This window comes from Vidua macroura, chromosome 2, assembly GCF_024509145.1.
Source record: "Vidua macroura isolate BioBank_ID:100142 chromosome 2, ASM2450914v1, whole genome shotgun sequence".
Taxonomy (NCBI): domain Eukaryota; kingdom Metazoa; phylum Chordata; class Aves; order Passeriformes; family Viduidae; genus Vidua; species Vidua macroura.
The window spans coordinates 7,573,892-7,718,070 of NC_071572.1; the positions used below are offsets into that span (position 1 = coordinate 7,573,892).

The 144,179-nt window shown below is 39.5% G+C and overlaps 1 protein-coding gene across 6 annotated transcripts; it reads right to left on the minus strand.

Annotated features, from left to right (window-relative positions):
* Positions 1-9,260: 9,260 nt before the first annotated feature.
* On the minus strand, positions 9,261-105,928 carry USP9X (ubiquitin specific peptidase 9 X-linked). Of its 6 annotated transcripts, none has more exons than XM_053971719.1 (46): positions 105,649-105,928; positions 81,891-82,144; positions 78,134-78,279; positions 77,744-77,823; positions 73,628-73,740; positions 73,075-73,293; positions 71,708-71,823; positions 71,184-71,435; positions 70,968-71,106; positions 70,001-70,051; positions 69,345-69,497; positions 65,467-65,571; positions 63,775-63,981; positions 62,802-62,938; positions 57,501-57,634; positions 53,175-53,262; positions 51,229-51,571; positions 49,702-49,797; positions 47,880-48,091; positions 46,139-46,379; positions 45,791-45,940; positions 45,569-45,689; positions 44,961-45,091; positions 44,424-44,702; positions 41,150-41,275; positions 39,020-39,145; positions 36,185-36,351; positions 32,806-32,914; positions 32,046-32,192; positions 31,751-31,897; positions 30,749-30,956; positions 28,240-28,460; positions 27,647-27,837; positions 27,032-27,205; positions 25,002-25,143; positions 24,076-24,826; positions 23,447-23,570; positions 22,036-22,261; positions 20,839-20,968; positions 19,015-19,200; positions 17,147-17,367; positions 15,975-16,063; positions 13,466-13,622; positions 12,854-13,066; positions 12,304-12,399; positions 9,261-10,859 (listed from the first exon to the last, which is right to left on the minus strand). In XM_053971719.1, exons 2-46 carry the CDS (start codon positions 81,984-81,986, stop codon positions 10,725-10,727), a joined length of 7,695 nt encoding a protein of 2,564 aa, XP_053827694.1. In that variant the 5' UTR covers positions 81,987-82,144; positions 105,649-105,928; the 3' UTR covers positions 9,261-10,724. The 6 variants fall into 6 exon arrangements, with proteins under 6 accessions (XP_053827694.1, XP_053827692.1, XP_053827693.1 ...); XM_053971717.1 differs by having other exon boundaries at positions 30,734-30,956; XM_053971718.1 differs by lacking the exon at positions 105,649-105,928 and adding an exon at positions 105,083-105,111 and having other exon boundaries at positions 30,734-30,956.
* Positions 105,929-144,179: the final 38,251 nt, after the last annotated feature.

A 144,179-nucleotide genomic window follows, 5' to 3' on the forward strand; every position in this document is an offset into this window, starting at 1 on the left:
AAGGGCAAGTTTTGTTTGTTTATATTGCTCCAATTCCACCAAGGTCTGAAGTTCCCATCTGTTCTTGCCATGAGGTCAGAAGCTCTTGGGTTCCTGTGCTCTCCTGACAGGGCCCACAGTGTAACACTCCTCCCAAACACCATCACGAGAGCAGCTGAAGTATTTAATGTTCCACAAGAACTTGCATTAAATGCACCTAAAGGACTCAGAAAACCATGGTTTCCAACCACATTTGAGTTGACCCTGTATGTTTTTTTGGGAAGAGGGAGATGGTTACTGACCCTTGGCTGCCTCTGCTGCTGTTCCAGGCTCTGACACTGCCCACCAGTGTTCACAGCCACAGGGTCAGTGCACCAAGTCTCTAAGTAGGGAGTAATTAATACATATTATTAAATAAGTTGCAGATTACAGGCTTTAATGCAGCTCCAAACACATTTAATGTAAACATACAAAGTGCAATGCCAGAAGTCTCTAAATTCACACAGTAATATGAGGATTTCAAAGATTTTTCTCCCTTCACCAAACTCCAGTTGCAACTACTATTCCAGTGCAGTCTTCTGTTACCTACATGAACGTGGAACTTCAAAAAGCCACTGTGATCCTGGCAAATGACCAGAAGACTCAAGGGGCAAAATGTTCCTCCAGCCCCAACACCTCCAGTGCTAAAAGTCTGTGAAAAGAAACATGAGGGAAGAGGGAGTAAGATAAAGCAAATAAACAATGAAAGGCTGTAAAGAAACCAACCTTCAATGAAAAATGTAAGTAAACTGAAATATATTTTCTAAACCAAAGGTCTAATTTAAGCTGTAGAATAGAGGTGAACTCCAGCAGTTTACACGACAGGGGAAGTTAAGACAATTAACAATGCAGTAAAAATTTTTAAAATACCAATAAAAACATACAGGTGAATTCCTAACAAGCCTAACTTCAGGCTGGGAGGATCTGTGAAAGCACTGAAGAAATGAAAATGGGGCTGAAGTTAAGCCGGTCGCTGTCCTCTGCGTGGGCTGAGCACCAGGCAGCAGGTTCAGCTGAGCAGGGCAGAGGCTCCCTCTGAATCTGCACTGCAGAAACGAGGAATTCACCAGGCCAGGGACAGTGCAGAGGAGCAGGAGCTGAGGAGCTGCCGAGCACAGGAAAGCACAAACCTGGCTGTGAGGTGGGCGGGTGTCCCGGCTCGACTGAGGCAGCTCCAGCACAAAAACCCTTTCAAATGTAAATGAAGCAAAATAAACACAAACCGCGTTCAGCAGAAAGCACACGGCTCCTTCTGTGGTCTTGCCCTTCTACCCCCACAGCTCATTGTATGGAATCATAGACTGGTTTGGGGTTGAAAGGACCTGGAAGATCATCTAGTTCCAAGCCCCCTGCTGTGGGAGTAATTATGTAATGTGTTGTAATTATGCTTTAATTGTGTATCATAATCAGCAACCTCCTGCTCAAACCAACTGTTTTAGCAGCATGACAGAATACCCAGTTGATTTGCTTATATGGTTTATATCCAGGATATTTCACTTCATGGAGGATCATCTCAATTCCCAACCCTAATACCATACAGAAGACATGAGCTACTATAGATACAGTCAAACTTAAAAACCACAGCCATGCTCATTAGTAAAACAATAATAATAATGATTATTATATTATTAAACCCCCTCACATAAAGATTAGCACAGTTACAAAAATCTTGAAATGAAGCAAACTGTTTTAAAGAAAGATGTTAAGTGTTCCTGCAGAATTCTCAGAGGTTATTTTGAGTATACGGCTTTGTTTGCTAAAAGAAAAAAAAAATTAAATAAATAAAAGAAGATATGTACCAGTGAAGCACTAAAGCCTTCCTTTAGAAGGGCTTCAAATTTCCATCTACTGAAAGAGCAAACTGCATTTCTTTATACTTTTTAAAGAAGCACCAAGTGGTACCTAAACATGGACCGGTATCACAAATTCCTTCCAGTAACAGAACCCTCATTAGCATCACTGTCCCCTGCCAACACCTCCGTGGAAGCAGTAGGGAGGGTCTCTTCACCCGGGGGTCACTGCCCCGGGGCTTTCCACAGCACCACCTCCCACCCCGACTGCCCAGCCTTGAGAAATCAGAAAGGGGAGCAGTTCTGGAGGATCCACAGCCTGCTGCACACTGGTGCAGGCAGGGAAGAACTGCAGAGGGAGATGTAAGGAAACGGTGAGGTGAAAAAAGGCCAGAGCAAACCCATGCAGGGAGTTTCTGCAAATAAGAGAGGGAAACAAGCTCCAGCAGCAGGATAATGATCCTGACTGTTATGCTGAAGCTACCAGGTAAGTATCTATCAAATCCAAGGGAAATGCTTCAGGCTGTATTTTCAGCTAATGTAAAAACCACAGGAGCCCAAATTCGAAAAGGTTTCAGGGGGTCAGGTGTTCAATAAATCATTACAGCCTCCACAGAGGTTAAATTAAAAAATGGCTTTTTTTGTCCTGTGGCATTAACAAATTCTCAGAGAGAAATGTGAGAACAGAAACATTCGTGGGAGTTGTTTTACATTTTTGCTGTCTTCATCAAAAGCTTTCTTCTCACAGTTTACAGCAACCCCCCACCCCCAGTGATCTGTTGGGATACATCCAAAGTGTACCCTAAATTCTCAGTTTTGCCACCATGTCAATGTCCAGAGAATTCACACTCACATCCACTCAGATGGGTGACATCGACCTAACAGACCAAGGATAAACTCAGGTGTTACAGAATCACAGAATTGTCAGGGTTGGAGGGACCCCTGGAGATCATCCAATCCATCCCCCTGCCAAGGCAGGGTCACCTGGAGCAGGTGACACAGGAATGCATCCAGGTGGGTCTGGAATGTCTCCAGAGAGGGAGACTCCACAGCTGTTCCAGAGCTCTGCCACCTTCATTGTAAAGAAGTTCTTCCTCATGCCAAGCTGGAACCTCTTGTGTCACCTGCTTCCATATTTTCCTTCTTAAATTGTTTTTTTATTTCATGTTAGTACCACAAATTCCCAGAAATTTGCCACTGTTTTCTACTTTCATTTGCATATCTTCAAGAGCAAACTTGGGGAACCAAAGGTTTCTGGTAGCTCTCCATTGGACCCACCTCATGTTCCTTTGGGAGATGGCCCTTGCTGGGGCAGAGCAAAGCAAGGGGCACGTGGCAGGCACAGGGGTCACAGCAGCTCCCCAGCAGCTGCACCAGCTCCTCTTGGCCTGGAATGTGACAGGACAATGTCCCTGGAGCAGCAGCCACTCCCAGAGCCTCTGGCCCTCACAGGCATGAAGGTGATGCCAGGAGCGTTCCCAGCTCGTCTCCAGCCACCAGAGCACCATCAAACCACTCTGTGGGTGCTACAGGAGGTGCAAAGGCAGCAGCAAACCTGGCTCAATTTGAGCTTTATTTCCCTGTCTTCATCACAGCGAGTCTCCTCCACCAACAACTTGGGTATATTGTATTTTAATAAATTCAACACAAGAGGCCTCCACTAGCCCGTTCTTCAATTAAGTCCACATTTTATTTATGGTTTGCTGTTGGTACTTCAATCAGATTTATATATACATAATCTAAAACCTACATCAAAACCATGTTGACTGCTCTGAAGACGGAGAGAAGTGACACGATTGAAGTTTTCTTCCACAGCTCTATGGTAAGTCTACATTCCCACAGCAGGTTTTTGGTTCAGGTTGCAGAAGTGTTCAGAATGCCAATGCCAGGTCTCTCTCAGACTCGGAGTGGGAGAGTTACAGTTCTCTTTCAGCATTTCAGTCTTACACACAACCACAGTAGCAATCAGTAACATTTTTTTGTTCTAGATTAACACCTAGGTTGATCTGCAGAATCCTGGCTTTTCACATTCCCACATTTCCCTTTCTAAACCCTCACCAACACAGCTGGAAAACCAAGTCCCTCCCTGCGACTGCTGCGTTACTTGAACATTAATTGTGAGAGGACTTGATGCTACTTCACACGGGAGGCAGCACGAGAGGCTGAGGAGAAATGTTTGTGAGTCCTCACGGTGCCACCTGAAAAAGGCCAGTTCCTTCACTTGGATGCAAACACAGGTACCTCAAACGAGTCCATTTATCCCCAGGGAGGCAGGGACTGCCCGTGCCTGCCCAGCAAACAGCCCCACCAGGTATTTGTGCACCCTGGCCTGGCCCAGGGCGGCTCTCACACGGCCGCAGCCACTCCCGGAGGAGCCACCGCAATGAACAAGAGGTAGAAAGTATTCACAGAAGCAGCTTGCGAAGGCCCTCGCTCAGCCCACTCCCTGCCTTTATTTGCTCAGAGGATTACACTTGGTACAGGTCTTAGAGAAGAAGAAGAATAGAATGCTTTACATGCTACTTAATCTGAAGTTCCTGCTCGGAACAGCTCCTGGTGCCCGGGGAGCCCTGTGGTTCAGGACAGGTCCCGCACGAAGGCTCAGCAGCTGCTGCCAGAGGGGTGTGGGGAGCCAGGCAAAGTTCCCCAGGGATTCACACAGCATGACCTCTCCCTTCAGCAAAATATTCCCATTTCTGCTATTTCACCTGTCCTTAGTCACGCACAGGGCAGGCAGATAGAATTGGTGAGTATCAGTAAGTCCTGAAGGAATAATCTCCACATTTCTAAGCTTTGGAATTTGCTTCCAGAAGACCTTCTGAGGACTTTAAAGCACCTACCAGGTATTTAAATACAATCAAGTATATTAAGTGTCCAACTTTTCAATCTGCCTTCTTTTCCAGAGTAGATTCCAGCAAAACCTACTGCTTTTATTCACCTGTAGAATAATGGTTCAATATAGAAAATGAAGGGGGAAAATACTCCAAACAACAACCAACCAAAGAAAACTATTAAGCTACAACCTATTAGAATTCCAGACTGCTATCAGTAGCACAAAGCTTTCCTACCCACAAAAATGAGATTTAAGAGATGACAAAGCCCACCTGGTCAAGGCTGTGGCTGCTGCTACTGCACTGTGAAAGGCTCCAGGCTGCCTGGCAAATATGGGGGTTTTTTGGGTTTTTTTCTTGCAGCAGCAAACAGCAGGACAGCAGGTGTAGGTAAAAACAGGAGGTAAACAACCATCATGGCAAGTGAAGGGATTTGATTCCAAGAAAATACAAAAATATTGAATATAAAAATGATCCTTGCAATCCAGAGTGAAAAACTCTGTAAGAAAGAATTGCAAGAAATGATGGACAGGAATTTAATAGTGAGGGACAAGAACTGAGCAGCATTTCAATAAATAAAGCTACAAAAAAGGCCAATACCTTTAAAAGCTGCACCTACAGAGGTATCACTACAGCAAAGGAACAGAACTGCTCACTTAATGGCTCAGGTGAAACCACACTTGGAAAGCATTCATCCAGCCCTGGGCATTGTATGAAAACAGGAACAGCACATCACCACAACAGAAATGTGGATCAGGGAACGGCTTATAGGGGAAAACCAAACATTGAAACATTTGCTCTGGTGTGGACTAAAGGGGACATCCCAGCAAATGCAGACTGTGCAGCTCACACCACTTTGGGCAAAAAACACCAACTTACCGGAATAGCAGTTGCAAATTAAGAACAAATTATCATACACTTTGAATACTACAGAAACAGAGAAGGGAATGATCTTATTTTCCTGCACTGGATGTTTTGCTATGGTGAGATGGTGGATGAAGCCATAGAACTTTTTTCCTCTTGTTTTCATTACTTGAGGTTATCTAATGGTTAAAAACTAGAAGACCTTTTTTACACATTATTTTGACCACTGAACGATGACCCTGTCATTTCAGAATTGTGCTGATATCATTTAAGGCTATATTAAATTCTTCCAAGGAAACAGCCTGTAGGTCAGTTTTATTATCAAAAAGTGGCTTCACGGAGTTCTAAAGCTAAAAAATACTGAGTTGGGTATTTAAAAATCTGATTAAAAGTTAGCCCTTATTCAGGAGTGTTTTTCTCCTTCAGAAACTGGTTCCCCCGTGCTTGATTTGTCTGCAAACAAGAGCTCTGTCTTCTGTGCCACCCACGGACTGAGCTGGCTTGACCCCAACAGATCACCAACTTCCACTCTTACAGTGCTGAAATCAACTGAGCTCACACAAATGCTGCTGAAATCCATGGATCCACCACAACTTGCATTAGAAAATCAGAGTGCAGGATGGGGATGTCTGAATTTAATGGCTGGAATCTCTTGTCAACACACTTCCAGGCACAGCCTACCCCTAACAGACACTGCAGGGGTGAGGCTGTGCACTTGCTCTTGTGAAAAAAGGACACAGGAATGGTTACTGGACACTTAAAGCTCGGGGGAGACTTTTATACCTTAGAAAGAAAAGGAAATTTATGGTAAGAACCTTAGGAAGTTCCAGTGTGAAAAGTGACAGTGCTTGGGCTGGGTTAAAGCCCTTCCTGCAGTCTGGAACTGAGGGCAAGTGTCAGCCACATGACTGTGCTAACATGGCAACCCCACTGGAAGGCAGGGACAGGGACACCTGGAATGGCACAGAGGGCACACACAGCTCACTCTGACCCCAGCTGCCAGCCAGGAGACAATGCACTGAGCTCTAAAGAGCGGTTTGATGTCATCTTCCTCACCACCTGCAAGGAGAGCAGGAATCCTGCAGAAGGAAGCAGCTGGGATCCTTCCACTTTGCCTTCTGCCACTGCAGCACCACGGTGCAGCACGTGGTTTGTACAAGACACTTCCTACTGCTCCCAGAACGCCTCTTCTGTCTGGCTCTAGGCAAGGCAGGTGCAGACTTCACTCCCAAGACCTCATGGCCGTGGGAAAGTGGTATCATGAATATGATGGAGAGCATGAAAAGTAAAAAGACAGAGAGCCAAAATCACTGTTGTCCTGATTATGCTGTGCTGGAGCAGAGTCACAAATGGGAAACTCCCGCACCTGTCCTAAGAAATGGGAGGTTGGCATCAGCATCTCACCCTCCCAGAAATAAAGGTGTATCTTTCGTCACGGGGGAGAGAATTTGCTTTCAATGTGGATTTGAAAGTATGGGCTAACAAGGTTTAACTAAGATATTTAAATACTTAATTGGTTACTCCGCAAATTTCCCAACATGCCACTTCTTCCTCTAATTTATACAGTCAGTCTTTAGCTTTCATTTTTAGTCAAATTCATTGCACTGAAAGCTTCCCTGCAATGCCCAGTAACTGGAACTCACACCAACAAAAACATGGAGCTACTTTGCCCTGACACAGTTCATCAGCCTGTTCATTTCTGGCAAAAGACTTAAGAGGTAGACAAAATTTATTGAAATCGAAAATGAAGTAATTGCTACAGCAGCCAATTTTTGCCCATTTTAGCTTTGGCAGAATGGCTAATTTCATTCTCTCCTGGATCTCAGGAAATACACAGGAAGTTTTGGAACTGTAAGTGCTTTTTCATGATACATATGCTAAAACACACAAGCTAGGCACAACAGAGTGGCTGAGAAGGCATAATAGCAAATATGATAACACAAATCTCTCATGTTGTCTAAAGTTTCACTCAGAAAAATAATAAAAAAAGAAATGTCAGTGAGGGAATTTAATTTCTTTCTGACTCAATTTCAGCAAGATACACAAGCTTGAAAAACAGAGAACTCAAATTTTCAGAGCTCGTAGTCAGCTGGGAAAATAATGTGAAAAACTCCAAGTCAAGCAGAGTCCTGTTCTGCTTGTCCATTCCCACAAGTTCGTGTCCTGCAGGACAAACAAGCTCTGACAGAACCCTGAGCCACCTCCCTCTTGTGAAAGGGGTAACACAGGTGCAGGTGACCAACTCTGTGACCAAAACTTAGTACATTTACTGATACACGAACAGCAAATTATTTTTATATATGGCTGTACTATTTTTAACACTGGCAGTAGCAAGTGTTAAAAGCTTAATTTAGTCACTAAACAACCACAATCCAAATGTACAAGATGGAGAAATTCTGCTCAGTAAGGTTATGGATTTCCACCAAGGTCAAACTACACACTAACCCCGACTCAACATCACCTATGGATTTTCAGTTTCTATGTATTCCATGTTACACTTCCAGGAACACAAGGAATTGCTTTACTATTTATTGGCTCATTTTATGGAAGACCAGAGATTCCCTAGAAACTGTTCTAAACAGAAAACAGGACTGAAATCAGTGATGGGGGAGTTAAATCTTTAGGCACTTTGAGGGGTACTGCTTTAAAGTGTGCCATCACCAACGAGGTATCGCCAGGTGCATTGCCTGAAGTCACCTGCCAAAATGCTGCGACAGAAACGTGCATATCAAACTTTTTGCTTGTACAGTATTTGTTAAGAAGTACAATTCAAAATGGTTTTGCCCAGAGTGAAGAAAACATTGCACCTTACACTGGAGCTGCCTGTTTAAAAAGCAACAGCTGCAGCAAACAATATGGGTTTACCCTTCTTCATGTCACAAAGATGCACAATATCCTCAGTTTGCTGCCTGGAAAACAACTGCCACTGCAGCCATTCCCAATTCTGGGGCAGGGTTGGGTATGGCTGGAGAAAGCCACAGCCTTAAAGTGTCACAGGTTTGACATGTCTCTACAATCATTGCACTATTAAAAGCAAACACATTTGGCAAGGCTGAACTAGCACATTATATATTTTACCTATATAGTACAAAATACGTAATAATCGCCTCTGAGATAGCCTGTTTAACAATTACTGGTCCAAATAAATATTTCAACTTGAGAACTCAGGGTAGAATTTTTGTAGTTAAAACCTCCAACAAGCATCCCCAGACATAAATGGGAACACATTATCCAAATTTACTAAATCCAGGTAAAATGGTATTACTAAAAAACTATGAAGAAAATCTGAATTAACTTGAGCACTAGGAAAAACATGGAAGCATAAAAGTGATCATCGCTACACAGCATATTCAAAAATCTTCTGTGTCTCTCCCTTACACTAAATGCCTAAGAATGCACTTGGACTGAATTTTCCATTGTTCATTTCAAAACTACAGACCTTTAATTTGATAAGCAGCTTTGTTTCTATCAACTCATTTGTAAAAAACACCATCAAGCTTGTGCTCTTAAATATATATATGTATATATAAAAAACATACAAAAAGTACAAGATAAATCACATTAAGAAACTTTTACAGTGTAATTGTCCTGATTATTTTATTCTTGAGGGCCAATTTTTTTTTTTTTTTGTGCACAGAATCTCAATGTGACTGTTGTTCCAGAATTCAGCATAGTGCCACTGCACAGAATTCACCTTTCTGTGCAGTCCATTAAAAAACAAAACCCCAAAAAACAACACACACCACAGGACAAAACATTCTTCTTAAATCAAATTCTATTTGTGAATTCAGCAAAATAATTTCTATAAAATAAAACAGCAAAATATTTAAATAGTATAGGGTGGGCTGTATCTGTTTTGCAGGGGTATTTGGTTTTTAGACAGGTTCCAAAAAAATTACACACATTCAAGTTACCAATTTTCATTTAAATACAGTATTTACTGATGCGTTTCTTTAAGTCTTTAAACAAATGTTTATTCTGGAATAGAGATACCTCAGAATTGTATTTGACTAACCAGTAGTTTCTTTTATATTTAAACCCTGCTTCTAATGTTAAGATTTTCTGTATAATGGATAAAGAGCTAAGACAATTCTCGCTTTCAAGTAGAACTGTGAACGAGCAGAAAACCAGCAAGTTAACTTGGTGCAGTGGCACTCACAAGTACTCTGTGATTTTGTTGACTTCCACTTCACTGGGATGCAGTAGAAGGAAAGTGTTAGAAGTTTATCTAATAAGCTCTACCAAAGAAACAAAACAAGCACACCAAATACAGTCTATTATGCTCCAGGCATCCTGGCATAGCAAATTTTTGCATATTTGTTTTAAATCTTTTAAATTCCTATTACTGAAAACTAAGTGTTCTTTATCCCACCCAGAGAGAGAACTGTCAAACATCAGATGTGAGGAACATATGTGAAACTGAAAACCACTTGTTTGTCACATTTTCCCTCCCCATTTTATAGTCTAGGTGTAAGAAGAAAAAGTTCTGAGCAATACAGTTGTCACATTGGGACAACTGCTGTCACGCTTGTTTTTTTTTTTTTTTTCCCCTCATTGGCTACACTAACTTGGTGTGAAGCCATGCTAAATGTTACAGCATAACTATAGCTTCAAAGTGATTAACCTAATACCAGAATGAAAAAGGCAATGAAAAAAGATCTAGAAACAATGTTACATCACCAATTTTCCACATCAACCAAATAATTAAAAGGTTACCAGCCATTACGTTGCTCATAGTAAAATCGACTCCAGTGGCAAAGAATTAACATGAAACTATTTTTGTGGTTGACATGGATAGGCTTTTTTGTAAAGGAGTTGATCCAACTGCCATGAGGCAGGCAACACTGGTTGCAGAGCGCAGCAGATATATCAAGAAATTATTTTTTTGTTTTTGTAGATCTGTGAGTCTCATCAAGACAAAAAAAAAAATGTTTCTTGCTCAAGAATTAACAGTCAAACATTAATATACTATATACACCTTTGCCATTTACACATTAGCATCAGGCCATTTATTACAAAACACTATACACTTTCCACTGCAGGCGGGTTATATATTGACAGCAATTTTCTGCAGATAAGACAGTGAATAGACTCTCCACTCCATGTTGATTAGGAATAGTTTTTCTAGTTTTAAATATTAGCCAGACACAGAGAAAAGTTGGACTGTAAGGCCTGGGTGCACAGTCTTGATGGAGCAAGTTAATTGATTATGTGCATTTCACTAATCTTTTGTCTGAGGCGGGGAAACTTCTTCACTGCCTTCGTAGTTTTCTTGTGCTCGTTGGCCAGTTCGCTGAGGGTTGTTCATATGATGTGCTGCCGGGCCCGTATATGGCTGTCCATGCACGTGGTTATTCTGCAACAAAGCACACACATTTCAAAGGGATTTAACCCTGTGGGCTGTCTCCTGACTCCCTGCTTTCCCCCTTTCCACTCAGACCACTGGGAAGTATCCTCAAGCACACCAACTTCTCGCGTGACTACATCATATGAACACACATCCCAGCTGCTTCATTCCTCTGATTCACACCTTTCACTTACCTTGCCAATTTACACACAAGGGAAATAAACTTTCAACTTGTAAAGATAAAAGCATCAGTTGAAACAGTAATCTCAGCTTTTGAATCACAAACATTTACATGCAAAGCAAAAGCAGCAAGAAAGGAAAAAAGGAAACCAAGAGAGGTTGCCTATGTGCTGCCATGTTACACCGTGCACATATTTTATTAACAGATTCAACCAGTTGACTTTTTTCCCCCTAAAACAATGGGAAAAGCAAACCTGTGTTTATGCAGCACACTTTAATTTTTAAGGGAGAAACCTCAATGTCACAGAACTGAATGAAATCTAGACCAGCAGTTTTCTGCAAATGCTCTGCCCCAATTTAAAAAGTCACAGACAGATCTGGCAAACAAAACCACCTCATTTATCTACTGTTTTGCAGAGTTTGTGGAGAAACCAAGAGCATGAGGACTGGGTGTGTGTTAGTGAGAAATGCTACCTCTTGCAAGAAAGTGAACACACGACAAGGGCAATGGTGAGGTTACGGAATGTGTCTGAACTCGGGAGCTCAGGAAGGAGTGGGAAAATCTGCATGACTTACCAACTGCTCTGCTGAGAACATCAAGTAAGGAAAGCAAGATGGAGGGGAAAATGGATTTGGGCAGGAAAGGAAATTAAATTAGCAGATTTGGAATATACAAAATGAATTGGAACAAAATATGGCAACTAAGTGAGGGATCCAATAATTTAGTCAATTCAATAAGAAGACCCTGGTTATGATTTCTTCCAGATCTGGCTTTCCACTGGAAAGTATTAACAAAGCAGCCATTTAACATTAAAATAGATTTGGATTTTATATGTACTTAAGATTTAGAGATCACTGCTCATAGCATGAATTACATGGCCACAAAGCCATCCACTTTTTTTCCAAAAGCCTTCCACTTATCCAAATTCAGGCCTTGAGACTTAATTTTTTATTTGAAAACAAGAAAGCAGCTCACAAAATATCATCAATGTCAATAAATACAACAGAATCAAATTCAGTATGCACTAGGCTGTGATTACATCAACCTCTCTGCTCTTTCTGTGGATGATTAATCCCTGATCTGATAAAATTCTCACCAGAAGCTCTGATGGTGAAACTGCTCCTGGTGAAATGGAGGTGTGCCTTTATTCCTCCAAACATGGTATTTGACAATAACATGCTTCTGGCTAAATGCCTATCATTTAAGTCACCATAAATGCTAAAAAAAGCAAACCTGAAACTCTGAATAAATAGTTCAACTCAGAGCTTTTACCTGTTGATACTGGGAACCAGGTGAATGGGGATACAGTGGGGCATCTTCAGGTGGAGAAGACTCATGTTCATCTGGGGCATCAGGATCATCTGGTTCCTAAAGTTTGAAACAGCCCATTTAATTTACTTTTTAAAAACATATTACAATTATTCTAGCCCAAACCAATCCTATGTGCAAATGATTGTTTCAGTCATGCTACAGTCATGTTTTAGACATTCAGAGAAAAATTCCACCCCACCCTGTCACCTACAGCTTGTATTGTAATAAATAAAAATTCCCTCTATCAATGTATTACTGGAAATACAGACCCATTCATAATCTACTTCAAACGGACAATTTCAATTTTATACTGCTAATTCTCTAAATGACAGATGTCTACAGGAACAGTAATAAAAACTGAAAAATAAAAATAAAATATAAATCCATATGTACTTATAAAGTACATATGATATGTGTGGCTTCTTAAATGAGTGGAGACTGTTGCTATGGTTAATTATTTACAGAAGCACTTTACTCAATTCCTTAATTGAAAGTCAAATTAATTCTTTACCTCCTCTGGGCAGAGTTCACAAGCCTTTGCAAGAGTCATTCTAGCACTGTGTGACCTCTCTAGGAAGTAGCCATTTGATGTTTCATTGCTCTGTATTGGTGGAGACCAATTATTGTAGGTGTATTGGGGATTGCCAGTGTATGGTCTACGCTCCAGCTCGTCTCCAAGCCATTCCACTGCCCAGGTCCATTTTCTCTTCAAATCTCCATTGCTCTGCAGATGGAAAAACGAACAATTCACAATTATTTCCTCTGTTCTTGAAAACAGAAGTATTTTTCCTTTCCTATACATCAGCTGTCAGAGACCACCAACCTATCTGCTGCTCTTTAAAGGAATCACAAATACCCTTTTTTTCCCAAAGAAAACTTCTAATTTGAAATGAAGTCTGTAGATTTGCAGCTCCATCACAGCTGCAAATTAGTGTGAATTTAACCAGATTGCTTTCAATCCCTTATACTGACCTTCTCATACAGAAGGTTCAAATGAGTTGTCCCTAGAAGTTGTAATTTAATTGAGGTGTTAAAAACTGAATAATGATGGAGTTTGTTTTGGTTTTTTTTTTAAACACAGAAATGGGAAAAAAGCAGCAAGAAACAGAATAAAATATATCACCTGAAGGATCTGGTAAGCTACAGGGCAGTTGCTGAAGAGAGCTACCATGCACTTTATACACTGGTAAGCTCTTTTCTGATAATGATTCTTCGAGCGCTGAATGGTGTCAAAGAGTCCATCCCTGTCATCTGGGATTCCCTTAAGTGCATTGTGAATCCTAGAAAAAAACAAACCAAAACAACAACAAAACTTTAAGTGTTAAAGAGTTTTAGCATTTGAATTAAGGCTCTATGTACAGTGTAATTATAAAATTGTATTATGACTTCTGGTGTTAGTCAAGAGGCTTTTTTTAAAAATCAAAAAATTAACCTGACATGTCATATATATAACTTACTTTAAAAATTACCAAACATGCTAAAAATATAACTGAACAAGATATATAAAAAATGTAAGTATGATTAATTCTAGTCACAGTAATCAACTTTAACAGTTCAATTTTATTACTGAAGTATCTACTGCATTTACAAATCAGCCCTGTTAACCCAGTAGGTCCTTACAGAATTGGAACAGTTAAACCCTCAACAGAATGGTTACTTACACTCAGTTATGCTTCTCAAAGACACCCTTTTACATGCAGCTCCTCTGAAGGGGAATGAGTGATACATATTTGTGCATGGGGTAAGGGACTTGGGCATTCCCTGGAACTAAGCACAGTTTCTAGGCCTTCTGCTTTTGAACAGGGCAGAGGAATTAATTGCTACCCTGAAACTGTGCAAAAACTGAGAACTGACATACTTTTGGCTTTGAAAAAAAGTCAGAGGGGACACAGAACCCACACTCATGGCAGTGCTACACTCATGGCAGGGAAAGCAACTGCCCTCTTTCCTCAGAGCCCTGGCAGCTGTCAGCCCAGGCTCCATTTGTGAAACAATGATGAGCTTTACTTCAGTTAATTTCATTTAATGGCACTTGCACCATTCCAAACTTGGCACTTGAACCTGTCAAATCAAGAGAAATTTAAGGGGGTGGGTCTGATGCCAAGGGCCAGCAGCAGTGATCTTGCAGTACCAGAGGACAAGCTGCTCCAAGGGATGCACACTGCCCAGGGTCAGATCAGACTCGTTTTCCAGGAGCTAAAGACACCATTTATAATGGACAATTTCACTGTTTTGTGGTGGTTTGTTGAGGTTTTTTTTATGGGAAGACAAAAATCATTAAAACTCTCAGATTATCACAGCAAAACCAAGAACAGGACAGAGACAAGTACTTCAAGCTATGGCCAGAAGTGGCAGCAAGAAGTAGCGGATGACTGGAGCTGGCCATTTAATACCTTCTGTGGAAGCCTAACACAATTCCAGGGAGCAGTGCTACTCCTGACACTGCAAAGGGACATGGAGCGATGTACTTCTCCAGGGAAGCCACACCACAACATTCCACCTCCTTCATACCCTGCTATTCCCAAATACAGCATTATTCCCAACAACCGCTTCCTTGATTCCTCACCTGTAGTTCAAATCTAAAAATCCATTCTTTTACTTCGTATCTATTAAAGTATGCCCATCCTCCAGCATTCTGTGGACTTACTTCATGGAATTATTTGTTTATCAAGAAGATAATATAAGCTAACTGCATTATATATGCATAGCAAATCCCATTTAAAAATTACCAAATCCCTACAACTCAGTCATCATATTTTGGAGTGTGGTTAAGCCAGACCACCATCTCCTTTGAGTCCCTCCTAAAATAAGCCCAGGCAATTGGTAACATTCTAAATAAGCAGTCTGCTTCCACAGCTAAGGACAGGAGTCCACTCCCATACCCAACAAATGTGCTCTCACTGAAAGGATTTGAAATGTCCTATGAGACACAGTTGGAAATGATTCAGTAAATCCCATACTACCTATAACTGCTTATTATGAAACAGTGACAATTGGCAACACTGACAGGTAGCACATTGATGACATTTTTGTTATCTCACCTACTTTTATATTAAACTTCTGAAAAACTGACTGTTCTCAGAAATAGCATTTACAGTAATTAAAATTTTTCACAACTTTCAAAAGCTTTATTGTGTAGACATATAAAAATTAGGTTTTCAACTGGATTAATATCTAATACGCTGAAGTTTTAATTCTCTTGAAATGTGATCATACAGAGAATACCAAATTTGAAATATTCTTTCCTCCCACATTCACACTTCATGTGTGTCTTGGTTCCACTCCTACATCTGATGTACTACTGAGCAAGCCCAGGCTGTCACGTCACCTCAAGGGGACATTTCTATGAATCAATCTGAGCACTTCACAGGGAAGACCACTGAGTTTAACCTAAACATTCTCTTGTATGTGAGAAATCTTGGCTTTATAGTAAACTTCTGCATAGCAAGGAATATGAAAAATTGTACTTACCTTAAAATTTCAGATAAAACCACAAAAAATTGCTTTATATGTGAATTTTGATTTAATACCTATTTAAAACAAACTTATTGAAAGGATTAGCAAGAGAATCACTGGAAAAAACAATCTGTAAAGAACAATATTGAATAATAAAAGGACAGGTAAATACTGACCTGTGAGTTTGCCAGGAGTCCTCAATTAACAGGATTTGCAGAAGCAGATCCAAATAAGGTCGAAGCTCGTATGTATATGAATAAGCAACCTAAAAAGTGAAAATGCACAGAACACAAGAAAGCATTCCTTGAGGCAGGCAGCTTATACAGTGAAATACAAGAACATAATTAATTTGAAGTTTACTGTAATCAAAGGGTATTTCAAGATACAATACAAGACAATACTTCTTTTCTAGAAAGTGGTGGTTGTGTCAGGAATCTTGTGGGTTGCAATTTCATTTAATTTGTTTTGTTTTTAAATACAGTAGGGTCCATAAAGGACAAAATGCCTCTTTATGACTTTCTGACACAGTTGATCTGAAGCCCCAAGCATGATATGCTGAAGAAAGTACCTTAAAAATACCTTTAGAAAAGCAAAATTTTAAAATGGCACTTTTCACTGATATTGCTACTTTTAGGCAATGCGTACAAAGGTTGTCTTCACAGGTTATTCTAAAATGTAAAATACATGGCTAGCAAAATATCAATAAAATTATTTTTATTATGGTTCTTTCAGGTGTCAAAGGGACATAGACTAGTGTGATGTTACATGAAAAAAAAGTGCAAATATAAAGATGGGCTGTCAGAAGTAAAGAATTTTATTTGGAGTGGAAAAGTGTAACTGACCTTACAGAGATTACAATGGAAACATAAGACAGAATCTTTGCTAGTTTTGAGTTTGAGTTTGCTTTGCTTTGGCTTTGAGTCTGAAGCCAAATATGTTCTGCAGAGTTGTAAAAAAGCCTTACTTAACAAACATACTTGATATAAATACAAGAGAGATCTTAGGAAATTATTCCAACTTTTCATGTCATCTATGAATCTCTTTTATGGATAGACAAGAAGCTTTAGCAGATACTCTTGAAATACACAAAAACCACCTCGGACTACTTTCCACCCTTAACACATCATTCCTGACTTGTTAAAGGTAGATTGCTTCCCTAAATTCATAAAGCACTTCCCACAATGCTCCAACATGATGTACAGACCTAAGACTGTAAATACTGACAGAGGATGCCATCTTGAGGAAATTTATCAAGCACCCCTTCAGTATTTAATACAACATTCTTACATATAAATGCAGAATCATTCATATTTTTATTCCCATCTTTCTCCTAGCTTTTTATTTTTACCTGCCAAAGTAGTTCACTGAGGACTGTGGAAGAGAACTGAGGATTCTCCCAACAGCAGAAACGAAGCAACTTGATGGTCTCTTCAGAGTTGCTGCAATCTTCAATAATTTTCTTTACATAACTAGTTCTCACAAACAGAATGTCTGCTACGTTCTGCTGAAGTGCCATTATAGGTTGAGATAAATTAGGATCACCATAAGGGTTGGCGAGTGGGGGATTACCTGGAACAAACAGTTACTGCAGATTAAAAGGTGGTGAAGTACCTTCAGTGTAGACACTCTAAAATACAAACTGGTGTAACTCGTCAAAAAATACAGATGAAGAAAATACACAAGCCCTCCCTTAACAACTGACTTGCTTTGAAAAAAATAGTATGAAATAACTAATTTTTATGTTTGTGAAGCTTGACACTTGCTGCCTTAGAGAGCTACTTCTCCCTCTCTGATATGATTATGCAGTGACAATCAAAGCAGAACAGCTGGAGACATGTTCACATGCAAGAGATTCCTCAGAGAAACCTTCTTATCTCCTGCATTTATCTACTTCCCTGCTTGTGTAACACAGCCCAAGTAATATTTTAAGGACACAATGTCTGTTTACTTCACAAGACAATGCAAAAGTGTTCAGGGGAGTATCTATGTTAGAACAGTCCCATTTGAATCTCTGGAGTGTAGAGAATAAATATACTTTTGTAATTAATGTATTTTATTTAGTCAGCTTTGTTTTGTGTAGTGTAAGAATCTTGATTTGCTCCTGATGTTTCTAAATTTAGCAGTGTTTTGAGTTATTGTTTGAAGATGCCCAGAAGACTAGGGAGAACTTTCCTAGTTTCATAAGGTGAAGCAAAAAATAACTTTATTTTGCAAACAGTAATCATAATTAGTAGTCAAAGTAAAGTTCATATAAATAATTTTTTTTAGTACATTATTATGAATATATTGAATATACAACTATTTTTTACAGGTAGAGTATCTTTTCAGTTTAAGCTTCAAGTAATGCACTAGATAAAAACCCAACCAAAACTGCCACATGATTCTTATTACAGCACAGTAAAATTTTCAGTTCATTAATCTCACTATAGCACAGTCTAGCCTATTGACTTTATAGCCTGACACATCAAGCTGTAATGAGTTTCCCATTAAATAGCTTCTCTACAGATTTCTAATTAGGTTTTCTAAAATATGCTTAGCAGAACATGTACAGATACAGGCTATAAAGTCCACATGGCCCAATATCCTGTCACCATTCCTCAAAAATAACTGCACTCCATTCAGCTACTGGAAATGTTAATGATTTACACTGTGGTTAATCAATTTCTAACTGATTCTTATATTTTATAAATTGAAGCGCTGGCTTCTGTTTGCTGTCTTGAGTGTGAACGAGCATCAAATCATATTCAAGAGCTACCCAAAACAATGCAACGTCTCTTCAGTGCTAAGCACTATCAGTTATCTCAAAACCTGCTGTGGTGCTTTTCCTGTACAGATTATTTCTGTAGTCTAGTTTTCATCACCTACTCAGGATAAAAACATCTTTGGACAACTCTTTACAGTGGGCTTAAACTATTCTAAAAGCATCACTATTTTGTAATGAACAGCCTCCTACATTACTAATTATTCCCCTATATTTTTAAGGCATAAGCAAAGCAGCATAAAATACAGAACAGATTTCTGTCTTGGTCTTTTTAGTATAACAAATCAGGTTTGCTTACAACAAACAGATTTGTTTCTTTAAATGAAAGTAGCTGCTAAACATAAAAGGAACACGTTTTTCCAGCTGATCCACTTTATAAATAATAGCTAAACATGCACAAAAGGACATTTACTGGTTTAGTCAATGGATCTAAAGCAAACTTAGGATCACTGTACCATTGATAGAAGACTGCATCCGCGATGAGACGTTGCAGCAGCGGATCAGCTGTGACACCACAGTGTACAGCTTCCCCAGCTCAGCATACTGGTACTTAATTGGAGGGCCTGGACCTTCATCCAGAGCCACAAGCATGAAGGTTGCAGGAACATTTAGTTTCAGAAGTTGTGTCTTCTCTGCTACACCTTTATGGGGCAGGGAGGAAAAAAAAAAAAATCTTGTTTCCAGCACTGAAAGTACTTTTAGAATTTTTTAAAAGAAAAATAACAATAGTTTACATGACTCATAACTTTTTAGTTCTTGGGTTCTATTGAACCCTCATTTATATCTTCGAGGGAAAAAATAATCAAATCAATAAAGATGCACAATAACATTATATACAGCTGAAAAATCACATTGAAGGAGAGTTGTAAATTACTACCATTTCTACACAGTGCTTATTAGCACTTAAGCAATGCACAAGTAGCATCTGTGTTAATAGTAAAGCCTCAGAGAAGTCTTTTGGACAATAAATTAATCCTTTTATTGCGAGGCCCACAGGATAGGAAAAACAACCCCCACAGTCTATTTTGTTAATTTTCTATCATGTCCTAAATACATCAATCACAAACTTAAGACATTTTTAAACTGTGCCACATGATGTAATAAATGCAAATTAAGTGACAAAATAAATAAGAAAACCTCCAAAACCCTAACCAACCAAAAAATCCAAACCTATACCCGCTTTTACTGCAAGAATACTGTGCATATACTACACAAGTACTCACCAGCAAACTCACTATATCCATTCTTGCATTCTGTTTCTTATTTTGCTTAAAAGTAATGATTTTTCATACATTTCCAAGTCTTTCTTATTCTGAAATACAACTGGGCCTTACCTTCCATTTTTCTGATAAGGAGGAGTGTAAGTGTTTTTTTTTTTTTTTTGGCATTTTTTCTGATTATGCTAGATAGTTGTGTAGTTGCATCCTCTGCAGAACTGACCTCTCACTTGCTTTGATGTGAACAATCTACTATTCGATTTCTCAAAATGTCAGACAATTTAGTCTTTTCCACAGAATGCAGGAATGATCTTATTATTGTGGTTTTTGCTGAATGGACTCTACACTCATACAGAAGCCTTCAGGTAACAGTAGTAAGACAAGGAAAACTGCTTATTGTATTAGTATTTCCAGGTTTATCTCTGCAGGGTAGATCGTGGTAATTATCAGACCCACAAGTAAAATTACATTTTCCTATCTGGCTTCTGAGTGCTCTCCTACTCAGAGGCCTGAACTGCACTGACTATGAAAAGCTAGTGAAAAAGAAAAGAGAAGCTAGAGCAGAAGAATGGTATCTCTCTTCTCTGCCATGACACTAATTCTACTCTGCTGTCATGACAGAAACCTGCCAGACAGAGAATGCTTTGGTAGGCGAAGTATATGAAAGCAATAGACATTACAGGTATAATTAAATTAACACAATTGTCTAGATTAATTTTAGGGATAGGAAATTACATTCCTTTAAAATTGTCTACTTCCTGCATGAGCTGATAAACAGCAACAGTCAAGTATTTTATAAAGGTTCACCCCCATCCTCTCTCAGCAGGATACTGTTTTACAGCTCCAAGCTTCTCATGTTTATCTTCCATGGATGATAGGGAGACTGAAGCCCCAAACTCCAAAGAGGAGGAACACAGATGCTAGGGAGCATTTATATGACACATAACTACAACAATCTGCCTAAGGATGGAAAACTGGATCCTCCTGCTGTTATCTCTGTAAGTGGACCATCAATAAAGCTCCAGTTTATTACAGTGCTATCAGTAAAAGCAATTTGCTTACCTAGATTGGCATACATCACGAACAGATTGAAATACTGCTGCAAGTGGCGCCCGTGTTCGGATACCTCCCTTCTTAGAAGATTCAGTACCGCCCTCAGTAAGTGATCACTTAAACTTAAGTTATCATAAGCCTGCAGAAAGAAACAAGTTCTACTGTTAGTGGCTGAATCTATCATATCTTTATTTAGTTTCTACTGTGATAGAGAACAGAACTGGTTAAAATGTATTGGATTTATACAAGCTCCAAAGTACCAGCAGCTGGGTCAGTCTTGAGTGTCTCACGCAGACAAAAAGACACAGACAGGGAGTAAGACTCCTAGCACTCAATACCGTTTAAGTCCCAAGAAATTATAGCTACAGAAACTTTTAACTGGGCTTTTTTTCCAATAGTAGATAGGCGTAAATAGTCAAGAAACACACATGCAAGTCCACTATTAACTTTGTAGACTAAGACAACCGAATCACTTCTACAGGTATATCTCAAATACCTCACAACACAGAACACTTCCTAAGCCTATGGAGCTACAACTTAATTCTTAACAAATTCTTTTGGTGGACACAGTAGTGAAAACATTCTGAGAAGGTAAATGGGACCATGTAAGCAAAATGAGACATTAAAACATGACAAAGCAAAGGCTCAAAAAAGTTAATATTTTTAACACTGTTATCACAAGTATCACAATAAGATGTAAGCTTTTTTTGTGTTTATGTGTAAAATCAGGCAATTCACTGTCTACTCCTACACTAAGTTACAATTTCTGACAATTTCACTGTTGCCAGATACATGCGATTAAAACTTAGGGAACTTCTGCAGGTTTTCAGGTTAGTGTGTTTGTTTGTTTTTGGGGGTTTGTTTGTTGTTTACAGTACTGAATAAAAACATGGGTTCACTTCCCTAGACATTACTTCACTAAAATAACTGCTTTTTTTTTTTTTTCTTTTTTTTTTTTCTTTTTTTCAGATTTCACACTCCCAGCTCAAAACTCTCATTGAGCCTTCACAGGGATTTACAAATTAGGGGAAACTGAGCCCTCTGACAGCAACTCTCTAACTGGTTGAGTTACATCCTGTTTTGTAGTGCAAAATGGGCTGTACAGCCAACATTGATGTATTTGCTCCAGAGTTTACTTTACATTAAATGCTTATCATGAAGAAGTAAGAATAAGTTTCAAAAGCTTTTCATTGGAAAATTAAATACCTGACTGGAAGGTCCAGGAGAGGCAAAAGGTGATTGACATGGTCCGTCTTGCAATGAAAAATGTGCAATAAATACTATAAGTTTTGCAAATGCACCCCTCACTTCTGCACTGGGGCATTCCAGGAGATACTCAGAGAAGCGGTTTGAAACGTTAAAAAGGACGTTGTGTGCAAACCAAAAGCGTACATTCTTGCTGTGACGGAGCAGGATGCACAGGGCATCATACCTGAAACAGGAGATGGCACAGTTATGACCAAATGCAGACATGCTCTTTTGCAGAGTTTGAAGAAAATATGCATTAAAGGTGATTCCCAAACATTTTTGTTCACAAAATTATTCTAATTAGATACTTTGTAGTTCCTATAGTGATACTCTGATGAGCAATCAGAAATGGAAGATATCCTGCAATTAAAAACCTAACACTTAACTGTAGCATTTTACTTCTATCACCCATAAGAATTAAGTTAGCATTACACCCCCTAACTACTCCTCAAAGTAGGTCCTATTTTAGCAGTACATTGTCTCTGTACTGGAACTGGGGGAAAGGCTGAGCAGCAGAGAACACAGGTGGATTTCATAAGCTGTGTATAGAACGAACAACTAAATATGTAACCTAACAAGAATTTATAGTCTCATTTAGAGATGTTAAAAAACCCCACAAAATGGAAAACCAATACCCAATGACTAAAATATCTGTTTCAGAGAGGACCTTGCATTACTCTGTCCTTTCAGCAGGAATATTTGAACTCTTCTTGATCTCTTAAATTAGAAGGAGTAACTTAAGCTACTCTGGAAGTTGCTCCTGAAGGTATGAATTTGCCATTATTACACAGCTACTTACTAGTAGCTGGTAAACTACTGGCCACGAATACCAGATTTTCTCTCCAATTTGACCAGCAGTAACCCACACTCCTCTCCCCAGCAGAGAATAACCCAGCTGAAGGACTAAAACGACTAAGATGGGACTGTTACAGTGTGGATTTGAATTACGTAGCAATGTACATAAAGTACTCTGCCAACAGTGTCTCAAAGACTATTATAAATGTTTCACAAACAGAATTCAAATATAAGCTGCAACAATGGCTTGTAAAGAGCTTTGTTTAAAACTACTAAAACAATGTAAAAACATTCTGAATTTGTCAGAAAACATAACTTGTTAGTTCTGTGCTAGTGACCATTTCCATTCTTTTATTCTTTTTAAAAGACAGACAAAAGGACAGAGTTAAGCGCTGTTTGAAAATGAAATTTGAAGCTATTCAGATCAGCAGGATATTTTAAGGCTCAAATTCTTCCCAGTATTTTCTATTCAAATTTTCCCCCCTTTTCACCTGCACCTTCACCATGACTAAATGGAATCTTTTAACAGACATCAAACTTCCAAAACTGTAATTGTTGTTAAAAGACAAAATACCAATCACTAGCAGGGCCACGGACTATTTTCTTTGTATGAAATCCTGTGGTGAAGAGAAATCTAGCAGCAAGCTGAATACTAATCATAGTTATTTCTTCTGCTTCAGGCAACAGATGATCTTGTCCTAAAGAAAAATCAGAATACTCACATGTAGACAAAGTAAAAGCAATTTTTAGTAATTTAACTGATTTCAGATTACTGTTTTGTCTGATATGGTATTCCAATTTTAGAAGAAACTTGATCAAAATAGCCTCTAGCTTCTATAATGTATAATTTGAAAATGTAAGCTTCAATACAGGTACCTGGAGGCTAACATATATCTTTTATAAATTCAGCATCTCACCTCTGAGAACTGTTTTCAACAAAAGAGCCCTCAAACCTGAGTATTTTAACTTGATTTAGTACAGCAACTGAGTAATAGCTGATAGTTTATCAAAGTATTTTTTGCTAAATATTCTGGCAAGTTATCACTGATGAACAACTCAACAAGAAGCGTTTAACTGCAGAAGGACAAGAGCATTCAAAGCAGGACACACCAAATTTCCACTGGCTAGATAAATCCTTGGCCACACAAACCAAAACTCTTCTTGCAAGAAATGAATCCATAATTATCACACTACCATACTAACCTGGAGGAGGGTTTAGGTAGACACTATTACAAGTAAGCAACTTCTTTATGAACTGGAAATATTCCAGGCTGTACTGCATCCGATTGTGCATGAACTGCACGTTCTGCTTGCGCACGCTTCGCTCGATGGCTGAGGGCATTTTAATCTGGTGGGGTTTAGTGGTGATAGTGATTTCTGAAATATATTTTATTAGTTCATTGTCCTTGTCTATCGTGTCCATGCGTTCATAAAAAAGAATGTAAGCATTCCACCACCTCTTCTGGCGCCTGTAGGACATTCGCTTCATCATGTGATCAAACACTTCACCCATGTACTCTCCCCCAAAACACTGGTTTTTCATCTCTTCATCGTCATCCATTTTACACTCTGTCACATCTCCATCATCAAATTTGTACCACCGGTTCTTCTCACCATCTCCACCATTCCTCTGGATAATGTAAGAGTAGTAATGTCCACCGCTGGCCTGGCCACTGTGCACAAGTACACCCACAAGTCTGTATTTTGTGCTCCCAGAGTGTTCATTTTCCGACTGCTCATTTTGTATTATCTGATTTTCAGGATTCACATCATCCCCTTCCAATTTTGCTACACCTGCCACTGTGTAAGGCTCCATGTCCAGTTCTCGTGGGAATTCAAAATAATCATTGAATTTGATTGCACACTCTCTTTCCCAGTCATAATCAAATCGTTTCAACTGGATCGCAAGAACTGGAGGCAACTTCTTAATCAACAAGCGTTTCACTGTATCCACCTAAGAAAGGACACATACGGTTACCAGCTCTCAAATTTCCATTCATATACTCTCACCAAATACCAAACTGAGTAATGAAAGGATGACTTTTCTCCCCAAACATGAACTAGGACTGAACTTAGTAGAGCTGTAACATCACATCCGTACACAAATTTAATATATAAGGAATCATTACCTTTTTGTTGCATTTTTCACAATGATATGCATTTGCACCTTCCAATAAATCTCCTTTGACGTACTGCTCCAAAGAATCAAGAAGGTTTTGGTGATTCCTTATATCTACATTCAGAGTTGTGAAGGATTCCTCACACTCATACCTAGCAATGAACAGGTAAATGTATGAGAGAGGTAGGAATGTGTTCAACTTTTTATGTCTAACCTGTGCTACAGTGTGTAAGCAGTGAAAGAACTGAACTCTTTTTAACTGCAGCTTTCCTACAGGTACTTTACAGTATCTGCACACTGTATTTTTATGGTCGGGAATTAGAGTGATAAACACAAATACTGCATCACACCTAAAGACAATAGTTCAAAACAGATGCCAATTCAGCAAAAAAAAAACACCCCAAAAAAAGCCTTTTTATTTTCTATCTAAAAAACATGGAATCACCATCTTCATAAAACCTCTTTGAATGTTTATGACTTGCTTTGACATTGTGTTCTAAATATAATCTACAAACAAATCTCTAGCAATGAACCACCAATGCTTGAGAGACAACCAGTTGATACATCCTGGAAGCAACTTTTTCTTTTTAAAGATAAAGAAGTGTTGAATAAATTTTAAAAGCCACATCTATGCCAGTGTAACCCTGAAGGGCTTGTTTCCCTGATATACAATCAAGCATTCAAAGGCTGAATAAATAAATATTTAGAAACACTTCAACCAACAGCAATATTCAATATCCAATATCCAATAAATAGCTTACAAAAAATATAGAAAGGCAGTTAATTTGCCATACACAAATCCACAGTTTAGTTATTATCAGTTTTCTCCTCCCTGAACTATATTTTTATTAATAAGTAACATTATGCAAATCCAGTAGAGTTCAAAAAACACAGAAATACTTCAGGATAATACATAATATCAGGAATGAATGGTTACTCATGTTGATTCTGGTCTGGATCTGCCATTTAATTACCCACTGCATGTAAGGTGAAATCAGTGCTATCATTTTACCTTGCAGTATTTCAACTCACTTCTAGTCACTCATTGTAACCCATGAAACCTAAGATGTTCACTTTACAAATTATTCTTATTCATACATCAGGTCAATTGAAGTTGAAAGATTACCACAATAAAATCCATTTGTGTAATTTTTTCCAGTATTTTAATTGCTAACTGGAGGTTAAAGGAAACAGTCAGCTTTCAAAATAAAGAGAATTTGCAATGGCAATGTACAGAGATATGTACTGTTAAAGAATCACACATGATCTGAACAGTAAGAAGGCCAACTGATAGTGACAGAAATAAACACAATAATAAAAAAAAGCCAAATGCTAAAAAGAATAAGTTCATCATTAAGCCATCCTGAATTTTGCATGCAACCATCCATCCAAAAAAGAGAGATAAATTAAAAAGTCTGGGGAATTACAACTTTAAAATACCAAGTTCTATTCCTTCATTAATCATCGAAACAGCGAGCTACAGACTTGCAATCTGATTTGGCATGGGTTGTTTCTTACATGCCTTCTACAAAATTTCAGTATTCACGTTTAAAGTTAACTACAAATACAGCAGCAGTCTTAAGATGAACTTTCTACACCACTGTCCTTAATTACAGGTTACATGGTGAGTACGAACAGTTTTACTCATTGGAACTGAAGATTCCTTTTTGGCTCAGCTCTAAACACACATTATGGAAAACCAAAGACAGCAACAATTGTTTGCCAGGTATTAAAATTTTCTACATTGTATTTGGTCCCTACAATTGTTTTCACTTTAAACATGAAAAAGCATAATCTTTTCCTGCCTTGATCAATACACAATTCTTCACATACAATCTATGAAGTAGAAACAATAATGATTAAGTACTTCAAGGCACTTGTAGACAAATGAATGTTCAGCTGTAGAAAAAACAAGGTAGCAAAATCTATTAGCTTAAAAAAACAGCACAAAAAGCCCATTCTTGACTCTAATTACTTTTATAAGGACACAAACATGAGTTGTTTTTCTATTAAAAAAATATTAAAATCTTCAACACTTACCGATGTGGGCATCCTTGACAAATCTTCTGATCAGCAAAGGACCCTCCTAAAACTTTACTTAACATTGCTGGATGGCCCAAAGCTTTTAAAGCTTCATCTAAACTGTCCACCAACGAATTAAAAAATTCTAAAGCATCATGCTGTTCACGTAGATTTACAGGTTCACCCCAGAGTCTGAAAATGAAAGCACATTTTGTCAAATATTTTTTGTTTTGTTTGCCAACAATTTATTTTTGAAAAAAAAAATTATTGTTCAAGATCCTAACCCCTCCTCCTTAAAGAGCCAAACTGCTGGGTTTTGATATACTATACAATCTGTTGTTGTGTCCCTGACACTTTCTGGTAAGTAAAAACAATCTCTTGCGTATAACTTCATACTGAATTCAAAGTCTCACTATCAAAAACTGCTAAAATTCGAAAGAATCACCCTGCTGTAAACTCCAGTTTATTATTATTATTATTATTTACTTTATTAACAGACTTCTACAGAATGATGAAAAGGCACATAAAGCTTCTGCTCATTTACACTTTACATCATTGCCATTCTACTATGATTATTTTTTTTGCGTTTCAGTGATCCAGTGAACCAACATCAATGCTCAATTTTCTACTTACCTGAACTGTTTCCAAAACCCTCTTGGTACATAGTACTGTAGCCTGGAAGCTGCTAAATGGCCAAAAATTACTTGGAGATGCCTCAAAACTCCAATATTGTATTCTTTTCTGTCTTCAGTTTTGCTCAGTGCTGGTTTATCTTCATACTGATGTGGATAACCAAAGACATCATCTCGTGGGTCGACATTGCTCTGAAAAGCAGAAAATTTGTGCAATTCACTTTCAGATGTAGCTGTCTCATAGTTAGTTTTACCCTTTGTTTAATTTGACAATCTAAGGTGTTTCATATTCAGCTGAAAACCCAAATATTTTCTTTGTTTCCATTAACAAAGTTGTGGTGGCTGGAATAAGGTGTAGTGCTCTCCAGGAGAAATCAGGCCTGAGGAGGAATTCTGCAAGCCCTGTCACCTGGATCTTCTGAGGTGCCCCTCTGGCAGTGAACCTATTCAAGTATGAAATATTATCCTATTTTCGCCACAGGTATCAGTGGAAATCAAAGTGATTGATTAGCAACTGAAATTTATTATAACCTTTTCATTAAAAAAAAGTAATTACAATTTAAAGATTAGGTTATTTTATATAATTAAGTTTACCTCGTTGTCCTGCTTTTCATCCCCAGACATGTCATCATCTACATCACTGCCTGTGCCTTCTATTGCAAGAATCCCATTCCTGATGGCTGGAATCATGTACAGCTGCTGAATGACAGAATTCATGTAACAAGTGGCACCAGCATTTTTCAGTCCCACAAATCCCTTTGGCGGCCGAGGCCCAACAGGTGGCAGATATTCCCATTCTGTGAGTGCTTCACAAGCTAAGAGCAAACAGCACAAAGTGGTCAGGGAACTGTTTTGTTATAAAATAAAGAGGGCATCAATGCAGTACAAAGGGCAGTTGCATAAAATTATTCTTAGTTTGTATCATACTGCAATTTAATAAAAAACAATGTTCCATCAGAAAACTTAATTGCTAAAATTAACACAACTTCCATGAAGGACAGTTCTATCTGCAATCTTATTATAACATTTTCTTCTACTGCATAACTAAAGAGGTGGCCAGGCAAAAATTTAGTCTATTTATACATGAAACAGAAATCTTTCCTCAATACCAGCAAGTTTATTAGTTGAAGAATTCAGCTGAATGAATATAGAATATATAACCAATTTATAAACCTTCCAAAAATTATAGTACTCTTAAAAATTTACAATCCTTAAAAAAATTATAGAATTTCACTTAAACCTCACTTTTTCTTGCGAGGATGGGCAACAGCTTTAGCAAATGCTATATATATAACTTGATATATATTTTTTCCTCCTGAGTCTTCTCTTTCAGGTCCCTCAGATCTCTTAAAGAACATTTACAATCACCTAAGCTAACCTGTTGTTCTGTCTGTAGTTTTAACACAAGAAATTCTGATATAAGAGAGCATGCATATTTATTTACAAGCAGATTTGGTATATGAATCCCAGAGTATGCACAGTTCATACATGTCCTCTCTTCTGACATACCCGAGATCTGGTGTTCTGTTGTGCTTATCAAACACTTGAATGGAAGGGAATGCCATGAAATCTCCCTTATTGTGAGGTGGTAAGAAATACAGTACTTCCCAATAGAAAAGGGTGAAGAAAGAAGGATGAGGCAGAGGGGAAAATTATAAAGCTGCCCTTTTAATTTATTCATCTGAGATGGAACTGAACAGGAAGAGACTGAAAAGCCTCAAGTGACTCCCTGATGGCACCATTCAAGCAAGCTCTGACACTCTGAGAGGCAGTGGACAATTTCCACTTTTGGATACTATTTTTAGTTCCTTATGGTTTTGCTCAACTCTATGAGTTTAAACATCTGTTAAATCACATAATGGTTTGGGTTGGAAGGACCTTTAAAAATCATCTCGTCCAACCCCGTGCCATGGGCCAGGATATCTTCCACTAGACCAGATTGCTCAGGGCTCCATCCAACCTGGCCTGGAACACTTCTGGGATGAGGCAACTGGGTAACCTGTTCCAGTGTCTCAGCATTCTCACAGTGAAGAATTTCTTCCTTGTGTCCAATCTAAATCTATTCTCAGTTTAAAATCATTGCCTCTTGTCCTATAACTACAGGCCCTGGTACAAATCTTTTTCTCCATCTTTCTTATAAGCCACGTTTAAGTAATGAAGGTCACAATAAGGTCCCTAGAGGCTTCCCTTCTCCAGGCTGAATAACCCCAACTCTCCCAGCCTTTCTCACCATATGAGCCTGGGTTTCCTTGGTTTGATGGTGTTTGGATTTTGTTTGGTGGTTTTTGATTTTTTCCCTTCCCCTGTTAATATTACAGCAGAATGGTTTCAGTCTCCCTTTAGGGCTGGAGAAAATATCCTCCTGCTTGATCATTTTTAAGAAATGCTTTTTTTATGACCACAATAACCTGTGCTAAAAACAAGCCTTTTGCCATCCTTGTGAAAATCAGCCCAAGTTTCACTTGACTATTAGCTTTTGAAGCACTAACATTTGCAAGTTTTTGAACACACAGCAATCACTACAACCTTTCTCCAGTGAGAGGGAGAAAGTTCTTTCAGTGCAGAGCTGTACTGAGACAAGGCGAAAAAGGAGCCTGAAAAAGGACTATGACAAGCAGAGAATGAGTTCAGAACTAAAAAGAGAAGCAGGACAGAGCACCTGTGTCTGTGTGTGGACAACAATGACAAATCAGGTGAGCAACCAAGAAACTGGCTCTAAAACTAAGCTGAAGATACCTGTTGAGGCTCTGGGATTGGTTAGCAAGAGCCTGATATGATGAGACAGAAGTAGAAGATACAGACAGAATAGGTTCCTGGGAGCTGGTATGGACAGAGGGACTTAGAGACTGGGACAGGAAGGGTCAGGCTGTGACTGGGGCTGGAATTTGCATGTGAATGCAAGTCAGTATATTTACTGCATAAAGAAAAACAAATAAAGGCTACACTGGCAATTGCAACATTAAAAGCAGCCACAAACAAACCATGAAAAAAAACCTCAGCCTTTGGTTCAGTGGATAATATAAACAAAATCTATACATGATATATACATTAAAGAGTAGAAAATAGATAATTAAAAAGTATTACATACTAGTGATTGCTGTACCTATGTAATACATTTCAGTCAACGTGTCTACTATCTGTTTGAGATTTCGCACACATCCAACTGCAAGTGCAACGAGGAGCTCAAAGCCAGCATTAATAGTAGCTGGTGAACTACAGACTGGTATGGCCTGCTCAGCAGGCAATTCTCCATTTCTCATGTATTGTAGATAAACATTGGATGCTGGAAAGATGAAATCATCTATCAACTCCTGAAAAAAAAAAAAAGACAATAAATCACCTGTTACCATGGAAATTATTTTATAAGAGAGTAAGGGTTATTACATAAATCAATATCTGAGAACCAGAGGGGTACTTAAAAAAAAAAAACAAGAGTAAAAATTGAGACTAATAGCATAATGAGCTTTTAAATTTAGAACAGAAGAACTCCACTCTAAAGTGGCTCCCTGCAAACCCACCTCCCCAGTGTAAGTTAAAAATAAATCTGTACCGTTCTTCATTGGTAAAAAATTTCTTTTGCAAAACCAATATTATCTACAAAGCTCTTTATCAATTAGTGCTGAAAAACCAACATTCCTGCTCTATAATATCAAGAGGTACAAAGAAAACATGTCTGATTAAAGAGATGCTCAGATGTGAAACATTTGTTCAAACCTGCCCAAAGCATTAATAGCACTAATTAAGAACATGTGCAGGAAAGCCATTACAGAGGTAATGAAGGAAAGCAGTCCTCTACAGGATTATCCTGTATCTAGCTCACTATCTTTGTGTGATGTTTGTCAAGTACTGGAATACAGTAAGAATGAGAATGTTAAAAACACTTTATGAATTAAACATGCAATTTTAAAAAGTATTTTTAAAGAAAACATTGATCTCCAATCAAAAGCATTTTTATGGATACAGCCCACAAGATGTGAAGCTTCTTTTTACTTCTTTATAGATAAAAATAAACAAAAAAACCCAAAAATCCACCACCACCAAAAAAAAAAAAAAAACTCACAAAGACAAAGAAATCCCCTCCAGAGGTCAAAAAACTTGAACTTACTTTAATGAGATTAGCACCTCCTTTTTCACAACCAATATGGTATTTCTTCTCAGGTGTCTGGAATGCTAACAACTCTTTTGTTACTCCAAGGTGACCCTCTAGGATTGTTTCTTCAACACCTGTTTCTCCTGTTCTTTTTACTTCATCCTGCCATTTAAGAGAAAGTTAGGATACTCCAAACAGCAAACATTAAGCTCAGAACTGCAGTTTACGAGGAAGTTTACAGTTTTGCAGCAAAAACCTAATTATCAGGAATAAACTGATAATTATCAGTTAATTAGATCGTGAAACTTACCCTGATTCTCTTAAGCCAGTCAATTTCATTATTGAGAAGAACTTCAGCATTGGGTACATTAATATTACTGTTGTAAGCATAGTTAAGAAGATGTCTTAAGAGGGTGAAGTAGTCTCCAGAATGCTTAGCTCTCTCTCTTGCAGTGCTCTGTGCAAACCAGAAGCAATGAATTCATACATGCTTCTACTTACAGTGCAACACCAACATATTTCCCCTAAATCTCACAGTAAACATAAAAGAAACCAAGTGTAAGGTAATTTTTAATCTTTCTGAAGTTTAAAATTGTATTTAGCTGCTAATGAATGGCTTCTCAACTATTTTAATAGCAATTTCTATACCTCAATGGGAAAAAGAAAACCAAATCAAAACTTTTGATCAAATGTTCAAGAAAGCCATGAGCATGGGAGCTGAAAAGCCCTGGCAGGACCAGTAGGAGAAGGCACTAACTGTCGGTATCTCTCCAACCTGCTAATGATTTTTTCTTAAAGGTTAGCAATCACCAAAGATCAAATGCAGACATTAAAGCCTATTGTTCATGTTCTTATCAGAAAATGCAAAAGAGTCCCTTTTCCCCTGATCTAGCTCAAATGGAAATCATCTCTGCTGCTTGTCAGAAGCAGGTCAGAAGCAATCTGAGGTCAAAAGCAATCTATATTGTAGTGACTGTTATTAATACCAATTTGTATTTTCTTGCAGGTATTTTGTCCTATTACTTTTTACATACACTCCCATACTGAATACTTTATCTCTGAAAACTTACCCCTAGAACAGTAAACAGCAGGGTAATGAAGAAAAGGAGAGGTCTCTGTCCCATGCAACACCTGGTAGCCATTAAAAAGAATTGCTCCTGTGCCATCTGACGAACGGTTCTGGAAATAATTTAATAGAAACATTAAATTCAATCTCCCTATCCAAGCAGGACATTAATTAAATTTGTGTTTACCTACTTAATGCCATTTTCTAAAACTGAACATAACATAGGAAACAGGAATAGTTTAATTATTCCCTACCCATCATATTATTTCTCCTCGCAGTGAAATTTCAGATGCATGAGTTATATTACAAAACCTGTTCCACAAATCAAATATTTAAAGGTAAAAGAAAAAGAAACTTAGAAACACCTAACCACCACACCTTTGCAACTGACAGTAAATATTGCATAACACAACAATTTGCAATCCTAAGTAATTTTTTTTCCTAATCAAGCACCAGTTGTACCTGGTAAGACAAACCAGAACTATTCCAGTAGAACTGCTTTTATGTGTCATTGCAGCAATTTGCTGAGAACCTTTGAAGTGATCAAAATTTATCATTAGTAAGATGTGAGAGATGATGACCCTCCTGAAAATTCAAGTGACTATATTTAAAGGAAATTTTCCACCTCAGAACCTAATCTAATCACTACAGCAATGCAGGAATGGATAAGATTAAGTAAGAAAAAAAATTTAAGGCAAATCCTTTTCTTTCAAGTTGTAGGATTAATTGTCTGAGCAGTATGCCTTGTAAAAACTGTTAGGAACAACTCTTTTTGTGTGGGAAGAGACACATGAATGATTTAAGGAAGTATCCCAACATATGAAAAACTGAGTTTTGCAGTGTCTCTTTGGTGTGGCTGTCTGTTCTGTGCCCACGAAGGCAGGGTAGAAAGCACACCAAAGAATCCTATTCCCTTCAGAACTTTTTCATATGTGGTTAACTACAATTTCAAAGCCACATAAGGATGACCTTGAGGTCACAGCAAAGATGCACCTTGCTGAGCACCCATCTCTGCTACCATGCACAAAGCAAAGTACACAAGAAGAAGGAATCATGCAGCGATACTTCTCCAGAATGTTCTCTCAGCTTCTAACAATCTGTGGTTCAAGAAGACTACCAAGAGCAGTATTGCACAGCCCTCACTGGACAAGTTCATGAAACAACCCCTCAAATAATTTCCAAACTGAAGGTTTGCACTGTTTAAATGTTATGCTCAAGGTCTTATACAAAGAAACGCAGCTCTCCATTTGTTCTTCGTTCGCTACTTCTGATTTTAAGGGTCTCTGTAGTATTCTCCTCCCACCATTCATCTCTCCTCCAGTATGATGTGCCCCCAGCTATTCAGCTGTTCCTCAGATGGAAGTCATTGCAGAGCTTTGATCTCCCTTGTCACCCTTCCTTGATCTTTGCAAGTTGTCCTACTCTGCTCTGAGTTGCAGCAGACTGTGGGGTGGGGCTGGTCTGTTTTGTTCTTAACAATAATTGACGTTTTATGGGGTCTGATTGTTGAGCCGATGTTTTTGTAGAACATCTCACAGAAATTTATTTTAAGATACAATCCTTCAACTGCTTGGAACACATCACATAGACACTCCTTAGCTCTGTGCACTTGAAGGCAGAATGAAATAGACAAAGGTGATATTTTCCTACAGTGAGAAATGTGACCAATGTGACATGCCTCACACTGTTATGTTTCTGAGTATGCAGTCTTTGAACACAAGTATTACATTTCTGTGAAGCTGTAACCATCTAAGAGCTCTTAAGGAATCATGAGAGGGATGCAGCTGCCTGAGCACAGGCAGCTCATGCTGTTTTAGACACATGATGACAGCACAGAGCTGGCACACAGGACATGAGCTCCACAATGAACTCACACTCAGCAGGAGGAACAGCTGGAAGTCAAGCACCTCTCTTAAGGCTGGCAACCTGAATCCTGCCCTACTGAGAGCTCCAGGACACAGGTCTCTGTTCAGTTAATAGAAGAAAGTCTCTTCAGTGGGTGTAAGTGCCATTGATTTACACCATCACAAAGAATTTTAATGTATTTAGGCCACATACATGTGGCCACCAAACACTTGGCAGAGATCAGCAGAATACTTTTGGGTTCCAGGATAATTTAGGACTAACGGTTCGGCTATCTCCTCTTAACTAAGCCAGTCTTGCATTCAGAGGACACCTCTACAAAATCAATTACCTTTTAGGAGAAAAACTACTCTAGCATTTAGTATTAAACATTTTGCATTCTGTTTCTCAGTTTAGAGGTAGCATGGGTATGCTCTGAGGAAACAGAAGTCCCAGTCAAACTCTGAAAAACAAACAATCGATCTGATCTTTTCTAGAAATATCCTATTTGTGAGATTTGAACTTGGTCATCTTCTTTCTTTGTCTTTTATGGTGCACCAAAAATATTTTGTGCATTTTTTTTTGCAATATGCATTTTTTTTTGCTCATATTGTTCTCTGATGGAGCATAGGAGATTAGAAAACAATAGTTGTGGAAGGATATTCAGAGTTCTGTCTGGTACTTACTAAACTTTCTCTGCACTGCAAACACTGATTTGTTTCCACATTAATTCAGAAGAGGAACTTTTCAGCAGCTTAGTTCAACTTCAACTTCACCATCTTAATTTACAAAGCAGTCTTCTGTTTCCACTCATGCTTATGCTATTTTATCATGTAACAATGCACAGTTGCACCATTCTAAGTGAGATTATCATGTTTATCACAAGTCTTATAGGCATATGAGAGAAGTGGTAGCTTCTTGTACTGACAGTATGAACTATTTTTCCAAACCATGAGTGATACATGCAAGCTTCAGTGAAACTGAAAATTCAACACCCTACACCACAGGCTGCAAACTAATAAATCTTGTGGTATTTCTGGTAACCCTCCAGTTTCACCAATGTTTGCAAAGAGTTAACTGTAAAGAGATGCTCTGATGATACTTGATTCTTTCATTAAGGCAAATATTCCTAAACAGAAGACCTTTCAACCTGTTTATCTAGAAGTCAAAAACCCCAAAACACAAATTCTGCTCAAATTCTGACCCCATTTGTCTGAGAGCACCATAATCTGACTCCTTTTAAAACATACTGAAAAACTTAAGACACTACTAATTTCAGACTTCTGTCATTTCTCAAAGAAAACTTAGAATATTCATGAAACAACAGTATCTTAAAAAATTAAAATTAACTCTTTAGTAAAAGATCAAAGCACTGGCAACCAAGTTTAATAACATAGTAACAACTTTCCACCTGGATGGTTTCTGAAAATACCCTATTGGGGTGTTCACATCACAATTTCAGATGGGCTGAAGCCACTGCTCTGCATTTAGGCTTTATATTCATTTTGAACTGTAAAATAACAGATGTGACCAAAACTCACTTGCTGTGACAGTGCAATAGTAAATCAATAATAAATGTCTGCCACGCCTTCTCTTTACTGAGTGCATCCAGTGCCGTTGGAATCAAAGCAAAGCACAGGGTCATCACCTCCAGTGCTTCACAGCAAACTTGTTCATCTTCCATGTCTGGTTCATTTCCTGCATTTGTCTGTGAAAACAAACAAGAGTGCACAAAGTGGGTACAGAAAACAATCCCAAGAAACCCAACTGGCTCCAAGGTATATCACTGAAAACAAACACAAACCACAGCTTTGTATACTAAGTGATTATCAGTGCCAAGTATTTTATGCACTCAGATATGAGCCAAAGCACTATGTGGGATGACTTAAGCTTCCAGAATTGTGCTTCTCACAGGAGGATTCCAAGCATGAACTTATGAAGACAGAAGTTAAATAGGACAACTGCAGGCAACAGTTACATCAGTTAGTACTGTTGGGAGTTTTTCTTGGTTTGCATCTGGGGTTTTGTTTGGGATTTTTTTTTGTTTTGTTTTCCTTTACCGCTCAAAAAATGGCATTTAAAATTTGGAAAACTCTACTGCTTAAACAGAGAAAGGCTATAGTGCTGTATAATTAATTCATCAATCCACTTTTACAAGGCTTTGACACTCACAACTTATTTGACCAAAAGCTTTTTAATATTGCTAGAATTTATTAATCACTTTGCTATTTTTCAGGAACATGAAAGAGCTGTTCAAGTTTTAAACATAGCTGCTGTCATGATTTTTGACACAGAAAATAATAATATTACTGCTAATTGGTGCAGAGGTTACTTCTCAAACTAAACACTTGAATTAATTGAGTTTATTTTGGTATATTTTTTCAAAATAAATACTTTGAGAACCATGGCAAACCCTCTCCTCCATCTAGAAGTAATTATGTTCAAGAAGTTCCAAAGAAACTGAATGTGAGCAGGTCTCAATTTATCATTTATAAAACTTGAGTGCAAGTTAGCCACATTAACTAGAGGCATCAAATATATGTTTTATATGTGGGAAGGTATCAAGATTATTTAGGCAGAAAGAAGGGATTACAATGCAGAGGAGAGAACTAATTGTGAACAGGCCATAATATGCCTCACTCTGCCAACAAACACTATTTTGTCTACGCACAATAACTAAAAAGTCAAAGGCAGTCACTGCACTGCAGCAGGAGGATGTGGCAGTTCTGACACAAGATCAGAAAGCAAATGCAGAATGTCTTCAGCAAGTCCAGAACTGCACCTGCTCTGCAGCGAAGCCCTGGTTAGAAGGGAAAGTTATTTCTGCACAGCTGCAGAGACCCAGGAGAAAGGCAAAGTGCATTTTACATTCAGTGAAGTTCTTCTCTGCACTTGGGCACCCAGAGCTGTGGGGTCTGTACATCGTTATATTTGATCTTTATAAAACCATCATAAAAATTGCTTCCTGTAATCTATAACCAGATACAGTTCTCTTAAACTGTGTCTTCCCTTCCATGATATTCTTCTATTTCTAGGATACTTTCCTCTCTTTTAATGTTATATTAACAAAGGGTACTTCATTTCCCCTTCTTATTACTTCTACAATTTCTTCCTCTTTTGAATTTCCAGTTTTTCCCCTTCAATTTTAATTTCCCTTTTGCACACTAGAAACCAAATGCCGCTGCCATTTACTACAGATGTCCATATAAGTGTCAATAAGAATAAAAAGAAAAAAAAACAAAAATTAAAATCCCACAAAATCATGTGAAGGATGATCAATAATGCACAGCTTAGATTTCATCTCTTTTAAAACTTCTATTACTCAAAGTATTTTTACAGAACTTAACTGTACAATTTTTACCAAAAAATGTTAAAAAATGCACATTTAGGTCTGTTTTCTTGCAGGTATACTTTCTCTAGTGCACTACTGCTCTTAAAGCATCCCATGTATAGATATAAGAGCTTATCTTCACATGCCTGGATTGTCACATGAATTAAATCACGTTTTATATGGAAGTACTACCTAAAAAAAACCCCAAACCCCAATTTATTTCATGAAGTCACAGCAATAGAAGCAAATGCCATTATAACCCTATGAAAGCTAATAGAGAGGTACTGCATTTTGCTGAAGTAAATATCCTTCTTTCAACTGACCATTTGAACACAACAGCAAGTACACCAAGAATTAAGCTCCCTACATATTCCTTTTCCTTTCACTCTCAGGCAAGTATTGATGAGTACTAAACCTGATTTTACAAGACAAGAATAGGAAATGCTTTTTTAAAATCACTGTCCAAATCCAGATTGTTATCTCCTGTAACTGTAAGCAACATTACTTAAACACAAGATGTGTGATAATCTACTGATACAGAACTCCCAACTCCAAACTAGTGTAAACCACATGTGAATCATGAATAAAAGAAGAAAAGCCATACAGAATTAGCCATTAAATCTTTTTCCCCAATGCTTCTCACATCACTTAGTTCTTCTTTTTCATTTTAGACTGCACATATGCTTTGAATCATTTCTGCAGAACAGACCTTTTAAGTTTGAAGACAAGACAAATTAGCCTTGCAGGAAATGCTTATTGCTTATTTAGATGCAGAATGTAACTGGGCTGAAAACATGTTACAGCAGTTACAGAACTGGTGCGTTTTTCAACTGACACCAGATTCAAGTTACAATTCACCAGTTACTGCAGAAAGGAATTTGGAATAGAAAATTAAGCTGTGTTATGACAATGACATACTAGACCCTGAAATACATCATTGTATTCACCTAAAAGCTCATCACACTCTAAACCTGACCAGGTCAACATTCCCTTTTGTACAGAAACAAACAGTAATACAGAAAAGTAGCTGTACAGGAATTCTTACCTTTTCATAGATTTTACTAATTTCCTCATTTGAGCTGAAAACCAGCTGAACTGATCCACAACCTGATGCCCAAACAATTTTTTGTACTGCCCTGATAACACAGATGTCAGGGATGTATTTTGAAGCCTGAAAAAAAAAAGATAAATTAACTAAAGCAACATTAAAATACAGCTGCAAATAACACTGCAATGGATTCTAAATTCCCACAAATGTTTTTCACAGAAAATTTAAGATTTAAAATGTTAAAATAATTTTTTTTTTCTTTAAATAGAAAACACATGATGTATCTTGAAGAGTATTTATACTTATGTAAAATTTAATTTAATTTTTTAAAGTAGGATGTAGGCAACTCTAGTTTTAAGACTTAGCAGAAACGACCAATTTCAATGCTAAAATGTTCTTTATTTAGGAAAAAAACCCAAGAAACCACTGCATTCATCTGGAAGGCAGCCAGCCTCTTAAGCAATGTAAAAAGTTGAACTTATTTTAGGGTTTCTCCCCATGCTAGCTGATAGCCAGCTTGAACACATTAATGCTGTCAAGTATGTGATCATTATATAAAGGGATTGCTTCATGTTCAAGACACAGAGGGTTGAACATGAATAAGAACACAGCTCATGTATTAAATGAATGCAGAGTCACTCTTCAGTACTTTGTGCATGGTCTGAGTTAACATCCAGTAGTTTCTACTGATATACACACATTACAAAACATACTCCACAATTGCTATTATTTATGGTTCACATTAACTTTCAAAAAAACGACCAAACTTATCTGAAATCTGTATTCAAAACAGAAATGTCCAAAAAATAGGTAATCTCTAAAAGCAGAAGGCAGACAGATGGATTTCAACTTTCATTTTTCTAATGCTAAGAAATAAAAAGGGAAATCTTAAGAAGCTGAACTAGTTAGGTATCTGCATCAGGAAACCTGAAGAATGTGCTTTCTTGTACTGATATGGACATTAACAGTATTTCCAAGAAAAATAAAAGCTATTTTATATTTGACACAAGCAAAGCAACCTTACAGCAACAGTGCCACAAGAAAAACAACAGAGTTTTTTTAAAATCATTGAAGTTTCAAAGTCTTTAAGTATAAACATTTTTAAAAAAGGTGAATTATTCCTCTCTGTGCTAAAGCCTTCTCTCTGGCCTATGGAAACTATGTCAGATTTTTTTTTTTTAATTGTGAGATCCATTGTAAAGAGTCTTTGACCATCAAAACATGAAAAGGCCAAAAAACCTTTCAAACTACAATACATATGAAATTTAGATCTACAGCAGTATTCATAATTTCAGAAAATTACAGACAAATCTTCCACAGCAGTACACATTCAGATTTTGCTTGCTTTGATGTGCTTGGTGAAAGAAAAATAGTTTATTTATTTATTAGCAGGCCTCTAGGAAATACAAAGGCAGAATTGAAAAAACCTTTCCTCACATCTCACCTCAAAAGATATTTCTTCTATAGAAGAAATTTGATTAAATCAGAGTTGAATTGGCTGATTTTACACCTATGGATGCAAAACCACCACTGATGGAAGGCAGATGGCTCAGTCTTGCAGTGCAGCATGTTGTGCTTTCTTTAGACACTGCCCTTTGTTCTCAAAGGATAGTGAACTTGTCAACACCAAGAACAAGAATACAGTAATATCTTCTATCTAGATATCTCAGAAGTGTTTTGGAGATAGTTTTGCAGATATGCTATACAGTACAGAAACACAGTATTTATGGCTTCCACCCTGGAAACCAAGGGATCCAGATGCACGTGGAAGAGGAAGGTAAAGCATGATTGTAGCTCCTGCTGAACTCAGCTGAATTCACTGACATGTTCTCTCACAAGACTCCTGATTCCAGATCCAAATGGGTTTTGGGCACACCATACACATAAGACCACTATGTTTGCAAAGCACATTGTTTAGCCTTACTGACGTTTTCATTTGAGCCATTAAAGCATCTTCAATATATAAAGATACATTGGCAATGATTTGAGATTTTTCTTTTTCATATGACCATTACCTAAAACATTTTAAAAGGAAAATCTGCGTCTTACAAAGCAACAAATTTAAGGATTAAGAAAATAGAAAAGATGCTGTAAGGAAAAAGGTGATACAGAAAGGAATTCACCAACCTCATCAGATATTTGCTGTGCAAGACGTATTGCTACATTTCTCAGCATGCATTCTGAAGTTGGATTAGGAATGTTTTGTAGGGCATTTTGTAGCACCACTGCCTGGTCATGCGTAGCCTGGTTTATCTGGAAGAAAGTATTTCTCATACTTACTTTTACATGGGAAAAAAAGGCAGAAAGATATGAAGATCTAAAGTTACTTGGAAAGGTTTGGTAGAAGTAGGTAAGACCTTGGAAGGAAAACTACTTAGTGCAAAGGCCAACATAAATAAATCTCCTTATTTTTTAACAGATACCATCACACCTGAAGACACTATGCTGCAGTGGACAATCTCTGAGTACAAGTAGTCAAAAGGAAAGGCACTTGCTCAAAACTTACTAGGTTTGGGGGTTTGTTTATTGATCAGATTACTTCAAGCTAACAGAATTTTTTTCTGTTACAATGCCTCCTCCCCTTTCAGTGGGAAAGAAAGGGTTTGGTCAAACTCTGGATTAGATAAGAGTGTCCAGACAGAATACAGCTGCAGTTTTTATTATACTGAAGTACATTTTAAACATTTAAGTTACTCTTGAAGAATTCTGTTCTAAATTATCCCTCCTGTTTTTTATAATATTTTCAAAACAGAAACAGCAAGACAAGTTTTTATCTTTTTTTTTTCTTTTTTGTATTGGTTTGCGAATAGATCCCTCTCTCCTTAGTCTGCCAGAGCTCCATAGTTTTTACGAAACCTGAAATGGTTCTTTCCTTCTCAGAGAAAAGCAAAAGACGGTGTGTGGTTACAAATTAAAACAGAATAGTTTCTTCATTCTCCTGTACCAGTTCATTCAAACAAGCCCATCTCAAATGTTTCTCAAAAGACACACTGTAAGGCTGCTGTGTAAGGTCTTGTGTTGATCACATCCCTTGTTTTGTCAGCTTCACTAAGACACTTGATTTAGGGAGCAAAGTTACAGAGCCTCCACTGAAGACTAACAGAGATTCCACAGTCAATCACCTATTGGATGCTATTGGAAGTGATCAACAGCAATATACATGGGATAAATCAGTTCTGTGTACCAGAACACTGTATTTAACATTATTAATTCAACCTTCTATGTAAACAAGGAAGAAAGTAACAATTTTAAAGGTACTAGTGACAGCAGCAGACCAATAACTGCAAAACTACAGACACATAACCTTGGTTGCCTCCTTCTCTTAAATACTGATGGAAAACCAAGATAGAAAGTTATGCTTTGGTACTTATGCTTTATGTAAGAGAAATGAGAAGTTTCAACAAATCCCACCTGCATCCCAAGAGAATAAAAAATACCAAAGTCCTTCAAAGAGGATGATGGTGACAGCAAGAGTAACAGTGGTTTTTTCCAACAAATCAGTTCCTATTAAATCAGATGTTTGCAACTCTAAATAGTGAAAGTCAGCAACTGCGGAAAAATGTTACTATCTCCTAAGTCTGTTTCAAACAATACTTCAAGACTCAAGTGATGCAATGTGTGTTCCAAACTGCCCTTTAAATAACTGGTGTAAGAAAACAGGGCTGTAAAATTTATTCATTTTAAACAGATGAAAGACAGGGTGGCAAACATGTCTGACTTAATATATTCCTATTATACTCTAACATGAAAAATAAAAAGGGATCTTCACTTCTTTGTAATCATTAAGAATTTTGATTTACTTGAAAAATAATTAATAATGTATCTTCCAACAGATGCAGCTAACCAGAACAGGTACTTATGTTTGAGATTTAAGGGGAATGTACTCCTCCAATTCAGAGATGGATCTCAAGTCAGTATCTTGGAATTAAGTGTTCTGAAGTGGGGCTCTCTGTGTATTCTTGAGGACAAGTTGATAGATCAATAAACTATTCGGGATGGAACCTCACAAATGGGGAATACACATTTATCACGGAATATGCTGAGTTGGAAGGGCCCCACAAGGATCATCCAGTCCAACTCCTGGCCCAGCACAGAACCATCCCCAGGCATCACACCATGTGCCTGACAGCATTGTCCAAACACTTCTTGAGCTCTGTCAGGCTGGTGCTATGACCACTGCCCTGGGGAGCCTGTTCCAGTGCCCAACCACCCTCTGGGGGAAGAACCTTTTCCTAACATCCAACCTAAACCTGCCCTGACACAACTTCAGGCCATTCCCTTGGGATGTGTCATTGTCACCACAGAGCAGAGATCAGTGCCTGCCCTTCCTCTTCCCCTCATGAGGAAGCTGTGAGGTCTCAGTGTCCTCTTCTCCAGGCTGAACAGACCAAGTGTCCTCAGCCCCTCCTCACATGGCTTCTCCTCAAGGCCCTTCACACCATGCCTGTGGCCCTCCTTTGGAATGCTCTCTAAGAGCTTTGCATCTTTCTTGTATCACAGTGCCCAAAACTGCCCCCAGCACTGGAGGTGAGGCTGCCCCAGCCCAGAGCAGAGCAGGACAATCCCCCTTGCCCAGCTGGCGATGCTGGGCCCGATGTCCCTCAGGACAAGGATGTCCCTCCTAGCTGCCAGGGCCCTGCTGGCTCATGCTGAAATGAGCATCAAGCAGGACACCCAGGTCCCTTTCTGTGTCACTGTTTTCCAGCATCTCATTCCTCAGTGTGTCCATACATCCAGGGTTGCCCATCCCAGGTGCAGAATCTGGCACTAGCCCTTTTTCAACTCCATATGGTTGGTGATTGCCCACTCCTCTAACTTGTTGAGAACTCTCTGCAAGGTGTTCCTGCCCTCCAGGGAATCAACAGCTCCTCTCAATTTTGTATTATCTGAAAACTTGCTCGGTATCCCTTCCAGTCCTGCATCCAGGTCATTTATGAAGATGTTGAAGAGCACAGGGCTGAGGATGGAGCCCTGCAGAACCCCTGTGACAGGTCAGCACTCTGTCATTATTCATTACAACTCTTTGTGCCCAACCTGTGAGCCAGCTGCTCACACATCACATGATGTGTTTATCCTGCTGTGTGCTGGACATTTTGTCCAGAAGGATGAATAGAGTTAAAAATTAGAAGTTACTTGCACTGTCAATCATGCAAACCATTGAAAATCATATACAGAGCAAGTGCATCTCACACCTAACTTTTTACAGTCACTAAGAAATAGGATTTGTTTAGTAAGTTGATCTCTTTTTTAGAATTGCAAAACATTATCTGAAAGTACTGCGAGTTCTTGATGTGCAACTCACTCAAAGAACAGACTGTCAATGAAAAGCAAGGAGATGTTGCTGCACACATTATAAAACACAGAGCACAATGCTATTTGCAACAAGGAAGATTTATATTACCGGTGAAATTGTACTTGTGCCTTCCACAACTGGCTGACAAGCTTCTGCCACAGCTCGAACGTGGCCATATCCAATTGCTGTTAGCAATAATTTGGCTATTTTTAGAGCATTAAGGTAGGCACCCCTTCGAGTTTCCATATCTGCATTTGGCAGGAAGTTATTTCTGGTCAGCATGCTCAGCACAAGAGGCAAACCACCACTTTTCAGGAAGTTGTACTGGAAGTCACTGGCATCTTCTCCCAGAGGTGCACTGGCAGGCATTAACAAGGCATAAACTACCTGCAGAAGAAAATACAGAGTTAACTAATGGAAATGCACCAGCTTGGATATAGATCACTGAACATGAGAATTTGTAGTAATACTACATAAGCAATGCTTTGACAGCACTGGCCATACATGTTTATGCCAGTAAATTGTTCAGTATTTTCAACTGTTAATTTCAAACCAGAATTTGATCTTAGGCTTCCATAATGTTACAGACAGGAGTGCCACAGAGAGAACTGACAATTTTTAAAGAAAAGGCAAAGCATCACTAACCTCTGTTAGGTACAGCACTTGTGAGGCAGAAGGACCAAAGAACAGAGAATCAAGGGATGGACTGAGGCTACTTTCCCCAAGCTTTGCATGATCTAAACAAATTGCTCTTAGTTTCTCGACCGTAGTGTTATCTGCAATAAAAACACAACTTATAAGCATTTTGCAGCAAAAGTACTCCACAACAAGTCAGTACTATTTACAATTATAAATCTGAAAAATTTTAAGTGTATCAGAACAGTTGCAAAAACTTACAGACAAAATCAGACTACAGAGTGTTCTCCAATGATTATTACAGTGAAAAGTGATCTTATTAAAGCCAGTGCTACAAAACCACTTTAAAATACAATGCTCCCCATTTTCACTGTACTGTGGCACTGAACCCCATTACCAACTGCAAACTATACAACTTCAGATAGCAGATAAGAAATAACTACTTGGGAAATCTTTTACACTCCTAATTAGGGTAACAGTAATTAATTACCAATGAAATACCAATAAATCACCAGAAAGTAGAAAATACTCCCCTATCTTCACTTTTATGTACCAGATGAGAAATTATTTTACAGCATATTACAAGATAAAAAAAAAAGGATCAAGTTAAGTTTTACCTGGTGGCATGAGCTTCATAAGAACACGAGCTCCATCTCTAAGAGGTGGCATATTTAGACTGCTGCCCAAGTCTGCAACTTGCCAAAGAAAAGAGATGTATCGAGGATGCAGTGACATGATCTTAAAATAAGCAAATTAAAAAAAAATATATAAAAATTCTTAGCCAAAGACAAAGTGTAAGAAAAAACATGTTTGAACTGTTAATTTCAGAAACTGCTTACCACTCCAGGCAAACAGCTTTCAACTTCTGGATTTGGACCATCACTGTAGTGATTGCCGTGGTTGCCCGGAGAACCAGTTGAAGAGTCAGAAGAACTATCAGGACTTGAGGGCATATTAGAATTTATCTGTGTAAGCTTAGCTGTAATTAGCTGAAAAAGACAATCAGAGTTTTAATACTCTCCAAAAATTAAGATTCTTTAACGAATAAGCATCTGATATAATGTTAATGGCATAATATGAGGAATTATTTCACAAAAATAAATGATGCCATGCATGATATTTTTCAAGCATTTACAAAAGGGAAGGAACACCTGAGTTGATGTAAATACCCAGCCTGCAACACTTACCGTTTTATCTTTGAGATTCAGCTGCCCAATTAATTTTCTGTCATCTGCAGGATCTACCAGCTCACCCCCAATGAACAGCTCTACTTTTGTGTGTGCACTGTTGGCTTTAATGCGATTGAGGATGCAACGCCGCACTTGGCCAATCGTGTCGTTTGTGTGAGACCAAATATCCAAATCTTCCACCTGCCGGCCTTGGTTTGGGAACCGAACGACAAGTGTGATATGTTTACCACGGAAAGCTCTGAAAATAAACAGAAAAGCAAAAGTTATTTTTGCCCTCATGAAATAAATTCTTTTCCTTCCTGCATTTTTTGCACCCGGTATTTCAACATCAAATCTTTACATGGTATTTTCCAGTACAAGATTTCCCCAGCAACTATGGCGACAACATACACAGAATCTTTCAAGAAGGCACACTCAGTACAAATGCATTAATCATATGGTCAAATTTAAAGTCAGGTTAGGAACACTGAGAGAAATTTTAGAAGTCTCTTATAAAGTTTTAGATCTCTTCTCTGTCTTTTAACATCCTGATCAAAATGTGCAAACGAAGTTTAATCAGACTGGCAATGATGTTTTGCTCTTTTAGCAAAGCAACTCAAGCTTTAAATACACCAAGATCAGAAAAATCCATCAGGTTGCTGAGCCTTAATGCCTTCTGTCAAAAGCTGTTGTAAGTTTTATGCTAGAATTCCAGTTTTTAAAATAATACTCTTTAAAAGAAAGTTTGAAGAGGTCAAAAAAGGAAGAATGATTTCACATTAGCAGTGATCACACTCTCCACAATAGCAGAGAGCTCATTAGGAAAGATGTGCCCAGATAAGCCAAACAAACTAATCCCATGCAACAAAAGGCAAAAACTCCTCATAAAGCTCCTTACTAACAAGGCCTGTGAAAGATTAGTCTAATCAAAAAAGCATCCCATTATAAAAAAAGATGTACCCACAATCAAAAAGAAAACTTTGTTAGGATTCATCAATCAATCAATATATGCAGTAAAAAAACTGTAGCAACACTGCAAATTAATGACACACCATGAAGAAACAGCAATTGCTTCAATTTTTTTGACAAAAAGGTCATTTAAAATAAGTGGTTGAAAAACCTCCACTGTGTTTAAAAATACATTAGCTGCATCATAAATTCATAGAGACACCAAGGATTTAAACTAGGTTTTCCCTCAAGGACAAGTATAAGAAGAGCGAAGGTGTACAGAAAATAAATATATTTCAAAGTACAGGTTCTCTTCTTCCCCTTCTTGTGAGGAGCTTACAGAATATTTCACTTAGAGATAATAAAAAATTTAATCTTGCAAAGTAAGATTGAGATCTCTACAAACAATTCTGGAAGGTGAATATATACATTTACAACATGTTTTTTGGATAATAAGACTATGAGAAACAAAAATGTTTTGCCAATGCTAATGTAAAGAACAGGACTGCTTTTAAGTAATTATCTGAAATAAAGAACTATATCCAAAACAACTGAGTCTCCAGGTACATTGTGCTAGTTACAGAAAAAATCACCAAGTTTTTTCTTAAGACTGCTGCCCCTTTCATATATACTGATATTTCAAAATTTTTTTTTAAATAGATTTCATGTATTAGCAAAGAAAAGGGAATTCTGAAACACTGTGAAACCATTTCCTGAATAGAAACCATTTAGAATGTAAAAATGTCAAGGATAATAGTACTGTTTTAGTTTAACAGAAATCAAAATCATGATACTGCTTTTTCACACATACCTTGACATAGGTAGAATAGTTCTCTCTTCATGGTAATCACTGTCACATTCATTTATATATTCCCTTAGAACAGTCAGCACTCTCACCATCCTTATTGCTTCTTGTCTTGCACAGTTGATACTGTCTTTATCTCCATCCAGCACACATAATGTATCATAGGAGGCTTTTAGACGATCGAAACAGGACTGAATGAAGTCCTCATGAATCACTACCTAATTACATTAAGAAATTGGTGTAATTACAAGACATACTAGAATCCATCTTTTCAGAAGGATGACCAAATGGTAGAGAAGAAAAATCTCCCAAACCAAAAGAGGTAAGTTACTCAATAAACCTGTTTTATTCCAACAACTCCCATCAATAAACAGCTCTAATTTAGTGTGCACTTCAATAATCTCACAGCATCAGCAGCTGTAACCATATTGTATGTAAATAGAAAAAGTGAAAATTTGGACAGAAGACATTGAATTGGACTTTCACTTTCTCCTTTTCTCAGACTATGTTAAAGAGTTCTTGTGCATATGTAAATCCAACATTCCTGGAAGTGTCAGAGCTAAGCATGCACAGACAGACAGATCAATGCATGCTTAGTAAGCCCAGACCTACAGTAAAACAGAAGCCTCCAGCCATCTGCTACTGCAGGAAAATACAGCTTGAATGGCTGTGAATTCACCACCTAGAGCAGCTGTGCTGGACCTGGCAGACTGGCAGCTCTGAACATTATTAAAGTGTTTTTGAAGACAAGTAGAATATCAGAGTTCTAAGAAATACACCTGGCAAATTATCTTATCAACTGGAGATTGTCCAAAGGACAATATTCCTCCACTAATGTGCAGTTACATTATTACAGAATCGTTTGAGTTGGAAGGGGCCTTGATTATTTTCATGTCCTCTTCTGGACTCTCACCAGCAGGTCCACGTCCTTCCCATGTTAGGGGCCCCAGAGCTGGATGCAGCACTGCAGGTGGGGTCTCACCAGAGCAGACAAGAGGGGCAGAACCCCCTTCCTGGACCTGCTGCCCATGCTGCTGTTGATGGAGCCCAGGACACAGGTGGCTTTCTGGGCTGCCAGTGCATGTTGGGCTTCTTCTCAACCAACATCCCCAAGTCTTTCTCTGCAGGGCTGGTCTTAATCTGCTCATCCCCCAACCTGTATTTGCGCCTGAGATTGCCCCAGCCCAGCTGCAGGACCTTGCACTTGGCTTTGTTGAACTTCACAAGGTTCTCAAGGGTCCACTACTCAAGCCTGTCAAGGATCCTGTGGACGACATCCCTTTCCCTGACCTTACAGAAACCTAGTATCTCTTCTCTGTCCACTGAACTACAGCTCCCAGCAAATATTAATGCGGGGAGATAATATCTGCTTTGTTAGACCTCAGCTTGACCACTACACAGAAAGTCAGTGACCCTTTGTAAGGGGCATGCCAGAAAAAAGAGATTACATTAGCTTGTGACAACACCCCACAGACCCAGCCACTGAACATACTCGTATGAGTAAGTACCACAACTCACAGGGCAACAAAAGACTTTCCTTATATAACATTAACTGTTTTTTGAGTAACAAGAGCAAATACAGCATATGAACTTAGTATGAAAAATTAATGAGAGTTCAGTCTGCAAATGAGAAAAAAACTTTAGTTTTGCATCTGCCCAGAATTTGATGGTTGGACTCACCCACCAAAACACGGAAACTATTACCTGTTCTCAAATCTTTCAACTACAAATATATCACCAAACTGATGTTTAAGGCTATTATTTAAATACTATTTTTAAGGCTATTATTATTTTTATTTTGTTCAGTCTTCTTGTTGCTTTTTCTTACCTGATTAACTTGTAACCTTGGGCCAAGATTAGTATAGATCTCTTTAAGAAGGTCTATTGCTCGGTTTGCGATGTCATCATTTCCCTGAATCACAACCTAGCACAATTGAAAAAAAAGCATTAGCATCTCCTAAAACTTGCTGGTGTAAAAATGCAAACCAAAACTACTACATAAGTATCTCGACATGACAGTATGTCCAATTATCTTATGAGGTGAAAGGGACTAAAATGCTTAGTTAAAAAATACAATCAATACAACGTACACTGAAGATGATTATATGAGTAAAAATTAATAATTAACTAGTTTTGAACTTCAGAGTTGGCAAAAAAGGATGATGTCCTATAAACAGAGTAAAAGCAGTGTTTATATATTCATGTTCACATAACATTCCAAATTTTCTCTTGTTTCAGAGAATAAGAAAACTTCTTCAGATGCTTCAACAATCTGCATCACCAGACAAAATTTCCAAGTATTTAAATGGCTCTGAATGGGTGGAAGGGGGACAAGCAAATGAATTCTGCTTCTAACCTGATAATCTAAATTTTAACTACTAATCATGAAGTCTGACAGCAGGCTTTACAGACAACCCCTGCAGGGTACTGAGCTCAAGCTTCATGACTTTTGTCATGCTGATCAGAGTTAAGTTGATTCCCAAAACTAAAACATGCTAACATTCTGTGGAGACTCTGTTCACAGACATGATGTGAACCTACTTGTATAAAAACTGGGATCTACTTTGGTTTTAGCTATTATCACCAGGATTAAAATATCCAACCCTTCAACAAGCCCCACCCAAAATTACTGAAGACTGCTGCTGTACACATTTTACAGACACACAGCCATGATAATCATGTCACAGTGCACCACTGTGGGCTCTAATGCAGCTGTTGAGAACTAGAAATACTCTGGAAAAATTAGGTTACAGTTTAAATACTGATGATTTTCACCAACAGATTTGGCAAGCTTCAGGAAGCTTCAACCTTCCTGTTGAAAAGGAAGATTGTATATGTAGAGAATAGGTGGTTATATGGAATCTACAGATCCTGCAAAACCATCATATTTAGCCAAAATGTTGTGCTTGTAAGAGGAAGAATCAGACCAGCAACCACTTGGTCTGATCTAGAATTACTCCAGTTTACCACAAGAGAAGGAATGCCGTGGAATAGCTTATGAAGTGCATGAAACAAAGCTTAATTATAATGTGCATGTGAAAAAAAGAGAAATCCACAGATAATTCACCTGGAAGGATCTTTTCTTCTTCAACAGTATTGGGACATTTTTAATTTCATGCACATACATAAATTTACTTATGTTTCAAATAACTTTCCATTTAACATCAGTCTGCAAAGTTACCAACTTGCATACTTGCTGGGAAGACAGTGGAGTCAAAAGCCGTGCATTTAGTTGGAAAAAGCAGATTTTCATCATTTCAGTCCATTACTAATACATTACACATTCCTAAAAGCATAGAGAGACTGAGAAAGTCTTAGCAGTTAACCTTTCAGATGCTTCCTTCAATTAACTCACCCTCCAAAGGTAGTCTAATCCTATTAATTCCAGGTCATCCATCATATAGGCTCGTCTCTTTGCTACTAGCTTTCCTTCTCGACAGTTCACAGCTTTGAAGAAACGTTCAAAACATTTCATTCCATTTTCTGTTAATAGGGAAGGATCCAGCTGAAGCACATTATTTTCAAAGAAGTCCTTATTAATGTCAGGGTCTAAGTCTGGTTCATCCCCCATTAGTTTGGAATACCATTTAAAACAGGCTTCGCGATCACAAAGATAAACCGCATTTTCTGCTAAACACTTCCATATTTGCTTCGCCTGAGGGGCACAGAGCCACAGCTGACCATCCTTCAATAAAAATCTTGAGCAAAACAAAGAGACAATTAACAGCACTGTCTAATACACATCCAGAGTTATAATTCAGTAAAAAGTACAGGCATAAAGTTGGATATGCACATTATATATGTATATATCACAAGTATGAAAACTTTATTTACATCATCAGTCCACTCAGAATCAGCCCCATGATATCTTAGTCAGTTTGAATGAATCAAGACCAATCACTTCCAAACAAAAAAAAGAACGTAATTCAGTAAAAAAGTGCCTTACACAAAAATCCAAGCATTGGTTACATTTTATATACAAAGAAATGCACATTTCCTAATGTAAACTATTTAGTTAAAAATCAGGTCACAACATATGAGAATAAATTAATTCTGCAATTATTCACTATGTTTTAAGACTTGATTTATCAAAATTGAAAAAAGGTATCAATAGCATGGAGCAGAGCCAGAAGCAGAAATCAATTAACTGGAAATTTTTCCTTTTATTTAAGCAAAATTTTAATTTGTGTTCAATTATTATGAAACAATTATTAAGAACTTCAATTTTGAGAGCTAACACTCAGGATGGTTCAGGAGGAACAAATGGTAATCAAAGTTCTTTAGATTAATTTTTATTACTAAAAGTTTTTTTTTTTTTAATGTAAAAGAAATCTGGGACTGAGTTATAGCACTGCTTTTCAGAAATTGCTACATACATATTCTACATTCTCAACAGAACTTCATACATTTCTTCACATTAACAAATAATGAACTTAAATCTAAGGAAGTTACAATTTTGAACATGCAGGAGTGATACATTAAGTGTGCTATCCATGTGCTATTGTATCATTTCATTAAACAGTTAACACTTTAGTTAATGAAAATTCTCAGTAAAATTTTAAAAAGTAAAAGAAAATCTCCTTTAGAAAACAAGGCAAAAATAATTCAAACATGACAGTTCAAGTATTTTTACTCATTTAAAACAAGGTTAAAACCAAGTAGGAAAAAGCTGAGAGAGACTTAGCCTAAAAATATCAGCATTCTGCAGCTCTATGATGAGCAGAGATCTTTTGTTTTCTTATTTTACTCCAACAGGAGCTGGTCAAAATCATCCAAATAATTTTTTATTGCACTTTCTTTCTGGGGCTCAGTTGCTGCCAACACACCACCACTGACTGACAAAAGTATGTGTCAGTTTATGATCATGGATTTAATTCTGGTGTGATACAAGTAAGGACGCACGGCCATATCCCTACTTGGAATATTTTAAATTTTAAACTAAGTTACCACAATAGGAATGTAACTGTATCCACCACACACTATATTTAAGTTAGTAAGGATCTGCACACAGGCAAGAAAAAATACAAATCATAGTGCAGAATAAGAGCCTTGGATTCCAAAGAGTCTAATAAACTTTATTTACTGTTGGAATATTCCAACAGTAGGATAAAAGTCCTCCAGGAAAAAAAAAAAAAAAAAACCCAAACCAAACCAAAACCATTCAATGTATTTTTGCATCTGAGCTTTGAAAGAAGTTAACAAATTAAAGCTGTAGAAGAGAGAGAAATGCAAAGCGTTTTTCTTCAAAAAGCATTCAAAGTATTCTTAAAGAAGTTAAGCAATGTTCAAGTTAAAACTCACCGTAAGAAGTTCAGTCGCTCCTGTACTTCCTGCACGTGACTGTATCGGCTTCCTGGTCTCACAGTCTGAGGGTCATACTCACCATGCTCTGCAAAGAAAATGTTTTATTAGACAATACATTCAGAAAAGTGGGGCTGACTCCAGAAGACAGGATGTGTTTGAAGACTTGTTACTCTGAATATAATCCAAACCCGGTACATTTTCAGTGAGGGGTATGAAAAGAGTCTTCAGCAGTCAGCTGCTGCCAGTTAACACTGCTTCCTATGCTACACACAGGCAAAGACTACTGAGCTCTATCGTCACATCAACAGTTACGTGCTCATTATTCACATTCATTCAGTATAATGAAAGTGTTACAGAACAATTAAGAACTTGCACTCTACTTATTCAAATAAATTTTTCCTATTTTCAAGTAGTCAGTTTGAAGTCAGAAGTCAGTTGAAAATAGAAGTATACCAAGCATACAACTCAATCCAGTGCTTTTTTTATTGAGGATGCTTTTGTTTTGTTACACAGCATCTTTTCCAAAATTTCATTTTTCTGTTTTTTAGGCTTTTTCCTCTCCAGAGGAAATCATGACTCCATTTCTTTATCACCTTTATACAGAGCTATGCACACAACATCACTCAGAGGAAGAAAGTATAAGACAACTTTATTTACTGCAAGTTTCCAAACATAAACCCCAAATGCCTGTAATACTGACAAGCTTGAAACAGAAGTCGTCTTTTGAGAGTGAGGCATGAAGTCAAATTTTTACCTGCATTTTGTCAAAGTTCAGCATAATATTTTCTTAACAAACAGCAATTTTGTTCACAGGAACATGGTTCTGTTTAGTGGTTGGCTGTTGTTTAGATTTTTTTAATTAAAGAGATACAATCTAGATCTGCACTTGCATTACTTTCATTGTACTAGCAGTATTTCATCATGACACATTCATTATGACAGCTCCATTATAAACTAATTAATGCTTTATTTTTTATTTGCAAAGATGTACAGATTGCCTTTAACTAAGGTGACCCAGCCACGGTAGACCATCTCATGGCAACATCAATACTAATACTAAAATTTATCTTCAGAGCTGAAAATCAGTATCTCCTATTACATCAGGCAGGGAGTAAAAAGAAGTACATCAGTGCTTCAAAATAAAGAAAAAAATAATTGTCATAAATACTCCTCTCTATATCCAAGTGTAAAAGGTACACTACCTTAAATATTGAGTGACAGGGGAAACAGAAGACCAGTAGTTAACTAATGTCTGCAAAACTTAAGACATTATGTTCATCAGAAATCCTTAAAAATTAAATCATACCTTTCATGAAATGATCATAAATGAGCAATTAGCAAAAGGAGAAAAGTGAAAAAAAAATCTGAAGAAATAATATAAAAGTATGTAAACAAAAATTATTTAAGAATTAGAAGAAGAAAACTAGTAAAATAAGCTATGTCTCCAGCAGAAAAACAATCAGGGTAAATAAGCATATTGCAGAGAAATTAAAATTGATTACTTGAAGTGTTGGGTGTTGAGGATGGGTTTCTTGTTTGATTTTGATTTGTTGAAGGGGAGGTGGTGGTGTTTGTTTATTTCCACTGTGGGGACTACCTGGGCTTTTTCTTCCTGACTAGAGTTTAATTCACAGACACAATATCAATAGTGGCAATGACAGGAGAACTCAAAGCCAGCCAGCTGCAGAAAGGCAGTGTGGATGTACTTCAGAATTCTGAAAAACTCTGAACTACAAAAAAATTCCACTTTCCTAAATATTTTCTGTATCACATTCTTTCTACATCTTCCAGATTTATTTTCTACTCTGTACGTCCCACAGCAAGTCAAAGTGTGATCTCCTTAAAAATTCCTCTTACACATTGGAGCAGAAAAGAACTGGTTGAAAATTTAATTAGTGATAAACACACACAGAAAATCATATGGCACAGTTTCTACAAAACCATTTCATTAACACTTTGGATTTTTTATTCCTGCAGAAAAAGAGAAATAAAGGAGAATTGAAATTTTCAAAAGATCTTTGATAATTCTTTGAAAAGATGAAACTGTGACCTCCTTCAGGACTACAGAATCCAAGAGCAGTTGTCTCATCTCATGGAGGACTTTGCAGAGCTGAAGGAAAGGATAAGTTCAAGAGAAGGGAAAACCACAGAGCATGGAAAAAATTCAGAAACATAGATTAGGCTTCTCTTTAACCCTAAAAAGGTAAATATATTAAAGGGGAGTATCCCAGAAAACACTATGTATTAGTGAATAACAGAAGAACAGAAACACTGTTTTCCATCACTGAACACAACTAGGGAAGACTTCAAGGAAAACAAACATATGGCAAATTCAAAATTAATTTTAAAATATCCAAATTACATAGTAATTGCAGTGTTAAGTGCCAAGAATATCTGTCAACAACTGGATTTTTTTATTTCTATGGCATATGTTTGACCTGTGCTGTTTGGATCTTTGCCTTGAATTTTCCCCCTCTGTCTCATTCACCTTCTCCAGCCAAGCTTAATTCCACAGCTTCCAGTTCTTTCTGACTTCACATGCATAATCTTCTTTCTTCCCCTTTCATTTATTCCCTTTCATTTATATGGCCCCTGGCATATTTTCTCCCTCTCCATGAAGGCATGGAAGACAAACATCACAATATTCTATGTTCTGCTCTATTTAGTATATAAAACTGAAAATTAAAGAGTTTTTGCACAGGAACTGTGGATTATAGTCTGAGCACAGTATCTGGAACACGAGGAAGATTTCCTGGTTGCCCTGAATAATGTAATGAAGTACCTAATAAAAAACCCCACACTACTATTCTTCTGCTTTTGTCCTCTGATACAAATGAGAAGTTCTGCAGCAGTTTCATCTCAAGAGAGAGTAATTTAATTGCTTTGTAATTAGATTACATTTAAACCCTTTACACACTTGTAATTCCTATTGCATTGGAGATGTTTGTACTACTGCTTACCTGAGTCATTATATGTGAGGAGGGGCAGGGCAGTGTGGGTTTTTGGGAAAGGAAAAGAATCATGCAAGTTATCAGCCTAATTCTTCTGCCCTCAACAATCTGATAGGTAAACAGTATTTTCAAAAATGACCTTTTGGCTTGCGAATTAAAAAACAAGATAAATTAAAAAAAGTTCCTACACTAATACTGAGAACAGACCAAATAATTTAGTATTATTCTAACATTAATTAGTGCAATGCTATAATTAGTTAAGGTATTTAAATTAGGGTAACCCCCCCATGTATTCCTGAATAGAGAACTACAGTTGCAGTATGTAGATTTAATTGAATGTTATTCTTAGTGGCCTACACCTTGCTGAAGTGACCATCTTCACAGAGCACCACTATTTACACAAGTCCATAAGTATGTATTTTGGATAGCTCTTATATGAAATACATATATATATATATATACACACACACACACACACACACATATATATTTAATACTCCAAAACAAGCTTTCCAACATGCAAATATCCTGTCCTCTCTGAATGACCTACACTAAATCCCTCCAGAACACACTGTGTCATTTCTGAAATGCAACAGAAAGGCTGTTATGAGGCCAGGGTAGAATAGTCCTTGGTTCCAGTCAGTCAAGTCAGTGGTGGGGAAGGAGGAGTGTAAATCTCCTCCTTTCACTTCTGTTGGCATAATTTTATATCTAAAGAACTGTGGTCCAGTGTACCAAGCTTCCTGGCCCACCTTCACTTCCATGCTTCTACCTCAGTAGGTAAAAGTTAATCCAGAGTAAGAGGGTAAATTCATCAGCAAAGAGCTGGATTTAGCCTAAAATACAAAAATACTAACACAATATGCTGCCCAAGTGCTGCTAATAACAAACACAGTGAGAGAGCCTGAATAGATGTGGGAGTTACACAGGAAAGATAAATGGTATCCCTGTGGTCTGAAGTCCTTCTCCCTGACAAATTCCAAATATTGGCTGCAAACTGAGGTGATTAAAAACTTGTCAAAGGAGCCTTCAAAATTCAAAACTAGAAGTTTACTACTAGAACCTTCCACAAAAAAAACTACCCTAGCCTAAGAAGGGCAAGGGCAAGATGATTTTTATCAATCCACATATAAACAATGGCTGCCACTTTCTCATATTTTGCTATAAAAGACACACTTTCAATTATAAAAAAGAAAAGATTAGTATTTTAAGCTTTTCTTACCCAATCAGTTACCACAAAGGCTATTAACCCCACAGATGCTTGAAAATTAAACAAATAAACTTAATAGTTATTATGGGAATTTATTTTTAACTCCAATTTCAACTGGAGATCTGCTATGCTCCACGAAGCAACTTTGATGTTAAAACTCACCTTTAGCATACTGCCTCATGCTTTCCATATAGGCAGAGAGGTTTTCTGCAACCAGTGTAACGAGGGCGTGATTGTGCTGAAGTTGATTGATTAAGTCATGTCGGTAAAACACGTGGGGACTTCGCTGAGTTTGACTGAAATTCAAATACAAGTGTTAGAGGAAAAGAAAGAAGTTTTGCACCAAATAGTTCAAAAATCAATTTAAGAGACACATCTTTGATGCAAGATCCAAATTTTCCTACATCTCAAACAGAACACAAGTTTCTGACAATATTTTCAAACAATATTTTTCTGACAATATTTTTCTGTCTTCTGATGTATCAACAGTTCTTACCAGTTACTAAAGCAGCTAATTTATGAGGATTATATGGTTACAATATGTATGGAAAAAATCAAAGGAATGTGAGCAGCTCAGTGTGCTGGAGGGAGAATATCTGCAGCAAGACAGAAGATAAATAAACACCTGCCCAAAATGCACAGTAGGGACCCTCAACTACAGTATAACCACAATATATGTAACCCTGGTTTCTCCCCACAGCCACCTGATTTTCTTTTCTATACTTAACATTAAAACACCAAGTAAAAATCAATACCATAGTCAAAGTACACTAGCCAATAACCACACCAATTATTTCAATACGTAAAAAAAAACCTAAAAACAGTATTGATTTTTTCCTAACAATAACTATGTGGAAAAATGTTGGTACAAGCAAAAAAACCTGTTACATAGAGCATGTAACAATGCAGACTACCCTGAAATCTGAGTAAGATATAGTCAGATAATAATAAAAAAAACAAACCCAAAAAAGTTCAAGAAAGGAGATCTCTCAAATAAATAACTAAATTGTAATTTAAGTGTATTATCAAGACCTGACCAAAAATGCTTCTCTTAAACAACACTAGAAATATTCAGATGACAAAAGCTAACTGCAAAAGAAAATAGAGAGCTTGTGGCTAAGACCCACGTGTCATGAGCACTATTCAATTCTAGAGCCTGAGGACTCATCACCTCTGCAGAACACTCTCAGAGTGTCTCAACTATTGTAGCTGTAGATCAGAGCAATGATCTTGACTACAAAAACCAGTACTGCTCTTCCACGGTAAAGAGAAAAAAAGAAAACAAGTGGGTGTCAGGGGGAAAAGCAGCATTCCTCACTGCCACTCAGCTCATCCCATGGCCTGCCCCAAAGAAACAGAGATGTGATTTCAAAACCGTTCTCCTTTCTTGCAACACTTCAACAAGTAGACCTCAGACTTAGCTGAGTGGATTACAAGTAGGAATTCTCCTCCTTCCTGGGAAAGAGGGTGTCCATACCACATGGCCTACAGCATTCCACAGTACTTCCACACCTTTAGAGAACAGTGGGGAAGGCATGAAATCCCAGTTCTAGCATCAGCTGACAGTGATCTTTGGAGCTGATAACCACATTTCACTGTAGATGTGACAGCAACAGATAAACTGATTCATTTGCCAAAGATCAGCGTCCATCTGGGTTTGAAAGACAGAAGCCACCAACACCCTGCCAGTAATTTTGTTATCTGCAACCAACAGACTTCGGGCTGCTAAGCAGTGTGGTTTTCAAAGATTAAATTTCATAACATGCAGAATTTTCTAAAATAGTTGGAAAGCAGCATTTCAAATACAAATTGTATTAAAAACACTCAAATACCCAGACATTTCTCAGACAGAAAACAAAATGGATGGAAGCACAAAAAAAAGAAAACATACAGGACTTCATAGATTCAAATATTCTGTTTTCACTTTAAGAAACTTTCTAATTATGTTTCATTCCATCTCCACCAACCTCCTTACTGAGAATAAAGCAGCAGCAAATCCAGCAAAAGACTGGATGTCTATTTTAGTGGTTACCCAAGATGTTACCTCTAGACAGAGAACTGCAGTCACAAAAGGTAACAGAAAATAAGAACATTGATTATTTGGGAAATACATATGATCAAACAACTAAAGGAACAAACAGAACCAAGATGGGGTGTTTTGTGGAATCAAGGATATTAGAGTGTGTATTTATATTCATAATATTATGCATTTGTATCAATCTCACACAGTACAGCAAAACCAAAGCTTTATCAGCAGAAGACTGCAATGTTCTGCGTTAGATATTTTTTATTTTTCTCCTTTCTCAGCCACATGCACAAACAGTACATTTGCACATGGATCAATCTTGGTTAGTAATGACTTTGAAAAGCTTAATAATTGAAATAACTAGAGTTATGAGCTGTGAGTTGTAACAGTGAACATGAGCAACACTTCCAATATTATTTTGATTCATTGCTAGGATGGACTCAAAGGCAAAATTATTGTCTTTAGGCACAGGAAAAAAGTTGATCTGACAAGAGCTTCTAGAATGTTTTCTAGTATTAAGACAAAGTCTACATGCAATTAAAATTTTCCTTATGCATCTAGGGTTAGACTAATATGATGCTGCCCCGGGACACGATCATTTAACCTTTAATATTATTACACATTAGTTACTAGACACTCATTAATGTGCAATAACTGAGGAGCTTGAAAAATTCAAGTTAACAGCAAAATTCATATTTTCATTGTGTTATACTAAATGGATACCAAAAATCAATGTATAAAAAAGAAAAAAATAACATTTTGAAAGGGATGACAAAGTATTTTGGATTATGAAAAAGGACATAGCAAGAATGCTTATTTGTTAGAAAAACACTGGCAAACTGGCAAAGGCAAAATTCCAAACAACTTAATGTAAATGGATTTAAAAGAATTATCTGCACATATAACTCATCCAATATAATACTACATATGTAACTCAGCTTTTGAAGATGACAGTTGTGCCAATTGAACAAATGCTAGGTACCACTAAAGGAGTGCAGATTATTTGGATGAAAAATCCAAATCACAGCAACTGATCCCCACAAATTCTACTACTCAGGCTAAAAAGTGACTTGAAGCATCATTGTTGCCCTAAAGCACTATGAAACCACTGAACTCCCAGTGTTCAGTTAATTCTCTTGGGCAAGTAATTTAAGAGATTGGTCTTCTACTGCTCAGGTAGATACAGGTCAAACTTAAGCATTTGATATTGGTCTACAGGAGGCTCTACTACCCAACACAGAGAGAATTACGATGATTATCCGTAGACTAAAGGTCAATATTATGAGTAATAAAGGTGACTATTCCTAAGTATTAATTAGCATCTTTGCACCCCTAAGAGTCCTTGTACTTACATAAATATTATTTTCTGTTGCAATTCTGGTTAAGCTGAACTTCCTGACACATGTAGCATTTATTTGTGATCAGGGAGCTAAATTTTGCCACAGCAATTGTATAACCAATTCATCACTTTGTTCAACTGCATGAATAACTAGCAACAATTAAAACCTCCTCCTCAAAAGAATTCCTACAGTGCCAATGGCATAAGATAATTTATACAGATTTTTGCCAAGAATCGGTAGCACTTACTGAGCTGGACTGAACTTTCCATTGCCAGTGCAAGTCAGCTGACCCACCTCAAAAGGGTAGCATAAAGAATATGTGCTCTGTGACGTGTTTTTGAGGCAGTTGTCACAAACACCTGTTTGGACTTATTTCACTCCAAATTCTTGAAGGATGGTAAAGTTTTAAGTCAGATAAGGGAAGCTGATAGGAAGAGGTATTGCATGCATGCATTACAGCTTCCAAACTGTATCAATATTAAGTTATGAGAAAACTCAAGAGGACTGGAAAGTCACTGATTATTTCAAAACTGTGTTTTCACTCAGCAAATTTTCCAGTCACCTGGGCAGTAATACGACCTGACTAAAACAACTTGATAACAAAGTGTTTTTTAAGTTCCTTAGTTCCTTGATTAAAACTTTCAATTCCAAGTTCACTTTCCTGCCATACTGGTTTTCAAATTCAGCATAAAAATAAGGTGCTATTACATACTGCAATGCAGACTATCCTGAAATCTGAGGAAGATATGGTCAGATTAAAAAAAGAAGAAAAAGAAAAGAGGAGAGGAGAGACATTCAAACCATTTAACTGTACACAGACCATACAGGAAACCTACACTTCCACAATCAAAAGAAGTTCAGTTCCTTCCAAGACTACTTCGAACCAGAAACCTAAATCAGTGCCTTGAATGCTTGAAGTGCTTCAGTAATTAATTACTTAAAGCAAAGCATCTTTCTTAGGGCAGTGTGCTAAAAGCATTCAATTTGAATAACCAGGTAGCTGGTTTGCCTGGATCTTGCAGCATGAAAAAGTTAAGGATTCCATGACACAGAAGACTTTTCTGCTAATTGGCACCTAACTTTGTGACTTTTTTTGATAAACCTCAAACAACCATTAATGAAAAACTGTAAGGAATTAAAATATACTGAAAATCTGAGAAGCATGCTGCAAACTAAATGAATAAAGAAAACTCCAAAACCCAGGAATGCAACACTATCACAGCTTCTGAAAATACTATCAGGAAGAAGACAGTGTTGTGCCAGCTGTGGCTTATTTTCCTCAACTTTCCCATATTTGATCCTTCCTGTGAGCTGACTGTAATAGCAACGTTGACTTGAATACTTTATCTGCTTACAAGAATTAAAACAAAGCAATTGTGCAGCACTGCTAAGCCAACAATATTTTTCAGAAGTTTGTAAAAATTCTGATGTGAATACAAATACTATTAGGGGCTCAGTCTTTCTTACTGAGAAGACATTTTAAATAATTAAAATAACCATGTATATTTAACAAGTCCAAAATGATAATGGCGTCTCATTATTTCTTCCTTTCAGAAACGACCATCAAATGAAACCCCTCACCCCAATAAAACAAATGCCACACATTTCTAATCTATTCCATTCAGGAGAGAAAATCAGTAGAGAATTTCACCCGAAGTTACCTTTGATTTTAAGCATATGAACTAGATGACCTGCAAGAATTTATCATCAAAGAACAAGGATGGGTGGCTGTGTTTGTGTATGTATGTGTGTGCATACAGCTATACAGGCACGTAAAACATATTTATGCTTCGTAAACTAATTCCATTGTTAGGCAGGAAACACCATGAATAACTGAAAAAGAAATCCAGATTTTCCACTAGATTACCATAAAAATTATTAAAAACATGTATGAAGAAGCAGTTATTGCTCTCTTACCAGAATTAGGTGTCTGACTTTTTAGATACTATTTATACACACTAGAACAAACTCAAGACCATCTTCTAACACAGGTCATGGTTTTACCTAGACTTTCTTGACCTTTTGCAAAAAAAAAAAATTAAATTCCAACCCATCCAACTTTTTACAGACAAAATTTTATCTGAATCGCATTCTTACCTCAAGTTCTGTGGTGCTTCACCAAACAAACTGCAAATTTCTCTAATTTGCTTCAGTGCAGGAATGACCCATTTGTCATTTGTGCGAAGTTCTTCTATAAAACGATCTATCCACTGGATCTTTTGTGTATCTCGATCCTTAAAGAACAGCAGTTTAAAATCAAAATGAAGCATACTGCAGAACTATCCTAATTCCTTTTCTTTGTTTCCATAATGGAGCACTCAAATTCAAACAAATACTGGATCACCTGAGTTTTGAAGCATGAAAGCATAATAGAAATCTGAGCAGCACTACCTGCTGGTAGAAGCTACCAGTGTGTTACAAACTCCCTGCACTCAAGCACTACTTATTTAACAATAAATAATATTGTTTAAATAATTTGCTCTTCCATTTATTTCTACTCACTGTCATAAAATATCAAGAAACAGTGAGAAACTGTTTCTTAACAGGATGGATAATGGATTAATTTCAAACCATAATTAATTACTACTCTGACAGACTTCCACAGAAGTTTGGGTAGGAAAGGAAAGTGTGTAATAGTATGAAAAGGATCTTTTCTAATATACAGGACAGATAAGGACTTACTGGCACAAAAAAAGAACACCTCAACAAAACCCACTGAAACAAATTAGCATGAAGTTCGGGGAAAAGCAAAGGGGGTGGGGGGTTGCTTTTCCTTTCTCCCTATTTATTGTGGTAGGGTTCTTTTCCAATTCTTCCAATGTGCTAGTTACAGTATGTCACCAAATGCAACAAGACAGGCAAACTGATGTATTACACTCTCTCTCTCCCATTAAAGCACCAATGGTGTTGATTAAAATATGTCCTATAACATTTTAAAAGTACTACGACATTGATAGAACCATACAAATTTATGTAAGTAACACTTTTGTTAAATTACCAAATAATAGCTTGAATTTTTTGTGTGGAATGGAAGGAAACTGAGAGACTGATTTCATACTGGTTTACTCACCTGTGAACAGCTGTAATCTAAGATTTTTATATGGGCACTAAGAGCCTGGTCCATGATATCAACTGGCACATCATCACTGTGAGCCAAATTCCACAAAAGGTTCAGCACTTTGTGTGCCATCACACCATCCTTGTCATCCTCTGCAAGGCGACGAATTAACTCCAGCAGTTTCTCACGCTGCTTCTTGCTTGCATTCGTCCAACTTGCCTAAGACAGTATTTTAAAAAAATACTATGTCTTTTTTTTAAATTCCACACATAACCTACACTGTTAACAAACAATGCAACATTAAAGTGACGCAACTACATAAAGAACTTTCACATTAATTCCTGTCATTAATAATAAATAGCAAATTAGAGCAATACATAAGCCAGACACAACTGAAGAGCTCTTCAGTGTTGTATTTACAACTACAGCATATTCACCTTGAAGCTTAACAAAAGATGGTTCTTTATTTAAAGATCACAGATGTGTTTGTAAAAATTAACATTGCCCCAACAATCACAGTGGACTCAGCTGTTTCTTTTAAATGCTTGCACAAAACTCCTGTGCTTACACTTAAAAGATTTCTTAAATAACTTATAATCACTACCTAAGTAAAACTTTAGTATCATCCATGCCTCTGAATCAGACTGAAACACATGGCCCCTGCATTACATTAATCTTTTCCTGAATAAGTTCTCAATATACCATAACTTCATATCCATCTCTCAAGGTCAGATATAACAGTTTACACACAGCATTTCTGAGCAGTGGATTAAGTATCAGAACTACAGAACATTAGACCCACATTCAGCAAACTACAGGACCACACTAAACAAAGCACATATTGTATGTAAGCCAAAATATGACTACAATGCATTTATCTAAAAAGAGAAAACAGAGTCTACAAAGCTGGCTTGCATTTTCAAGCAGTACAGCAGATCGTGTCCTGAAAGTGAAACAGTAAAACAAGCTGGAGAGCACCACTACTGGAAGCTGCAAATGCTAAATGTTATACATAAAAGCCAGTGAATAACATAAACTTTCAGAAACAAGTTGTTTTGTCATTTCAAACAAATCACTATGTGTTTATAAACATTCAACTTTATCTTCCTGAGACTGTTTCATTTTGTATGTAAGCTAAATGGAGAAAAGTTATTACATGATATAGAGGAAGTTGGGGGAGCAGGGAACGGAAGTCCTTGATCTCCTCGACATAAAAGATTCAAAGTAGTACTGCCCAGTAAACCTGACGAAACCTACTCTAATGCCAGGATAAAAACATAATTTACTAAATCACCAACACTTCTTAATTTGGAACAAATGCAAAAAGGTATCTAAGACAATTGACTTATTTTAATTGGAAAATTCTATATTCCTAGGATTGCTAAATGTAACTTTAATACTACAGGCTTCACAGACCTGCATTATCCTGAAGTGTTCAAACCAGAAAACAAAACTGTCTACTAAACAAAAATAAGAGGCCTTTGTTTTATACAGGAAGTAAACAGAAAATCTCACAAGGAGTGCTCATTAAAGAACAGCCTCTCTAGAATTAAATATTACAGACTGTTGTTTCACATTAAGAAGTCTTTTACCACATACAAACTGAGCAAATCTAAAAGGAGAAAAAAAACCACTGAAAAAGCCACGAATTTACACACACCCTCACAAATCCATCTCCTGAATACAGTCAAAACACAAAATTACCTTAAAACAATCAAACAGGTGATCAAGCTGTTCAGGAGAGAAATCCCAAGCTAATTTTGCGAGGAGATCATGTACATTTTTTACAATGGCTTCATGTTTTCCTGCCTGTCAGGACGAAAAAAAAAGAATCCACCAACAATTGATATTAAGTCAAACAGCAAGACAGTCTACAGAATTTTTATACGGAAGACTATTAGAGGTAGCCAGCCAGAAAAGCTGATGCTGTGGGAGCAGCACAGCAAACTGAATGCTTCACTGGGAATTCACAATATTTAGATTTCCCTTTTAAGTGTAAGTATGTAACTGTGCTTTGTGTGTGTGCACACCAGTATTTATTTAGACCATAAATACTGCAGCATCAAAATATTTATTTTTTTTGTTCCTGCTACAAAATCAAGCTGGGACAGAGGACAGTAAAATCTAAAAGTGTATTTTAACTTACAAACTGATATTTTTATGTTGTTTTCTGTGGGTTTTTATGGTTTGAGGGTTTTTAATAAGGAATTACTCAAAATTCACTTCTGAATTTCATTGAGGTGTTTTAAGGTATAAACCAATTTTTAGTATTTTGCCAGTTTCTCAGGCTGAAATACCTCCTTTGTGTTAGTAGATTCACAGACAACTGAAGTCTTCTATTACAAACAACTTGTTACCAGACAGTGTTTTGAAGTCCGGCAGCTTTTAAACTTAAAAATCCAGCAATGAAACAACTAAGGACAAGATGCTGAGTTTTACACTAGACACAGTTATAACTGAGAGTGTGGTGTACATCACAATTTTGACATTTAAGGAGGAAGACAATGAGGGGGAAAAAAAACTAGTTCCATTTAACTCTGAGCATGAAGAAAGTTTTCTGCCCAGGCTGGAAAACACTTCCTTGTACTTTACATCTGCAGTAAAAACCAACAAATTTGGACTATGAGAATCAATAGCTGATTCACTGTAGAAATTTTTGCTGTAAGTGAGAAATAAAAAAATGCAAAACAAATATCTAGAATACACATTCTGATGTAATTAATCTTGTACATTATTAAAAATACATATATAAGCACTTTTAAAATTCAGTTCCTACTAAAAGCTTCCATCAGTAATTTAAAACCAAAACTAAAAACCAAAACCAGACTAATAGCTTTGTTACATGCTGTGCCTTAAATTCTTTATAAGGTGTCATAAATTTTTGTTTTTAAAAAAAGTCATTTTAAGTAGCAATGTTTGTTTTTATGTTATGGGTCAGATTATAAGAGGGGAAGTACTAAACCCATAATTCCACTTGACTTTGGAAAACAATCTAATTTTTTTCCTCTTGCCAGACCATTTCCTGGATAGAAAGAAAAACTGAGAGCATGCAAGGCAGAAAGAGCATCTACAATATAACAAATAAAAGGAGAAGTATGGCCAGCTCCAGGGGGGAGCAAGAAGAGCAAGAATAAAGCAGGTAACAACCTTGATTTGGCAGGTTTGTAACAGGTATGGGGAACCTGTGAAGCACTGAAGGGTCTGGGGAAGCAGAACCAGACAGCGGGAAGAGGTAAGGAACCTGGTGTGTGACTTCCTTGCTGCACAGGAACAGGGAAAGCCTGTGAAGTTCCAGTTGAATACTCCAGAACATAAGTCATGAGATCTCAAACTTTGTCATTCTGTATTTTGTACAGCTGGATTTTTCACTGCAACTCCAGAGGGTGGAACTTAATGCTTGCATTTAGAGCCTTCCAACATTATTCCTTTAATCAAATACACTCCTATATTGTGAGCACTGGCTTTGTAAGACATGAAAACACTTCAATACAATTAAAACTTAGGTTGCCTTTGAAAGGCAAAACCAGCATAATTGCATTAGTTTTAGTAATACTGAGAGTCTCAGGTGCATGCTCACCCTCTAAAGCCAGGCAGCAACACAAGTGCTTGAGCCTGAAAGCAAAACCCCCCCACTGCTGCACTGAGGCTGAGCTAAAATAGCTTGTTACATAAAGCTACACAGTAAATCAACTCCTCACTACTGAATTTCATGCCCCAGCTGCTCTCAGAAGCAGTCATTTAATAAGAACTTCTAAAAACTACTATACACAAGGAATAGTGAAGTAGGTGAAAATCATTCTGTATTAGCAGATTTTAGTATTCTTTAGTCCATTATAATCCCATGGCTAAAGCCACAGTGAAACCATCTACCTGAATAAGAGTTACTTTCACACAAAAAAATACAGGGCAAAATTACAGCCAGAGCACTGCAGTAGCCACCTACTTGAAAGCATAAGAAGTGAGCAGAGCAAGCTGGGTATTTAAGGGCATGAACATTCATTCTGAAATTACTCCTATTTATTCCTAATTTTTTTTTTCAACTGGTAAGGTGGACTATCCCCATTTTTAAAGGGTTGCATGACATAATCACATTTTTCTGGGAGGGTAGAAAGTTTGATTTTCACTGGCTTATCCACATGTCCTTTTTCCAAGCACTAGGAGCAAGGTAATTACTTGGAAGACTGTTTTTTCCCAAATTTCAGATTTTTTCTCCTCTTATTAAAAGTGAGGCTCTAAAATAGATGAAAGAGGCCTATTAACCGCAAACTAACCTCTCAAAGTCCTTTTTTTTCCCCCCACAGGTATCTTATAGTCTGAAAAGATCTACAGACTGCAAGCTGAAAACTAACAGTATAATCCCAGACCTTAATTCAAGTAATCTGTGTATTGCTCTGCTACATGATGGAATTTTCTTAACAGGACTTTGGGATAGTAAGAGAAGACTGTACTGAGTTTCAGCCTGTGCAGTTACTGCCATACTGGAACTGAAGCCTAGGCATGATGAAGTTACTTGCAACACCAGAGATCTCCCCTACACCACCTGCAGTCTCAAGTGTTATAAATGTAACCTGAAAATAAGTCCACTTAAGCCAAACTCATATAGTCTCAAAATAGCATGAACACATGTAAAACTGTGTTATCAAAATAACCAAACTTGTATTGGCCTTTGTCAAGGTATAAGCCAGCTGACACTACAGAGCTGCTCATTCAACTCTCCACCCCACAGTGCCATGGGGGAAGAGAGTGACAAGGGTGAAAGTGAGAAAACTCAGAGCTGAGATAACATAGTACAGAAGCTACTATGGGGAAATTTAACCCTGTCCCTTGCCCAAACCAGTACAGCCCTCCCTGTCTTGGAAACCAGAGTTAGCCTTCCCACACTTGAAAGACTGGCCTGAGGGCTTTTTTGTACAATCAAGAGTTTCACTACTCATTATTTATGCTTCAATCCTATTTTTTTAAATTTTCTGTATACTCAGTAATTCTCAATGATTCTGTCTCTCCAGCTGCCTAGTCTGTTTATTAAAATCATGCAGCCCACAGCTAGGGAAATCCACCTCCCCAGTCATGAAGTAAAAAATTCAACATTGCAAAATTTGTAATTTTTCAAAAATAATTATTGCAACGCAAGGAAAAGAACTTGCAGTTAAACAACTTCTAGAACAGTCATTATTATAAGCCTTACTAATCACACTCTGCCCAGGAAAAACTTACACAACCATGTGGAACTCAGAGATTAGCAACACATATTTCTTCATGCATTTTAAAATATTAAGCTATCAAGTATCACATCTCTGCTCAATATTGAAGGTTCATTTGCACTTAAAAAGGATCATCTCTGCACCATGTTCTGAACTGCTCCCTCAGGCTTTACATATATGTGTAAGCAGATCCCGTCCACTGGAGACACCTGAGATGACAATTTTAAGCTCCAAGACCCCAAAAATGAACATCATTTCATCTCAATTCTTTCTTTAGCTTTGTCTAACACAGAGCAGAAGCAGCCCTGAGGTTCTCTTCTCAACACGACATACAAGGAGATGCCTCCTGTGCAGCAGCAGACAAGCAGTTGAATTATTTACCTGTGCAGCCCAAATGTTGTCAAGATCCTGCAAAGTGAGAGCTTTCTCTTTGATGACAAACCGGAGAATTTTCTCAAGTTTTTCTACATATTGAGGTTGATGAAGACTATCTCTTAATACAATTGATAAAATGTTGTTCTGCTGGATCCATTCCTGAATATAGAAAGAAAGTAGTGCCATCTCAAATTATTCAGGTGCCATTATTGATATTTAAACTACAAAACAAAAATCCAACCTGTTACAGATTAATACAGATGCAGCACAACAGGAAGGCTTTTATCTTTAATTTCCCCTCTCAAAAAAAAAATCACTATTAAAATAATCCAATATATTATTGGATTATTATTGGAAAATGTTCAAACAATTTCAAAGATAAGAAACCAATGTGAAGAAGAGTTAACTCTTCAATTCAAGCAACAAAATTTTTACCTTCCAATTCACAGTCATTAAGTATCAAAACTAATTTAAGATACGTCTAACTCTACTGGTACACCTACAGCATATCCCACAAAAAGGACTTAAGCAAGGACTGACATATAAAAATGATTATTTAAGTACTGCCATTTCTAGGGTTTCTGAAATGTTTCTAATTGAACCAGAGGAAAATATTCAAGTCATATTTAAGGAGATGCAATTTTCTCAGTGGTGTCACTGACATGGTCAGACTGTTTTGCTCCAAATGAAGCAAGCAGGATGTGCTCTGAGCACTGAAAGAGAAAACAAACATCCACAGCATCATCACTTCCAACACTGTCCTTGATCAGACTTACAATATTCAAGCTGGTCTCATGAAATCTAGATATTTTCAGTTAAAAACACAGGTATTGTATGACATGCCAAACTATAGGAAACGTGTAAAAAAGAGACCTATTTCCTCCTATTGCTTTAAAAAGTCAAAACTGCAGTTATTTTTTCTTGTCAGATGTCCTTTTGCAGATTACAAACCTCACAACAAGTGGCCAGCCAGAAAGATGGGGCAGAACAGTGTAAAAATCATTTAACACAACTAGATTACACAAAAATTAAGAGAAAATAGCTCTTATTTTACTTTTATAATTGCTCATTTTCATACTTCCCTATATTCAAGCAACAGTGTTCAAAATACAAAAATATTGATTAAAACAAAAATGTAGTATCTAGAGTTTTCTGTACTGAAGCATCCAGCTTCCAAAATGTGAGAAGCAGAGTAGTCACTTAGAACTCTAATGAGAAAAAGTTGAAGCACCAAACCCAGACTATATCCTTATTTAAATGACCATTACATTTCTAGTTACTGTGACACTGAAGTTGCAAATTAATCACATTTGTTTTATCTAGATTTCTCTGGGTTTTTTAAAACTCTATATTAAACACACACTATCCAAGGATCCATTTTTGAGCCATGACTTTAGCAGCACTGAAAAGTAATTCTCAACAGCAGCTTTGACAGAAATGCAGCATTTTTTCACAGAAAGGCTACTGTTAAAGTGTTTTATTACCACAACATGATACCTGATGTTTCTAACACTGTATATGAAAATAAACAGTGTGTGCTGGATCCACAATATAGAGCTACTTCTACAGTTGAAGTACAAAGGAGAAACCAAATCTATGCAATGAACTTCACTGAAAAGGAGCACTTACTGCCATTCTTTCAGCTGTGAGCCACTCTTCCTCTTCAGGATTACCATGTCGATGAGTGTAGTATGACACACTGGATATTACTTTGTTGACTTCATTTAGTGCATTCATTTTACCATTGAAAGAGGAAATTTGTAACAACCTGTAAGAAAAATTTAATGTAAGAAGTGTGGAAAAAAAGGTCACCAGTGGCATATTATCTTAGGAGTAGCATCTTACCTAAGAATCATTTTTAACCTAAATATTTCTAAATTTTTTACAGTTTCTTCTTGTCCTGGAACTCTTGAAGCTAAGTTCTTTAGAGATTTGATTATCATTGACAGAGCATCATTTTTGGCTTCATTCTTTGCTTCTTTTTTCAGTTCATCATCTGTTAAATTTTCTAAAAACTGTGGAACCATTTCTATAATTGGAAGGAAGTATTTCTTCACTGTATGTAATGTTAAAAATTCAAAACATTGTCCAAATGGCCTAAAATACAAAGAAAATAAGGAAAGTTTCATAATCAGTAGTCATGCAATATTATGATAATAAGGTACAATTAATTAAAGAAACTCATATCTACTTAGAAGCACATGAAATGGTGAAGGTAGACACAACCAGCTGAAGAGATAGAGTGAAAGGAAGTGCTTCAATAAAAGTCTTAAGCTTTCTGCTAACATAGTATTTTATATTGAGTCCAACTTTTGCAAATGCATAAATCATTATTTAGAAAAAAAATCATTATTTAGAAAAAAACTTACTTGATGAGAGCTGCAATGATCTGAACATTCAATGCTGATCCACTCATGAATCGATCATGCAAGACCTGAAATCCATTTAATGTGCCAAACTTGTTGATAAGATCTACTAGCCAACCCTGTAATAAAACAAATAGTTATTTTCTGGTATTTACAAAGCACCATCTAGAAATACTTTCAAGTACCTTTTAATAACAACATTTGCTTTAAAATAATCTTTACACAGTTTACATATTCAGTTTTAAGGAAATGCTCAGAAACAGGCAACAAGATCTTTTCTGTTATCATGTCAAAGAGCAGATGCTGTATATGAGCTACTCAAATAAATTTATTTAGAAATAAAATTGACTATAATTTAGGTCCAGCTTTAGCTGCTAAATTACTACAGAAAGCCTGACAGTTCTGGTATTTTTTCTTTGTCCTGGATGTGATAATGTCACATATAAATACATTAAGAATGCAAAGTAACATTCTTCTAAACACAACTAGCAATACAAGGGAAGCCCAAGGACATTGGAGTTTTTTATCCTTGGCTCTTACAAGTCAATAGTCAGCAGTTCCACTAAAGAAAAAAAAAATTAGAAAGCTAAAAAAAAAATCTTTAAAAAACAAAACCAAAAAATTGTATACATACATACATATATATATACATATATATATACATATATATATATAAAATATATGTATATAAAATTCAGCTAACTCCTGAAGTCTTATCAATGCCATTTGGAGATCAATTCTGAAAACTTCAGACTCAAGAACCAGGACAGATTACTAATCTCCACTTCCAGTTAAAAAAATAAAACAATCAAAATAAAACCCCAAGAAACCACAACTACAACAACACAAACAACAAAAAACCCAAACAAAAACCCCAAACCTTCAACATCCCCCTAAAACAAAACCAAACCAAAGCCACCAAAAAAACCACACTGACAGTGGTATCTCATGTCCAATTAAAAAACATTTCTTCCACCACTGGAAACTGTGAGGGAAAGAAAATTCCTAATTCATCACATAATCTCCTCCTCAAAATCTGTCACCTACAAAATTTCATGTTAAGGGAGAAGGTAAATCCATCAACTGGCAAATGCAAGCAAGCCAATTAACACAGTACGAATGGCATTCCAGCAGAGTTATGCCAGCTTACCACGGAAACACGTGACACAGTTTGATGGTGGGCCAAAGACAGGAAGAGTAAGAAGGAGAAATGTACATTAAATCAGGAGTCATAAACAAGAGAACATCTTAGCAATAGAAGAATGAAGAGGGCTTTTGGCCCCCACACTTAAAACACTTCTCTACAGCTGCTGTGTCATTAGGTAACACTGCATGGAATAAAACACATGGGTCTGGAAAGGCTCTCATACCTTTGGTGATCGTGGGTCAGGAGGACGGGCGTAAAGTTCATCTTCAGCAAGCTGGACTCCTGCAGGAACTGTTTCTGAGGGACGAGTACCATTGTAAAGATGGAATTTGCAGTGAGGATTTAAGGCCATGGCAAGAAGTTCAAGAAGGGGAAACCAATCTTGGGACAGCTTGGCCACACATAGTTCCACTAGTCTATGAGTGTTGTTAATAATACATCTCTGTTAATAAAAAAAAAGAACAAGTAAGAATGTGGCAGGAGACTGTACAATGAATATGAACTATAAACTCAGAATATATACAGTTCCAGTCCTCCCCAAATCATCTCTCATGTTTTATTTCCTTCCAAAACTGTGGAGGCAATAAAGTGAAACACTGACAGAAAGATGACTCCCCACTGCCTGTTCAGATCCATGCATACAAGAGTTTTCTCACAACTCGCTACTGAGTTTCAAAGATTAGATCCAGTTTTTACAGTCTCCCCCTAATCACAATGGCAGTCTCCTTCCTTTTTAAATTACCACACTCTTCAGAAAAACAACTTTAAAAACTCACATGAATCTCAAACTTCCAGCCGCTCACTGCCTCGTCTGTAAGGATTTTTGTGAAGGATATTGTTAGCCCATCTCGAAAAAATCGCTGGCATGCTTCACTTTTGACATCAAGGCCTATTTAAAATAAGAAAGATCAACAAACTATTAGACACGGAATTTCATTAGTTATTACATGAACATTTTAAATGCTGAAAGCAGAGATTTGGTGTCCTGGTGTTGTTAAGCTCTCAGTAGCTCGTACAGGGCTGTGTTTTGATTTGGGCTGGAAACCGTGTTGGTAACACAGGGATGTTTTCTTTACTGCTGAGCAGTGCTCTCAGATCCGAGGTTTTCCTGCTTCTCACACCACCCTGCCAGGAAATAAGCTGGGGGTGCACAAGGATTTGGGAGGGGATACAGTCAGGACAGCTGAGCCTAAAGGACCACAGGGATATCCCAGACCATATGGTGTCATGATCAGGACACAGAACCAAGGAAGAAGGAAGGGGGAGATGTTTGAAGTGATGTTGTTTGTCTCTCCACCGTTACATGTGATGGAGCTCTGCTGTCCTGGGGATGGCTGAACACCTGCCCAACCATGGGAACTAGTGCATGAATTCCTTGGTTTGCTTTCCTGGCACAGAAGGCTTTTGTTTTACCTGTTAAACTGTCTTTATCCCAACCCATGAGTTTTTTAACTTCTGCCTTTCTGATTCTCTCCCCCATCCCAGCAGAGGGGCAATGAGCAAGTGGCTGTGTGGTGCTTAGCTGCTGGCTGGGGTTAAATCACAACATTTGGACTTCAAAGGTTTGGTGTTTAAAGTTTCAGAACTGATTCTAAACAAGTCTCGGATGAAAAAAAACTTACATAAGCTTAAATGGACAAAAAACTCGATGGAATAATGTTCTAGTAAAGCCACCTCAAAATATTACACTCCACATAATTTTAAAATTGTTTTTAAAAACATGTGATTTGGGCTGTTTTTTTCCCCCATGTTTACAACATACTTCCATAGATATACTAGCAAAAATAAGAGTAAGTACAATCTTTACCTTCCATTCTTCTTTATGTTCTCTCTTATCTACTTGCTAACAGCAAAACCAGTGAGTGAAGAGAGGCAAAAATAACAATTTCAAGGAAATGCAGAAGATACAGCTTCAGTAAGGAACTCAGTAGTGGTCCCACAGAAATGCAGATAATCATCTTCAGAGAGATGGAGATGGTCTTTAGAGGGTGCTGGAAACAACTCCCATTGCTGGGATGCACATGTGCCTGTGCACAGACATTTAATTTTTTTTGTCCCTAGGGCCTCCCTCTCTCTCCCATTCCATGCAATTCATCAAAAACACAGATTTCAGATCAAGTCTGAAGGTTTATATTGTGTAGTGAAATCTCATTTCAGTTTAAGTTAGTTATAAATTCCAGAAGTTGCCTTGCATCTTGCTTGTGTGTGTCACATTGTAAAGTTCTGGCAGCATGTTAAAAACTGAGTGTAAATGTTAGGAGCAATAAAATCCTTCTGAAAGAAAGAGTGGAGAATATTCTTGCCTATAAAAAACCGAAACCTTAAAATAAACAAATTTTTTATCTTTTAAATTTATAGTATCCAATTCACCATGGCATTTATTTCTGGAGCAAATCTCATTACTGAAAATACTCCATAAGTATTCCAGATTTATTGTGAAGATAAACATCAGTCTAGCTGTTAAACACTATTTTTCAAATAGGTTTTCTTCTATTAGCGAGTAACTCCAGACTATCTGTGGATAGTTTCATGGCTCATTGTTTAACAAAGAATAATACATTGATGCCTACACATAAAAAGAGAATTTTCCATAAATGGGTGCATCTGCCAGGAATAATGCAAGTCACAGTCTAACAGGATTCACACTACTCTGTCAAATTCGCTCCTTTCACTTGAAGGTGGTCATGCTGACATTTCATTCATGTAAGTACTTTCTATTAGTTTAGTTATGTCCCTTTCAATTGTAGTTCCTTGAAAAGATTTAAAGATGATGCAAATATCACTGTTACTTTACAGCCAGGGTCACAAAGAAGTAGCTACTCTGAAGTCACTCCAGAATGCTGATGGCCATGGGCCATGTTAGGAATAAAAGCTTTTTAAGAGCCCTAACCACAAGAAAATAGTGCTTGGCAAAAACATGCAGTGGGGTCTTTCTAGGTTTTGTTGCTTCACAATTTAAATAAGATACAACCAAAAATACAGAGTTTATGTAATTCAAAAGCTGGTTATTATTCAGTATGTCCTTTCAGTTCCTCCTTTGGAACTTGATCTTGTCAGAATATGAAAAATTCCCACAGACAGGTAGTAAGGGGTTGAATTTTAGATATCACCCAGCTAATGGAGCAGTTTAATCTATTAAGAAATATATACAACCGAACAATTTCTGTTGCTTCTCTATATATACCCTACTTTCAAACAGTGTCTGCCAAGCTCTGAGCTACCAAAACAGTGTCAGTTACACCCTATCATATTCCTTGGGAACTGGAAGTTATTTAAAAGGAACCATGTTAGCCATCATGGAACTTCCAAGCAGCAAAAAACCCTCCATAAATCTAGGATGAAGCTGTAAAGATAACACAGTAAATAACTAATTTTAAGAGCTTTCCTTGTTTTCTCCTTATCCAATAATCCTAGCCTTTACACGTAGCAATTTATCTAGAGGGCAAGAGGAAACATAATGAAGTAGCAACACAGAAGTACTTTTTAGAATTGCACACCAACAACTTAATTAAAATCAAAGGGCAAAAGCATATGAATACATTTCCACTGTTTTTCGCAACTTCAAGAGGAAAAATAAGCTTTCCTTTTGGGGAACTTTTGGGGAACGATGCTTTGGGGAAGTACACTGATGTTAGGAGTAGTTAGAAATCTCATTGTGCTTGTATTACTTCACTGCACTGACAGCTCTTAGGTTTTTGGGTTGTTTTTCTTTTCAAAGATGACTTAACAGCTGGCAGAACATACTTCTCCTCTCTCACAAATCACAAGCAGATAATTTCTTTTTACTGCACTGTTCCAACAACACAGACACAAAGGTGGCTGCACTTTCTCTTGAAAAGCTGACTTTTTTTTTTTTTTTCTTCAGAACAGATGTGATCCCTTGAACATCCTACACTTGCTTGAGGATTCCTGCCAGACCCAGCTACACAAAAAGCCACCAATTCCAAGCACAACTACAGCTGATAAATCTGTTAGCAACAATATGTCATTATCCTTGCTGGATCACAAAGGATGCACCCTAACTTTTGTTTCTCCACAGAGAGCTCCAAAGCAAAAAAGACTTAACAATCAAGACAACTCAGACTATCATGACCACAATCAGCTTTTTAGTCTTAAAGCTGCCTAAGAATAACACTTATTAACATGGAAGTGAAGTTCTCCTGGGCCAGCACCTATGCAGAAGAAAGAACAGGCACTTCGTATGATGCTATACTCGAAACACAAAGAGCTGGTAAGTGTTGATATCCTAAAAAAATTTTTTGGTGTGACTCTTGCTATTACTAAACACAAGCAACCTCCCAGGAGAACAGAACTTTCTAGAACACATGGGAAACCTGTCAATCTGACCAGGATAATTTAACAAACACATACACTATCCTGATATGGAGCCCTCTTACTCCTAAGTCAGACACCAGCAAGCACTGGTAGGACTATTCGTCCAAGCCATGCTGTTTAAAATTCTAACTTTTCTCTGATATTCTTAAAAGTATATGAGTGCCAAATCTGAACAAAATTTCTGGCAAGACATTTGAAAGGTGGACTAGAAACTAATTAAAAAACAAAACCAACTAGAATTCTGAGTTTTAGCATCTGCTACAAAAACCAAACTCATTACGTCTCATATCAAACTGAATGCAGAAAACAGGTATGACAGGAATGACAAGATTTTTATATCTCTGAGCTTATTCAACTTCGTGCTAAGGCACCTATTCCTACTACATTCATGGCTTTTTAAAAGTTCTCATCTGTGAAGATTTTGCATAGCACTTTGACACAATCTTCAAGACCCGAGCTGTAACAGAAATTATTAACAATTTTTAAGCCTTCACCAGGGATTCAAAAAAGAAAAAAACTTAGCACACCAGTCCAATAATCAAATGTCTTTCAGTTACCTTTTTTACTTAGGTCAATAGCAGCTTCTAGAAGAACTTCTAATTCCCCCTTCGGCAATACAGGAACAACCCATCGAGGCCTATATTCAAAAACAAACAAACCCAACTTCAATTGTGCTTCTGAAAAATCAAGAATTCTTGCCCCATTGTAATGCTTTTAAATATAGGCTCAGTACATAGATTTTTAAATGTCCTGACGAGTATTACACTAATAAACAAAAACCCAAACAAAAACAGAGTCTGCTTTAAGCTTCTTTCTCTTTACAAGTTTAACCCAACAAAAAAAGCATTTCAAGAAGTCCAGTGAAACAAAGATTTAAAAATTCTGATTCCACTATCAAGATCACAAGCACAAATCATCAACACCTTTTTTAAAAAGTGTGAAAATACCTGTTGATCATGTCATCCAACTTTGCCAGGTCTGTGTGTGGAAATGCAGGCTCCTCATCTTCAAGCTGGGGTGGAGCATCAGCTTGGCCCTGCTCATCAGGCGGGGTAGCTGGGGAGTTCTCATTTGAAGAATCAGGTGAAGAAGTCTAAAATTAAGATGGAAAATACTTCAAGTACCACCTGCACTTGTGTTACACTTGTTTTGGCAGTTTTCTGTAATAATGTATTCCAAAAAATCATCTCAAGTATTATCAATATAAAATAATTTGATTTCAGATTTATTAACAAATAACAGTGCATAAAATGTATTATATTTTTTCTATCTTGGCAGTTTAAAAATCAAGCTACTTTCCCAGTGAGGAAAGTGGGGTTCTTTTGGTAACGGCTTCCACCTTCAGCAGATCATTTTTCCAGAAGGTGAAATAAATGCACTGAAGCTCCAGTTTTTATAAATGTTGTCAGAAAAGTTGATTAAGTAGAGAGATAGTTTTCAACAAAAGCACAGAAGAAAACAATCATGAAAAACACTTTCTTAAAGAGTTTGCTAAGCATAAGTGATTCACTACTATAACCATCTACTAATCAACCTCAAAGAACATGATTGTTAAATCCACTTTGATGGGCCATGCAAGATACAACGCGTTATGCAGATGTCTCTTATTATTCATACACTGAAATAGTATGAACTGACAATAAGAGCAAGACTTAGGAAGACAAAACCTCAAGAACATTTTTCACCTGCTGTGCCACATCTGTTTGGCAGGAGTGTTATTTTCTTCACAGCAGCCTGTAGGGTACTAGGTTTTGGATTTGCGACCAAAACAGCACTGGTAACACATCAGTGTTTTGTCTGCTGGTGAAGAGTGCTAGCACAGATTCAAGGCCTGTTTTTCTCTTTGATAACTCCTGTGAGAACTCAGACATAGGCAGGAGACACCATGAGGTGGAAGCAGGAAAGGCCACCTGGGATGTTGTCAGAGTATGAAGAGATGTAATGAAGAAGCCAAGGCTCACTTGGAATTAAGCCTGGCTAAGGATATCAAGGGTAACAACAAGGGCTTCTTCAAATACATCATAACCAAAATAAATACATGGGAAGATGTGGTCCCGTTGCTGCCTCAGCCAGGAGACCGGGGAGAAGGTCGAGGGGAAGGAAGTTTCCTTTGGCTGAGAAGAGTGAGTGGAGACCATGCAATTAGACTTCATATCCACAGGTCCATAGGCCCTGACAGGATGCACCCACAAGTACTGAGAGAACTGCTGGAATCATAGTGAGGCAGGAGAGGTGCCTGAGGGCTGGAAGAAAGCAAATGTCACCCCAGTCTTCAATAAGGGCAGGATGGAGGACCCAGGGAACTATAGGCCAGTCAGCCTCACTTCAACCCCTGGAGAGGTAATAGTTCAGTCTGAAGGCCACCTCTACCCATATGGAAGACAAGAAGGTGATCAGGAGAGGGCAGCATGGATTCACTAGAGGTAAATCATGTTTGACCAGCCTGATTGCTTTCTATGATGGAACAACTACCTGGATGGATGAGGGGAGAGCAGGGGATGCTGTCTGCCTCGACTTCAGCAAGGCTCTGACGCTGTGTCTCACAGCATCTGCATTCACAAAGTCAGGAAGCGAGGATAGGGTGAGTGGACAGTGAGGTGGATTGAGAACTGGCTGGATGGCAGATCCAGAGGTTGCTACTCAGTGGCACAGGGTCCAGTTGGAGGCCTGTCACCAGTGGTGGCCCCCGAGGTTCAATACGTGGCCCAGGACTGTTTTACTTATTCATCAATGACCTGGCTGAGGGCAGATGCCTCCTCAGGGAGTTCTCTGGTGACACAGGGCTGGGAGGAGGGGCCAATACCCCAGAGAGCCCTGCAGCCCTTGGGAAGGACCTCGACAGGATGGAGAGATGGGCAGAGAACCTCCTGAAATCCAGCAAGGGCAAATGCAGGCTCCTGCACTGGGGAAGAACAACCCCAGGCACCAGGACGGGCTGGGACTGACCTGCTGGGAAGCAGCTCTGGGGAGAAGGACCTGGGGGTCCTGGTGGACCATGAGCTGTCCCTGAGCCAGCACCGTGTCCCTGTGGCCAAGAGGGTCAATGGGATCCTGGGGTGCATTAGGAAGAGCACTGCCAGCAGGTCAGGGAGGTGATGCTGCCACTCTGCTCAGCCCTGGTGAGGATCACCTGGAGTCTGTGTCCAATTTGGGACTTTTAAGTACAGAAGAGAGGTGGAGCTTCTGGAGCAGGTGCAGCAGAGAATGGCAAAGATGATGAAGGAACTGAAGCATTTCACTAAGGAAAGGCTGAGGGAGCTGGGCCTATTTAACCTGGAGACGGCTTAGAGGGGATCTCATCAATATCTCCAGAAAGGTGTCAGAGGATGGACCAGGCTCTGCCCAGTGATGCCCAGCAATAGGACAAGAGGCAACGGGCAAAAACTGAAACAAAGAAGTTACACCTAACATAAGGAAGAACTTAACAGTGAGGCTGACTAAGCAGTGGAATGGATTGCCCTGAGAGGTTGTGGAACCTCTTTCTCTGAAGATATGTTGTCTGGTCACAATCCCCATTAAGGTGGTCTAGGAAACCCTGCTTGAGCAGGCAACCTGGATTAGATGACCACCAGTTGTCCCTTCGAATCATACCCATCCTGTGATTCTCACTTTGCCCCCAGCAGTTAGCAGGGCAAGACACTGGGAGGGGACACAGCCGGGAGAGCTGATCTGAAATGACCCAAAAGACACTCGATGCCACAGAGCTTCACACTTGGCAACAAAACAAAGGGTTTTTTTTTCCCAAGGCAGCTGTTGCTTGGGGACTGGTTTGGCATCATCAGCTGGTAGTGAGTGATGGCACTTGCATCACTTGTTTCCCCCTACCCCTTTCATTTATGAAACTGCATTTATCTCAGCCCAAACAGCTTCTCACTTTTTCCTTCCAATTCTCTTCCCCAAACCACTGAGGCAGAAGGAGTCAGCAACAGTGGAGACTTCCTTGGCAGCTCAGGGCCAGCCCACCACACATATCAAAGTACAATTCACTCTCAGGAAGGAGCAATCACTAAACCTAATGGTATTAAAGAAGTACCATCTTCATACTGAATTAAATAACAAAGCGTGGTTCTTCTCTTAAATGATTTTGGCTTTACATGATACTGCATCTTCTCTGTTTGTTTTTTTTTTTTCCCCAGCAAAAAAGAATTATTACACTGTGATGCAATATATGAAATCTTTTGCTTTTCTTTTGAAAGCAAGGAACATGAGAAGCTGTTCAGGAAGTCAAGTACAATGAACAGAGACCCGGATGCAGCTGCTCTGGAAGGGCTGATACCTGAGTAAGCTGCTTTATCCAGAAAGTGCTTTTGCAAAACTGAGCAGAAACCGAACACACTGTAGTGTGGTTTTACCAATCTGTGGCAGGTTCTACAATGTGGTTCTGAGGAAGCTTCCAGTATTAATCCAAGAAGCCTTCTTATCCAAAACAGATAGACTTCACATCAAAACAGGTATGCTTGAAAGAATTATGCCACTGCCTGAAAAGGGAGCATTTTTTGCAATGCCATGCTCTCTAACCATATTTACTTTGCCAATACCACTGTCTTCATCCCTCAAAATGTTGTTGTACTTCCAGACATGCACACAAAAATGTCTAACTTAACCAGAGATCTCCAGAAGTATACAAATTCAAATAATTCAGGAACACTATTTCTAAAGAACAAATTCCTTTATTTTTAGATTAATTGATTGTTAATACCATACCTGATTCTGCTGGAGGGGAGGCTGGGACTGTCCATCAGGAGCCTGGCCCTGGCTATCATTCCCTCCTACTGGAGAGCCACGAGTCGTGGCTGTCATACTCGACACAGGGCAGATCTTTGCAATTTTGTCTGCTTATGTAGTTGATGTGAGAGAAGAAATTATAGTCCACTTAGTAAAGTTGAAGTACCAGCATATGCTTGCCTTAAAAAGCTCCAACTCAAGAACATGCCATCTTGCAGAGACCATTGCATAACCTGGAGGGGGAAAAAAAAGACAATATCCTGTATTAACGTATGCATGGAAACTCAGTCCACACCTGGAAAAGAACATTACCGAAACAAATACACTCCTATAGAGAATCTTCTGTTTTAGATCTATTCTTTCATTTTATTGAATACAACTGATAAAGTCACATTTGAAATATTTAACATTATTTTAATGTTCAAAGTAAAAACTACACTTACAATTGCCTTTATACCACTGAGAAACTGACACACATTCCAAATGTCTGTCTGTTTACTCTGTTCAGAGTAAATGTGTGCAGCTCTTTGCTCTGACTCTTTTTGTGGCTGAATTCCTACAGTAGATTCTCCATCTGAATTCATGGTGCTGCTCAAGGTCTATGCAGAAATGACCTGGTTAAGAGCCTAAAAACGCCAAATTTGTAATCTTTGCAATACTCTCCTCCTGACACTGTCTAACTGCAGATGTCAGAGGGAGTTAAGAGACTAATTCTACCTCAGCTGAGACTAATAGAGACCCTGCAGCCAAACTCCTCTTAGCACATCAGTATTCACCCGGGGAATTTGACCTGTATTCCCTTTATCCAGCATGTGCCTATGAAAGACTGGGTCCAATGGCCTTTCAGCCCCACTATGAAGCCCACCACATCCCAGCAAAGCAGATTATATGAAGAAAATTGTGACATCAGATTTGTTGAACTTGTAATGGCATACCAACAGTTCCATATTCACTGCGTTACATACAGACAAAAAGAGCTGCATTAAGTTATAACAGTAATTCCACTCCATACCACCAGGCATTGTATAACCACAGAAGCTGAAATGTAATTTCCCAGAGCAACTCAGACTTCCAAGCACCACATAAAACAAAACAGTTCCCAAGAAGTTAAAAAAGCCAAGTAAGGTGATACAAAGTATGAGCTTCCAGGAAGATGCATGTGGCAGTGCTGAGTTCCTGATCCAATCACCAAAACCTCAAGTTAACAACTGGAGTGAAATTTCTGTTGTAACACTATGCATATTCCCAAGTGTTTTATTATGATGTTTCATCTCAAGTTAAGCTTCAATGCTGTTATCTTTCTCCAAGACACTTTAAAATCTTTTCTTATATTGTGTGAATTTGCAAGGCATTGCAAATACAATAAAAATTTACTGAATACACTCTAACTACTCTGCCCAGTCTCCAATATTAACAGCAGCAACAAACTTAGAGATTTCTAATAATGTCACTAGAATAATGTTCACTTTTGAATAAAACTGTACTGTTTCAAAACACTCAACAGTTATCCATCTCTGGCTTTCATATCTCATATTCATAAGGCTTAGGAAGCCTACTAAGTCTAGAACAAATGCATTTCCAACTCAAAACTTTAAGAAGAAGCTGATTTTTGAAATGAATGTATTTGGAATTTAATCCATGCTTTTTTAAAAATGCCTTCCGGAGTATTTGTTTTCTACTGATGTTTATAAAGATCACTAAGTAGATAGTACAGGCAAGAGTAAGTTTCCTGCCACATATATACACACACACACTGCAGTCTACTGCAGTTCAATGCAGTCAGTTCTGCACTACCTGATGGAGGTTTCGAGGCACTCACATAAACCAAAGAAATCAAACTGCTGCCAACTCACACTGCACTCTTCCACAGCCCTAAGCCAACCACCACCACAATAAACCTTCTTTAATCACCACCATTCTTCCTTAACAGGGCTGGGTCACAGAACAGCCACATCAAAAACTTGTGCTGGCACAAGGAGCGAGGTAGCAAAGAAGCAGGAAAATGGTAAAACAGCTAATTTCAGCAGCAATCCTGGTCCAGGATGGCTTAAACTGCAGGCAGAAGTGTCCACCAGCAGCTGCAGTTCCAAAAGAGTTGATGCCAAGGGCAAGCTGCTTGATTTCATCTCTTCCCTATTCTAATACTTTGGGCTGAATTATCATGAAGTGAGCTGGTTCAGAGTACTAAAGGAAACAACAACAAAACCCCACCAAATGTAAAAGACTGATTATTTTTCAGTTTCTTCAATTATCTGAAGTGGTGCACTGCAAGGCCAGAGAGTACTCACCCTAATGCCAGCCAGGGAACCAGGACAAACTGCAGCTCTCCTGTCACACTGACTGACATTAGTGTGAACTTATCCTCAGACTTTGTTCTGTGCTTAGCTGAAGGATGTGGGAAAAGCATTCTTGTAAATTCCATTCTGCTCAAGGCAAGTAGCACAACTTAACCAGGAGATACAAGAAAGCTACTACTGAAATAACCAATTTACTCAAAATCTTGCAAATTCACAGAATTAAACAAAATCTAAGAAAAAATATTATGAATTTTGCAGATGCTAGTAAACACAAAACATTTACATGAAGGACTCATCTATTTTTTTCTTCCTCTTATTTAGGGATTGTTTGCTTAGGAGTCTAATAATGATTCTCCATGCATATTACTTAAATTATATTCCCAGGAAAGTGTATTTCAGGGCTTCCACAGAATTTCACTTTTATTAGTCATATGCATTAGACAAGGCCAACTTCCTAAGTGAGTTCATCACTTCTCCCTCCAAATTTGTGTGATGTCCTCAAGACACACAATAGTAATATCAAGCTATGCTGCAGTTAACTAAAAACATTCCATCTCCAGTAAATCATATGAGTGCTTCTTGTAGTCAGATGCATGTTCTCAATTGCAGGGATATCCTTGTTCAGGTATTTTCCTTTTAATTATAGAATATATAAACATACTTTCGTAAATGCAATCATAATCCAATTCATGCAATTTAAACAGTGTTAGAAGGCACTGGTTCACCAGTCCTGTTTTCAGCCACTCATTTACCATTTATGTTTCAGAGAAAACATCAAACTGCATGCCCACGGAGAACGCACCACTGCTTTAACCTCTCTAGAACTAATAAAGCATGAAACTTTGAATTCCCATCACTTCTTTAATTCAGACTATTCAATTCAATTTTTTAGAGCTACAATGCACCAAGGCACAGTTTTGCTCAGCTCAAGAATTGCCTTTATACCTATTTATAATTAATTTGATAATTTATAAACAAATGTAAACTGATGCAGTGACATATATGTATATGTAAGTGTACAGACAGCCCAACAGAATACTTCAAACTGCCTGTATCCAGCTGAATTCTAATGAATACTCTATGTTAGTTTTTATATACATCTCATTTCTACTATTTCTGATTTTGGTTTCAGCACACTATCCTAGAATCAACAGAATATGCCAAGTTGGAAAGGATCATCCACAAGGATCATCCAGTCCAACTCCTGGCCCAGCACGGAACCATCCCCAGGCATCACACCATGTGCCCAAAAATATTCACCAAATGTTTCTTGAGTTGTCAGGCTGGTGCTATGACCACTGCCCTGGGGAGCCTGTTCCAGTGCCCAACCACCCTCTGGAGGAAGAACCTTTTCCTAACATCCAACCTAAACCTGCCCTGACACAACTTCAGGCCATTCCCTTGGGTCCTGTCAGTGTCACCACAGAGCAAAGATCAGTGCCTGCCCCTCCTCTTCCCCTCATGAGGAAGCTGTAACTGCAGTGAGGTCTCCCTTCAGTCTCCTTTCTCCAGGCTGAACTGACCAAGTGCCCTCAGCAGCTCCTCATACAGCTTCCCTCCAGACCTTTCACCATCCTCGTGGCTCTCCTTTGGATATTCTCTAAGAACTTAACATCTTTCTTACATTGCTGTGCCCAGCTTAGGGCAAGGCCACCACAGAGCAGGAGACAATCTCCTCCCTTGCCCAGCTGGCCATGCTGTGCCTGATGCCCCTCAGGACAAAGATGTCCCTCCTGGCTGCCGGGGCCCTGCTGACCCACATTCAACTCTCCATTGACCAGGGCTCCCAGGTCTCTTTCTGCAGCAATGCCTTCCAGTACCTCATTCCCCAGTCTGCCCATACATCCAAGATTGCCCTATACCAGAGGTACAAGCCACATTAAAAAAAATGACCACCTTTACCCAAAGCTCTGAATAGATGTGTTAACACGGGGTCAAGATGGAGACAGAACCCTGTTAAGCGACAAACTCACTCCTCCACTGCTAATCAAGCAGTTTATGAGGCTATGAAGACTGAGTCAAATGAATCCTACTGACACTTGCTTTTGATACCAACTGAGAAAATTCCTATTTGACATGTTTTTCCCATCTCCTTTTGTCACCCTGATCCTAAGTCTTAAGATCTTAACCGTAAGTGAAAGCCACTTTTTGCTCGAGCTGACTCCTTGGAATTTCAGTAGCCCCAGAAAAGACAACTATAGATTTCTTGGCTCCATATAGTCCCCACTCAGAAGGTACCCAGGAGCTCCAAGAGAGCGCCTGCTGCCCATACAGAGGACACCAGGCACACTGTCCTCCAGGAGGGGCCTCTGCTTCCAGACTCAACCATCCAGTACAGCGGCACACCTGAACCTCACCTCAGCTTCCAGTCTCCAATCTCATGCCTACACAGCAGAATAGGTTAATTTTGTTTTGGGGAGAAATCAAGCACCTTTTCAAAAGCCAGGGGGGAAAAAAATCAGATATGGGTTCCTGGATAAGTGGTAGGTAAGAAGCAAATATGTACACAATACTCTGTTACAGGCTAACACAAAGGATGGCATCTTAGCATGCAATGATAAAGGAACAACACATTTTTCTAATACAGCTGACTTCTAGAAGGGCCTTGAGTTTCTTGAAGTCTCCTCTTCAAAAGTAACTGAAATACCCCACTACATACAGCTCTTTTCTCTGAATTAGCTACTTAAAATGCAGAGTCTCAGAAAAAAGCAAATGCAAGGCACCAGATGACAGAGGCAAATAAAAATACAAAATACATTTTATTATTCATGAGCATTACCTAAGCCCGATCTAGGGGGACAGACCTATTTTTCCTTCAACTAAAGTATTCTGGTTATACACAAGTGAGGACATATGTCAAAAAATCTATTTTGCCATGTGGTAACAACGAATACTAGAGTAAGTGTTGCTTAACATGTAACAACAGAGCTTTCTAACAACCATACAGCAATTTATTTACAGAATGATGTTCCCATGAAACGGAAGCTCATGGATGTGCTTCATCACAAGTGTGATGTGTACTGCAAAAAGGCTTAACAGCAGCAATACAAATTTAGGGTTGAAAGGTATCACTGATTTGTTTCATGAAGGATTCTAGGAACTGCCTTCTTAAAACCTTAATAAGTACTGACTCATCACAAGGATTATGATGTGATTCTAGTTTAAAAATTCTAGATTTCTACCCTTTCCTTTATTTCAACCAGAATGACTTTTCAACTAGAAACACCTCCCCCAAATCTGTAACACTGACCTAATTCAGTAGTTACAACATATAGACACCCCCACACATTTTCCAATTCCTTTCCTCCCTGTGCCTTGTATCCTTCAGGAAGGAGAAATTATTTACATAGTCAGAATAGAGAACTGGAGGTCACAGCATTTCACTCATTAACACTGACATGCAGTGAAAGTGAAATGCATTCAATGATTAATGTAAAACCTGTCATTAAGCTACTACTCAGTAGAGCAAGAAGTATCTTTCAACATTTAAAAAAAAACCTGATAAGCAGCAATCAGAAAATGTTATCTCAAATAGCATGTATTACCAAAAAAACCCTTTCAAATTCCTTCTCCTCCTAAAGAAGTGATTGTATATGAGACATAGTCAAGTGCATCAGATTCCAACATTACTTCAAAGCAATAAATGTCTTAATCGTACAGTACAAGACAGAATTTCAGTAACTGTGATGGTTACAAACTAAAACTATTCCCACTAAAAAATAGGTTACTTCAAGTAATCTTTTTTGTGATCGTTCCACATAATACTGAATACAGCTGAAATTAAGGCATTTGGCAGCATAAGCTTCTGGAACATTGAGAACATCCATGTAAACATACAATTCTATTTGCCCTCAAATTCAGATAACAAAATAAAGGGTAATTGTCCTGAAATATACTTCAGCTCTTTCAGGATTCTTTTCTTTTTCATTTCAAAACTTGGTGTTGGGACTAAGCTCAGCTAAGAAACATCTACTTAACAGTATCCAACTTCACCTTGTACAAGATGCTCCTACATGCAGCACTCACATGAGTTTAAGCAAGGAGTAAGAGCATAGAATGAGAACTTCCAAACTTGAAGCCCAAGAAATTCTAATCAAAACAAACTGTATTCAAGCCAAGGATTGGGCTCTGCACATCAAGGCAACAAAGCTGATATGCTCAAAACATATTAACTTGTTTCATAGCATCACAGAATGGTTTGGGTTGGAAGGGATTGCAGTGATCATTCAGTTCCAACGCCCTGCCACGGACAGGACACCTTCCACTAGACCAGGCTGTTCCTTTGATCCAACCTGGCCTTGAATACTTTCAGGGATGGAGCATCCACAACTTCTCTGGGCAACCTGCACTAGTGCTTCACTACAGGAAAGAATTTCTTCCTAATGTCTACTCTAAACTTAGTTTAAAGCCATCATCCCTGTCCTGACACTACATGCCTTTCCTGTAAGCCCCCTCTCCATACTAGGAGGTCTCCCCAGAGCCTCCTCCAGGCTAAACAGCCCCAAGCATGTCAGTGTGTCTTCAGAGGAGAGGTGGTGCCATGTGAAGTAACTTCCTAAAAGACTTAAATAAAAAAAGTCCTTTACATCAAAGGACTGTCTTGCTTCAAAGCAGTAATTGCTGAAGGCCAGGCCCTGAAAGGGAGCTGGAGAGCAGCAGCAAGTGTCCTTCTCCAAAAGACATTCACCTGACAGTAATTCTTGGACCATGTAACAGACAGCACACCCCTGGTTACTTACAGCATAAGATGCTTTTTCACAAATAATGTTTTGAAAGGACAGGCCTTCAGATCACACACTTAGTTCTGGCTACCAGATGGAAAAAAGTTTCAGCTCCTGTTCTGAAGAAGTGTTTAGCTCATGTGACAGTAAACAGAGACAAATCCAAATATACAGCAGCCAGTCAATGTCTTACACAAAAACCCACCAAATGTTAAGACAATTGACAGAGTTCCCCTCAGGGAGCTGTGGCACTCCTGTCATGCTTTTCCACAGGTGCACATCCCAGGCTGCTGTCACAGACAAAGTGCTGAGCAAGACTGGGCCTCTCATCCTGTACAGCCATTCCTTCACTCTCAGGAGCTTTCACTGGGAGTTACACTGGTTCAACTGGTATCAAAATACATCCTCAAGGATATTCAGTGTATCTCAGTGACAGAAAGAAGAGGGACATAAATGTACAGCCCCTAAAATTCTATTATTTAAACTACTGGTCTAAACATTTCCCAGCAATGAAGAAACTACATTCACGGCACTGGTAAGTAGCTAAATAATATGGGGTTTTATGATGGGAGATGAAAATTGTAGTTGTGACAGTAAAAAAACCAGACTTTTCAAGAAGAGAATCCAGTAAATATAAAAAGCACTAGTAAATGCACACACTGGAACCTAAGAAAAGTAAACTTACTAAATGACTTCGATCTAGTAAATGCAAAAATCTATCTTAAAATGCTTAAATGTTTTGAACCATGACTTTCACTTACTATAAAGCCCTTTTCTTGAATTCCCAATGAACATGCAAAGAAGTGGGTAAGACTTCCTTTTACCTTGCATTAATAGAACGAGCTACAACAGGAAATACCTTCAAAACTAAAACAACAAAAAATATCAAAGAACTTCAGAATATAATTTGTTCCAGTCAGACCCAATTCACACTGTTATATTTTTTCCAATTATGCTATGGTTTATTTATGCACGAAGCCATCCTTCTGCAACCCAATAAACGTGTTCTTGGCAACAGAGACAATTAGGATTGAGCTGATACTTCAGGTCCAACTGCAAACCCAGTCCTTTTCAGGCAGCCATAGTTCAGGCAAGGACAAGGAATACATTCACAGTTGGTTATCTATCATCTATGGAGTAATTGTTATTGTATTGTTACATCTGTCACTACTTCAAGAAAATAGTATGTCTCAAGTTTGCACTGAAGACTGATTAAATGCTTTTGGTCCCTTACTTCTGATTGTTAAATCCATAGTTTGGTCCTGGATTCATCCGATTCAAAAATGGATGTGACAGTTACACCTCTGCAAGCCATGGAGCGAAGTTCATCATCCAATGCACTTGAGCACAAAACAGTCTCAGTGTTCTGGGAATTCATTTGGCATCCCCCCTTTTCACTTGCACAAAGAACACTTTTACTGAATATGTTACTCTTTATCATTTGTGCTTTAGAAGTTATGTTTAAAGATGGCTTCTCTGTATGTACATTACTTTTAATTGAAAGTGTATCTATATACAGGTGGTAGTGGTATCAGCTTTTCTCAGCTCTGTGTGCTAATTCAAGCAGTCAAATGTTTCTTGCAGCACAAGCTAAAAGAACTGCAAAACACACATTTTAGATGTATTGGTTCTGTTCTTGAAGTCCACAGCTGAAAAGGTCCTAGCTCCAAATAATGCCTTACTGTATTTATAATTTGGGGCTTCAGAACCAAGGAGGAGATACCACGTCATGTGGAGGAAATGCTGTACCTCTTCTCAAAAGCTGGAGGAAAAGGTAGGTTCTCCTGCTCTTCCTGATTTTGTTTGTGTGTGCCATTGGCAGTTCTGATTTTTTTGAAAGGAAAGTGCCAGTTAAAAGTACCATTTGTGTAGTTCTTGTCTGCTGACTTCTCAGTTCTTTTTCTTCTTTGATAAGCCAAAAGTCAAAGAGAATAGAAATAGCAATCTTAAAAGGACATAATTATTCCCTAACTTCAAGGGAGTAGATAAATAGTTGCAAACCCCAGAACAGCCAGGTTACCTTGGCAATGGATGGTCTCTCATGTTCTGTAATGGGCTTAGATATTTGATTCATCCCACTGCATGCTCATCTCACTGGGGCAGCAAATTGGTGTGGGGGGAGAACTTCTTGGCTACTTTTTTTCTTTTCCCTAGATGTAAAAGGCTGTAATTCATAAGTTTCTTATCAGTTCTGTGACCAAAATTATGTTTCTATTAAAAAACAGTGCTAAGATTCATTCTTGCTACAAACATACAATTGTGGTGTTCACAGGCAGTTGCTTTTGTAAAATAACTGTGCTTTTTGTCATGTTCACCAATATATATGAAGTTTTCCGTATGTGCTCTTTTCTAGGTAAATGATCTGACACTTGGCTGTGCTAGTGCACATTTTATTGTGCCAAGCTTACTAGATAACTCACATTACTCTGTGATGTGTTCTCACTGTTTGTCACCCCGTTCATTTGGGTGCCATGTGCAATATTTATTAATAATTTTATAGTTTTATCTATGTAATTGGTAATGTATTAACAGTATGAAATTGAGAATTGCTAGGTGAAGGGTTTGGCTAGGTATGTGTTCCTGTTTGTTAAAATCATGGTAATAATTCTGGTTTCACACAGTAAAGGTACATTTTTTTAAACTCTACTTTTTTCCTGTAAAGTTAATCAGACAAGTGTGTTACAATGCAGAAACAACAGAAATCCAGGTAGTCTTTTAACATCTTTTGATCCTTCTCCTCTGCTCTGGTGAGACCCCACTTGTGAGTGCTGTGTACAGTTCTGGTGTCCCCAGTACAAGGACATGGAAGTGTTGAAGCAAGTCCAGAGGAGGCCACAAAGCTGCTAAGAGCAGTGGAGCATCTCCCTAACAAAGACAGGCTGAGAAAGTGGGGCTGGTCAGCCTGGAGAAGAGAAGGTTAAGCGGAGACCTCAGAGCAACTTTCCAGCATCTGAAGGGGTCTACAGGGAAACTGGAGAGCAACTCTTCATCAGGAATGGCAGTGACAGGAAAAGGAGTAATGGGCACAATCTGAGAGGGGGGAAATTTAGGTTAAATATTACGAAGAAATTTTTCAGTTTGAGGATGGTGAGACACTGGAACACTGCCCATGGAGGTTGTGGATGCCCAACCCTGGCAGTGCTCAAGGCTCCTTTCTCCTTCCATCACCAAATGCTTGGACTTTTAACTTGCTAAAAACATTGGGGTTTGTATCAAATATTGTGAGGGTAGTGGTGAAGCCACTGATAGTACTTCAGCTCTGCAATCTACACAGGAAGGTTTTGCTGTTATTTTAGGTTGCATTAGATTCTGTCTAAGTCAGGTCCTACTGTTAACTAGAGAAGAACACAGGTCCTGTAAATTCCAGAAGTCATCCACAGAATATCTCACTTCTTTTTGTGAGTGGGGCACAAACCCTTCATAATTGTTAAGAACTTTTGTATCCTAGCTCTAGCAGAAGATAAACAGAAGATAAACCTCTGAAACTTCCTTGGATGTTGTATTATTCTTTTGCTGCAGGGCTCATAAAGAAAGCTCAGATTTTTTTTTTAAAGCACAATTTCATAGGTAGGATTGATGAAGCTAAAATCATGAGGTATCTAGTTCCTCCTTCTAGCACAGCAATACTTAAGAATAGAATTCTTTTGTTCATCTGCATGGGACCTCCAATGATCATCTAGTCCAACTGCCTCAGGATTACAGATATTACTAACTGCAGACAAAAATCTAAAAAAGTTAATTAGAAAAAGCTTAAATCAAAACACTCCCTTTGAGGTACTAGAGCCATGTAATACTGTTAACAACTCCAATTCTTCTTACGGAACAGAGTAAAAAACAAAATAACTCTTCAACATTCCATGCTTGGAAGAGGGTGCCAAACCATACTGAGGTCCAAATCCTCACTCATGTTCAGTGCCATCCCTAGGCTTGGTTTCTTGTTGAGATACATAAACACATTGCAGATTCTGTAATTTCTGATTAAATTCATGCATTTTACAATGCAAATGGTATGTGCTGAATGACTTTTGCTACCTTCTCAAGCATCTGAAGGGAAGGATAATGGCATCTTGCAGATTTGTCCCACTTGCAGCTTTAAAACATGGCCTTATTTATAGTATATATACTGCACTTGAGGTTTTGCAAAACTGAGGACTGTAAATATTTGAAATGCTGGCTGAAGTCATTCAGCCAGTAAATTAGGGATATTACTACAACATTATTTTTACATGTTACTTGTGCACTGTTTCTTAAACCCTGCTTATGCACAGCTCCTGATGTGTCACTGTGGTGTGCAGCACCCGATGCCAGCACTGTAACTGGACTGCAAAGATTCTGGTAGAAAAGTGGACTTTAAAACTGGCCTGCAAAAATCAGGCTCAGCCCTTCTGGCTCCTTCACATTCCCTATGGAAAACTTAATGGCTTCTCTAAACTATGTTAAACACTGTACTAAAGAAAATCAATTAATTAGTAGTAGTCTTTACATCTAATATTCTGTGACATTATTACCACATTATGGAAAATTTCACACAATGTATAAAACCAACACAACTTAGTGCTTGGTTAATTGTAAATAATTAAAGCATGATACAGCACTTAACAGAGGTATTAAGCTGGAAGCAATTACGTTCTTGAATCATGACATAAACAACTTTGTGAAATGCCTATATATTTTTTAATGCTTTGAATTCAAATATCTAAGCATTCCTGTTACTGTACTAGCTTTAATTTCACTTTTTTTTGTAACTTGGCTTTTCATGTAATGTTTAATCAGCACAAACTAAGCACAAGTACCCAAACTCTACCATCATCATTGTCAAGTGTAATTGAAATATCCCTAATACAGAAGAAAGTGACACCAGCATTAAAATTCATGTTTCAATAAGCTTCTTCACAACTATTTAACATACTTAGCCAAACTTCCAACTAGTTTCAACGTACCAACTGCCTACTCAGCCTGGCGGTTTTTATACAGTTCCGTGCCAGATAACTGCAAGTAAACATTTTGACATTTTCTGCTGCCTTACAACCATTTCAGTCAGAAGATACTTAGCCTGAAAAATCAAGCTTGCACAAGCTCCCTAGAGGTGTTACAAGATGATAGCTCATGTCTTTTAATATTGTCTGCCTTAAATGTGCTCCATTCCAACCAAACTCATACAAGCCCATCTTCCTAGGCAGACTGAATGCTCCAGAAATCCCTGAAAACTATCTACCTGCTCCAGAGAACTTGTGTAACAACTCCCCTTAAAAATCTTGGCCTCTCTATAGGGAAGTAAGAAGTGGCAACAGAGCAGCAATTTTGTCTTCTGTCTTCATGTTCCTTCTGCCAACACAAAAGGATGTAGTTTGATATAAATGCAAAAAGATACATAGCAGAGGAGGTTGGAAAGGAACAAGAAGCCCCTAGAAAGTACACTAAGAACAAAGCAGGGCTGGAAATAAGAGAATTATTTCCACTATGTTCTCTCTCCCCCACAGAACCAAGAAGTGACACCACTGTTCCAGAAACACAGTATTCCTGTATCCATGAAGCCTATTGAAAAGCATGTTTTAACCATCTTTACTGAGAAATGCAGGAGAAAATAATCATCTATTATCACATCCTAAGGGCTGAGGATGGGTTTAAGAATTCTGTTGCAGCTATCTGAAAACCAGAAAGTCATTCAAAAAAACCACAACCCGCCACACACAAAATAAAAAAATCCACAACACACACTGCTGCTGTTCTCCCTGCACTGAAATAACCCCATAAACTGCCAGTCCCATAAACCCCCTTGCTAATGAGCCCTCCCTTCAGTCACAAAACAGCCTACAAAGATCCCACTTCTGAGCTGAGCCTACCAACAGGCCCAGAGAGACAAGAGGAACACTGGACCTGTTCTTCTCAGGGACAGTGCTTAAACCAGCACCACAGTGAGTGACAGAACTCCAATAAGGTGGTTTTGCCACCACAGCGTGTGCGTGGATCTATTCACTTCTACTGTTGGAATCTCAGTGTGCAACAGCAATCTCATGCCCCAGTACAAGTATTATATCCAGGTAAATTTTAGAAAATAAGTCTCATTGTATTTCTGCATATGAAGAAGCCTTCACCCAGTGTAAATCCTCTCAGTCCGTTTGAAATCAGGGAAGTCTCCACTGTGAGAAGAAGGGAAGGAGGGCAATCCTGCTGGCTTCCATCCTAACCACTTTTTCACCACTATGGGATTAGCCCTTGCATCACCACATCACCAGCCAGATCAAGAAGCCAAGCTGGCTGAAAGGTAACTGGAGGATAGGAATAAAATCATTTTAGTTTTCAGCTCCATCATATGCCATATGAACACTAACAATGTAGAAGAAACAGGAAGAACACATAACCATGAATAGAACCAACTCTTTCAGCATCCCTGCAACTCTCTCATGAAATTACACCCTAGAAGAGAAGGGAAAGGGAAGGAAACGGAATACAGACAATTAGAATTAGCACTTATTTAACTAATATATAATCAAGGTTCATGTACATTATAGCACAAACAAGGCTTTACAATACAGAAAAGTCATAAAGAGCAAAATTCTTCCCAAGCATAATGGATATCACAGGAAAATGCACACAGAGAAAGCTGTTCAGCAGCCAAGAATGTCAGTCCACCAACAGCACAAGTTCAGTCATAAAAGAAATATTAAGCACCCACAGCAAATAATGCCAAGTACAAGAAGTCTGAGAAGGTGAAGGCAACAAACTGTCCTGGAAATTATGATAAAGCCAGTGGAATACTCAGCAGATTGCAATGAGTCAGGAAAATTATTTGGCAGTAATACCAGACAACTTAATGATGAAGCCACAACAGGTAACACAGAAGTTGTAAAACACAGAAAAGAAAGAAAAACTTTTACTTCTGATGAGGGGAAAAAAAAAAAAAAAAAAAAGCCAGAGCTATGAAACTGTAAACAAAACTACAATTCAAACATTAACTGGAAACTCAGGTAAAAACCAAAATGGAACTAGAGATGACAGAGCACGAGTAGCTGAGTACAACAGCTACATCCACTGTGACAGTCAACATCTTAGGACTTTTTCACAAGTTTTCATTTTGCATAAGACAGACACAACATGCTCTCAGTATTTGTCAAAGGCTGAATTTGTCATTTTTCTCCTACCTAATTGGAATTTTCAGAGTAATCTGGTTTCCACTGTAATTTCATTTCCATTTAACTAAGTCCCCTGGGTAAACAGTAATCAACTGAGGCACCAGGAAGAAAAATTGTCTGTACCTTATTTGTCACAGAAGTTTAATGATGTTTAATAAGGAAAGAAACAGAACTTCAGAAATAAAAGGGAAATCTCTGGCTTATAAGGCAGCTATACAGAACTCCCCAAAGTTAACTCTGTGTCTTGTTCAAAAACATTGTTGGAGAACACACCGGCCTTTTTCAGATTCACCTTTTCATCCTCCTCTCATTCTTCTTGGTATTGATAGAAAGAGAAAACTCAGAAAGAGTGAGGAGGCACAACAGAAACTTAAGCCTGCGTAACACCTGAATGTCTAACAAAAATCCACTGAAAAGCTATGACAGGAAGTAGGTTTGAAGTTCACAGCCTCTGTGTCTCAGTTCTTCATCAATAACACAAAGACAACACAATTTTTTTGATTAATGTTTGGGTAATGTACAGGATGAGAATGGAAAGAACCTAAAGAACCTATCAAGCTTATTAACAGAGGAATAATTCTACTCAGTATTTAGACTGATGTCACACATGCATTTACAGAAAGAATTCCACAGATAAAATACTGAATGACAATCCAATTCAATCTGACCGAATGAGTCAAGGATCCAACAGGAGGAAGAGCTCCTAATTAAGGGGTGGGGGGGAGGCAGGAAACACCAGTTTAATGACAAGCTTCATTCTCCTATTTCCCCATTTCCATGTTTATATAAACTTAGAGGAACCCAAAGTTCAAGACCAAGTGCAAGCTCCTACGTGTGGGACAGAGCAATCCCAAACACAAGTACAGGCCAGGTAAAGGATGGAATGAGAGCAGCTTTGAGAAGGACTTGGGGGTGCTGGGGGACAGGAAGCACAACATAACCCAAGCAATGTGCACTCACGTCCCAGAAAGCCAAACATGTCCTGGGCTGCATTCAAAGCTGGGTGGGCAGCAGGGCAAAGGAGGGGATTCTGTTCCCTACTCTGCTCTGGTGACATCCCACCCTCAGTGCTGTGTCCAGCCCTGGGGTCCCCAGCACAAGGAAGATATGGACCTGCTGGAGCAGGTCCAGAGGAGATCAGGAAAAGGACCAGTGGGCCAGAGCAACTCTGCCATAAAGACAGGCGGAGAGAGCTGGGGTTGCTCAGCCTGGAGAAGAGAAGGCTCTGGGGAGACATTAAAGCACTTTCCAATACATAAAGGGGGCTTCAAAAAAAGCTGCAGAGGGACTTTCTGACAAGGGCATGTAGAGACAGGACAAGGGGGAATGGCTTTAGGCTGGAAGAGGGTAGGTTTAGACAAGGGGCTAGGAACAAAATCTTTACTGTGAAGGTAGTGAAGCACTCCGACAAGTTGGAGCGTTGTGGATGTCTGTTGGAAGTGTTCAAGGCCAGGCTGGATCACAGGATCCATTTACGATCCCCCTAAATGGTTCTTAAATTATTATAAAACACTTATATAGACCATGATTTATAATTTTTTCCCAAGGTTCTGTGCATCATTTGTTTTTCACCACACACAATTTTAAAGTAACTTCACTAAGCCATCAGACAATTTGACTAAAAGATTAATAATGGACACATTTTAAAAAATAAGCTTTTAGTTCTGTTGAGAAATCCACTCTGAAATACAAACCCCATGTCCTGATGAAATAATACGAAGAAAACAAACTTTTCACTTCCATTTATCAAGAACCTGTGCAAGAACAAGGCACCTCAAACATCAACCTCATATTTACAAATGCAGGAAGGCACAGAAAAAACTCCACTGATTATATGCACCCTGTGACAAGCTGTTGTCTGTAATGCAGACACTTTCTTATTCATAGCTAGAAAGCGTCTCCAAAGTATACCCCTAGCATCACCAGTTCTGGGGAAACAGAACATCAGCTATTCAGTAGAGACAAGACAACTCTCCTTGAAAGCAGATTACTAACACCTGACCAAACTGGCAAGTAGGAGCAAACTACAAAGATTTTAACAATATTTTCTTATTAAGAGAAAATCATCACAAAAATCATGAAAATAGCTTAAAAGAAAACAAACACTTCAGCAGGCTATGTAAGAAGCAAAGTTTTTTTATGCCTACAGAAATGTATCCCCAAAGGAACTTCTTCACAATTCCTATCAAAGGAAAAATCATTGCAACTGAAGTGTTTAAATGTCAACATGGTTGTTCAGGCTTCTCCCCTTCCACTTCATTTCTGGAAGGAAGTTCTAAGACAAGAACTTAAATTGATGAAACACACTAGAGAAACTGATTATGTCAAATATATGGAATAAAGAATTCTAGTGGACAACTGCAATTTAGATCTTAAGTGACATACAATGATAAACTCACATTTAAAGCAAATTTTGCTGTTAGACTAACTGAAAGTAGAACTACAGGGTTAGTCTTCATTTTAAGTGTAAACTACAGCTTATTTATTGTATTTTCACACCCACAAAGAACTGCAGTGACTCATCAACACTACCAAATCCTCAAAGTGTATTTCAGGTGTAGCACAGGGTAAGCACATACTTGAGAGCACAAAGCAGGAGAGAGTTTGATCCTCTGTTCTCAACTGTTGAGTTACTCACGGCTGGCCTACATGAGTCCATAGCCTGCACAACACCTCAGCCTTCAGGGTGATATTTGTATCTGGGTAAATGTGACACAAACAGTGCATCGAGTATCGGTACAACTTCACCTTCAGAAAAAGATGATCTTCTGAAGTACCATCCAAGGATCAACCAACACAGTGCACTGGAACCTCCAAATTAAACTCTTATATTGGCTCTCACATGCCAACAATGAAACTAAACTAACCACTGTCCTCCTCCAGCTGCATCCAGGCAACATATCCTGAGTTCTACTGGTCCTAAATATTCATACCATTATCAGGAAAGTGATAGAAAATAAAAGGAACATTCATGACAGGATGAATTACCAAACCCTCCTTCATCTAGTCAAAAATCTCAGAATGGTGCAGATAAGTGGAAAATTCCAGCCATACACCTGCTAACCAGAGCCTGGGACTGACTGGGGTTTTTTCATTACACATTAGCTTACAGCAAAGTTTCACTAGCACTGAACTCACTGATCATCTCACTGAACATCACTCAACCGACGGGTGTTGCATCCATTCAAAAAAACAACAACGATAAAACAACCTTATTTTTCCAATCCTATACATGGATGGAAAGGAAAAAAAAAAAAAAAGGTTTCCCAAATAGCACAAAGGGAATTCATGTTTTCAGCTGTATCTTCACTAGACACGTGACAAATTCTCAACCACAGCAACCTGGCTGAACTGCTACAAGAACACACACTGTAAGAATTTTTAGGCTGTGTTCCTGCCTAATTACCAAAATTATCACAAAGACATCCTGGCACAGCAAGAGAAGTGTAAAGCACTTCAGAAATCTGACATTACCACCTCACCTAAGAAAAAAGTCAGTACATCATCCTAGAAAAAGTCCCATTGTATGAGTGTCTGCACACATGTGTCTATATACACACACACCACTGTAAGTATTCAAGGAAAAGCACCTGGGATTTTAAGGTCCCACTGTGGTTAATAAAACACTGTCTGAAAGACAGGTCAACACACATAGAGAGCTGTGCAAAACTGCAAACTGAAACTGTAGAACCAGCCACTTGAGTTACATCTTCAACCTCCAGAGGATTTATGTCACAATTTAAGATTAAAAAAAAGGAAATCCTCACAGATAAAGGATTCAAGAAAACACATTAAAAGAAAACATCAGAAATTATCAAACAATTAATATTCTATTTCTAAATCAGAAATCCACAAAGTCTAAAACATAGTTTAAACTATAGTTTTATGCTTTCATTTATCAAAATTTCAGCATTACATCAACATATTTACTTATAAATTAAGTTAAACATCCTTCTCATTTAACTTTCAAACTCATGAACTTGTTCTGTTGAAATGTATTAAAAAACACACTGAAGTACTTTATTGCTAAAGCAACAGAAAAACATAAACCGTAAACAACTCAAGGCTCTTTTACCAAGATGACAGTAAGTTTTGACAACAATGTTCATTCCTATCTTATATTTAAAAAGAGACTTTTCTTCACCCCACTGACAAATTTGTTTCTGGACAAGAAAACTGAAGTTCCACCCACAGCCAACACAGGCCTGTCCCCACTGTCCCACAGCACAGTGGCAGCGAGGACACCCTCTGGTAACAGAGATCATAAGTGACACGCATCACTACTGATCTTTCTTACTGAACACATTTCAAAACAATCCTTTTTTCCTTCTTTCACCATTTCATGTTGCTACAGCTAAGACAAACCAAACCTTTTCCTCTTCCCACACCCAGTCCTGCTGAAGCTGAGAAAAGGTTAAGCAACAGTTAAATTACTTGTGGACTGAACCCTATGGAATTTGGAACGTGCATTTTTCTATCATGCCATTTGACTGTTACAAAAATGTGCTACTTGTCTTAAAGGCTCTTCTAGGGACAATTTTCTATTACTTGAGTTTTGGGTATTTTACATGAAAGCTTAATGAAAAGACAGCCCTGAAATTCCCTCCACATACTTTTCATTACTTTGAAGCAGTCATTTGAACACTTCTGTTAAAAAAAGAAGTCTTTTGCAATTTGTAACAGAGAGGATATGAGGAAACTCGTGCAACAAGGATGTCTTGCCTTCCACACAGTCTTGAATCCTAGCTGAAAAACAGAATTTGGAAAAAAAGCACATCTCTAAGGAATGATGCAATGTGGAATTCCCCTCTTCTGAGTAAATCCACAGCTAAATGCCAACTACCAAACAGTAGGACTTGCTGAAATGTCCATGCAAAGATCTAAATGCAGGAAAATCACATTTTTCTGTTAGCAGTTACAGGGGTAAGGAAAACTAAGTCACTAAACAGGGTTACATAGTGGTTTTGTTAAGCAGATCAAGGATGCTACAAATAAAAGCTTCCCACAGTAACATTCCTGATAGTGACCCATTACTTCCAAAGCATCTTCAATCTGACTTCATGAAAAAGAGTTGATAATACCAGCGTTCAAAATACACCTAGATCTTAAATCTACATCCCATGGACCTCTTTCAGAGCTGTACTGACACAAAGTCAACCAAAAGCAAGTAATCATTCTCATAGTCAAGAGTAACTAAACCTTTAAGAAAATCATACATCAACAATGTTCTTCTAAAAAGCAAGCTTGGGAACATACCTATATCCCAGTGGTTTTCATTTCAAGCATTATAATTTTGATTTGAAAACATGTCAATAACTCACAACCAAAAAGCCTTCATAACATGCAGACTGAATTCAACTCTCAAATAAAATGAGTAACTAACGGTTTCTTATAAAACAAAGCAAGTATTAGAAAATTCACAACAGAAAATGCAGAAGAATCTGGTTGTTAAGCTCCCTCCAGAAAAAAAAAAAAAACACCAAAAACCGAAAGAGAAGCAAAAAGATTTAATACTAAGTCACAACTGGCTACTTTAAGACCTTATTTACTCTCCTGCTATCCTCTACAGTGAGAACAGTTATTAACAGCTTTCCTGTAATGTTACCAACACCCCATTTTAAATTACCAACCCAGATCTACAGAACATGCCCAACACCAAGGGGCTCAGGTGGGCACTGTAATGTATCAGAAAGGCAGCAGTTGACATCTTGAGGGTGCAAGGTATTGACAGAACAGCTTTCTGCCTTGTCTATCTACTGAAGACTCTAAACAAAATATCTAGATCCCCAAGTGCAGCAGAAACCTCTGTTAACCATATTCTCAAGTCATGTTCTAGCCTTAAGCAAAAGAGAACCAGCCAATACAGCATAACTGTTCTAAAAAGGAAACTCACAATGAATTACGGCCTTCATAATAACAGTGTGAGAACTTTCAGATGTTCCTACATTAGTAAGAGAACAAAAAAACTAGATTTAATACATGGAAAAAAAATCACTGTGTTTTTCTAATACGGAATCTGAAGTAGCTCAGACTTCCCAGATAGAAAAATTCAAGTCTCCCTGCATGCAAGTATGTGCTAATAGAAGACTTTCTTGGACTCCGCTCTGGAATATCAGAACAACTCTCAGTTATGTTAAAAAATAAAGGTAATGTTGTATATTTACAGATCACAGATAACATGTGCGATATGAGACAAACCTACAGGAACAGCACAAAATGCTGCCAGCTTTGCAAAGACAAGGACTACAAAGAAAGACTATCACTCTGTGTTCCCAAAACATACCCTGAAGTACAGCTTTAAACTTGGAATTCTGATTTTAAACAGAGGTGATATGGACAATAAAACTGGGTTTTGTTTATTTAAGCTACACAGAGGTTGAAGACACATCCATGTAAGAAAAACTTAGGATACCTGTACAAGAGAATCCACATCCAGATTACTATTAATGCTCACACCCAGCAAACAACTGCCTACAGTACACAAAAGCCTTCACATTTACAACTTTTCAAATTAACACAAAATCCAGCAAAGTTTCTTACATCTCTACACTGGTCTCTGCAAGTGCTGGATAAGCAAGGCTCTTGTGATTACAAGAGAAAGAATTAAAGTAAGTACTATAGTTTCAAGGGTTTTGCAGGGTTTGGATTGCCTTTTAAAAAAATAAAATCCTTCTTTAAGTTAAAAACAAAGAGACACCTTTGATTCATTTATTTCACAAATGAGGCTATCTTGATCTGGATGTTTTCGAAATATACCTATTTTTGATCTCTTAGAACAGATAAAACAGTATTTCTTAAAAAAAAACGGTGAGTAAATACATACACACATAATATATATATTTATATACATGTATACAGATATATCTCTACAGTCAGAGTACTGCCTAACACAAAATTACTTTCCATTCAAATATCTGAAATAAGTTATGAACTTGTCTAAACCAGAGCAGGAATGGCAGAAATACTTTCCATGGAATTTAATATATTTTCAATACACACCTGACAGAGACAGAACTTCAAAGCCATTTAAAAATAAATTGTTCAAACTAATAAATAAATTAATTCCTATCTACTCTTACCCAAGGCTGTATTCACACTGGAAGGTCCTAAACTAATTTTAATTTCAAATATAAGATGTCTTGGAACAAAGGTATTACAGGTACCTTTATTTTCTCAGAAGTCTATTTAATTCTGCAAAATAGACCTTAATCAGTATTTTCGTTTATTTTGAGTCTCTCATCTACAAATTTCATCATATTAATAAAATGCATAAACCTAGAAGTGTGCCTTTAGAACACAGAGTAGTTGCACTGGTCTGAGCACAAAGGCACCACAATGTGGGAAATAAAATGTTTATGTAAGGGTGACAGTGTTCCACAGAGATGGAAAACAGTTTTGCTACCGCTATCTTTATTGATTACCACCTCCAGATGCAGTCTTCCTGTCAATTCCATGGGCAGAGAAATGCCACAAAGGCAAATTCTGCAAGGCATGAAGCAACAGCCAGGCAAGATTAAGACAGAAGCTTCTCAAAAGAAATACCCTGAAGATAAACTACACAAAAGAAAAGTACAAGACCCCCTGGAGAGAGAAAAGTTACTATGATACAATCTTACATTTATTTCTGGTTAACTCCCTCCCCATAAACATGCTGATAATTTGAATTTCTTCCACTGCAACTTTATGATTATGTTTTTGGGTTTTGTACACAGCTATCATTAAGCATCACTGTTGTCTGATGTATTGCAACAGAATAATCAATACATGTATTCTGTATGCCTCCCTGAAATTCCTGGTATCAGCTACTGTAGTTTGTTGATTCAAAGAATAAACATTACTTCAACTCCAAGAATCAAAAGCATTGTTTTAGAAAACAAAACACAAAAAAAGCCCAAACAAACCAACTCCCTCATGTATGACTTGGGTTTTGCTGAAATAAATATGCAACTTTTATCAGCAACATTTTTGGTGGGAAGGCTTGACAATTTCTCAAGTAAAATATGAAAAAAAAAAAAAATCCCAAGTGCAATATGAATAATAAAGTTAGCTGTCTACAGCTTTCAGTCTCCCCTAACTCTTACTAGGGACACTGTTTCTATTCCACAATCAGTAAAGGCCAAGCCCCCAAACACCTATCAATATCCCCTTCCTAAACGTAACAATTTTACCACACATTTGTCAGGCCTCTGAGAAGCTGCTGAAAAACGCAGGTTGCATGATCTGTCATAGCAAGTGTTGCCACAATATACTGAAGAATGCATAACAGTATCTCAATTCAAGAACTTTTTAAAAAAAAATACAGGCCCCAGTTCTACAAGTAGGTCAGCAAAAGCAGGCCTTGTGCTGGCTTTGAGCCTGCGACTTCAGAGGGTCTTTGGGCTGATACAAACGTCCGGTGATATGAACACAGCTGCAAAACTGCGAATATAAACCGAGGTGTACAGATAACATGAAAACAGCTGAGACAGACACAATATGTCTGCAGCGAGCCTGGGAGTCCTTTGAACATTTAATTACAACAACTCTTTTCTGAAAGGTTCTTTTTTTCCTGTACAGCTGCGAGCTACTGCAAATCTTCAATATACCTAACTGGACTTCTGAGACAGCAAGCTGAAAATTAAATATGGCATCTTTAAAACTACCCCAACATTTCTGGATACCGCTACAAGAAAAAAAAAAAAAATCACTCAAGATCAAAATAAGTAATTTTCAAAAGCTATTCCCACTGTATACAAACAAAGCTACACAAAGTGGGACGGCACAGTTAACAGTGGTAACTAGCACACAAAAACCCCAATAACCCATCCAGCTGGTGAAAGCCCAATTTCTCGAGGACAATAACAGTGAGTATCTGCGGCCCAACTACACGCAACTACCTCTGCCGTACACGTCGGGCAAGGGAAGAGGACTGTCCTGCCTAAAATAAATCGCTACAGACGAGCCCTAAGACACAACTCCGAGGAGAAGCGGCGTGGTGAACTGTAGGAAATAGATGAAAAAGCCACGAACGTTTTTCGTACATGGAAGCCGGGGCGCTGGAAGCCGAGGCCAGAGGAGTGGCCTACGTGTTAACAGTGTTTACAGCGGGCGTGAACGAGCTGCTGCTGGTGGATTTCATTGAGACCGTCGGGAAAGCGCCTCGGCAGGGCCTGATTTCCAGGCGTCGCCCGGGCCTACGCGGCCCCAATCACTCCACCTCAGTAATGGCGTTCGGGGCGAAGGGAAGCGAGAACCAGGGGAGGCGATGCCGGTGCAGCGCTGCGGGGAAGCACCGGGCCCTCCTCACCGGGGGGGTCCGGCCAGAGGGGCCCCGGAGAGGCGGTCAGAGCCCCCCGAGGGCGCCGGGCGCTCCCCCCCGCCGGCAGCCGGGGATGAGGAGCCGTCAGCCATTTTCCCTCGCCCTCCAAAACACGGCGGTGCGGGGCCGACACGCCGGGGCTCCGAGGGAGGCGCTGCCGCCGCCTCACGCCCCGCGGGTCCCGGGGAGCTCCGTCCTCGCCCCCAGCCGCGCCCCGGCCCGCGGAGCCCCATCCCCGGGGAGCACAAACAGCTGCCCGGCCCCGCCCGGGCACCGCTCCGCACTCACCCCCGCACCGCTTCCCCTCGTCCCGCGGCGGCTGCTGCGGCGGCCCGGAGCCCTCCTGGGCGCTGCCTCATGCCCGGCGGCCGGCGGGGCACGGTCTCATGCCAGGCCGCGGCTCTGAGGGGGCGGCTCCGCTTCCCCCGGTTCCCACTCGGCTGCGCTGCGGCGGGAAGCGGGAGGGCAAATCCGGCGCCGCTGCCCGCGCTCCGGGTGCCGGCCCTGAGCGCTTCTCTCTCTCTGGGGCGTTTTTCCTGCGTCACCAGCTGCTGCCCGGCGGCGGCGGCGGCGGCCCTGCCTGGGCTCGGGCTGGGGCTGGGCCGGGGCCTGCGCGCTCCGCTCCGCCCCGTCCGGGCACCGGGCGCACGCGGGGGGGGTGGGCGGACGCGCGCCCGGGTCTCGGCCGGGGGGGGTGGCGGGGCCGGGCCGGGCGGCGGGAGCTCCGCGCTCAGGGCTCGGCGGTTCGGGGGAGGCAGCGCGGAGGGAGGCGGCAGCGGCTCCTCGCGCTCCCGGCGGCGCAGCCGCGTCTGGCGGGGCCCCGTGGGCAAGATGGCGGCGCCGGCAGCGCCTTCCGCACCCGGCCCGGCGCGGCGGCGGTTCGGCCACCCGAGCGCGGCGGTGACGCGCTGCCCGTGTGTCCCCCCGGTGTGTCCGTGTGCGGGGCGGGGGCGGCGGTGAGGGGAAGGACTGTGGGACACACACACACACACACACACACACGCACAGGCACGCACACGGCCAGTGGCGCGCGGGCGCGCGCGGGGCCTGTTCCGCGTCGGTTGGGCGCGCGCGCGCTCTCCATTGTGGCCCGCGCCGCCGGGCGCGCGCCGGGGCCCGGATGATGACGTCAGGGCGGTGACGACGGTGACGTCAGCGCGGCCGCATCCCGCCGCGCTGGGGACGCGACGGGGCCGCGGTGCGAGCGCGGGCGGCGGCTCCGGCTCCGACCCTCACGGCCCGCAGAGCCGGCGCCCGGCTCGGGGACACCGGCGCTTTTTAAAAGCTGAACGGACCTTTCGTTCCTCTTGCAGGCTCCCCAGGGCAGCGGTGACAGCTCCGAGCCTGGCAGAGCTCGGGATGCGTTGGGATGCTCGCAGGGCACGTGGGGTGGCTCTCAGGGTGGCCTGCGCAGGGCCCGGGGTTGGAGTCCATGATCTCCATGGGTCCCTTCCAGCTCTGAATAGTCTGTGATTCTTTGTTTTTTTTCCTTTTTTGATACGTCTGCGTTTATATGGCCACAGTATGAGATCGGTAGAACCCCAGTCCGTGCGTGCTTCCTAGAGCGACCGGGACGATTGCAAGCCTGGTTTTAAAACCTGAAAAACGGGAAAGGATGCCTTTTGGCTGGACAGAAGTTTGGCAGATATGGCGAACTCGGACTTCAGGAATACCTGAAGTGGTGCTTAAAAGTTTTGTTAGTCTGTATTCCAAGATCGAAGTCTCATTTTAACAACACCATTAAAGAATTTCAGAGCAGGAAGTGAAAGATACGATATTGAGCTGAAAACACAGGAGGAATTTAGGCTCCCTAGGTTGGAATTTGTTCAAGAGGCTCAGGCCAACAACCTTAACTCTAGTGCAAAATGTTTTATCTTTTGAACCACGCAGTGACGACTAAAAAAACAATTGCTCATTGCAGGAGATGGAACAACATTGGGTTGGTGTTTTTCAGTAAAAAGCTAGAGCTCAAAATCAAATGGTGATAAGTTCTGATACTTCCTAATTTAGCGGAGTTATTAGTTTTTTTGCTGATCATTAGATGGTATTATTTGGGATGGAAATCTGAAGTACGTTGCTGTGTTAGCCACTCAGTAAACAAAACAAGGGATGCAGCTGCTTCATCACTGTACAAATGCAACAGTTTGTTTACTGAAGGAATAGCTGTATGTGCATTTTCTTCAACAATAAAAACAAGCCATAACCATGGTGAAAGTTTGCAAGTGTAAGTCTTTAGTGTTTGGGTTAAAATACATGTAATCATATCAAAACAGCTCTTTTATCTGTGTGATTTTCATGCTTCTGGGCATGTTACTGTAGCCTCTCTTTTTTGTTCCTTATTAACTACTTTCAGCTTTTCCTATTTGCCATTTATCCACTTTGTTTTCCAGGGAAAGCATTTAAAATAGCTGCACCTACAATGCTTGTATCTTCCCTCGCCACCACAGTATTCTCCCTCAAGCCTTTCACTGTTTATGAAAATGTACAGAGGCATGGTGACACCTCAGACAATTGTAGTAGCCTATATTTTGACACTTATCTTTAACAATAAACTGCTGTGTTTGTTGATGGTAATTTTTTTTTTTTTTTGTTAAGTAGACCCTTGTTTTAATGACAGGCCAAATACTGTGTTCCTTCTGAGTACCATGGCTTTTTTTGGCAGAGCCAAAGAGTGACACATCAGTGGATTTTTATAATGTGGGCAATTGTCCACCAAGAAATTGACTGTCAGTTCACATAAAAGTCAGCAACAACAACAACAACAACAACAAAGATATGAACAGTAGTGTGGAAACAATGGTGGTACAACTTGTAGCAAGAATTCCCTCTTGTGAAGAAGCATTCCTTCAGCCAAGAGAAAGAGTGGAAACTTTGATTCTTTTAATTGAAGCCTTATGAACAACTGATTCCTCTTCAGCTCCCTGGGACCTTTGGTGGTACTTTTCAGGTTTTAGCTTCTACTTTATGTACAATTTGCAGAAGCACAGCAATACTAGAGGAATTTTGCAGTTGCATGGGGAAAACCCCAAAACTATTGTTGTTTATATCTGACCTCCTGCCTGCTTTAAAGGCGTATTCTGGAGTGCCTTGACAGACCAGCAGCTGCTTGAAGCCATGCTAATCAAAGGTCAGGATAGGCTGAAGCACACAGCTATTTATGGCACCAAATAAAAGAAGGTATTGGGTCTGCAATGACCCTGTGTGGTTCCTGAACCAGCAATCTGCACACGGACTTCTGGCTGGGGAATTCTTCCTCCCCAAACAAGAATCTGTGCCTGCCCCTCTTTGCTCAGGCTTCTGAGGGCATTGCTGTGGCTCACCTTGTGCTACACTCTTCTGCCTGAAAAGGTTCACACACCCCAACACTGCAAATAAATGTTACCAGTTTGTCTTTGTGCAGCAGCTGTGGAAACAAAAGAATACAAGCGAGATAAATTGCTGATTAAAGAATACCCATGAGATGAAGACAGCAGTCAGTAGGAATTCACAAATCTGACTAAGTGCTCCAAATTCTGTGACAGAATTCTGGTTAATTCCCCGCTGTACACAACTGTTGGTATGATTAGAAATTGTTGGTATGATTAGAAATGTTTTTATGACATCTTTAATTCAGTGTGAAAATGTGGGGAAGGGAAGCATTTCCCTGAAGACTTCCCTGCTCCAGCACTGCGGCTAGCCCATCAAACAAAAAGTGAAACCAGTTGTGAACTAGCAGAAAATGAAAACCAAAACACTCTGGTGAGGGAATTACTGAGAATCTAGAAAATCTCTATGTTAATGGGTGTGTTCTTAAACTCTGGTTGATGCTGCACTGCTCCATGAGTAGACAAAAATGAAACTTACAACACTGCTGATGCAGAGTAAAGCTGTGGAGTTTTGCAGTGGGGTACCAAAAGGAGGAATAACAGATGGGAAAAAGCAGAATTTTACCACAGACCCACAAAAGATCTTTTTTTTCTGGTTCAGCCCTTTGGATGCTACATCACACACTGTCCACCAACGTTCAGAAAACAACAGGTTGTGTGACAGTACTTATTCTACATATAAATTAACATTCAAAATTAAGGAAAAAAAATCCCATGATAATGATGTATCAAAAAGTTGTAAAAACTCTCCTGGAGTGATGCTCTATCTCTTTCCTGTTGCAAATAAAGGTCAAGTCTAGACATTTTAGTTTCTCCTGACATGACTGCTTTAATTCCTCACATCAGAGTAAGACTTCTCTTCATAGTAATCACTCACTTTCCATCTTTCAACTTCTGTTTTCTAATTGTAAGAGATATTAACAGTGATGTTGGAATGGGCATAATGTCACTCTTAAAAGACTCATAGAAGCAGTTAAATCCAGTTTGTGCTCCATACTTACAGGTACAAAAGACTGGTTACTTAGGCAGAAATCATAGAAATTTTATAAGAAAAAGATTTTGTAGGGACCTATGGTCTCTCATGTTGAGGGAGGGATGTTATCTGATTAGGAACAGTTCTTGTGATAGAGAAACATGGTGTGGCATTTTCATGTTGTTCATTTAGTTGTGCTCTTGTAGGTTAAAAGAACAGCATGAACAGAAATTCTCAGTGTGCCTACCAAATGCTCAGAAGATGTTGCAGAGACCATTTGTCAAAAAGTCTGTTTATAGGCCTAAAACAGTATCTCGCCTATCTTTTGGAGAGGGAGCAATTCAAAATATTTTTCCTGTCTGGTTCATTCCTAGCTGAACTGTCCTCAGATAAACCATGTGGTGTCCATGTGAGAAGCATCCGTCTCGTAGGACTTGGACAGAGTTCAGAAAATTGATTTGACAGCCATATGGTCCTCTTCATCCACATGAACCTTGAAGAAGTTTGACTTCCTTCCAGCCTTAAGAGTAGAGTGAGGGAAGAAAGGAAACTGTTCTTAAAACTTGTCAATGTTGTTCCTAAATGTGCTAGATGAGGATATTGTTCAAAAAAACAGCAAGAAATGCTGTCAATTTGTGAACTACTGCAATTTCCTCAGCTTTTCTGAAAGCCTCTCTGCACACAGAGTGTTTGTCACTGGTGGGGATGTGAGGGAGCCTGTTGTTCACAAACCCCATCCACCACACATCATGGCCATTTTCTGCCCAGCAGGGTTTGTAAACACGAGCGTTGCTATGGGCACAGCAGAAGGGAAGCAGCTTCTTTTCCTGAGCATCCTTCCAGCCCTGATCTCCCTTCATCCCCGAATTACATCCCTCATGTGCTGGAGTGCCTGGTTCATGTTGGATATGCTGGGCTAAGCAGGAGCTTAATTAGCTAATAGCAAGCAGGAGGAATAATAACTCAGTTGTACTTTCCTTTCTCACAGTGGGCATTTCTTCGGCATTTCTTCCTCCTCTTCCTAAAATTTTGTAGGAATTGGTATCTCTTTGAAAGCCCTTTTTCCTCATTCAGGGTTTACTGAAACTGGCTGAAAGAATCAAGGGGAACCAACAGGCAGAGGCAGAGCCAGACAATGGGATCATGTGAAACCAGTGTCATTAAGAAACCACGAGAAGTTTCAAAACTTCAAAACAGGGTAGTCTGAAAGAAGACGGGTTGCCACTACACATTTGGGATGGAAAAAAGAAAAAAAAAACGTTGTGATCAGAAACAATAGGAAAAAATTATTTAAAGAGTAAACCACAGATTTTGAAACAAACATGCAAACATGATTTGAATAGAAACACAGATCCATTGCAGATCTTGTATCAATAGTTTTATCTGAGCTTTATAAAAATAGCTTCTGAGAAAGGCTTAAATCTAAAAATATTTACAGGAAGAAAGTTTGCAATTTTGTAAAGCTAGGGGTTTTTTTCCTTTCATGTGACTAAAGATTTTCTTTCTTCAGTCTAAAGAGGGATTTCATACAGTAGCATGCAGACTAGTAGGATTTTGGAACCTTTAGTTATGTGCTTTCACTCCACTCTTTCCTTTTTTACTTTGTCTAGAAGTTTTTCTCAGCTATCTATTTTATTGCCAGTTACCTGCAAAAATAATTCTCGTTGTCCAAAAAAATCCTTATTTCTCTTTTGATGAAATGGTACAATAAGCAAATGCCAGTTTACATGGATGATTTGTAAGGACTGAATTTTGATAGCTGCTATTGCTGTTCCATCATATCTCTGTGACAGGTCACTTCAGAACATAATGCAGATTAACTGCTTGCCATGCTGCATTTTATGTAGCCTTTCTGTGAGATTACATTAAAATATGTTGGATAAATGTGAAGTAACTCCTATTAGGACTTCTGCAGCAGTAGTGTTATTTTGGCTGGAAGGTTCCAGCAGCAATGTTTGAGCAATAGCTGTGTCTTTGTAGTCAGGATGGTATAAGGCAGTAAGCAAGCCAGAACTTGTAAAGAGGGTAATATCTTTTATTAGATCTGAAAACAGGCTTGTATGCATCAAAGCTTGTCTGTTTTTACTAGACATATCAGTTGGTCTACTGAAACAATATTTAAGTAGATCTTTTATCATCCAGAGGCAATCTGCTTTTTTTCAGCACACTAGTTCTTTTCCATTTATTTTTTTCTAGACCATTATTTTGGGAAGGTAAGTATAATTCAGATTCTAAATATGTGGAAATAACATCAATGGACAAAAGCTAAAGTTTATGCTGTAAACAGAGCATTATTTCTGTGGCTTGACTTTTTTGAATATCAAGCAAAATGATCTTTAGAAGTTCAATTGACTTGTCACTACTTCTGTAGTTTGCACTGCTCTCAGTTACAAATTGAGACCAAATGGACAAATCTGATATCTACAAGTTAATTTTCTTTTTGAAATCTAAACTACTATAGTTCTGGAGTTCTTCTGCTTTTAAGCTTATTGCTGGTTATTTCCCAGGTTAAAATGAGAATCAAATTTCATATCATAACATCCCTTTAATTATCTGCTTTTTCCTTGTGTTTGTACTTTTAGATGCACATATAGCAAGACATGGTTAGACATACCTCTGTTTTTTTTTTAAATCTGTAACAGAAAATCTTAACATATTTAACAGAAATATAAAACTAAACAAAAATGGACAAAATAATGTATTTTAACTTCCTAGAGACAAGGTAATTATTCCTTTACTTTATGAAATGACAGGAAAAAACCTAAAGTCATCCATGTTTTGTGCCCTTTTTTTCCCCTCTGAATAAGATGGACCAAATGGCCAACAGTTCTTAAGGATTTTAATTCGTGACTACACATCAATACAAAAGACTAATTCCTTATTCTTCTCAGGTGGAGAATCCAACTGAAGTCCACAGATTAATGCCTCTAATAGTATTAATTTCACCAAGTAATAGTAGACTTTGAAGTTTTCCTTGAACCTTAATTCGAGGAATGTTAGGAGTATCAAAACCATACGGCTGAAAGACTGCGGCCGACTGCACAGCTCCAGCCTCTACTCAGTGGGCTAAATCCATCATCAGTCTGTCTCTATTTCAAAGGAGAGTGAGGCTCCTAACATGGTAAATAATACTCATTTCAGCTGTATCCATCTCGCTGGGTTGTAGCCACCTACCAATAGGGCACCTTGTCAGAGGTGGCTCCCTGGCATCTCTGGGCAGACCATGGGGAAAGGCAGCGCTCCCTGAGCACAGCTTGCCCCATTCCACCTTTGCCCTCCACAGCTGCTTTCCTTTCCCCAATAGGTGCAGAGAAAAAGTGAATGGCTACGTATCTTTCAGCCTGGCAAAGTTTGGTGGAATGAAATTTGGGTTCTCAACAAGTGGGGTGTCTGCCCAGAAGTGAGTTTTGCAGCTGCAAGCAAGATGAGCAATGGCCACATAGCCGGGAAGAACCCTGTGTTTGTGGGGCCAGGTTTTGGTACTGAGGGGCTACAGGGGTGGCTTCTGTGAGAAGCTGCTGGAAGCTTCCCCTGTGTCCTGTGGAGTCACAACCAGCTCTGAGACAGACCAGCTGGCCAGGGCTGAGCCCATCAGCAATGGTGGGAGCACCTCTGGCATAACTTAGTTAAGAGAGGGGGAAAAAACCCTGTAGCTCAACAGCAGCCAAAGAGAGGAGTGAGGAGATGTGAGAGCAACAGCCCTGCAGACACCAAGGTCAGTGCAGAGGGAGGGCCAGGAGCTGCTCCAGAGGCTGGAGCTGGGATTCCCCTGCAGCCCATGGAGGGCACAGGGATGCAGAGATCCACCTGCAGCCCATGGAGGATCCCATGCTGGAAAGGTGGATACCCAGAGGAGGCTGAGACCCCATGGGAAGGTGCACTGGAGCAGGCTCCTGGCAGGAGCTGTGACCCCACGGAGAGAGGAGTCCATGCTGGAGCAGGTTTGCTGGCAGGACTTGTGACCCCATGGGGACCCATGTTGGAGCAGTCTGTTCCCAAAGGACTGCACCCCGAGGGAGGGTTCAATTCTTGAAGAACTACAGCCTGTGGGAAAAACCCATGTTGGAGCAGAGGAGAGTTTGAGAAGTCCTCCCTCAGAGAACGAAGAAGTGGTAGAGAAAATGTGCGGTGAACTGACTGCAGTCCCCATTTCCCATCCCTCTGCACTGCCTAGGGGAGGAGGTAGAGAAGATCAGGAGTGAAGCTGAGCCCAGGAAGAAGGGAGGGGTGAGGTGAAAGTGCTTTTTAAGTTTCGGGTTTATTTCTCATTACCCTACTCTGATTTGATTGGTGATAAATTAAAGTAATTTCCTGAAGTAGAGCCTGTTTTGCCCGTGACAGTAACTGGTGAGTGACCTCTCCCTGTCCTCATCTCACACAGAGCCTTCTGGTGTATTTCCTCTGCCCTGCCCAGCTGAGGAGGGGAGTGACAGAGTGGCTTTGGTGGACACCTGGCACCCAGGCAGGGTGAACCCACCACAGTTTCCCCCAGGCAACACACAGACAGCAAGTGGGTCACAAAGTGCCTGGGCCACAGGAAGAGAAATGTGCTGCCCAAGCATCAGAGGTGCTCAGGGGGCAGATGGAATGACTGCTGCCTGTAGTGGGCTTCATGACAACCACTTACCTGTTTCACCAGACATAGATGAGGTGCCACGGCAGCCGGGGAGAGAGAAAGATGGGGTGAGAAAAGAGATGTGATAATGAGAGTCTGACCACAAACGATTCTTTCCAGGAATGGTTTCTTTAACTTATCCTAAACAATGGGCTACACTGTCCAAGTATTACCTACATAGTACTTGAAAACCCTCATTCTAATAGCAAAGAGCTGTTTGACTGAACCACATTTGTGCCCTTTGCTTAGTGTTTGTGGACATTTGTGTGATTGCAGCTTTGGTCAGCTGTTCTTCTGGCTGATCTTCCAAGTGGGTGTCTGTCCTGCAGATGAAGATCCTCATTGCTCGACTTCACTATTGCTCATTTCCCTCCTTGAAATGAATTAATTTCATCAGGGAGTAGAAGTTACAAGACAATCATTGGTTCATGTGTAGATTGAAAATTTTGTGTCCAAATTGTTCTTGGGAGTCACACATAAAATTATCTTTCAAAGAATTGCTTAAAAATTTTCATGTGGACTCTGGAAATGCAGGGCTTATCACACTGCACACATTTTTCAGGTGTAGAATCTTGGAGTTGCCCTAAGAATGCTAAATTTAGATGCTGATGGTGCTTGCAAGAACAAATAAATTACAGATTGTCTCTGTCTCATATATGTGAAGAATTCATCAAGATCATACCTGTGTTTTTTTTTTCAATTTCTACATGTGACTGAACAGTTTTTGCATACCTTTAATGGTGTGCAAAGGTCATCCTTCAAAGTTATACAGATGCTCTCAATGGCAAAATTTAGTATCAAGTATTTTAAGTCATGCCACTATATCTTATTATCTGGTTTAAGTACCTGATTAATTCAAAACCCTCTGGAAAAGAGTTTTCTCAATCTCTATTTCTTTGTTTTCTGGAAGGAATATTGTTTCCTACCTATTTAATCTCACAGTGAAAGACCAAAATGGGAGGTGAGAAATTGAAGATTGCTTTTGTGACACTACTGAAGTTAACTTGGAGCACATTTACAGACTTCATGTTGTCTTCATATTATGCAGAGACAGCAACAGAAGCAGAGGAACAAGAAGGAAGGCATTGCTGCATTCCTCATTTCCCTTTCTTATGTTCTTGAAAGACCATCTAAATTTATGATAAATAATATTTACATTCATATTGGCTGGATACAAAATGTGAAGTAAGAAAAAGTTGCTGGTTTGCAATGAATATTGTTTGGAATATCTCCAATTTCATACACCAGGACATGACAGGCTGAATTTTGAATGTGCTAGAAAGCTCTGTTGTTCTTACTAAATCCCTGATTTCTTTATCTGATGAATTAAAAATACAAGCTAAAAGTTGTAGCTTATCTAAAATCTGAAGTTTAATAAATATTACAATTACCTCCACAAGTGTTTCCCACATAGCTGTAATACACCAGAGTATTTTCCTCTCTTCTGACACATCTCTTAAGGAAGCTTCTCTCACTAAAACCTACTGGGGAGTAAAGTGAAAAAAATTACTTACCATTAAGTGCATTACTCACCTTCTATGAATGCAAAATTTTAAAACCAACCGTCTTGTACACACAAAAAAGAGTATTTTTCTTGCCTAAGTAAACACCACATATTCACTTAGGAAACAACTGCATATTAGTGTGGAAATATCATTTAGAACACATACCAAACCAAAGTGTATAATAAGCCTTGCAGCTTGTCACAAAGCACTCACTGCCTGATCAGCTCACCCAAGATGTGGAAAATTTCAAAGACAGGAGACAACTTCTCCTCCCAGATTCTCACTGCACTAATTAGCTTTGACTTGCTATTCCTTCCATGTATGCAGAGAACTTGGACTTCATAGAGATCCCTAGCACTGCAAGATGAACTAATCTGTAAACTCTGTTCCTTTGTACAGCAGAAATGTATTCAACAGGCAAATTACAGTAAAATTGTCTATCCTATGTTAAGCAAAATATGAGCTATCCGTGTCAATTTTAATTAGAAGTATTAAACAAATATACAGAAGTGTTTAATGCAGTGGCACAACCACACAGCTGTTCACATAGGAATAAATGTGAAAAAACCCACACAGCCTTCAGTGCCTCCCTGTCATACATGTGTATGCAGTGTATTATTAAATGATGGACATATTGGCCATGCTTAATTAGAAACTAAGAAATGACTGTTAGGTATGGTATGGTTTTTCTAGCACCTTGACAAGGCATAGATGTATTGATTGTGGAACATCAGATAAAGGTAGTGTGGGTTATTTTGCTGCAGCTATGAGGCTTGTAGAGAGAGGAAATAATTTTCTAACGTGCTAACTGTCATAGTTGAAGAATTCAGAAAATATCTCAGACACACAAAGCCATTGTTCTGAAATAAAAGCAACAGATTTCAAAGATCTGGAGGTTGGACTGGATGATCTTTAAAGATCCCTTCCAACACAAACTATTCCATGATTCTTTGAGTCTGTAAGATAAAGATGAATGGAGGATGATGGTTCAGGGCTTAGATGGGTATGTACCAGTTTGATTACTTGGGTTAGTTATAGTGCTTCATCGTGCAGGTGATGGGTCCCTGTGAAGAATGAGGCTCCTCGCTGCAGGAGAGAGGAGGATGCATGAGATATGGGGAAATTTCAGGCTTGCTCTCTCTTGGGACAAAAAAAATAGAGAGACTTGTACTCTATAACCTGTACAGCATAGAGAGGTTAGCAGTGGACAAGAGAGTTTATAAAATGTCAAAAATATATCTCTGAAAATCCTCTCATTTCTGGGTTTGTGCAGAGTAATAAATGAGCCCATAGTTACCAGGCTCATCCTCAGGAGGTTCCCCCTGAGGGTACAGACTGAAGGATTAGGACAAAATGACCCTTTTGAGAAACAACCACTGACTGCCAAGTAGGTGTTTCTTCCCCTATGGGCGTTTTGTGTGAATTCTCCCGGAGTCACAATGTTATTTACTTGACTTTCTCTCAGTCATTCACTGGAGGAAACATGTCACGTTCTTGGGCACTCAGGGATAGGATCCAAGACTGTTCTGCTGTAGCTGGTATTTCCTCTGCACTGGTGATGGGCAGGAATTGCTGAGTTCCACATTGTTTGGCTGGGTGCAGTCTGGATGTGACTGGTTTACTTTAGACTGTGAGTTTTCTTTGTTCACACCCTTGGTGGGAATGAAGAATGGTTTGAAGGCAAGGATGGACAGCTCTGTCCATGTTACCAAGTAAAGCTTCTCCTCTAATGAATGTTAAAACTTAATGATTTTCTGCATAGATTAGAAGGCAAGGTATGGAACAGTCAGAAGTCCTCACACTGAGTGTCTCTTTAAAATAAAACTTATTACTTTAAAGAGCTATTTCTACTTGAGAGTGAAAGTAAAACAGGAGTTTGCTTAAAACCACCAGCTTCACTCCTGCTGTATTTTTGTCAGTGGTAAAACTTATGAGAACATTATGTAACATGAAAAAAGTAACATGAAAAAAGTTCACCTTCCCAATAAGAACTGAGATAATGCAGGAGAAAAGCTCATAATAAGTAACTAATGCCAAGGGTAAATATCTCTAATGCAACCAGCAAGGTTTGTTTCATTTTTCTTTATCCTGGAAAATTCATTCCAAGGTCATAAAAGAAAATGCACCAGGTTTTGCCTTTTTATTAATAAAAGCATTAAAAAAGCATAATGTGATAGACTTGCAGATGACAAAATTGCCTTTCTTAAAACATAAAAGCTCAAAATTTTGGGTACTAGGGAGGAACTGAAGAACAAACAAACAAAAAACCCACAGCATGCCTCTATATGCTGGAGCAGGACTCTGAGAACTTTGGTTTGAAAGTGGATGAACATTTGAAAGATCTAAGAAGTCTTAACAGATGGGATCTGGCTTGGAAAGGGGAATAATATTATGAAAATATAAATGTTTAATATTTTATGCTGTGTGCAGTTTAAACAAAAATTTAAACTGTCTTCAACAAATGTGCAACAAACAGATCATTAAATCAAACTCAAATAATTGTTATAATTTTTTAAAAAATCATTCTCTGGATTCATTAATTGCCTCTAGGAAGGCTGTTGTATACATGAAGATGTTTCTCATCCTTAAAGGCCAGTTTAAAATGTTATGTTGGGAAAAGCTGCTAAATAAAGAAAAATATCTAGAAAAGAAAGGGATCATTTTTTCTTCTCTGTTGACAAGGAGGATATCAAGGACATTGTCTAAGACCTGGAAAATTTGGTTTCTGAGAGTCTCCTATGATCATTCAGTCCCCAAAGCCCATGGGAAGATTATTCAGCCATGAGTGGACTGTGTCACTGTTTTCCTATCTTATCTGTGAGGAGCCAGCTCGATTCATGAGCACTTGCAAAAACTGGAATGTGCTGCAGGGATGCCAGAGTGACTCTTGAGTCTGCAATAGTTCAGCCACTGGGTTTTCCTGTCTGTGGTGTCAGGCTCAGGCTGCCTTAGGTAGTAGCTGGTGGCATAAAGAATATATCATGTGGATAATATTGGTGCTATTAATCCTCTTTTTATTATAACCTAAACCCCATATTACTATCTGACACGTGCTGAACGATTCCTAATCTGTTAATCTAACATTTAAAGGGATGATAAAAATAGTGTCTTGCTTTACAGGCATTCATTTATGGAAATAAACTTTACCTAGTGCACAAAAATTAGGGTGGATAATTCCATATACTACATATATTCCATATACATATATTACATTTCATATATCCCAGTTCTTAAACTTGTTGTCTTTTAAAATACAATATTAAGATGCTGTGATTCTATAACGTGTCGTATTTAGTGGTTTTACTGAATCATTGCAGTAAATACTGATTTAGACAATTAAGTCTCCCAAGATAAAATTAGTCACTGAGGAACAAACTCTGCCTACAAAAACAAAATCAGATGTATTTAAAAGTATAATAGTGTTTGTGTTAAAGGTATAGAATGGTAGTTTTCTGATGCTTTATTGCATATTTTTATTCTGTTTGGAGGCTGGACATTTCAGAGGTTTTTGTAGTAAGCTTAGCACTGCAATGATGGCCGAGCTCAGTCCCTGGCTTTTCTGGACTTCAACTGCTTTGATCTTCAGATGTGACTTCCTGGGTACAATCTGGAGGACAAAGGTTTGGTTTCTGCGTCAGGACCATGCTGCCTTTCAAATCTACCAGCCATGTGCAGGACATTCCTGAGAACACCATTGACACAAAACCAGGAGAAGATTATTACAAACTTGTTCTAGAAGGGTTACTTTTCATCCACTGACACATGAATGAGTGAATATTTTAAATTGTCATAGGTGAGCACTTAAACACGTTATTGTCCTTTGCTGAATAGTTTTATTAGTGACATTTTATACTCTCTGTTATGAGCAATATAAATATGTTTTTTTTTTTTTCTTTTGATAAAGGTCTTTTCTTCAAGAATAACCATCTTTAGCATATGTTAGAAATGGGGTGACAAGTTAGGATAAGAAGCAACAATTCTCAGTTTCTGTACATGGTGAAAAACTCCAAACAGGCATCTTTGCTTTTAGCCTGCTTTTGTCTGCCTACAAAGAACTTTGCTTGTCAAGAATTGTAGGTACCTACTCTTCAAGTGGAAAGAATAGCTGGCCTCCAGCCTCCCACAGGGAGAGCTGAAAATTGAAAAGATCTTTTAGAGAACCTAAGAATGTCTTTAGCCCCTTCAGCAGCTGAATAAGGTTTTATAATAGAAGTGCAAACGCACGTGCTGCAACTCTTAGTGAAAAGCTGTCATGATACCACATTATTTGCAATCTAAACCTCAGCTTCTCCAGGCATTCTCCTGCACTTTATAAGTGACTCTGATGTACAAATAATTTCTGGCATAGCTCTTGATAATTCTTGACAAATATTTGAAAATTATAATCTCCCGTTATGAATGTGAATGAAATGGGTGTGCTGGGAGCTTTCCCCTCAGTGCACAGTGCACAGCAGAATGGGCAGGGGCTGTCTCAATGAGCTACAAAATTGTTAGCAGTGGCCATCACATGCTGTAGGCAGGTGTGCACCTGGCTGCCTCGGCTCGGTTGAGTTCCTGGTGTGCTCGGGTGCTGCTGGAGGTGGGGACCTTTGTGCATGCACATGGCAACAGCTCCTGCCAGTGCCAAGCCCCTCAGCGTGAGCAGCAACAGCTTCTGAGCTTCTTTGCTGCCCAGAAGGAAGAGTCACTACTCAGGACACGTAGATTTGTACTGCCAAGGCAGCATCAGCCACTGGATGTGAGTGCAGGTCAAGGAGCTGTGAATCTCTCCCAGAGTGCTGTGAAAGCCACTCCCCAAAAACCACACTCGTCTTTCCAAGGAGATCTCATCACCCGATTCTTCCTGCATATTCTCCTCTTCCTCCAGTCCTGCTGGCTTCTCTTTGCACTTGCTCCTCTCTTCTCTGACCTTCAAAGACACAATTACCTCTCTCTATGTTCACGATAACTTTATCTCCCATTCTACCCCTCACCCCTTGCCTTGCACCCTTCTGCCTCTACTCTGTGTGGTTCACTGGGAGATGCCTTTTCTCTCTTTGGGTTCCCCTTCTTCACTCCAGCTGCCCTGGACCTTTAGTTTCTGATGTTCTTCTGTTCCCCCCATGCCAAGAGAGGGGCAGTGCTGGAAAGGTGTGCCTGTTGGAGAGGACAAGGGACAGTTTGCTTTCAGAATGCTGTGTTTTCAGGACTGAGGCATTTAAAGCATATGTATTGTATAGAGTCAGGAGGACCTCTAACCCCATTGCGTGCTCCTACCTTGTCTTCTGTCCTGACAGTTTGAACTGGGCAAAATTTCCATTTATCCACATTGTGTCATCCCGTATGTTCTCTGCCTGGTCCATCTGCTGTCTCTCCCTGGGCATGTGCACATGCAGCCAGAAGTTGAGGGAGCACAACCCAGTTTCCTGCTTGTCCACCCCAGGGAGAAGAGAGGAGAAACTGTGAGCAGAGTGACTGCACAGAGGATTCAGTCAATTCCCAGCCTCACAGGCCTTCCCACTCCTCCCCTGTTCCAGGAACTCTCCAGCTGGCTGTGTGTTTACTTCTGCCTTCCCTGTGACATCTTATAGTCTCGGTTCCTCTTTTGCACGCTGGAGAGAATGTTATCTGCAGTTCTCATTTTCCTCTTCTGATGGGCTGGGCATGCCTGGGCTCCTTCAGAGCTCTCATCCTGCCACAGCAATGAAAGACAATGCATTCATGGCTTCCCCTTGTTCATGCCATCCTTAACAACAACGACAACAACAAAATCCTTTCCATCCCAGCCTGGTTCCTCTGTGCAGTTCTCAGCTGACTTATTAGTAGGGCTGTGTTTGTCATTTGTGAGATTGATTGCACAAAAACTGTAGGTGTAAATTTAATAAAAATATATCTGCAAACATTACAGCACTCAGCACCATGGTTTTATAAAATATAAAGTAAAGCTGGTTGTCCATACTGAGTTTTGGGTGGTAGCTAGCAGGGCTTTGTTTCAAAGTTATGTTCCTTGATCCTTTTCCATGTGAGACGCTAAAGAAAAATACCCATGAAATTTCTGAAATTTCCTTTCGCTTCTGAAAGGAAGAGAAGAGGCATCTCAGACTGGTGTGGTGCCCTATTGTAACACTCTAACAGGATTCTTCAGAGCTAGGTGAAAGCATGATAAATTGGTGACAGGAAGGGTCAGTCAGTTTCAGGGGGGGAAACCCCACAAAGTTTGCCCTCCTGGCTACGTTCGTGGACTGGATGGCATTCCTGCTGCATGACAAATGTGCAGGCATCATCTTCCCAAGCTGGAAGGAGATACAGCAAGAATGTGGGAGAAACCAGAGGAAGCCAAGAGCATGATGGAAGGATTTAGGAAATTAACTCCTTTTTTAGGAAAGGAACTAGGCTAATGATAGATATCCATAAGGGGAGTGGTGGTGAGGGAACCAAAGATGCAAAACACATCAGGCATGCTGAGGGAGGCAGGACAGCAAGACATGGGATGCAGGCCCCCTAAAAGACTTATGTAGGTTGGTTTCTAAAGGCTTACATGACCTTTTAGAAGCCTTTAACATAGTGCTGAATCCTCATTGCTCAAGTCTCCATGCTCTTGGTTTTGTCCTCTTCCTGTCTTTTCTGGGCTGTCTTTGATGCTTTGGTGTTAGAGGAGGAGAGCAGCCCAGTTTATGGCTTCCACCTTGCAGTATTGCTGCCCAGCATCTTCACTCCTCCACCAGTGCTGACAGCTTGTCCTGTCAATAGCCAGAGGTGCCATTTATGGCACAATAATGGTGAACAACTGTAGTGGTGTGACAAAAAAATGAGGCTTCAGGAGCCTTTGTTCCACGCACTCTTGAGAACCTCTGCATGGCCTCCTGACCATCTGCCTGCATGAGCTTGGCAGAGCCCAGGTGAGTTGTGGGGTTAAAGACCACGCAGAATAAAATAAAACATCCCAGCTCCCAAGGAGTAGAGCCTAATGAGGGGTGTGCAGCAGATGCAAAGAGTGCTGGAGATGCTTCAGCTGCATTTGAGCCTATTCTACCTCCACAGTAGATAATGGGTAAGTGGGAAGGCAGCTCACAGTGGATATGGAGTCATCATTAAAGCAAGGCTTGCAAGTTCAGCTTGTGCACATCTCTAAACAAGGAAGGGCAGCAGCTTTTTTGGTAGCTGAGTTCAGCTGTCTCACACATCCTTGTCTCACCCCTCCTCCCACTCCTGCATCCTGAGAAAGACAGAGCTGTGCTCCGCCAGAGGAAGCTGGGAAAGGAGGGAGGTTGATCATTAGGCTTTCTAGATTCCTTATTGTCAGACCCTCCAGAATCTCTCTTGAGCAGCAGTCCCTCCCAAGCAGCCGTTCTCCAAAATATCTTGGGAAAGCTTGAGATATGGAAGCAAAGCTACGGGCATGCATGGAAGCACACCAGGTTATGCCATCTGCACTAAAGGATCCTTCAGGATGAGTTTGTCAATTTCAGAATCATGGCTGTCCTTGACAAAGCAAGCCTGGAAAAGTTTTATCAATTTTTTCTATGTCTCCTCTGAGAGGCTCAGTTAACTGTGGCAAGGCCAGTGTGTGATGTTCCCCGTGGCTCTGAAAGAGTCCAGCATGCACATGCAAATGGCTTCTACTTTCAATCTGATGAAAATTCTGGAAAATGTCTACCCAAGTGATAGCCAGCTGAAAATTAAGTTATAATGGACAGTTTCAGGCAATCATCCTGTAAATGTCTATACTGCTTGGCATATATCTACAAATAACATTTACATTTTAAGCTAACTGAGTCAAAGTGCCTACTGGAAAAAAGCTTGGAAACAGGCAAGAAGCCCCTGAGATCTGCACCAAGCTGGACTAGTGGAACAACAGAAGATTTTCTTAAGCTTATTGGCAATTGACCCTAAAATAAAAAGCTACAGTCAATAGATTTTAACAGTTTACAGACCACAATAGAAAAATAAGCAAAACTTTCATGGCTATGTGCTCAATTTCCTTGTTTACCACAAGGCTGTATCTTGAACAGTCACATTTCAGCTCTATTTTTAGGTAACATTCATGGAGAGGAACCACAGGATCCAGAGCTCCTATGAGCTGTGCGTTTCCCAGGGAGACCTCAGGAAGCAGCTGATGTCTTGTTTGCTCTTCCAAAGAGGGTGGCTCATAGGAAGAGCTCCCTCTTTCCTGCCACAGCCTTCTGAGACAGGCACAGGAGGGCATTTCTTCCTCACACCCCTTGGGATGTGTCAGGGGCATCCTCATGGATGGACAGTGCTGCCAACACTGTGCCACATAATCCCAAAAACAACCTGCCAAGAGCTGCTGGATGAAGCAGAAATTGCATGCTGCAAACTAAGCCCAAAGTTTAATCATTCCTGAGGTAATGTACATAAGAAGGAAATGAAACTCCTCTCTAGAAGAGTGATATATTTGCTTATTGTCTGAGGAACTAAATACTGTGAAAAGGAAAACAGAGTCTGTAAAGTGTTTTAGCTGGTTTTTGTGCAGCTCAAATAGTAAAGCCTTGCTTTTACTGACTATGGACATAATGATAGAAACCATTCCTTGGTGCAAGACTGAATTTAAAATGGAAGACTTGATATGATTATACCATAAAATTCAGTCATTCTGAAAATGAAAGCAAAACCCATGAAGGATTTACATGAATCCTTAAAGGGACATTAGCTTCAAGAAAAATCCACTTCACTTTGTCAGCAAGCATTTCAGGAGCAGGAGGATTTAGTGCTGAGGAAGCACACAGTTTATTTAAACTTCCCCTTCAGCAGCTGTAGAGGGGTTTGGAACATCCCCACGTCCCCTCAGGGGCTCCTGGATGAAGGTGGTGGGTTTGGTTCAGGACCACAGGGGAGGTTCAGCTCTCATCACCCTGTTAAGAGAAATAATCTGGGGATGTTTATATTGCATAGCTAACACAAATAAATCAATTTAGCAAATACTGCTTTCCCCTTTCCCCCTAAATGTGTTCATGGATCCTGTGCAGCACTTACAGACGTAAGGCAGAGCAGCTGTTTCCCTCATAATTTTCCATTTTCAGTCACATTTGACAAAATTGTGGCTTTTCTCTTCTCTTGGAAAGACTAATGTCTGATGTATGCTCAAATTTACTGAGTAAATAAAACATCAGGTGGTGCCCCTGTGTACATTTAGGAATGTAAAAAGTGGCAAAGTAGGATTGTTTGGGCTGCTCTAGACTAGGAGCGATCACACCCATGGCATCCACGTCTGTGCTGTCTAAAGGCAGCCAGAGGGCCTCTCTCTGAAAAGGCAACACATTTACCTTTGGACAGGTGAATCTCCTACCTTTTAGCTTTTATTCCGTTTGCCCCCTTCAAAGATAGACCAAAGATGATGATTTGCTAATAAGATTAGATTATAATTTTAACCTGTTAAATAAAATCTGTACAAGTACATTATAATGGTTATAATTATGAAATATAATTTAGTATCATTATTATCAATATGTGAAAATGGAGCTGGAATAATTTCTAGTATGATCAGCAACAAAGAACCCATGTCTCAGTGCTGAGTCTTCATAATGAAGATAAATTGCATTTAGATACTTTCATGGATGCTTCAGCCTAGTAAAGGCAATTTGTTGTTTTTTTTCTCTTTGAAATAATAAATTTCTGTTTGCACCTCTTACCTCTAAAATGAGTAAATACAATATGGATGTCCATGAAACCTCGGGAATTACATAACAGTCAAAATTCAATGACTACAGATTTGCATTTGTTAAGTTCTTTTTGCATTGAAGTTTATCATTTAATGTGAACTCCTGGTGATCCCAAAATAATTCACAGCTTTATAGGGGCTTCAACAGGGCATCAAAGCAGATACATCCCAGTGAGATGAAGAAAAACCACCTCACAGTAAAATAAAACAACCACTGTTGTTACTACTAGATAACTAATTGTCGTTGATAGCTACTTGAAAAATGCTGTCAACTACAATTAAACTTAGTATGACATATGTAGATGCAATTTTTGCAAAAATATGGGCAGCCCCTACCTATTTTCATATATTTGGTTATAACACTTTTATAACTGGTATAGATCCCCAGATGTATTTTCCCTTTCCTGGTGGTGCTGTAGCTTGTCTGGTTTTGCACCTGACAAGCTGAAAGCATCTACATTCTGACCTTGTCCAGAAAGAAGATTGTACCAATTTATCTCAATCTTTTCTAAATTGGAGTAGTTAAATTGATACATTTGTGTGCGTGCAGCTGATGATGTTGATCTACACTTCTCTTCCAATTAATCTCTCTGGCAGTTGCAGCAAATCCTGCCTACCAACCAGTCCCTGAGTGTGCTTGGGAGGAGTTCAAAGACTGCAACTAGAAAAGGACTGGGCTGCAAGCGAGCCAAAGCAGAAGTGAAACTGGAGCCCAGTGTGTTTTGCCTATTGCTCAGACCTCCTTTGCAGTGCGACATCTCCCCGTGCCCCAGATTAGGAGCTTTGTCACCAGGGACTGTCTGAAGCCTCTTTGATAGACCACATTTTCTACTGCTGTTGAAATACATTGCCCTTTCCAGAGGTGCAGTGCAGAAATAATTATTTGTCCTTATAGGACTCAAGCTTAATAAAGCCCTTTAAACATAGCCATTCTCACCTTTCTCCTTAGGATTTAATTTGACCAACATTTAAGCATATGGGTTCTGATGCTCCCATCGCTCTTAAAGGGTTCCTCTCACCACCAGCATCTTGTCCCTGTCCCTGGGCTCCCTGATTCACCATGGTGTTGTAAATATTTGTGCTGTTCCTCCAGGCAAAATAAAAGGGAAGAAATAAAAAAGTTGCCTTTTACTGTATCTACTTTTCCATGTGGATATAGAATCAATTTTGTCAGAGAGAGGAGGAGGCAGGATGGCTGAGAATGAAGGCTGGGAGCAAGGGGAGAGGAGGACACCACCTTTCAGTGGCTGTGCTGATTTGGAGCATTTGTCAAGCTGCACACCCTTCAGTTCAGCCTTTTATTTCACAGGATGATGTCTCCTCCTAAGGAATTCTTTGCTTATATTTGTCATGTTGACTAAGTAAATCCAGTGGTGCCTCACCCTAGGAGCTGTGCATGCCTGGGGCTGACTCTCACTGCCTGGGATGCCACACAGGAGTCCTGGCTCCTGGGGTTCAACCTGCAATTAGTGTCAGATGTTCAGTGACACCAAGTGGGCACAAAGACTTTGCTTTTGCTGTGGCCTATCTGAAAGACAGGAGTAAACCCCAAGCTTATTTGTGCTTACCTGGGCCTGTAATTAAACCTCTAGGACACTCAAGTCTTAATCCAATTGAAAGTTCTTTGATTACAGCATTTAAAATTGTGCCTTCATTACAAACTCAGCAGGCCCAATTATTTTGCAATTATGAACATTAATAAGTGGTATAGGAAAATCAGGACAGCCTGGAGGATTTGAGGATGGCAACTGCTCCTGAGAAGGATGTGGATGTGTTGCTCAGGAGTGATCAGAAGCTGCTGCCAGGCAACGAGGGACCTGAGAGGAACCTCCTGGGATGAGGGGCAGGATCTAGATCATCTCATCTTCCAGAGGGAGATGAGACTTGCAAGGGCCTCTCACCACTGCAGGGAAGCAGAGCAGGGAGAGGTGATCTTTCCCTCAGGGCTGCCAGACAACCAAGCATTAGCAAATGACTTTGGTTAAAGCTCTTTCAAGCTGTCTTTATCACATACATAAAGATAAATTGGGACATCTCATTTAGCAAGAAAAAGGACCCAGCCCTGGCCTTGTGTTGGTTTCTTTGGATCAGGAAAGAGAAATTTTGGTGGTCATGAAAATGATCATGACAAAAGAAGCTTTTCGAACTCAGCATGGTCTTTGTTCCCACTTGCCTTTTTGATGAAGCCTTATTTGAGAATCCTTGGATATGATTTATGCTTGACTTAACTAAGATCTGGCTCTTGAAGGTAGTTTTCTCACGAGCTGCTGGGCTGGTCCATTGTTGGAGAAACAAGAAACAGGAGATTAAAAGAGGCCACAGACTGGTGACCACTTCAAACTACAGAAAATAATCAAACTAGTCTCTTTTTATAATGCCAAGAATTAAAAGATGGCAATAAAGAGACAGTTACTTGAAAAGATTATGGCTTAATCATAAATTACTGTTAAGGGCACTAAGAAAACCACAATCCATTTTGGTTGAAGACAGCTTTGGTGATCACTGTTACTTCACTGCTCACCTGCTGGCTCTCTGTTGCCATTTTGGAGGCAGGTGGACTTTGAGGTGACAGCCTAGGCAAGGTTTGAAGACATCTGTCTCCTGTCAGTGCAGTGTGTCCTGTCTGAAGCAGAAGAGGCAGTAGATGAGCAGGTAACAGTCTCAGGGTTTTGAACTCTACCTGTTATCTCTGCCTTAGAGAAGAAGGCTACCTGTGTATCCTGGGGTGCTTGCATCCCCATCCATCTGTTTAGCCCAGAAATAAGTTAACATTAACAAGAGGGACTTCTCTCCCTAAGTAAATTGAAGAAAGACTATTCTAGAGGTGGTAAACTGACTGAGAACTTTAGGGCTTTTCTCTTTACATTGTCAGTGGGAAATAAAAGGTTATAGGGGGAGAAGTGTTCCAAAGGTTTTGTTCTGTTTCTTATTACTCTTTCTTTTAGTTACTGTTAATAAACTTTTCTTTATACCCTTTCAAAATTTTGAGTCTGCTTTACCTTCCTCCTAATCCTATCTCACAGCAGGAAATGAGTAAGTACATTCTAGTGAGTGCACTGGTGTTTGGCCAGCACTGAACCCACCACACCATGCTTGATGGAAGCACGTCTAGGATATTAACAAGCAGCATTTCAAATGAATTGCTCTCATGTTTTAGGAGCTGGGAAGCACAAGATCATGCTGAATATAAAGTTACTGGAGCTGAACATGTTACTTCTCATCACCCAAGGTAAGGTTACTTGTTCTGAGCAAGCTTCACCCAGAAGATATTGAGCCTTGACAGAAAACTTCTCCCTGAAGGTTCAGCCAGGGCAGTCCCTGCCCTTTCCCACCCTTGTGGCTTCATCTTTGTCTTCCTGCCCTCCCCATCAGCATTCCTTAGATACTGATGTGAGCCAAACCAGGGAGACAAAAGGAGAGAAAGAAAATCCTTTCTTCTGAAGGTTGAGTTTAACTGGCTTCCAAGAGAGCTCCCAGTGCCAGCGAGGAGGAGGAGGAGGAAGGGTGGGAAGAGGTGCTGGGCACAGCAGAGGGGGAGTTTTCAGCTGCACCGAGTGGTTAGACGGGCTTTTGCTGTAATGCCAAACCACACCTGGAGTTACACCAGCACAGAGACGGGCGCTGTGAGCGTGTGGGATGGGTGACATGGCCTTCTGCCATTGCTCCACTTTATTGTCACACTGTTAGAGCAATGGCCTTCCCATCCAAGGCTGGCATTCCCTGCAGCCTTAAAGGAAGTGTTCAATTACCAGGTGAGCCCCATTAGCTGCAGGGGTGGCCCTGGAAAGCTGAGACCTCTGTGTGCTGGACAGACAGCACCTGGGTTCTGGCCAAACACAGCCAGGGATGTCAGATGAGAATTACAGAAATATGAAGCACATGGTGAGCATAATGCCTGTGAAGTGCTGTGACTCAAAAGGCTGACATGGAAGGACATTTTGGGATAAAACTGGTCTCTATGGACTTTAGACTTCTGCAGTATAGACAGCTGCAATGGCATGGCTGGCAAGGCTCCCTTTGGAGTCAACTGAAGAGGAACAAGCCCTTTTAGGATGCAGTTCATCCCATCCTGGTGTAGATACACACAGCTAAAGGTGATAAATACTTCCCTGATATCTTAAAAAGGCTAAGTTCTCCATGGGCAACTATTTTTAAATGAGAGGGTCGTGCGCTATGAGGGCCTGCTTTTTTCCACGAGACACTGCAGAAATCCTTTGGTGGCTTGCAGGAGTGCATACTTGGCCAGAAGAATCCCACCGTTTCTCTCCCAGGACCTAAAGGATGAGGAAATGTGAGTAACATATTTCTCCATGTTTGCAGAATCATAAGCAATTCCCCTTGCAAAGCAATAACTAAAAATTGCATCAGACTCTGAGGGAAAGGTGGTGATGAAAGAAGGAACTGCATTCCATTCTCTGAAAACCAAAAAAGCTTTTGAAAGAAGAAGATAACTGTCAGAAATTCAGCTTTGTTCTGGACTGGGGTAGATATTTCAATGCACTGTGGTGCTGACCATACAGCTGCCCCTTTGCAGCTAAGACTCGACACCTGTAATGAAGTCTGTTTTGGTTTCTCTTGCCATTAGCATCTTCAGATGTATTCTTTTGTTTAACAAAATGTTCTTTGGCCCCCTCTAAAGCCAAAGGGAGATGCTACTAGAATTTTTTTTCTGAATATCACCTTTAGGGGTGTGTAAACCCTCAAAGCAATAATTGCTCAGACTGGACTGTTCAGTGCGGACATCCAGGCTGCTGGGACAGAGTTTTGCCAATACACCTCCATCTCCTGGGGGTGAAGAGAGGCAGAGCTGCCCCTCTGCTGCCAGAAGAAACCCCTTGTGCAGACACAGTCAGGCTGGCAGCACTGGCAGTGCTCCTTCCCTCCAGGGGCTGCATCTCTCTGTGGCAGTGAGGAACAAAGGTTGAGGAACATCCCCTTTACCTGCAGCAGGGATGTTTTGACAACGGAGTGCACAGGTTGGACTTTTGAGCAGCAGAATTGGTACCTGTGTGCTTGACCTTGATGTCTGTGCATTTTATTTCTTTCAGCAAAAGGTTTTCACTGCTGATTTCGACTCACTCATTCTGGGGCTGCTGGTGATGGGCTCTTTAGCATAATAATGGGAATAAACGCTGCTCAGCAAGTCACACTTCATCACAGATTGCTAAACTTCCCTTGCATTATCTTACTAAATAATATGCATCTATTCAAATTACATTTCTTCTTAATATGTCTCAGATGCTCATGGAAGTGTAAAATAGATGTTTAACAAGTTCTTACCCCTCCTTAAATTTTGGCTTCATTTGCTGTTTTATTTAAATTAGAGGGTCACAACTGGCCACTGAATAACAACATTTACCTGGTTTTGTAAAAACCATGCCTTTCTGGAACATCTTTGAAAGGAGGCAGGCATACACTGACAGGTCCTTTCTCTTTAAGAAGAATGCATATCCCTTTGCCTCTGCTTCTGCTTGGGATGAGAAAACGTGCAAAACAATGCTGTCGTTTAAACCAGGCTGCTAATACCTGATCCCGCAAGGGTTAAATGGTGTCATTGCAGTTTCACTTCCTCTCAGACAGAGAGAACAACACTGTATGAAATAATTTGTTTATATTCCTTTCCTGTTCCAGACAGAGCTAGCAAGCACATTAATATGACCACTTGCATTCCTTTCATACAAAGCAATTTAAAATGAATTTTTTGAGCAGGTTTTCTTTTCTTGACCGCTCCTCTAAATGAAAGTGATCCTCAGAAAATTTTGCAATAGGTAGGTAATTGGCCTGGATAAAAGCCTTTGCCCTCGAGAAGGATTTTCAAGTGTTTGGAGTGATAAACTCCATGTTTAGGGACCAGTAATCCAGCAGACTGTTGTGACTCTGTAAGTGGCAGATACAATAGATGTGCAAGTTCAGGTATGCATTTCAATAGAATACATCTTGGCTGCTATTACACAATCACTGGATAATGCAAAGTAAAATGCTTTTTAAAAGAAGTTTTATGAAATCTATGAGCCTGTTGGATCACAGATAAATGGTTGCTAAAAGAAAAGCTCATTGACAGCAGCATGTGAGACCAGGCTATAGATAAATTCAGTATGAAGCACCTAAATGGGGACAAGGTGGGGACAAGAGGGAAAATCCAAGATGTACAAGGCTAATTCCAAACTCTGGTGTACAGTACTCAGCCTTCTTGCTCAGGCTGTAGTTTTTACTCAGTTGCACACGAAATGGTAACAAGATTAATGTCAAGCTAATGTCAGAACTTTTTTTAGGTTACTATAAGGAATGAAAGCAGGACAGAAGAGTCTGGGGAAAGGTATGGGAAGGGAAAAGAGACATGAGGAGCAGAAAAAAGGATTTCTTCTACTATACTAACATTTTCTTCTCTGTAGTTTTCTTTGGGCAGCCTAGTCTTGCTCCAGAGAGATCTGTACAAGCTGTAATTTGACACAAATCCTTTTGCCTGACACTTTTATATTCCCTGCTACCTTATTTCTCTAGTCAAAACAAGCAGGAAACATGTCTGCAAGAACTACATGTGTATTTAAATGGTGCAGATGATCCTGTGGAGCAAATGGCCTTGTTTCTTGGCTCCACCACTCTTCTCCTTTGCCATGGTAGGTCATTGCCATGTGCTCTTTCAACGCTCCTCCTCTCCCACATTTTTTCCTCTGCCTGCCTTGAAATTAAATCAAAGAGTACCCTGGCCCAGGACAGCAGGCTGCCACTCAGTTTTTTTCTAGCAGGAATTTCTGTGGAAGGTGGGAATTAACTATGTGGCAGGACCAGAAAAGGCTTTTCAGCTAGAACAGAGGCATTGCACCAAAAATTTCTTGCAATGAAGAAACACTTGAGTATTCTTAATTTCAAGGAAACTGCTGGTAGTTTTCATGGGTTGTTTGCCAAAGATTTATTATGCATGTGTATTTAAATAAAGGCCATGATATTTGCTTAGCAGCAGGAGGGCATTAGTGTGTGACAATGTTGCCCTGCATCCATTCCCTGGGATCTGGCCAAAGCAACCTGCCCATGCAATGTATGAAAAAAGAAACTCCCCTGAGTTGACTTCTCTTAACCATGTCAATCCAAAACTTTCCCCTGTAGTTTACTATAATGCTGTTACTCACCCTCATGCTCATTTTCTTAATTAATTTGCAACAATCTGCCTTTGATGTGAACGTTCTTGGCCTCTGAGGTTGAGGCAAGTAGGAATAGAGAGTCCTACTAGAGTTCTAGAGTCTCCTAAAAGAGATGTGGCATGAGCTTGGTTCCTCCATCCCAGGAAGCTGCCTCCATGCTCCACAGGCACAGACTAAACCTGCTGAAGGAAGGGGAGTAAATATTAAAGTCCATTTCACATGACAAGTCAATGGGTGAGAGAAACTCTGTGAGCTTAGAGGAACCCTGTAGAGGAGAAAACAGAGACATGGAAGGCTGATGATTTACACTTAGTATTTGAAAGACATATAAACAAATGCTAGTTAAGTCCTTCTGATAAGTGAATCACTGCCACCAGTTTTAAAATGTCAAATGATCCTAATGTTCAAAATGATTGCTGAGATGGCAGTTCTTTTCTAAATCTCTCTTTTCAGTCGCTTCATATCTCACCTTTGGAAGTGAAATTTTTCCATTAGCCTTGACTTGGAAATGAAAAATTGTGCACTTTGAAAACTCAATTTCAAACAATGCTACCCAGCATAAAGTAGACTCTGTTCTTCTGAAAAATGTGTGGCTGCCTGACATTTTCTAGCAAAGCTGCTAGCTTTATAATATTCAGTCTTACAATTCTGACAGATTGGGGAAAATGTGCAAAGAGAAATACTTTGCAGATATTAGGGTTTAGGAAAAATTGCTCTCTATTTGGCAAAAGTTGATTTTCATTTTTTTATGTTCAGAAAAAAAGGAATTACTGGTGACACAGATACTCTTAAAGAGTTTGGAAACCATTCTTTCAGCTACAAATCACTATCTGATTTTAGTAAAGGGGTTATTCGGACACATCATACAGCTCCTGTATAGGTACAACAATACAAGCCTTGTATTCTGCACGAGCTCTACTACCATGAAGCCTGCAGCTCACCTGACCCACCACCACCCGGTTACCTGTGCTTGGGTTTGTGGCCCTGGAGCCAGGGGAAGGCAAACACTTGGGGTGTGTTGGAGACAGGAGCACAGCCCAAGCAGAATTAATTGCAGGCCTTGTGGTGATCAAGGCTCCAGAGAATGTGCTCTCCATGGCCCGGGTAAGAGAGCTCCAAATGGAATTTTAAAGTATAAGGACTTTTTAAGCTCCATGAATATTTGGATGAAGGAGAGGAAGCGCTCTGGTTCCATGCCTCTGCAGTGGGAAGGGCTGGTTGTAGATGGTGACTCCACAGACTGACAGTTTTGTCTGCAAACACAGCTTTGGGTCAGCAGCTGGACTGTGGCTACCAGGCAAGCAGAACATTTGTAACAAAGCAGGGACCCTGGAGCAGGGATTGTCTCTCTGTGCCCTGCAGGCTCACTGAGCTGGGGAAGGTGAGGGTGAGAAATCACTCCCTGCTCTGCTGAACCTGATCAAAGTATTTCCAACTAATGGCTTGATAAAAACAGGGGGCTGAGAGAGACTGTAAAGGCTGATGGGGGTCCACTTTTAAAAATCACAAATCATTGCTCTCACAGCAGAGGGGTGTCTTTAAACTGTATTTTACACAAATCCCTTTTATAAATGGTTAAGGACAAGTGAACGACCAGTTTCTACCTAGGCAGCAACCTCCCTCTGGCACAGATCCATTTCATTTCTGCAAAGTGCTTAAGTCCATGCTTAACTTTAACCACCTGAACTGTCCCACTGGAGCCACGGAGATGACTCATGAACTAAAGTTAGGCCCCTGCTTGCGTATCCTGCTGACTGTGGGCTTCTGCAGTATCTACTGCCAGATGTTTGGGAGAGGAAATGAAAGAAACTCTGTAGTGGACAGTTAAGGGAGTAATTAACTAACAGAGGAAACTTTGTACGGCTTCCAAATATCTGAAAAGTGATCTAACGTGAGAGTTGATATTTTGGTAGTCCAGACACAGGTTTAAACAATTTTTAGTCCTATTCATGTCTTGATCTTTTATGTTTAGTCTCCTGGATTCTTCTCTAATGCTCCAGTCTGTCCGCATTGGGCTTTATCAAAGCTTTGTGGTTTTATCCTAATTTAAATATGCATTAATATTCTTCATTAAATACAAAATTGCAGGGTAGAAGAAAGAAGAATGCTATGTTCAATGGGTGCAATGCTTCACTGTAGAAAGGCTAGAGTAGAAGATGGTGGAGTTTCCAGCATACCTCTACTTTTGCAACCCATACACTGGTTTTCTTTTCTTTTTTCCTTTCCAGCATACTCATCCTTCACTTGGATTGTCTTCCAAAAGCTCTTTGTGAGAGCATGGCACAATCTCTGCACAAACAGCACAGTGCTGGGATAGAGTTAACAGGAGACTTCAGCCTGAAAACCTCACAACAATTTCCTATGGCATAAGCAGCACCCATCACAATAAGGTCTTTCACTGGGATTATACAACCCTGCACAATGCCCCACACGGGCAGCTCCCACAGCCAGAGCCCAGTGTTAAAGGCAACCCTTCCCAGAAATCCCACACAGCGGGATCCCTCCGGTGTATTCCCCATAGCACAGATCAGGAGCCATCACTTGCAGGACCTCGTGCATTTTGTGAAATGCTGTTTTTCTAGCTCTGGGTTACGTGGAGGTTCAGAGAAAAGTGTTGAACCTCTGGGTGGAGGTTCAGAGAAAAGTGATGCAGACTTGCAACAGGCTGTCACAATCTGAGAGAGAAAGAGTGAAAGATTTATTAGGGGAATCTCCTTTGCCTCAAACACAGCTTTCTTTGAGAGCTGACCCTTCATTTCTTCCTGGTGCCACCTTCAAGGGCTCTAATTCCCCAAGTGACAGCAATAGAATAAAACTCACCATCTTTGTGTCACCATCTTTGTCACCAGTGTGGACTTAGCCCACTGCTTCCTGAAATTGCCCTGGACTGTCCATACACAAATGACCATCTCAGATCCTACCTGAGCTGTTTCCACGGGGCCATGCTGGCTGAGCTGCTGTTCCATTTGCTGGCAGCTCCTTGCAGAGGTCAATCCCCAGCTGGGTCTCACACTTCCTTTAAAAGCAGGCTGCTCCAGCACAGGCCTGACAGTCTAGAAGGGGACTGAGCAGGAAGTCTTGTCTTGCTAATGCATGGGGTGGGGGGTGACTTTATTCTGGAATAAATTCCTCTGGAATGAAGGCATGCAGGACAATCCTTTCTGTGATCACCAGCTTAGTTTTGAAAAGCAGTGGAGAAATAGCACACGAGAGGCCACACTCGAAATGAAATCGACTGCTTCAAATTCCTTCGGTGTGAGTCCTGCCTTTCCTTAACGTCCGTGGGAGCTCTGCCAGTGATTGCCCTTGTGCTACAGTTTTTCCCTTTGTATTAGCACCCAGCAAAGCCTGGTCTCCACATCAACTCAGAGGATGGCACAGCACTGATTTCTAGTCTGAAAGAGCACAGAGAGGTATTTTGAATATGTACCTTATTCTTAACATTCATCCTATATGACAGCTATTTTTAGTTATGTCATACCCTGTACAGCAAACCTCGCTTCCTTGCTAACACTGGAAGGGAAACAAAGGCTTGTTGCTTCTCTGAAATACTAGACCTATTCTTAATTTCCATCCAGAAAAGCCCTCCCAACATTAATTCTGTCCAGAAAAAGATCATAGAGGGCAGTGGGTGAAATACTGACTGATATTTTTAAAAGTTTCTCCTCTGCTCCTCTAGTTCTTCTAGGGCAAAAGTTCTAAATAACAACTGAATAACTAAAGTTCTTCAGTCCCACTAGGTACCCCTAATACCTAAAAAGTCCTTAGGGTGTATATTCTTTTAAATTATTACTCAGATTTCAGTCTACTCACATGCCTATATAACATGCACAGCCACCATCAGGGCTGTTCCACGCTGAGTCTAGAATATAATTCAGGACAAAAATCAAGCACTCAGCTGGGCAAGGGCATTCAAGAAGGTCCTAAGCTGTTTTCTCTGGTGGGGAAGGAGGGTTTCTGCAGTATGTGATTCCTCTCTTTCGTGTCTTTTGAGCAGAGTTTGAGCAAGGAGCCGTCCATCTGGGGCATTCTCGCCTCCCCCTGGGCAGCTGCTGTCAGGGCTGGCAGCTCTTGCACAGCAGCTTCTCCATCTGGGAAAGCAGAGTCCCCACTCTTGGTGCCAAGCTGTCAGTCTGCTTGGAGTTTTGCAGTCTGGGCTCACACTCCCGGGTAGGTGGGTCAATAACACTAAGAACTTTATTAAAAACTACAGCTAGGCTCATTAGTACACACCAATATAAAATTATTTTCGGGGTACATGACCATTCAAAATGTATCATCTCGCATTTGGCACTGCCTTAGGTTCCAGTCTGTGGAAGTGCCTACGAAACCTGCAGAGCCACCATCAGTGTTACTTGTACTGGGCCAGCAGCTCTCACCCTGCTGTGAGTGAGGAGGAAGGAAAGGACACACAAACCCCTCGGCTCCTTGTTCAAAAAGCAGTTGCAGCCCAGCCCCTGGACTGGGTCTGTGGATTTCCCCCGAGGCTCCTGTCCACGATGGTTTTCTGCGTGCTGCAGCAGGACACTTGCACTGATCTGTCTCACTGCTTGGCAAGAAGTGAGAATGCCTTCATAAGAAAACCTGCAGCTTTCTAAATAGTGCTGCAGCTCCTATTCTGGACTGCATCCTAAACCTTGCTGGGAGGTGGGTCCAGGGCAGCTGCTGCCCCTTTACCAGGTCCTGATGCCAGCTGGATCCTTGGCACTGAGGTCCCAAGGCACCTCCCTGGCCTTGGACATGCCATGCCAGGGGAGTAGGTGGCATCATTTTGGGAGCCTCCCCCTTATCTCAATTCCACAAGTTGTGACAGGGAGTTTAACTAACATTTGCCACTGTGGTTCGATCAACAAACCAAAGTGTTTCCAGTGGCCCCTCACCTTTAAGGAGGATTGGAGGAGTGATGTAGAGAGGGCTGTAGTTAGCTCCTTCTGTCCTTTCAAAAAGGGGATTCTGGATTTGCATGGCAAATATTTGACTTGCAGGTAGGTTTAACCACAATATCTTCCCAACTCCAGCTCTTTGCTGTAGGCATCAGATATGTTACTTTGCTACTCTTTTCAGGCTCACTCTGTTGTGGTTATTTAATATTACCATGTACGTTTCTGGGTGAATTGTTTCATATATATTTCTGAGAAGAAAATTTGTTTTTTTAAATGCATAGATGCATATAGCAAATTAAACTGGTAAATTAAAACTATCATCATCTCATCCAAGAAAAGAGACTACATTACAAGACAGCTGTATTGCAAAAGTGCCTTGTAATACCCATTTCATTCTTGTAAACAATGCATCTCTTTAAATGGGGACTGCAAAAATCACACACAATACTTTGGTTCAGGAATCTGCTGGCTGATTTTCTGAATCACTGTTTTTAATATAGGGGATGTGGGCGTCTAAAAAGCCTTCTATATATAAATCTGAAGAGCCTTCTCATTCTGTTTCTGCAACTTATTTTTACCAGTTTCTCCTGATTCATTTTTTTAGTGAATGCTGAGCATTTTAAGAGTAGAGACTGAGCAAAAATGCTCTACATAGATCATTACAGTTTGTAGCTCCATGACTTCCCAAGAGGTTATTATATCTCAAGCAGTGAGAAACAGCTCTCACTGCATAAGAAATTATTCCATTGTGTAGTATTATTCAAGCAATTAGAAATCATACTGTGTACAAAATACTGTATCTCTAGGTAGCAATTTTGGGTGTTGTACCATGCCTATTTAAGTGTGTAGCTACAGCAAAAGAAGGACTATGTTAACAATACAACAATTTTTAAATCAAAAGACTAACAAATTCATAAAAACAACAATATATTGTAATTGAAATGCACCATTTCATTTGCTTTAGACATCAAAATTCCCAGTTACAGAGTCCTCTGGATTCTTGATTTCTCTGTCATTTATAAATTCCTTATCTGGCCAAGGAGAGTGAGCAATATTTTATAGCATGGAGAAGATGTTCACAGAAAACAAGAGGTAACTTCCCTTTCCTTCCACAGCACTCCTGACTCTTAACTGCTCCAAAACACCCCAAACCTGGTCTTGCATTTTTCTTGGCTAGTACAACATACTGCCATAAGACTAAGCAGAACATTTTAAAGAATTTCTGAAGACCTGTAGTCAGCCTTTTTCTTTAGAAAATTAGATTGTGTCAGCATATTGACTTGAAGCATCATGTTAAACCCAGCTTTGCAAATTATATAGATGTGGGCTAAGAGGGCCAGAGCTTACCAATTACCCAGCTCTTAGGGCAGATCTCTTTTATAGGCAGAAGCAGAAAAAGACTAATTTATTTTTGAAGACAGCTAGGATACTTTTTTTGATATTGGCTTCATTTGATAAGCTCCCAGGTACATTACAGTGATATTGATGAAAAAAAGTGGCACAACATGCCAGTGAGGTATGGAGGTGCAAAACCATGATTAATACCTACCTAAAATTCACACACTCAGTGCCAGATGTGGCCACAGGAGGAAGAGTTCCCATCTTGAATGACCCTGGCATGTGACTGCTTAAAGAAGAAATCTTTTGTGTAAAGAAGCAGGGGATGTGTGCTGGTCCAGAGCTTGGAAACCCCCCTCAGCTCCTGGCAGACAGCCCACCACCAAACTCTGAGCTCAGGACCTCCCACCCCACAGCTGTAACTCCCTGCATCCCTGGGGAGGCAGGAGGCACGCTGTGAGTTAAGCCTTGGCGCTCCTCGTCCACAGCTGTGACCTTCAGATACTGCTGAAGGACTTCCCACCACTCCCTGAAGTGGCCAGGCACTCTCGAGGGGCTCGGGAGCACCTGTGGCAGGTGGGTCACTGCAGGACTGGAGGATCCAGTGCTGAAGGCACCCTCCAGCAGCCACTGGACCAGTCTGGCCCAGGGATTCCAAGGTTTTGGGAATCTGTTCCAAGTTGTTGGCTGACACCGGGCCTCCTGCTATTCAACCATCCATAAAAGCCCCAGGGCTGGGGAGAAGGAAAGAGTGAGTGTGAGAGAAGCAGGAAAGCACAAACACCTCTGTACATAACGTCTGCATTTCATAAGACTTTCTGTTACCATGGCAATGAGCATGGTATAAATACCCAGACAGATCTCCCTTGTGGCAGTGCATTCTGCTGCTCCCATGCTGCAGGGCCAGTCTGTGTACAGACGTTTTGATGGGCATCTGCAAACCCTCTCTGGTAAAAGTGTCAATGATTTTCTTCAATCTCAAGCCTATAGTTCACTGAGCAAAAGTGCTCTTTCCACCTCATTCACCTCAACTTACTTTCTGGCTCCTACAAACAAGCAAATAAATTCTTTCAAATCATAAAGATGGAGTATTGCATCGTTATTAATTTGTATTTAGGCTAAGTAATCGATAGGAAGAATAAACATTGTAGTTGCTTTAGTTATATTTGGAGTCAGACTCAGCACGAGCATTTCCAATAACAATTTAGTGTAATGAAAACTGCTAATGCTGTTGAATTTTGAGTTGTAATGGAGTTGTAACAGATCCAGGTTAGCCAGTCACAGAGAAGCATAGCCTTAAGCTGAGTGCAATAATTAAAAAATACGTGGCTATGTTTCATAACACAGAAACTCTTCAACTGATTTTTCCAGGATGGGTGCAGTCTTGCATGAGATGAAGACAGAAATAGGTGGATTTTGTTACAAAAACCAAGCATGATCCTATGTACAGAACTTAAACATCTTTTAAAAGGTTCGCTGCCCCCTAATTCATTTACAGATATGGTAATGGCAGTGACCAGATTTGCCAGGACATCTCCTTTCCATTCACCCCCTGCTTTTTGAGTGTACAATTGAAAAGAGGAAAATGAAATGGCAGAAGGATATATATGTTCCTTTATATCACATCTATGCAGGAGTACAAACTACTTCAGAAGGGGAAAAAGCATGTCTTCGTTTGAAGAGGAAATGAGGTTTGCTTTTATGCTGAGGAAACTCAGTCAAACTCAAATTCAAGTTAGGGCAAGAGAGCTGGTATTTTCCACATAAATTAGCTGGGTAAATTACATATGGGAATCCCACATAGGTTAACCCAACCTGTTGTGTGGAGAACAAAATAAAAATGTCAATCTGCCTGATTTTATCTTATGACAGTTAACAGAAGATCAAGCCAAAATGGAAATGAGAGAAATGTGCCTTGAAGGAAATCCATACTAGGATTAATTTCTTCCTGTATTCTTCCTGGTAACAAGCATGTAATATGGAAACAAATGGGGCTGGGAGCAGGAGGAGAGTCATGGAAAGCCAGGCAATGGGATGAAAGAACTTTCCTGCTACCAGCACTGCGTCACTTCTGACACGTTCAACTTTTCCAGAGCAGCACTTATTCTCCCTTTAGGTTCTGAATAATACAGACAAGAGGCCAGTAGAGCCCAAATGTGAGGGAGAAGCAAAAAAGAGTGAATGTCCCCCTTAGCATAACTGGGATGGGCTTGCACTTGAAGCCATGAAGAGTAATTCTTTTTTAATCCCAGCTCCTCACCCTCTGAAAATGAATCCATGCTTCTTCCTCCAGTGAAAGTGTAGTTTCCTCCATCCCCTCACTTTTTATTTCTAAACCAAACAATTAAAAACAACAAGGAAGAGCAAGAGAGAGCACTAAAGGAGTTTGGAAAAGGAAAATCTATGTTGGCAGTGAGAGCTAGTCAAGATGCACATTAATCACATTGTGTAATTGAGACAGTTCTAATAGAATTGTACTGTAATCCCATGTTAAACTGAATCAGAGCTCATACAACTCTCCACACTAAATAATGTCATGATCCTGCAGTACTTTTAAATTGAAAACTCTTCCAAGAACTGAGAAATTGGTTTGACCTTTCCTTGGACACAGGCGAGGTGATTCATGTAACGACTGGAGGGGGAAGGGGACGTTGCATGAGTCACTTCTGTTTGTTATATGACAAGCACCTTCTCCTAACTATTTACTTCAGCAACTTTCATTTCCATCTGCTGCCCTTTGACCATGACAGAACATGTAATCCCCAAGATGTGGCTTACACTTGCTTCTTAGTGCTGAAATAGATTACAGAAGCTATTCAGTGGACCCAACCAACTCGAACAGAATAGGAAATTCTTGCTTGTACTGAAAAAACATTTCTCAGCCACTGGCATGATTCTGATCTGGGACCCATCATTGTGGCTGAAGCCAATGGAGGTGCAAAAAATGCATGAAAGTGGTTTGCTGATCAGCTGGTTCTTTCAGGCATTAATTAGTTCTAATAAAAAATATCACAAAATAACAAATATCATCACTTCTAATAACAAATATCCCACTTGGTTAGACCTGTAGTCTATCTAACTCAACAACTCTTGGCCAAACCCAGATGCCTAGAAGAGTTTAGAAGTAGAGGGCAAGCATTTTTCCTCATTTCCCTGTTTCTAGAAGTCAAGGACTTGCCTATTCAAAGATTCCTGGGACAGATTTCCCACGCCATGAGGATGCTTTTTTGTACAGAGACAAATATCTGCCTGCAAGGACTAGAATGCCCTGTATGCACTTTCCCATGCTGTCCTGAGGATCAGAGACAGCTCTTGCCAAAGGCGAATGCTGCTCTCCAACTGTTCAACAAGTGCTCCCAAGTGACTTGTGGGGACTTCCCCAAAGCCATTTGCCTGATGACAAGAGAGAGGGCTAATGGAGGAAAAAAACTCAAAATTCAACACTTTAAAAAAATCTTAGGCAAGTATTACAATTTTAAAAGTGTACATTTGGTGAATGATAAACAGAAAATACTAGGAATGGCCTGAAGGGTTACTTTTTAACATTTCCCTTCCATGTGAGCAGAATGATAATTCTGTCCTCGATGTGTCAATATCAGTTACACACTGAGAGAATTCTTTCAAGATGGTTTTTTAAACTCTTAAATCAGAACACTTGCACCAAGGTGCACGTACTGTGGAGGCAGGAACATTGTCACTTCCCTAAGAGTGACAGCATCACCGCTGTCTATCAGTGACACACTGTAAAAAGGTACAGTCTTCCATAAAAGCCTATCCAGTAATTTTGGGAAGCTGCAGGCAGGATATCCTCTGATGTCACATACTCTGATGTGCCAACATCAAGGCCATAACCCCAAGGATGTCCCTGATATGGCCCTGTGTTAGCCTGGAAGCTGGACAAAGTTACTGTCTGCAGGCTTTGCACATCTATCAGAAAAGGAACATGGAGCCCTGGAGTGTGTTACAGACAGGTTTATAAACAAGGAGACAGAGATGCAAGTCTTTCATTTTCTCCATTTGATTTCAGAACTGTGGGTGAGTTGGGCATGCCCTACCATGTTCTTTACAGTGAATAAAGGCATTTTTTTCTTCTGCTTTTATCACCAAGAGGTGATATCCATGTGACTGCTCTGCATTCAGCTGGCACCTCTGACAGTCTCGCCTGCACTCTGTCCACCAGCACTTGACAGTGGCCTGTAACCTCAGATTAAAGGGATGACTCTGACTGCCTGTGCATGCTGCTGCCCATGGAGAGCTGCTCCATGCCTGCAGGAAGGTTGTGGTAGCCAAGGAGAGAATTCCTACAGGTAGATAAGCATGTTCAGGTGATGATTTGGGGGGGGAAAGTCAGGACATCCAGCAGAGCATCTGCAGCAAACTAGGACTATACTGATGGGGATTAATAAAAGAATCATTTTGCCTAATGCCAGGGGAGATTTTAAATTGGACAGAGGAAAAAAAAAGAGAAATATTTTTGCGAGATACTGAAACTTAAAAAAAAAATAGCAATTATTATTTTGGAACTGGATCCATAAAAATATACTCCATAATCCATGGAAATCTGGTACAGTTCTCTGCTTACTGTGGCATTACATCCCTTGGTATTAACTGGAAAGGCAGCAGTGTATGTGTGCATATGAGTGTGACAGCACTCAGGAGGATAAGAATGGAGCTTTTTTCTTTTTGACTGCATTTTAATGAATGAAAAATGAAAAATTCAAAGCTTTGCCACGTGATACTCATCTCCACATTTGGCATCTGGGATTAATTCTGCAGGCTTGCTATGTGTGGATGCCCCTCCACATCTCCAACATAGAGACCAGGAGTGCAGCATCCAGCCCAGGGTGCTGCTGTGTCCCTGCTTCCTGGGGATAATATCTCATCACAGCCAGAAAGAAAAGCAAAACAAAAATCCAAGCAGGCATCTGCAGAATTGGCTCATAAACTTAACATTCAGGATAGATTACAGCAACACCTGACTATCAAACTATTGCATTTGCTAAATATTTAAGCAGACAATGCAAATAATTGCAGCTAAAACCATTTCTTTGTGAGAAAAGAATATGGAGAGACAGGTCAGGATCCTGTTTGGCTTATGCTGGGCATATTAAATGAATCTTAGCTGGTATTGGTAAATCTGTCAATCCACAAGAGGGGGAAAATGCCTTAAAGGAAATAAGCAGAGCAGGAAGAAGGAAATCTGTATTCAGGACAGTGCTCTGGGTACTGGATTGCAGCAGTGATGGAGAGAGTGGAGGTGAAAAGGAGAAGCACATACTATTCCATATGCTGTCCTGATTATCAGGCAAGGTGGCTGAGACACTGTGAGTTATTTGACCAGGA

Coding starts and splice junctions, on each gene's coding strand:
- USP9X (XM_053971717.1), bottom strand. CDS start 81,986: ATGACAGCCACGACTCGTGGCTCTCCAGTAGGAGGGAATGATAGCCAG. Junction 71,107..71,183: donor AGGTTAAAAATGATTCTTAG/GTAAGATGCTAC, acceptor TTTTTCTTACAG/GTTGTTACAAATTTCCTCTT. Junction 45,941..46,138: donor TGAATCTCAAAGATAAAACG/GTAAGTGTTGCA, acceptor TGTCTTTTTCAG/CTAATTACAGCTAAGCTTAC.